The sequence below is a fragment of the Cyclopterus lumpus genome, chromosome 17 (genome assembly GCF_009769545.1).
Source record: "Cyclopterus lumpus isolate fCycLum1 chromosome 17, fCycLum1.pri, whole genome shotgun sequence".
In the NCBI taxonomy this organism is placed as follows: Eukaryota; Metazoa; Chordata; class Actinopteri; order Perciformes; family Cyclopteridae; genus Cyclopterus; species Cyclopterus lumpus.
The window spans coordinates 13417611-13561789 of record NC_046982.1 but is presented as its reverse complement, the minus strand read 5'-3'; the positions used below and the strand labels follow the sequence as shown (position 1 = coordinate 13561789).

Genomic DNA, 144179 nt, shown 5'->3' with positions numbered 1-144179 from the left:
TGTCTGTCAGCCCCTGCACTGACAGGATGAGGCCAAGCTTCCCCGAAACTTGTGTGGGTGTACGTGAGCATATGCAAGATTGAGCTGTGTGAATACAGTACATTCGGCGCATGCTTTTGCATGCAAGAAATGTCACATGAGCAAGGATGAAATCCTGTGTCGTATTTGATTTGAGGTCCGTATTGACTTTAACTGAAGTCATCCCTCTCGGTTGGAGTTCATGATGTTTTTCATTAACTTTACATCAGCTTGACATTGATGGTTTCCATCTTATTCAGTCTTATAAGTCACAAAAAAGATTGGCCGTGGTGGGTTTGTATTTTGAGTGCGTTTCATGGTATAATGAATAGACACAATGGGATGACAGCTATTGTAAAAGAAGCTTCTTAATCCTCAATTAGAGCCATAGACTGTGTAGAAGAAATGAACATGATCACCATGACGTCACCCATTAGTTTGGGGACTGCAGTTTTGAAGTCTCGAGTTCGGCATTTTGGTTCATCTTGTTTTGTTTTTTTTACCAGAAGTGACACAAGAGAGTGGAGCTAAACACAACTAAATGAGGCATTTTAGGTGACACAAATATTACAATTACAAACAGCCCTATCAATCAGAAGGTAGCCACGACATAACTCAGCTTTATTGTCTACTTTCCTCTAAATGGGAACATAATTTACTAAATGATCATCATGCTTTAATGCAGACGACTTGAGACTAGCGATTGAGACCATCAACTCATATTTACATTGTTTACTGAGTAATAAATCAAGTGAGAAGTAGGGTCATTTTCTCATAGACTTCTATTTTATTTATTTGTCTATTTCCATGTATGTATGTTGAGGAAGGAAATCCAGAGTCAAATTCCCTGTATGCGTACGCATACATGGCCAATTAAGCTGATTCAATCAGAAATAGTTTTGCATCCAGAGGAGTCACCCCCTGCTGGCAATAAGAAAGAATACTGGTTTAAAGCACCTCCGCTTCATTAGCTTCACTTTTCAGACCCAGAGGTTGCTGCTTGGTTTGAAACCTATTTGTCATTAACTTGCTTTTATCATAAGTATTTCTGGTTTCCCTCTTTAAGTGTAATGTGTTCCTAATTTAAATCAGTTAGGTAGGATGTACACACATTTGCATTCAGCAGCACTGTATGCGAGTGCCAGCATGGCTGGGTGGTACACAGCAGTTTCCAATCTGAGTGACAAATAGATATATTCACAAACAGCAGTATTCACTCAGCAACGTCTTTCAAATGTAATTGTCAAAGACGGAACTATACAGATGATCAATTAATTCTTTATCAAAGTCAAAGTGGATGAAAGCAGTTGACATTGCTTTCTACTATGGGTGGGTATTTCTAAAAGCAACTGAGATCATTTCTCCTAAAACGGCAATTGCATTAGTATCCTTTCGCTTTGACAATTATACAAGTGCGCAGTGCGATATCATGTAAAAAAAGGACAGAGAGGCTTTACAAATGAGTCACAAGGTGATTGTCTACTACTGTACCGTTGCACCTTCACAACAAAACACTTGAAAAAATTATGCGACAAATTGCCTTTTTGACTTTGCTATTCTCTTCAAGGGCATTACTCCATCTTTACCTCTTCGTCTCTGCAAGCTCGACTAGTGCAATGGAACACAAACGTTGACACCTTGTTTCAACAAATGACAAATGACAAATGCATAAATCATTCAGGCTCTGCCGCATTGAGATTTCAGTTTGACACAGACTCAGAATGTCTGATGCTCCACTGATGAAAACGTCCATGGAAGCCCACGGAAGGCTCGTGCCATCTCTGATGTGCCAAAATGGTCACCCTTGTTAAATCTATATCGTCATAAGACCCATAGCAATGTAAGATGCCAGTGTGACCATTTGTGTTGCTACAGACTTGATCACACCCTGCAATTTTACAAACTTAATCGTTCATGCATCTTACTTAATGATATAATCAGCCTGTTAAATATAATTAAAAGAGAAATACTGTGAATCCTTAGACTAATGCAAGAATAATTCAGTGTATTGTCATTGTGACTTTATTCCACCTATAGTGTGCTTGACCTCAATAGTGAAAGACTCCTTTCTCTGTCGGAGGTTAGTATTCCTTTGTGAACTGAAACAATATGTGAGATTTCCAGGGACAGTCCCTCCTATTGAAGGAAGATATATAATAGTACTGCAGTGTCGGTAACACTCCAACCCAAAGTGGGTCAATATTTGCTCTTTGCAGAGACAACGAAAATACAGAATATTTAACTAATCCTAAAAATACAGTGCTGAATACACCAACAAAAAGTAATTTATACCGGTTTCATTGAGTTGCAAATCAAGCAACATTTCAATTATTCTCATAGTATGAGTATGGAACACAACTACAGTAAATCCAATTGCTTGCATTTCAGTTACTGTATTTCCCAACAAGACCAATATCCCAGAGATGCACTGATCTATCTTCAAGCCCATTCAATTGTCTATTTAGCCAAACGTATAATTACTCGTCTGTAGGCCAAGAGTTTTAATTAGGATTCCTTACACACAATTTAAATTGCCCCATAAACAATTTGTAGGAACCATTAGAGCATCTCATGAAGTGATTCACATAATGAGGGGGCGGGATGGGAATGTTGAGATGATGAGACGGGAGGTTGTAGCGAATAAGCACCACCCAGTGACATTGGGGAAATAGACAATTAGATCTTGGCAAGCTAAGCTGCCATACAAAATCATGATGGCTTGTTTAAAATAAATATAATGAGCTACATGAAGAGTGTTGTAACATTTTTCTTTTTACAGAAACGGATGGAAATAACCACTCCCTTGTGCTATTTATGAATGAGTGCTTGTATTGAAAGCTGAGTTGGATCTTAAAGCAAAACACAGAGCACACTGTATCTCAGTGGTGTTATCAAGTGGGAATCTTCCCATCACTGATGTGTTGAAGTTGGTTTATGATGCCTCCAGAAGGCTAAACAGTATATATGTGAGTGGAATTAATTAATCTGTGTAGCAGCTGTCCCTCATTTATAATGATGTATTCACTCACAAGTCTGCAGTTGTAAATCAGCATCACAGAATACATATTTAGAATAACCCAATCAGTGTACTACGATCCTTTACCTGAGAAAAAAGAACATTAGTATAGCAAAATGTTTTTTAAAAGTAAAGGTACTTGTTTTACTTTGTTGAATTTCATATATTATATGAAATACAAAGTGTAAGAATGTTTAATGCGGTAGCTGATCAGGTTGGTTCTAATACTCTAATGTTCGTATCTATATCTATTAAATATGTAATGCACATTGTGTATAACCCACAAAATCATTTGTATGTAATCCACGTAATCGTGAACCAGGATCTATAAAGAGTGACAAACTCTGCGTCGGCTCGAGGTCGGGTTGGATGGATGGGTTGAAAAACACCAGACGGGAAACCAGAAGTCAATGTTGATTTATTTGTCAGGTAACAACACTTGTGTAGTTATTTTAAACCAAACATGGACATATTTGACAACTCTCTATTTAAGCAGTGTCACTTCTGTAGTTATTATATCCCAAACCAAGATATTTTACAAAACTTAACAAAGTAGTTTTGTTGCCTTTTAATGTAACCAAGTGGTTTCCTGTCGGAGAAGGCATGCAAAATGAGGAATAACTTTACGTAAGAAACCATTTGAACCGTTGTATGAGGATTCATTGAGCTGAACCAGGTGGAGCTGGTTTTCACTACTCAATACACAGCAAGGTCATCTAGTCCAGTGGTTCCCAACCTAGAGTTCGGTCCCCTTTAAAGGGTCACAAAATAAATCTTAAATAATCAAAAGGATAGGAAGGAAGATAAATCTCTCTTTGTGGAACTGTCAACAACTCAAAACTTTCAGAAAGTACATTATTGTTATCATAGTTCTAATACTTAAATTGTATGCCATCATACCATTTCAAGTGAAAGCCAAGTGAACAGTACAGTATGTATTTTGAACTTCCAAACAAACCTTGAAGAAGAAAAATTTGACCACAAGAGGTACTGTCATCATTTATTCACTAGGACGCTAGGACTTGTGTTTTGACACCTCACTTCAAAGTATCTGGATTCTATTTCATGTCGGCATTGGAGCAAAGTCAAAAGGATGCCAAATGCAAAATCCGTCACCGAGGTCAAAGCTGCTTCCCAAGATGACAGAGGGGTCGACGGATTCATTGTCAGTGCAGAGATACAATGCCACCTGTCCTTGAAATCCTGTTCTAAGCATTAGCTTTGTCTTTTCCATCCAGCGTGACCAGCTCTCTTTTCTCTTTAGCTGCTCTTTCATCTGTTATTTAATGGAGGGATTGCCAAGATGAAAGACGTGACCACTTTGCCTTTCATCACAATTACATCATCTATCTGGCTACACCTGAGAATTTGTCTCATTAAAATGGAATGCTCTAAGTTGAGAAGAAATCCTACATATCACTATTATTGTAGAGGAAAGTTTATCCCAAAGCCTTGGTGAAACATAAGGGTTTGGGATGTCATCAGGGGTCCTGAAGATGTCATTTTCTGAATTTGTGTAGACTGTTCTAACTGATGTATTATTTTCTGTCACCCACTTAGTCATTATATCCACATTACTTATCAAGATTATTTATTATTCATCAAGAATTCCATTGTGTAAGTATTTAGTGAAAGCATCAATGGTCAAACCTATAATATTGTTGAAATATCAATCTAAAAAATATTGTGGGATTTGATTTTCTTCATATCGGCGGCCCTAGTCGACGGTGCGCAAGTCTCGTAAGTGTTTTCACTTACGAGACCTGTGGGTTGCCTTCTAGACACAACTCATATTTGCCCATACGCCAAAGAATACAGAGGAGACCGCTCAGGGGCTCGCCAGATTTGTTCATGTCCCAGAGTCAGGCAGGACAACCTGTGCTTGTTAGCCTGTGGATACGTGTCATGGCTGCCTGCAGGCTACAGTTTGGTTAATAGTTAATAGACAACTTTGTGAGCCTTTAGTGTTTTGCTTTCAGATTTTAATCGACTCCAGGTCTACTGTCATGATGCAACATACACAGATGTTGAGATGATTTTTTAGTAAAGTTTCTGTAAAAATGATACACATGTAGCATCAACAAAATGAGTACAATACGCTGAGTGGAAACACTTGATTTCATAAGTTAGCAGTTGTATGTAGCCTGCAGCAGAATTTTTTGGGAGGATAATGACGCATATTTCCTCACTTCCACTCAATGTGCATGTCACGTTACTGTGCCTCGCACTCTAGTGGTATGAAAGATGTGCAACACCCAATTCTCAAAAACCTGAGATACTGAGGCAACATAAAACTAGAAACCCACGGCACTTCAATACAAAGCATTTTCTATACTAGTCAGAATGTTCACTGCATCTTCCTCAGCTTCTCTTCTGTTATCTGCTGTTCTCTCAGTATCACAGTCTCAGAGCAAAGTTCTTTTTTATGAGATCGTTATCCAAACTTTGCAGTACTCTTATCTGGATCCAGATAAGAGCTTTAGGATCTGTCTATTTCTAATGGTCTCTAAGCACTCCGGGAAAAAATACATCTGAGGCATAACAGAACATGTATAGGTAATTTGCATTTAAGTTGGACTATAGGCGTGGTTGAGAAAGAGAGGGAAAGAGAGGACAAAGGTGCTGCTGGGTGAGTCTTCTAAATGCCATTAAGTACAATGCTAGGACATGCAGTAACATCAGTAGTTTCGCTTTAGCCAAGCAGTTATTAAAGATAACCGCGGCAATGATTTTAAAAGAAACTTTCTCTTTTTCATTGAATTAGAATTTTTTCTCTGTACTTGGTTCCCCGGAGACTGTAAAGACATCTTCAAAAGAACACCTGCCCTTATCGGTGTGCTTGACCTATTTCCCCAGCTTCTTTGCTCCAACCCTCCCTCTCCACAGCTTGGGCTACAGAAGACAGGTAATCCCATTGACACCAGCAGAGACTGATGTAGTGCACCTGTGATCTGGTTTTCTTGCCCTATCTCGATCGCAGATACAGCTTGCAACAAACCAGCGAGGTTCTTAGGAGAGTTATAGGGTTGTCACACACCCTTGACTGGTGTTTAGCTGAGTAAGCACTAAACTGGATGTTAGTAGGGATGACATTGCATGGCAGAGGTAAATAATGCCATTGATAATGGCGACAGTCATGGTGTGTGTGCGTGAATGTTACACTGTCTGAGAAGCAACAGGAATTCATAAGTGTTGTTAGCATTCATGGAATCACTTTTTAAGAGATCAGAAGAAAACCGTAAGTCTATATTTCAGCAGCACAGTACAGATCATATTATATAAATAAGAGTTCTGCAAAGAACAACACACGCATCCAACTGGTGAGGGCTGCTGCGTTATGACAACAAAGATATAAAAAAAGGCAAAGTAAAGTAGCCTGAGCATGGCCAATGAAGTGGAACAGCTAAACATAAACAAACTTAAATATTGATGGAGAATGTGAGTCTCCTGGGAGGAAAAGCAAAGGCGTCTTCTGGTGCCTCTGCGTCTGTCGGAGCTGCAGTGAACACGGGGAGCTTCTGCAGCTATAAAAGACGTGAAGTAGTGAATGCAGTCCCTATCATGGCTTAGGCATCTAGGAGCTTAACTCATTTTTTACTCATTTTAAAACATAATGTGCACTTTGTTTTATCACAGCCGTGCAACTCAATCCGCACGAGAGTTGTCCACTCATTCAATTAATTGATTTTGCTGTCATCAGCCACTCTCTCCTGTGTGCTCTCTCTATCCTGTGCAGTCTCTCTTCCTCTCCGACCTCTCTGCGGGCTCTTGATGGCAGGCGCACGGTCACGGCGAGGCCCAGCAGGTATTTAGGCTTTCAACGGCTCAGGATAATGTGCATCTAGTGCATGAAGCTAAAAATGTAGCTACTCAGGCCTCCCTAATTCATTTAGCGAAGGCCAAGGAGGCTGTGCTTGTGATATGCAAAATCCATCAGCTGGCGGAAAGATTTCAGGCGGGAGCACCAACTGCCTCCAAGAAGCTGAGTGTGTGAAAGAGTTTTAATCTACTGTCATAATGGCTGATTCCCATCAGATCAGACCTGATAAGTCATATATGAATGTGCGTAACAAAAAAAGGCAGGGGTGATGATTAGTGTCACTATCAGATCAGATCTATTTTGTGTGGCTTTGGTGGTGAATTTCACTGGTTTTGGGAGCTTTTTCTGATGGTTATTTATTTCTCTGCTACACTCAAGCAGGTTGCATCTCCTGCAAAAGCCTCTGGGGTCGTGCAAGAGATGCTCATCTTTTGTGTGAAGGAAACCAGGGCAACCACCTTCTGACAAGTCCCTCGACTCCCTTGGCTTATGGAGTCAGACAGCGAACACATGCGTACACACAGGCACACGCCAACACATACTGGAGGTGGTGAGAGAGCAGCACACATGCATAAAGATGCTGGCAGACGGAGGATAGGGAGTTAGCGAGACACAAACAAATGTGCCGTAAGTGTAATTCATATCTTGCCGTTTGTTATTACTCACACGATCCTATTACCTTTCCAATAAAAAGCCTCTCTGTCAATGTGACAAATCTCTACCATTTAAAACGATACAAATATTGTCAACGTTCCTCTAAGAGATGTTTTTTTTACCCAACTTGAAGTTGCTCAATTCTTCTAGCACGGTGGGTTTTATTAAAAATTGATTGAGGCGCAGATGTATTTGCTCAGCATTAAAGAATAAAGTCGTCTACAAAGTTTGTTATGTATTCACAATCTTACACCAAATCTTCTCTGGTGGCGACAGAGGGATTGAAGCCTGTCTTTGACTGATGTGCTGTGGCACGAGTTGTCTTCGGCTGAGACGCGGACTGCAGAGGGTTTTGACAGTGTTCCCTTCAAATATCCTGCTCCAAGTAGAGCCGATCAGAATAGACGCCTCTCTCAGCATTGCTAAGCGAGCTCCACATCACAGTCTGTCACCACTGTCAAAACGTGGGGACTGCGGTTGGACGCTCACTTTACGACATGCGATGGCCTGTAACATATTGTTGTACTCTCAAATATGTCAGATTTTCTTTTCATGCTTAAAGTATGTGTACAGACTTGTTGTATACAAAATAAAATATTAAGTGGATGGGAATGGCCAAAAATATCTCAAGAAATACAGAGAATTCTGAATGATTTGATGTCTAAGAAACTTTTATCTTTATTTGAAGTACAGAATATCACACGTATCCTTCGGTGAGAAGCAAAGTGGAACATACCCGTGTGTGTGTGTATGTGTTGCTTTATTATTTACTGGTTCATCCTGCCAAATATTAGTAGTTCTAGTTTTTGTGAAGTGAAAAGTTATGATCACTATGCTTGCAGGTATTAAAGTATAGTTATTAAAACATGAACATATGATAGTGCTCACCTAAAGTTCCTTAACCAAGTGTTTCTTCAATACAAAGTTGTCTGTCTTATGACCTCAATACATAATACATTGGAGTTCATCAGATGATATTTCACATTTGCTTCAGTTCTTTTGAAGTATTGTTAAATCCCTCACAGACATGGAATGTCTTTTTAAATATTATATATAAATATATGTTTTACTCCAAAAATATCCACTGGGAAAAACAGCCGTTCCTCAAATGGCAAATTCAGGCTGGCTCCGAAAGCCGGACAATCGCCAGAGATCCGCATGTTACAGCAGAAATAAACATGTTTACAGCCTCACACAATTATTTTGTGCCTAATATGCCCATTTATGATAACTGTAGGGTATTTAATTTTCATAAAACTCAACCGTTTAAATTATATTAAGGCTCAAAGTTGTGCATATAGGGATTGGCCGCTTTGAGTGCCATACGAATAATTGAGTTAAGGCCAAAAAACATATTTTATGAGGTCGCAGTAACCTTGACCTTTGACCACCAGAATCGAATAACTTCAAGTGGACGCTTGTGCCAAATTTGAAGAAATTCCCTCTCGGTGTTCCTGAGATATCGCGTTCACAAGAATGGACTCGACAGACAACCCGATAACATACTGTCCTCTAACCACAGCTGTCGCTAGCATGGAGGCATACAAACAGTAATTCTCATCATATTTATTTGTGCTTGCAGATTGATTGAGCTACTGCAGAATGGGAAAAATGTGCCAAGATGCAAAATTGCTTATAATGTTGATTCCAAGTAAGAAACTAATAGCTTCCAGTGTGCACGCTCTTTTTAGAACAGACTTTATTGGAATTGTAAACAAGGACAACAGGGGCCTGACAGGGCGATCGGTCTTTGTAAATTGCAGAGTGCATGTATTAAACCATGCTAAGTGAGAATGCTTGTGTGTTCCACAATATTCAACCATAAGATGGATATCTCAACAAATAATCATCATGTTGTAAAACACAGGTACCACCTTTATGGAGAGGTGGACTGCTGCAATGTAGGTGATGTTATCTTTTTGCATGCATCCTTTGCATATTATCTTTGTTGGTCACTAAAATTCACTATGTGTCCTCACAACCTTTTCTGTGGCCATTTAAGTCTCATTTCTCCAAAGACAGCCAGAAGGTAACTCACATGCTGCATTCCTGCTGAGCCCTCTGGTGATAATAGCCTCCCAACTTCCAGGTGATAACAATAGATGGTGTGAATTAGTAAAAGTTAAGGAAGGCCAGAAAGAGTCATTGGGGTAATGGGACCTTGTAATAATCTCATTAAAAAGTGGGAGATGAGCACAGGGACGAGACCGTTATCCCACTCCCTTCTCTACATAACTGATATTTCTCACTTAAGTCGTGCAGTGATTTTCTCATCAGCACCTTGACTGGGACTCAGTGTTTGGCTGCTGGGCCGAATGGCCGGAGAGAGCTCCCATCAACACTCAGGTGAAGTGAAATCTCAGACTGACGGAGCTTTCCTTGGTGACTCGGCGACACAGCTACTGGCCTTGCTTGGGGCATTCCTCGGCATAGCTTGTCCATACAATTCTCTAAAGTTTTGCCACTTGCCAGTTCCCATCTGGAGCCAATTCATGAAATGAGATGGCGTGTACCTTTCCCACGAGGTCACAGCCTGTCTCCACATAACACTTAGCCCCAGCCCTTCCTTCTACATGCCCCTCTGGTCCCCTCTCCTCTCGCTCCACTGAGCTGCTGTTCATTGTGACAGGCCATACAGTGCAGTGCATTACCGTGAGTCAACTTCTCTTTACTGCAAAGGATTTTATTTTTGGAGAGAAAAAAAAAGTGGGTTTAATACGAACGTGAACACGTGAGCAGAGCTTTGAGGAAGTGTTATATTTATTTTATTCCTGCATTTATTATTCACATATATTTTGGTATAGATCAAGTATATGTCATAAGCAAATTGGAATTTGTTTTATTTTATTTATCAAGATCCTTGTCTTTTATCCTACTATAAAACATTAATTATCTGACCTGCCTCTTTCGCTCTACGCAGAGTTTAATCTGATTTTGACACTCGAAGTGGTAAAGCCCTCAAATGTCTATCTACTTTTAATTTTGGATCGTTTTCTCTTTCGAGAAATTTGTATTATTTATACATGGCAGAACAATACAAACAACAAATATAAGGGGTACTGATAGGCTGCATTGGGAGCAAGGACAACGATAGATGTTAATGAGAGCAAAATGTTTAATAAGAAGCTGTACAGCCTCTGTGGACTGTTGATGTTGTTAGCCCGCGAGCCATGCTGGCTTCAACAGTTTACGCTTACAACCCTGCACACGCAACAGTATTTACTGTCCGGCCTACTTGTTGTAAATGGTAGTAATTTGCAGGGTGATAGGAGTGAGAGATGGGATTTTTTAATTATTTGCAAACATTTCTCTGTCCTCCACCCCATGACATCCCCAGTATCTCAACATTACACCCCACTTAGATATTTCACTTGACTTGGAAATGGACGTCACATTACAGAAACTACAGATTTGTCAAATGTAGCTTAATACAAGACTCACTTGTCATATGTGCTGAAAGACTTGTTCCCTGTAATCATTTCCAACCCTGCTGTATTGACTAGTCTAAAATAAGCCTCTTTAAAAAATATATAGAAAATATAGATTTCAAAAAGTATTTGACCATGGTTTATAGTGTACTGTCTGTACAAATCGCTTTCCTGTCAGTTGCCCAAATAACAAAGCAGTCAAGGGGTCTGAGTGGCCTTAATTTAATCAAAGAAAAAGGTTTTGCTCATCTCATTCCATAGTGGTTTAATACAATCCATAACAAAAACCCAAAAAACGTTGTAAGCCGCCACAAGTCAAGTGGTGAACAGCAGGAGGCTGTCAGACAACCCTGGCTGAGGGGGTTATGGTTTCCACTCACCCAGTCAAAGTGCATATTCATTCACGCTGCTCCGCTCTGGTTCAGCGCTGAACTGTTCAACTGTGTCTCGAGGGTGACCATCAGACAGGCATAATTTCAAGGCCATGGACTGTTGCTCTCATTACTATTCTGCGCCATATTTACCTGTTTAGCAGAGGAAAGACAGACTGAAATAACGTTTGATCAATTTAAACAGCGCAGACTTTCTTTTTTTTTTTAGAACCTTGAAATCATAATCTGTAATTTTTGACAGAAGATAAATAATTTATGACTAACATCTTTTTCAAGCCCACTCAATGCTCTTTTTAGAGTCCACAGGCCTAAGAATATGCCGGGATACATCGAGCAGAACATAAGGAGACACACACAAGTTTAAACCCTCTCCACTTGACCGGACATGTGTATCTTTAGAATATGGAGGGGCACAAGTAGCACAGTGAATACACATGCAAACACAAGGAGAACACACAAAAAGATTGAGAAGAAGATCTGAAATCCTGGTTCTTTGAACTCAGGTGTTGCTCTGCCTATTCAACTTTGTGTCTTCTCTACTCAGTTTTCTGAGAATGTGCATGTACCAGTTTAGCCAATGTGAATGAGCACAGCCTCATATGGGAACTGTCTCTTTTTATCTTGAGCTACAGGAATCGTGGAAAAGCTGAGGGCATGTAGCGAGCTCTGACTTGAGAATTCGCTTTCAAGTGCACAATATTCATTCTGACACATGAACTGTAATTGTACCCCATATTGTAATACTGACACAGCTACCACTCTAGAGCACTGGTTTCCAAGCCATTTTGGCTTGTGGGCCGTATAATAAAAGCTGAGCCTACTTCACAGCCCTTGTCAGTATGTTTTCTATTGCTTGTGAGTAATTATTATTTAAATCATTCGTTGATTTTTGGAAAGTTTTCTAAAGAAAAAGTGTTAATATGCGTTCAACATATTCTGGCTTCAAACCCATTTAAAAAACGACACATGGCCGTTTCAATCTTCGACACTCTAGATACCCCTCGAGCATCAGTTCTGGACTCAGAAATGCCATATCAGTTATAGCTATAACCAAGATGCCAAACTCAAGGCATCAATAGGTGACGTTACAGTGGTCTATAATTAATGTTAATATAATAATAAGTTTGTGTCCTGTTTTCTTGTCTCTGTTCCGAAGGGATTCAACAGTATGGGCATAGTGCTTTTTGGGCTGTAGTGGATTACCTAACTCGCTTACAGTAATGCATCAATGCTGTAGACCCAAAGTGCTGCTTGGCAGAGGGCAAAAGGGCAGCAATGTTTTGCTTCAAGCACACAGCTCAATAACTGTCACTTTACAGGAAGTTTACCAGAATATTCATAACATCCCACATTTTCCTACCGCCATGCAGCAAGTGGCGGGCAACCCAGATGACACCTCTGGTGTCAGTGCCCCACATTGTAAAAGACAAAAGCACCCCTCTTTCATACCCACAGGTCTCTCCCCAGAGCAGAGCGTACTGTGCCTGACACCAACCATCGGGGAAATGTGCCACCGCCCACTTAGTTTCGCCTCTCTGCCAAGGTGGTGGAAACATACAGTACATCACACTCTTTTGACTCAGTGTGCAGCATTGTAGGCCCAGGCATCTGCCTCTCACACCCACAGGTCTCTTCTTGGTCCACAGGTTTCTTTCTTGCAAATGCCACCCACGAGTGATCCCAGCTGCCAAGCAGTAGGTGGTAGGAAGCAAAATAGTCCGGTGTACAAAGTACAACAACGTCTCACAGACGCAAAGGTCTCCTCCTGGTGCTAAGCAAGGACACAGGGAGAGGCCTTGAGTGTCATTTGTAAATCATTACTTACAATATGTACATGCACAATTTGTATAATAAAACACGCTTAGTGAACTAATGTGCACACTACAAAGTATTTCCAAACTAATATAAATGACGTTGCAGTTCCCAAAGTAGTGCAAATTACGCGGCGATCTAATAAATAAATACCGTGCCGTAGAGAATATACAGACCTAAACACTGTTTGTTTGTTTCATATTCTAGAAGCCGTATTAAAAAAGTAAAACTGCCTACTGTGTGGAGCTCTTAACACAAATGAGAGCAATGGACCATTAATATCACCCGCAGGCAAATCCTTTGCCAGATCTGTGTCTTCTTCCTTCTGTGGAACAACACCATGTATGATGCAGTATCTAATTATAGAAGACAGAAGCTGTCAAGGTTAATGAGCCCTGGTGAACCCTGACCCCACAGACGATTTGTCTGTGTCTAGGTTCTAATAACCAGAATGCTGCTGCAGATCACCCCTGCGATGACATTCTGCCAATCAATGCATTTTCTCTCACTAAGAAAAAGTTCATTTCCCGCACACTGTCAGCAATGACCTTATCAGAGAAACAATGTTGCGGTCATTTGTCAGGCATCATCTACTTTGTGTAATATTAGAATATTTAGATTATTTACGGGCGCTTATTTTCTTAAAAGTAACTAATTTCTGTCAATGCCTTTATCAACCATGAGGTTAGCGATTCTCATCACCATGTCTCCGTCATCCATTAAGGAAAAGAGAGTAAGTGGTGGGTTGTCAGGGATGCACTGCTGTCACTATCATGCAGCTCATTGAGGGAGAGGCAGCCACAATAACACTGGTGGGTCCTCCATGACGGTGGTGATGTGCTTAGCACCAAGTCAGATCAGGCAGATTGGGGGGGAGTGATGGTTTTGAAAAGAGACATCGTGAAGTTTCGAGATCTTTGTTCGGGAGTAAGTGAAGATATAAAGAGGCAACCCTGTCTTCTTGTACTAAATTATTTTCCTTATAACGTTGTGCTGCTTTCCACAATATTCAGTGCTGCCAGTGTTTAAGTATATAAAAAAGCTTAATAACGCTTGTAAGATCTTGTAAGATCAGAAGGCCTATTTGGGCAGAAAACAAATTAATTATAATTTTTACTGATATAATTAACATTTCCTAATTAATAGAAAACTGAATCTGGTCTGCATTACGTTTCCATTAAAACCTATTTGGTGTTGGAAATCACCTGTATATAAATGTAATTTCTAGCGAGACATGGTTTAGAAAAAGGGGAGTAAAAATAACACGCCCCTTATTCACACAATCATTTTTTCAACCAGCTTCTCACTATAAGCAACGGTGTCCTACATGAACACACAGTGAATTTTTTCTCTATGAATTTCTTTGTTATTATGGAGCTAATCCGCTGTCAATCAAATCAGATCAAACTACAGTGGCTTCTAAATTGTCTGAAAACATTGTCATCTACCACAGTGGTCCTCAGATGCCTAACAAGCCATGCAAACTTACACCCTGGCTTTTCATGTGAAATGAAAAGGGTAATTCAGTCCATCCCTCCGAACCTGGTAGTGCCGCTACTTTCTACCCACCAGGCTCTCTGAGATAGAGGGAATATTACATGACTCTTTTTTATGTTCTCTGTAAATCCTGTGGGGAAATTACCCGAGTCCGGTCACCACCGTTTGTGACAGATGGAAAACCTTTCCAAAGGGATTATAATGCCCTAGACTTGCTCTCGTTTCTCATTTCTTTTAAAGCCCAGGTATCAGTTATCTGTCAGCCGAGCTCTGAATTGCCTTGACAGAGGTGCACATGTCTCTGCTCTCCGCTCACTGGAGAGCAGATGAAATTCTCTGTTATGACCTCTCTGTCTCTGCCATTCACAGCTGTCAGGAAACACAATGACACGACACCGACATTTTAAATGCACCCTAATAGTGCCCCGTTGGGCCTTGTTACCACTATCACCAAGGCTTTATAGCCTTTTACTAGAGTGCCACATTCAACAATTGCCCTTCGAATTGGGCTTAACTTTAAAGTACACATCTAGGAAACAGTGAGAGGGGATATGGATGAACTGAACTATTACATGGGATGTTTCTGACTTTTCTTTTATTGAGGTTTCATGTACTGATGAAAAAGGGTGGTTGTCGCGTCAGTGGGTGTGAATCAAGGCTATTGTTAGCATGTCAGGGAGATTTGTTCAATGTCTTTTATCAAATAAGATTACTATAAAAGCATGCTTAATAACATCTGATTGGGTATTATCTTATCATATAACAAAACTGCACAAATATTCATGATATAAAACTGAATTTGATACCAATTAGACGTCACTTAAATTTCGGACCCACATTGTTTTTACAAATGCAACTTATGACTCACTAAAACAAACACAGCACAATGTTTGAATATTGTATTTGTCCAGATTGATACGGCATGTTAGCCTAACGAACCTGATGGTATCACACAGAACCATCTGAGAAGCCATAATTGGAAACGAAAAAGGGCAGGCACTTTGAGAAAAATGCCTGGCATGTGATTGGATGAAGCATCTGTCAATCAAACTCTTGCCAGTCTAATGACGGGAGAAGAGCGAAAACAAATTTCCCTCCAGTTTGCCAACCTTTTTAGTCGCCATTGTTGTTTAGAAGAAACATTGTCAACACACACACCCAAACCAAGACCACATTAACTGCAAGTAGCTCCTCACAGGACGCTGATTGGACTCAACCACTGTGGTTCAGACACAAACACATCAGTTGAAGCCTGGCAAGATGGAGGTTCGTATAATCTTGTGATCCTGCGCTTCTTATGTGATCTTGTGATATCGAGGAAAACGCCATGTTGACATTGACAGAAAGTAGGAACCAAGTGCCTTGCTCGAAAGCTTTTTAGCAACAGCATTGAGGGACTGGAGAGACTCAAATGACATAAAGTTAACACAACCACTTCTCTACTCCCCACAATGCCCCTGTCTTGTTGTTTTTTTTCCATTTTTAAGTATTTGAACGTATCCATATAATAGTGAAAAATCCATTATTTAACAAAAAGAAATAGAGGATACACTTAACGACATCAACATGTATACTTGACACAGGGGGTTAGGAGACATAATTCACTGCTTGATTGGGAAAAAAATATCTTTCAAGGAAGTTTTCTTTTCTTCTTAGCACTCACTTTTCGTACATGACATTCCCACTGGTTTGCTAAACACTTATTCAAGACTTACCAAGATATTAGAAGAAATAAAGCCTGAAGAAAGCTCATTTCCATATGTTGGCCCTCTCGTCCCAGAACTGGCAAGAGTGTGTACTTTACATTGTCTACAGCTTCGCCAGGGGTATGGATAGAAATCCTTACATCTTTGACATTCATATTAATGACAAGCACTGTTTCAGTTGCATCAAACCTCCCAGGTCAGTTATTTTCTGAGCAGTATCCACGGGGAACTGTTTAAATAACTCATTTGAGAAAAAAGGAAATGACTGAATGCACAAAGGATAATTAGCAAGTCTGCTCTGTTGAACTATATATATGTAATACAGTAAATGCTACTTAAAACAGAAAACAGCAAAATCAAACCACATCCCTTCTCTCTTGAGGAGACACTAAAGCCGCATATTGTTCTGGCTCCAGTCCTCAACACATACGTGAGAGTGGTGTTGATGCTCATGTCTCACCATAAGCAAGAAAGCCAATATGCACATTTAACAAAATTCCTTTGTTTGGGTCACTTTTGTCCACAAGTGTCAAAATAAAACTCAAAATCCAAGAAAAATTCCAATCAGTTTATTAAACAGCTGCAACAGTAAATGAGTTCTCTCTCCAGAGAAAACTAGAATCATAAAAACATACTCCTCCTTTGGACCTCTGGGTGTTAAGGTCTTAAATATTTAAACCGATAACTCTTGCTTTCATTCGAAACAGACATCTTGGGGGCATTTTGTTATATATGTTTAATTAATTTTCATAACCAACATATGTGACCATGTTTCTGAACCAAATGTATTCTTTCATCTGACTGGCATCAGCATGAAGTACATGTTTTTATTTTTTCCTTGATATTTGATTAATAAAACACAATAATTACGTCGGTAACACTTTGTAATAACTGCACGCTATGAAGCATTATAAAATACTTCATTTACAAATGGTGAATCCATCCTTTATAAAGTGTGGAACAATGCTTTATAAATGATGAATTAAGTGTTACATACTTAACTAATGCTTCATAGCGTGCAGTTATTATGTGGTACCCGAAAAGTCTCATTATCTTGTGAGTGCACATAAAGCTCTGATTTTGAATTGACATCTAAAACTAAGACTTTTAACAGACCAAACATCAGATCGAGGAGCAAAAAAATAAAACAGCGGGGATAATAATCTTTGGAGACAGGGTTGTAATTTTGCTAAGTGAGTCATCAAAGATAACCATTTAATTCCAGATCTGTCCCGGGCAGAAAGAGAGAGCTCTTTTGATCATGGAATGAGGCCAACACTGGGACTCCAGAGAAATAGCCAAGTCAATTCTGGGAATGACAAGATCAACCACCTATCTATTTGTACAATATTAAAAGGTGGAGTCAGCAATTCTGGAGAAAGGTTGTTATATTGACTGAATTTGACAAAAAAAGGTGTATTGGTTTTGAATCACTGACTGCATTTTTTAAGCCTGCAGTTATTAAATTAGGTAGAATATACACAAATTAGGCTATTGCTGGGCCGTGGCCATGTCTCTAGGAGGAATTCTTTAGAAATTACCATATTAGCTATCAAAAGATTTAAAAAAAACTAAAACCCTGCTTGCCAGCTCCATGAGAAGCATTCATGATATAAGGAGAACCCAGTAGAGGTGCTATTTAAGTTCATTATTCATCCATCAGAATCAATGTTCTAGTAACTACATTGACACATTGGCTGGTTAGTGCATGTGTTGGTTTTGTTGTAAACATGCATTGTACCATTCTGTTATGCAGCTCTCTACACACACACTCTTACTCTCTAACACTGAAATATCACAGCTTCGACGGCTGGCCTCTATTATTGAATAGAAAGAGAGAAAAACTGCAGGTGGTTGACATTTAATATTTAAGAGCCTTCGCTGGATTCCAGGACCTGCCTCGCATAGTGAAGGAGAAATGAGGATTTCTCTGCACAACCTGGCCCGCGGACCCTGTGGCCTCTACACCGCCCTCCATCTCTCCACCCACCAACACGTCTCCAAAAAGCCTGTTCTACACCCAAACACTTCGTCTTCATGCTTTATGCATGTTCTATAACATAAACATCACCAGTAAATCTGTCTATCAGGCACTCTTCAGATTCTGAGATTAACGTTAATCCCAACCAACAAAGAAGATGCAGTGGTGGATGATAATGAATACGTGCTATTTACATCGTAATATGAAATCATTAGATCTGTCTATGTCCAGGAGACGGCTGTATATTCAAGCGCTGATGTGACGTTTTTGTTTCTGCGAAATACAATGCTTCCTCCAGATGGGGGGTGGAGATGGAGGTGTCCTTGTTCATGGAAATGTTTATCACGATTCCTACGCACTACTTCCCTTTCTGACAAATCAGCTGCAACACTTTTAAACCAATATTTGGGTGATATTTGCTGGCACGCTCCCGTAGGACTCCCAATTCTGAAGCTTCTCGTTTTGTGTCCTCTGCGAGGCACTCGGCATGGGAGGATGCAATGTTTTATGTTTAAAATGAAAGGAGGTGTCATGAGGTGTCACTAAATGCACGGGGACGGTGTTTGATTGCTTCGCTCTGGTGTGAGGGGCTGCTCTCAATGTCTGTTTGGTGCATTTCGCTTGCTGCTGGTTTGCCTCATAATAAATAACGCAGTCTCCACCCTGGCCACCCAACAAACACCCAAATGAAGACAGCCTGCTTTGCAGATTCTCAGAATGAGAAAGGTTACTTCAAGGAGCAAACCGAATGAGAAAATCTACAGGACGACCTCTTTTCAGAGCATGGTTTACAAATATGAGTATTTTTGTTTGACTGATACGCAGATCTGTGTGTGTGTGTGTGTGTGTGTGTGTGTGTGTGTGTGTGTGTGTGTGTGTGTGTGTGTGTGTGTGTGTGTGTGTGTGTGTGTGTGTGTGTGTGTGTGTGTGTGTGTGTGTGTGTGTGTGTGTGTGTGTGTGTGTGTGTGTGTGTGTGTGTGTGTGTGTGTGTGTGTGTGTGTGTGTGTGTGTGTGTGTGGTTGTTGTCAAGGTGCTTGTGTGTACATGCATCTATTTGTGTGGGGGGAATAAATAAGGGTACCATACTCGGGGTAGTATAGAGGGAGAACAGAGAACTCTATGGGTGGCTACGTGAGCCTGTAAAGTACAGTAGCTCTATCTCCAAAAATATCATGTTTTTGGGAGAATAAGATTGGCAGAAAGAATATGTGATGACAGTTATCTTCCGCATGAAAGTCTGCTCAAGCAATGCTCCAGAAAACTTGTGGCTGAGACATTCCAACTATCCGAAAATGTGCTTCCCCTCCACTTTTAATCACCTGAGTTTCTGATGAAATAGCGTAGCTGGAGGCTCGTCGATGCCTGTTAATACCGGGAGAGAAGAAAAAACAACTGTTCTCTGACTGCAGCTTGACAATGAATGGCTGAATGTAATTAAACAGATGCAGTAATAAATGTTGGAAATCCATTCTTAAATAATCATTGGTCACATGTATAAATGAGGAATGCAATGAGTATGGCTATCTAATAAACCATTAATTCAGTAGGTATAATTGTTCAAAGTCATTAATAAAAGCTCATACGCTTATTTATTTCTAATAAGTCATTCGGCAGTCGTCATTTATTAAAAAGTGGTTCTGGATAAAACAGTGGATGTTATTTAAATAGTAATAGATATCCTAAAATAGTACATTGTTCCAAATATGAATTAAAAGACTTTACACTTACTGATAAAATAAGCAGACATTATTTTTCTTATTTTTGACCAATCCAGTGAATTACATACCTGGCAAATCAAAACCAGATATTTCATCATATTGATGTCAAAATCCTATAAAAAACAAATATTGACATTAAGAAGAGGTGCTAATCCGCAATGGCCTCATACAGCTATACCAGATGTATACAGTATAGCAAAATCTATTTTTTGTATCATCTCATTGAATACTCAATATTGTCATATTACCCAAACATGCAACAGGATAAAACTCATATGGTGAACTACTAGTCTATATTTTCCCGACACAGATTAAAGCTTACTTGAAATTATTTTTCAAAAACAGCAGTTTATTTTATCTTCTCTCCTAACTTAGAAACCTCTAGAAATATTTACATGCAAAGTCATTTACATTTATTTTTTTATTATTAGGGAATGCTTTAAGGAAAGGGAGCTTCATACTAAAAAGACTGTACCTTTTGAAAGGAGTATCTTCAACTTGATTTGACTAAACTAAGCTGCTTAAGCTTTGTAAAAACGTTGGCAGAACTTTAGAATACATTTTTCAAAGAAATGAGGGTTGTGGATCTTGTGACCTCTTTTCTTACTTTGTATAGGAATCACTAAACGGCCATTTCAGAGGGCAATTTTAGCATGTGATCAATGTGAACCTATCCTTTAGATGGCGTTTTTACATTGGAAAATACTTGAATGTATTGCTATGGACTAAATATTTATCTCATGTCTAAATAATAGGAATTATGGTGAACTCTGGACCTGGGGGGTGTACGGCAAAGCATGTTCAACAGAGTCAGGCCTTCTTGCTCTTAACTGGCTCGACAAAGCCCAAAACCATGACAGTGGTTATCAACTATTTTTGTTAACCCAGGTTTTCCTCTTCAGGCTTTATGGACTTTCCCATAAAAGGAGGCGTTTGGCTCGTCATCCGACTCTTCCAAGATCGCATTAAGCCTACTTCCTTCTTTAAATCTTTTTTTTTTTTATTTCACCAAAAAGCAACACTGTTGCTGCAAATGGGGCAAGAGTGGGATGCAGAAAATTACTAATCATGTAAATTCATAAAATATTATATTTATTGTATCTCAATGCGCTGTCAATGCCTACCGTTTATTATCACTGCACACTCTAAACATTCTGCTCTTAAACCTTGAACTTGATGCAGTAGATCTATTTATAGTAAATCAAAATGTGGTAATGTTATGGTATGAAGGAAGTATACCACATTTCATATACAAGTAAAGGTCACTCTGATTAATAATATTAAACTTAGTTTATTTAAAATGTGCTTTATATCTTTATTGTTAATTGTATTACTTTGCTTCTTTGTTTTCTTATTATTCTTTTTCTTATAATTTATCAACTACATTTTAATGTATGTTACCTTCCCCTAAACAGAAGAGAATTAAAAAATATATATTTTACACTAATGACATTAATGGTAAAAGTTCCATTGGAGAAAACCAACATGCAAACAATTTAATTGTTCGGCTTCGTTCTGTGGAATAACTATCGGAACATTGCGGCTCAACCAGTTTGCACTTATAACTTATTCCCTGAAAGGCGATTTTGAGCTGATTTGATGATCAGAAACTCAGAAACAACATAAACTGGTCTGGAACAGGTTAAGTCTGCAGTTTAAGTTGTCATGGCGATCTAGCCAGGTTAAAAGAGATCCACCTTTGTGACATTGAAAACTCAACATACCTCGCTAACGCACTAATCTCACCTCGTGGTACACCCCTCTGGTCTCACCTCAAACTCAACTGGATTCGCTCTGAGAATCGACTTGACATCAAAGGTTGTCTCGCCTCTGTCCCCGAGGCTGCAGAATTCATGCTGGGTAATTCTTGACCACTATTTAACGTGCAGTAGGTGATGTTTCTTGGTTCATGTATTTAGAAATATTATCTTGCAATGTTTAGTGGCTAAAAACAAGATGGATAATAATCTCATTTCCTCTACTATTCTAGTTTCAAAAGTGAGGCGAGAGGCTTGTGATTCTTTAAACTGGCTGGAGGTTTTGAAGACGTGATCTCTTTCCTCCTGATACTACAGCAGCTTCAGCAGTTGAGTTCAGTTTATGAGCTGCACAAGTCCCTGTGGTTTTTAACATCCCAGCAGGTTAACCTCAATGAAAAGTGGATTAGACATGGGTGAGTAAATGCTTAGTGAAGCATTTACAAACTCACACACACAAAGCAAGATAGTGGACTTTATTTTACAGTGTATGCGTAATGCGTGTAACGCTCTGAATCAATATTCTCTAAGTGCACCTAAACATTAGCAAGCAGTCTCCCCATCCAAATGTGTTACCCTCAATCAAAAGTAGATTAGGTAGAGGTCAATGACTACCTTGTCGTCTGCCAATGGTCCATGTTGGAAATAATGAACCGCTTAGAACATGACAGACACAAATAGCATGATATATGAGAGTACCACGCTTAGCACAGGCTTAATCACTAGTCAGGTGATTAATAAGGAACAACACAAGAAAACTCCTCTCCATTAATAGTTTCATGTTTGTGAGACAACACCCACACAGCACTGCCTGCAGAATAGAGAGATGGAACAAAGAACAAAGAACACTGAATGGCTGCTGGGAATTTTTTATTAATGACAGTGGCAATGGTTGCCTGTGCTAAACCATGTAAACATGTGCCCAGTATTGGTTGGTTACACTCTGTTGACTGTCTCCTGAGTGCCTCTATTATGGGTATTCAGCGCTATTGCTCTCTGTAATACAATACAATTCATAGATAATTGATTATGGGATGTATTCCATCAAAGTCTGCCTTCTGGGAAGTAGACTATTGGTCGCACAACAACTGAAAAGCTTCAAGACATGAATCTTGAGCCAAGTATTACTGTCTTTGTCCGATTCATTCTAATGATTCATTCTTTTTCATTCCCTCTGACAAAGATATGTGATTTTACAATCAACATTTTACAATCGGCTCCAACAACTGAGTTTCCCAGTAAATAAAGCTTTAAACCACACCAAATGTCATCTTGGTAAAGATCAAGCCACAGAGCAATTAACTAATTATGTTGTGTCCGCTATTACACATCTGAAATGTAAACCCATCGTACTGTAGCCTGCAGAGTGTTTATCAGCATGCCAATCCACCAGAAATATTGCATAGAAGTCTCAGCTCTCCTCTGCACCACATAACAAGTCTAAACTTGTCAAGACAAAGCTAAATAACCTCAGGGAATAATGTGGATTTTTTGGCATGCCGTACCTAATAAATGTCAAGAGGCTCACATGGGTTTGTAGATATGTGAATCAAAACTTTGAGCTGCCGGAACCAACACTTTACTGCAAAAGAAAAAAAAGACATACAACATCTCCTTCAGTCTATTTTCGAATGGGATGTAATTTTTCACCACCAAAACCAGCAATGATTTCTTTCCTTACCTTGAAGATTCTTTTTTTTTTCTTTGATTGTGTCATTATGGATGCAATTTTTATTCAAAATCATCTTGTCTTGAAAATGTGAATAAGACTGTGGCAATTATGAGCCATCTACAGGTGATGCTGTCGCAATTAAACTCAATAGCATCATGTCATTTGTCTATTGAAGTCACAGAACAGGACATGATCTGAATGTGTCAAGTCAATCGCTCAGATAGTTCACATTTATCAACATTTATCAACTCATTAGAGGTAATTTCAGCCTTTATCATAAAAGGACATGTCTCAAATATTAGGGAGGGCTGTTGATGAACTGATTTGTTATTACGGTTAAAAATATCTAGTGCCATCCCTCATGTCATGAAATAAAGCCCAGCTCCAAGAGAGGTTGGCATGTTGCCCGCTTCGCTCAAGGGTTCCAGCTGCTTACATGCCCTGGTTTTGGTGCAGCTGAGGAGCCACCCAGTGCCTCTTTCATACCTGGCAAGGAAGTGTGCCACCCACTCAACAAGCAACACAATTTTTTATTCCAGGAGGGCAAAGAGCGCAGCCTTATCTAGCATTCTTGAATGTCATTGATCGCAGTACTTATTGTCAGGATCTGTAGTGTTGTCGTGTTTTCTGTTTTATTTTGAAGTCCTTGTCTCTCGTGTCCTCTGTTTCTCTTCACTTCCTGTCCCTGTGATTGTCTGCCCTGTTCCTGATTGTTTCCTCCTGTGTCCAATCACCTGCACCAGCCCTCTGTATTTAAGTCCTGTTTGTGTCATTCCCCTTGGTTGGTTCGTCTTGTCTAGATCGTGGAAGATCTTGTGTGTTAGACTGTTTTGTATCCTGGTTTTTGAAGCCTGTTTTTGGAATCCTGTTTTGGAATCCCGTTAAGCAATAAAGTTGCTTTTCCATCGTTGACGGCGTTTGGGTCCAGTGCCCTGTAGCTGCACCCATAACAGAACGAACCGACCAAGAATGGACCCAGCCTACAACCCCTTCGAAGGGACCCGCTTGGCCTATGGGGGCCCTCGTAGCCTCCAGAAGGGGAACTACAACCCCCATAGGGTCTCGGCACCAAACCCCTTCGAAGGGACCCGCTTGGCCTATGGGGGCCCTCGTAGCCTCCAGAAGGGGAACTACAACCCCCATAGGGTCTCGGCACCAGACCCCTTCAACGGGACCCGTTTGGCTTATGGGGGGCCTCGTAGCCCCAGGGGCAGAGGTCACCCAGGCCCAGCCCCGGAGTGGGGGGCGCAAACCTCCGGACCGCGTCGGTGGAGGGTTCCGGCTGCCGACTCTGTGCCGCAGACTACTCCGGTTCCCGCAGTCGCCTCCGTGCTGCAGCCCTCGCCCGTTCCTGTTGCCGCCTCCGTGTTCCGGCCAACCCCAACTTCCTGGGACCTATTGGACTTCCGGCCGGCCCTTGCTTCCTTTGCCTTGTCCCAGGACGCTTTCCAGGACATGATGGAGTCCCTCCAGGCGTTAGACAGGGTCCTGCTTCGGCCGCAGTCCACGCCGGTTCCTGCCGATGCTGTCCCGTCGTCGCCCCGGCCGACTCCAGCTCCCCGTGTCCCGTCGGCGCCTCGGCCGATCCCAGCTCCTCGTGTCCTGTCGGCGCCCCGGCCGACTCCAGCTCCCCGTGTCCTGTCGGCTCCCCGGCTGACCCCCGCTCCTCGTGTCCTGTCGGCGCCCCGGCTGACTCCAGCTCCCCGTGTCCCGTCGGCGCCCCGGCCGACCCCGGCTCCCCGTGTCCCGTCGGCGCCCCGGCTCCCCGTGTCCCGTCGGCGCCCCGGCAGACCCCGGCTCCCCGTGTCCCGTCGGCGCCCCGGCAGACCCCGGCTCCCCGTGTCCCGTCGGCGCCCCGGCAGACCCCGGCTCCCCGTGTCCCGTCGGCGCCCCGGCAGACCCCGGCTCCCCGTGTCCCGTCGCCGCCCCGGCAGACCCCGGCTCCCCGTGTCCCGTCGCCACCCCGGCAGACCCCGGCTCCCCGTGTCCCGTCGCCGCCCTGGCAGACCCCGGTTCCCCGTGTCCCGTCGCCGCCCCGGCAGACCCCGGTTCCCCGTGTCCCGTCGCCGCCCCGGCAGACCCCGGTTCCCCGTGTCCCGTCGCCGCCCCGGCAGACCCCGGCTCCCCGTGTCCCGTCGCCACCCCGGCAGACCCCGGCTCCCCGTGTCCCGTCGCCGCCCCGGCAGACCCCGGCTCCCGTCGCCGCCCCGGCAGACCCCGGTTCCCCGTGTCCCGTCGCCGCCCCGGCAGACCCCGGTTCCCCGTGTCCCGTCGCCGCCCCGGCAGACCCCGGCTCCCCGTGTCCCGTCGCCACCCCGGCAGACCCCGGCTCCCCGTGTCCCGTCGCCGCCCCGGCAGACCCCGGTTCCCCGTGTCCCGTCGCCGCCCCGGCAGACCCCAGTTCCCCGGGTCACGTCGCCGCCCCGGCAGACTCCGGTTCCCCGGGTCACGTCGCCGCCCCGGCCGACTCAGGCTCCCTGTGTTCAGTCGCCACCCTGGCCGCTTCCGGCTTCTGTTCCCGGGGTTCCTTTGACACGACCTACGGCTCCAGAGCCCGGTTCCCCTGAGCCCGGTTTTCCGGAGCCCTTCCGTCCGCCTGGTGGTCGCCCTTCTGCCCGTCCCCCGGAGCAGGTCTATCTGCCTGGTGGCCGTCCTCCTGCCCGTCCTCCGGAGCAGGTCAGTCCTCCTGGTGGTCGTCCTCCGGCCCGTCCCCCGGACTCCTTCTGCCAGGCTTTTGGTCCCGCCTCCGGCTCCCCTCCACCCACCCTGGGGGACTGTGTTGGGTCGTCTGGAATCCGCCCCTTGAGGGGGGGGGTTATGTCAGGATCTGTAGTGTTGTCGTGTTTCCTGTTTTATTTTGAAGTCCTTGTCTCTCGTGTCCTCTGTTTCTCTTCACTTCCTGTCCCTGTGATTGTCTGCCCTGTTCCTGATTGTTTCCTCCTGTGTCCAATCACCTGCACCAGCCCTCTGTATTTAAGTCCTGTTTGTGTCATTCCCCTTGGTCGGTTCGTCTTGTCTAGATCGTGGATGATCTTGTGTGTTAGACTGTTTTGTATCCTGGTTTTTGAAGCCTGTTTTTGGAATCCTGTTTTGGAATCCCGTTAAGCAATAAAGTTGCTTTTCCATCGTTGACGGCGTTTGGGTCCAGTGTCCTGTAGCTGCACCCATAACACTTATGATGTATACCAATAACAAAATGCATCCCTGTGAATCATCTCAAATGTTCCAGTAGTGAATACTCTACTCAATATTCCATTTTACTCTGACTTTGTTTACAAATTGGATTTGCTTCCATTAATGGCGCCTTCCTTTGGAATTCCTTTGTCTTCTTTGTAACAAAGCCCAGCTACGAACACTGCATTGTAATAGGGGGTTGATGTGTATGGACTGGAAATGATGTCAGTGTTCGAACACCGTGTTGTTTGATTTAAGTATAGAATGACCCATGTGTCTCCCCTTCGGCTCAAAGCTACATTAAAAGTACTATTGTGACCCTTTTTTCACTTTGTTTAAAACAGTCTATTCTTTATTCAGTATTCTCTAAACTAAGGGCAATTGTCACAATTGTTTCACAGTACATCACAACTCTATTGCATGTCTGCCAAAGGTGGTAACTCACCTAGAACATTTCGTTCATGCTTCAAAACCTAGTTATTGTGCCAGTTAATTGGTCAATGCCACCAAAATGAAAAGTTGTTTTGTCTTCGTGTGAGCTTGTTAAAATTAGTTTTTTCACCATGGTAGTCGGCAATGAAAATGTTTCTTGTATCCAATATCTGTGTTCTACTTTTTTTGTTGACACTAACTGCTTACTGTACTATACAATAATGTCAGTTTTATTCAACTGAATGCTATTGTGTGTTGCACTGAGGTTTATAGATTCCGATTTTAACACTAGGTGAAAGTTTACAGGGAAATGTCAATACAGTACAATACTGGATTTATAAGGGATTTCGGAAGAGCTATGTGTGCCCCGTTTGGCAGAATTGTGTTATGGTAACACAGTTAGCTCATTGGACTGGTAACCAATAGAGGTGAGGATATGAAGACAGAGGCGTAATTGCAGTATGTTTTATCATTTTACCATAGTAGTAAATAAGGATGTTTACAAACCAACTCAATGAATACATTTTAGGCTTAGGGTCTCAAATCAGCCTTACTTTCCCCTGCACACACACACACACACACAGACACATTGTAGTGCTTGAACTAATTTCAAAGAGTGTTTTTTGGCTCCCACCTCCTTCCTTACCCTGATCGCTTCCTGTTCTAAGCTGGATTGGAATACTCTCCAAAAAAATGTAACATATTCCTTGAACACATAGACTTTTATGTGTGGTAACAACCAACTCAAATTCACAACTATTTCTCACTTGGAGAAAAGATACTGTCATATGCCACCACACGGTTGCTCGACTTGTCACTTTAAAGGTGTAGTTTCATACCAATTATCGGTAGACTTCTGGTGACGCAATCAGCAAAGGTAAACAGTTATAACAGCCTCCTCACCCAATCGCTACAATAGTGATGTTTGTCACCGGTATGTGAATTTTGCTATAATTAAAGCCTGGAGCACTCTAAGATCTTTATGTAAATCACTCATACCTGGAAAAAAATAAAACATTTTGGTTAACTTTCCCTGGGAATTGGGAAGTGATCTAATATTTATACCTCCTCTAATTGCATGCCATAATTGCAACCTTGGCCGTAAGAAAGGCTTTGGAATAAATTTAACTAATTTAGCAGCCATAAGTTGTGCCTGCATGCTGATTCACTCTGCTCCACCTCTGGAGAAAAAATCTGATTGAATACAGTAATAATACATTTAAACCAGATAGAAATGCTTCATGAGAAAAAAAATCAAAATAGTGTTATTTCCAACTCACAACATGCCATTAAAATCTCAACCCACATGATGGCAATAACGGGGTTGAGAAGTGGCCGGACAGACTCGTTCGTTCTCCCTATCTTATGTCTTTAAGTCTCTTCACCCGTTCTCTATAGCCGTCTCTCATTCTACTTTTTCTTTCTTTTGACTACTCATTGACTACTAATTGTGTCAGATTTTTAAATATGTTGTACGGCGACCTTGAGTGCCTTGAAAGGCGCCTTATAAAACAAATGTATTATTATTATTATTATTATTACTCGCACACAAACACATACACGCACAGGGCGGCTGATCCCGTCCCCCTGTGCGGTCTTCCAACACGCAGCTGGGGTCACAGATGATTAAAGCAGTGGCAGGAGGACTCCACTTTGAAACTATCAATAGACCCCCGAGAGCTGAATCAAACAGCAAACCCTCCATCTCTGTCGGCGCGAGCTCTCGGTGGCGTCGAGGGAGACGACATGCTGAGGGTGAGAGGGCAGACTCCACCTCTGGATCCTCATTGTGCACCGTAGCACACTGATGAAAAATACATGGAGCAGCTATAGAGGAACTCCTGACTGTCTGATGTGATTTCAAGCAGGCGTTGTGGATGCATTCAGATGACCCTGCAGCCTCTGACCCGAGGGGGCCTGCGGGGTAGTGAGGAGAGCCGCCTTCCGCAGCATTTTTCTGTGGTCCAATACTTGTTGTTCTGTTTATGGAATGGAAATAGGGAGAGCAAAGACAGAAACCCACAATGCCATTGGGATTGTTTGAATGTTATCATGTGGATGTTTCTTTATACATGTGGGCCATGAACATTTATATTTAGGTAAGCTGGTGGCACGGCTGTAAGGATGGCAATGTCAGTAAGTCAGTTGGTCCGCCACTTTGGTCCAGACTGAAATAACACATCATCTGTTACATTGATTGCCATTACATTTTATCAGGCATTTAAGGGCCCCTGAGGATGATTCCTTCTGACATTGGTGGTCCTCTGAATTTTCTTCTAAGGCCACCATGAGATTTGCGGTATTGAGTGAAATGATCAAAGGCTTTTGGAATGAGATGTGGTATGAATAGTTATAATCACTTTGGTGTTCAGACTGTTCATCTAGTGCCATCATCAGGTCAGAATTTTCATTGGTCTCATACTTTGGTTTATGACAGCAAAACTAATGACACTCTCATCGGCCTCAGATGTAGTGTCTCTTTACCGTCAACATGTTAGCATGTCGACAATGTACACTTTTGGAGAATTTGGCATACACATATCTATCCATCCACCAATCCATCTGTCCACTGCTTATAATCAAAAAGACTGAGCACAGTCCTGTGTGTGACTGTCAGAGCGGCATGGTAGTATTTCCAGGAGGAATGATTTAATGGAAATGTCAAGAGCAGCAGTCCCTCCAAGCAAAGGCTGAACCCTCTGATTCAATGTGAGCCACTTTACCCCACTGAGGTAGCTTGTTGTCATTCAGGTCCGGTCCCGACCAAAATCTGTTTTTATCGGAACAGAAATGGCTTTGTCACTTTTTAATGGGATTACAGCTCTTTCATTGCATATTAATTTGCGAGAAATCAATACGGGCTGTGGTTCTATTTGGGGCATTTTAAACACTTAGCTGCTCAGATACATTCTGCAGATGGCAATCTAAAAAAAAGAGCTTGAAAAATTAGACCTGTATATTGAGATTTCTTAAATGAGATGGAATGAAAGAAACGAAGAACCCTTGAAACGAGATGGTTCATTCCAACAGGGCCACCTTCTTGCATTGTGAAAATAAATGGATGAGTGGATGTAAAGAAAGGAGGAAAAAAAACGGACAACGGAATGAGTAAATTTAAGAAAAAAGGAGGATAGAGGGAAGTGAGGGAGCCATTAGATCCCCAAATTAGTTTGTATTACAATAAACGGTATTCATCACAAACTCCTTTCTTAAACAAATGGTAAAAAGTGCTTTAAAGCATCATTTTAAATTAATAATAAGTTACTATTTTCATAAAAAATCCACTTTAGCATGTGAGGAAGTTGCCTACCGCAAGAGCTGTCCAGGGCACTGAACCTACATGCAAGTATTACTTCAGAGGGAAACAGTAGAATGTAAGAAAACTGAGCTTTCCAGAGGATACCTTTGCATTTCTTTTGTTTTACAAACAACAGAAAAATATGCCACGTCTTTAAAAGGAACACAAACATTATACACAGCTCTGAAAATATGAATGGAGAATATAAGATCTGAAGTACCTACTCAACTTGTGAGCCTTTATTGCACCGCCATGGGATACGATCCACTCAATTACTGTGGTGACCTTCAGATGGGCGCGGTTGTTCTTATCTTATCTCCACCAGTTGGCATTACACCACAATTAAAATGCGTGTTCAGAGCGACCTGTCACCGCGGCTGGTTGCCGTGCAGCTGGCACCCTGTCGTCGAGAGTGTGACATCTAGGACTCCTCGCCAAGGGAGCCGGTAGACGCACCTCACTGTATTCTTGCAGCTCTGCCGAATAATTACAACAACAAGTCCGCCCAGAAGAGGTTTTTTTTTGTTGCACCTTTCCTTTTCTTGTTTTTGCAAACGCAGCTTCAACACTATACATTTTTAGAATGGAAGGTAAGATTACATTTTGAGTCCTGGAGCGCGGTGTCGGGGTGGAAATGATATGACCTCGGGTCGTATATTTAGACAAACAACCAAATCATGTTGCATTTTCATGTAGAGTTGTTTTCATTCATATTTCTTCAAGGATCCGACTCTTGCCATTTAGGCTGAATTCTTATTGTGTTGTACTTTGAATTTCTGCCCTTAGGACTTGCCTCTTAAGTTTCGGTGGGTTTACTCTCCACATGCATTGACCATTATGTTATCGCTCCTAAATTGCGATATAAAAAGTAATTGCTCATAGGTCTGATTTGACCGGTGTGATGATTGTTGTTGTTGTTGTTGTTTTATGTATTACTGTATGCTGTTGTCGACAATGTTTGAAGGCTTGCAGCTGTTGGAGTTGGACAATGCCGCAAAAAGCGATGCAGCCCGTCGCTAAGTAATTATCGGGCAACTTTAAAATATAAGACTGCACTTTCGTGCAACCGCAGAGGTGTCTCTATTTAGATTAGTGTCAGGCTTTTTTTTTTTTTCCTTTTCTTTTTTTTCACGGGAACAGAAGGGAGAAACTCAATTTTCGGGGATTTATAAAAGCATCACATCGAGATACAATTACTTGCTTTGTTCTAGCAACGAGTTGTATAAAGATATAAGATCCGGAGGCTGAATCTCCCGTTAGAATAAATGACTCCAGGGAAGGGTGAACGTTTTTCGCAGTTCCTCAATTTTAACAACTGCGTAAAACATCTATTGAAGTTTGGATTTACAAACCAGTCGGTGTTATCTTTAGGACCCAGCGGAGCGGCCGCATGTAACTGGACAAAGTGGCTCCATTTGAGGAAGATCGCTTATCTCTCCTCCTCTCTCGTCCACAAGTCGGCCGGGCTAGGACATCTATCTAAACAACTCCAAGAGCTGCTCTCCAACGGGATGTTTTAATGCGCGTTGATGGACTTTAGTGAATGTGCGACTGTGAATCACCTGAACGGCTACTTTACGTATTTTTCGTGCGCCATTCCGATGAATGCTGCGCCAAGAGCCGCGCTGCGTAAAGCCAAACAGCTTGTGTGGACACCGGTCGATTCTCGGCGGCGTTTGTAAGCGCGAGAGAAAAAGTCTAAACCTCGGACTTTATTTGGAAGAAAGGGTTGCAGTAGTGGGACGCAAAAGTTGAAATAAAAGTTGAAATAAAGAGAAAACATTGTGCTCTCCGTGTGAATGCGCGCTTTCTGCGCATACAATCGCCTTTAGTGATCCACCTGGTAAAACTAGAGCGAGAAGAATCAGTCAAAGGCGCATCAACATATTTCTGCAACAACCCTGGCTGTAAATAACTTGTTGAATGAGCAGCTCGTCACAGAAGCGCATTTGAATGTGAGTATTGTTGTGTTTTGAGCATTCAGGTTGCAAACCGTTATGTGTATGATGATGACAATCGCAACTAAATGGGCAATTACATGGTAATTACAGTGAGCCGTTTCATGGGCGGAACCTTAACTGTTGTCAGGTTTGAAGGGGAGTACATGAATAAGGAATGAGCGGCTCATGGTATAGAATAAACCCATTCCACAGAGCTTCATCACTTTCCTCTCTAAAAAGTTTGATTGCATCGAGATGGTGTTCTTTGATTTGCAAGATATGGGAGCTTATATATCTGGATTTTCATTGTATACACCTCATCTAAAGCTGCTGTTATTCTAAATGTATCTCAATTATCCTCAGTCGTTTCATAAATGTAATAATGTGTCTTTGACCTGTTGAGCAGCATTCAGTAAAGTCAGATCTAGGTGTGCCTCTGCGCAAAATTTGACCCAGAACATACACACAGCTTCTGTTAAGTGTCTAAGTTGTGACAAATGGTTGCTTCCTTTGCATCTTGATTTAAAATGTGTATATGACCTGACACAATATAAAATTATTGGACTTGTCCCTTGATCCCTGTCCTGTTTATCTGATTGCATGAATGCTACATGTCCTGGATTTTAAGATGTTCGCAACATGCAACTGCATTTTTGCATGTTAGTGGTTCAGGAGAAGAACTTTGAATAATGTATAGCATCAGACTTCATGTGTGGCAGTGGTGCAGGCAGGCTGGCTCTCTGGCTGGGCTCCACACCTCACATTGTCTCCACCATATCAGGGAGAAAGATATTTGCATGAAAACGCAGTCACTCCTAGTTGTAAATAAAAAAGTGAGTCAAATTGCAGAGGCTAAAGGTGCAGCCCTTCTACGTTAATTCCAATGTCTTATGTTTGAACGTGTAGTGCAGAAAATATGCTGTTAGGAGACAAAGAAGTGGAGAGGGTTTGACGAGAGGAAGCAGGACTGAGAGACTGAATGAGAGACCCATAGAGAGAGAACGGAGGAGTGAAATACAATAAGAAGAGAAATACATGCCAGTACAGACATGCTGCTTGCCAGTCGATCCCACTGGGACTCGTATGGAAGGGTTGGTTCTTGGCAAAGAGAGCGTTGGAAGCATTAACCCATTTATTGTTGCGCTCATCAGCCAGCCACAAAGCATCAGTCTGCTCAAACTGGCTGTGGATCAGAAGTTACTGGTTGGAAATCAGCGAAATCAATAACCACAATGAGGCGTTATTGTATCTGTGCACATCCAAAATCCTGACCAGGTGCTGATACAGAAAATAAATAGCAATTGTTGCAGGATAAACCACATAAGGAGCATCTGTTAATGCTGTCAGAGGCTTTTTTTGTTTGTTTTAGTCTGAAATCAATAAAAGTGTCCTCTTGAAATCATAGAGATCAATGTTTAAGGCACTGGTCGTCTAATGTAGAGCATAAGAGTAGTTTTAGTGTCCAATATTTCAGCACCATGGACAGCTCCCCTTCACTTTGCCCTGTATGGGAGCTAAGAGGCGATCAGAAAGCCTCACTCAGACAGAGAACATAGCCACACTTTAGCAGGATTACTATAAAATGAATGGAATACATCCGTCATGGTTTTTAAGAGACTGGCTGGGAGTTTGTAACCAATATAAGCCACGGGGCACGGCTGCCTGCTGACTTTTAAAACACTCTGCCATGCTTGAGCTGCCCAGGGGATGGAATGCAAGCGGACACAAGGGGGTGTTTCAGAGGCTTCGAAAACAAGTGGAGAAAAAGAGGGATGGGGGGGGGGGGGTGGTCACTCTAAGCTCTAGGCTCTCTCTCCCTGCATACGGAGAGCTGTTCAAATATTGATGCCATTTAATATAGAATCTGACCTCGGATTTTTCTCAGTGAAATTATGACATTTCTGTGCCCCTCCTTGCATTGTGAGTGCCACTGGGTATGAGGTACGGATGCAGGGGCAGGGTAATGAAGTGTAGAAGACCGTGGCTGTATATTACATTTAGAGTTTCACTGTGTAATTTTAACTAAATATTTGGTGTTGTTTGTTTGATGTTTTTACCCCTATAGTTTCTGGTGATACATAAGCTTTCTAAATGGTGTCAGAACACTTATTCTATGCAGAAATAATCTATTGTGTGCAATACTGATTTCATATCATACACTATTTTTTCTTTCCTTTCACCTTACTTCTGCTCTGATGTTGAATGGTATCTGCCAACAGAGATTCATTGAGCATCCTGTCACCTTCCTTTTATTTTGAGAGATTTCATTACTCCAAGTGTCTATGGATTTAAATCCAATATTCCCATGGTCAGCTCTATTTGCTGCCGCTTATTAGCTATGAATGTTCCCTATTAAATAAAAATAAGATAAGCGCCCTCTATGACACGGCAGCTGGCAGCTAATTTGACTGTCTTTATAATGAAAGTCAACATCAGTATTAAGAAAGAGGGTACGTCTAGGTGTGTGTGAGTGCATGTGTATGGCCATGGGAGTTGGGAAGGGTCCATCCCGTTACACATCTCTGATCTGTAACTGACATTTAAGTTTCTGAATTTTGCTCCACATGGTGTAATTGGCCTTTTCTTTAGAGTCTTGTTGATTGACGTGAGCACATTTAAAGTGTATGGGTTTTTTCCAACCAGTTTCTTCCTCTCAGTCCCACCAGAGGTCTGTCAAATGAAGCCTGCCATCCATACCTCCTGACATGGCTCACTTTGAAGACTGTGCCGAGCCTGAATGACAGTGCAGATCACTTTTCTGGCTCAGATGAACATCTGTCATTACAGTTGGAGTGTATTCACGCCTGTAGTCATTTTGTAAAATGGGCATTAGGATAGGAGAAAGGAAGCAGTAATTGCCTTAGATGTGGTCAAAATGTTCAAGATGGCCAAATTAAAATAATGAATTATAATGCCGACATACCAGCAGGGAGCACAGAAATCAGCCTGCATGAGTGAGCCGTAGCAACTAATTCGGAGGAATTTATATTTCCCAAATCTGATCTGAATCTTTCTTTCACTCGTTAAACTTGATCTCCTTTTGTCATTTAATCTCATTTGACTAGATAATCTTGTGATAAAAACTCATGTGTCTCATGACAAAAGTAGCGAACCACATATTACCTAAAACTTTTTACTTCAGCAGTGACTGTCGGTCACAGCTTTAGCCGAGAGGGTAGAGAGTAAATCTGTTCACTGGAAAGTTACTGGCTCAACTGCATGTACCAGCTGGTTGTGACAGGCATTTTTTTTTAAATCTGAATCTGCGGTATAAATGTGATGTGACATTGTAAACCTCTAATGGGCATTTAAAGAGGATAACTCTACATGCTCGTTGAAATTGTGCCCTCAGTGGGAAAGTCCATTTTTCACTCATGGCAACATGGACTTCCTTTCACAAAAGGCAAATCTAAAGCCATCTCAGAACATTAACAGTCAACAGTAACTTAACTCCTATTTACATCGTCATTACTCTATTGCATGCAGCTGAATATAGCAGCTACGTTTTATTTCTCCCCGCACATGCGTTATACCTGAGACCGTTTGGGTCTCCACTGACTGCTGCCAGGCTCCATTACCTGATGAGTAAGGCCATCTGACTGATGGCTTGTGATAGCTCAGAGAAACGAACTATCCCTCAAATAGACCATTTCTGTCTTCCAATTTTACTTTAATATTTCCCAAATGCCTCTGGAGGCACTGGTACAAACGCAACTCTACATTCGACTATAAAGGAGCAGGAGAATCGGAAAAAGCAATAACTTAAATGTTGTGACCTGACACATGGAAATAAGTTTTTTTGTATGACAATCAAAGGGAGATTAGGCCCGGCGGAACCAGCTCGATTTGAATAGTATACAGTGATTTTGGCAAGGTTATTATTGAGGGATACGTATAAACAGTGGACTGCTTTGTGTTTGTGTATACACTACGTATGTGTGAGTAGTAGTAGGTAGTGCGACGCACTGCTTATTCACCTCAGTGCCCTTAAATCATGTGGAACGTCTGTTAATATTACAGTAGAGATAAAAGTGTTTCAAATGTTTTTCTGTGATCCGTTTAATTCATCAAACTGTTTTTTTTCTCCTTTCTTTTAGGATGCTGCAAAAACCACAATTGGCATGAGATCACGCTACGACATCTGACGGCCACTGACTTATGAGGAGTGTCACTCCTCTCTGCACATCACATCTGACCATTGGTTGACCCTTTCATCAACGCCCAACACTTGTGAAGAAGCGTCCTTGTTGACACATCTCATCAGCCAGGCAGAAGTGACAGCAATCAAATACAAAACAACTGAATGGTGGCTAATAGTTGCCTAAAGCTGCTCACACAACAGTAGCAACATGCTGCCACAGTTCCCAAATGCGCTGTTGCACCGCTCAAAGCTGCAGTTAAATTAGAAAATTCTCAGAGATATTGTCCTTTTTGTGACGAAGTAGCAGCTATAAAAACAAAAATACGAAGTTCCACAGAAACCACACAGAACGAGATCAGCGATGATTTGGCCTTTATTGTTCACTCTGCAAGCGGTGTGCGCCAGCATGTCACATGCCATGCAACATTACCCGGCGGCCTGGGGACACTATGACGTGTGCAAGTCCCAGATCTATACAGAGGAGGGCCTGGCGTGGGACTACATGGCCTGTCAGCCAGAAGCCACCGACATGACAAAGTACCTGCGAGTGGCCCTCGACCCCCCAAATATCACGTGTGGAGATCCGCCTGAAACGTACTGCGCTTTGGTGAGTCGCAACCTCGCCTGTCCCGTGATGGAGACAAATGAGGCCGTAGGCAGGATCACACAGCATACTGGGTCAGGGATGGAGAGCAGTGCATACAAGGCAACATGCTGCCACTGCAGCAGAGATTCATTTGTACAAGTGCTAACATGCAGCAGCGCAGCCACAAGTCAATATATGCACATATCTTGGAGAAGCAGGTGTAGAGATACATGCACACGCATACATGATGACGTACAGTACAAATACGCAACAGGTCACAGAGAATGAATAACAATAACATCACATTTCTGAGTTCATCTGTCTGGTCTAACTGAGATAAATGGGGAGTCATATTTATGATAGTACTGAGGTTCGTCTGAACATAATGTCACAAATGTCGTGTGATATCTATCTTGTAAATTCAATGGAGCCACCGACAGGACAATTTTAGAGATGGGAGAAAAACTTTCTTTTGCAATCTCTTTGCGCTCCCTTGGAAGATGTTGCACTCTCTGGCAAAACGCAGCATACAATAGCAGAACTTAAGTGTTGTTCTTTTGTCCCGCACCTAAAATATGCAGCAAACTGTAATAACAATATTGTGATATTGTATTTTGCCAACCAGTCCAACATTCATGAGCACACACAGATATGCCACACACACACACACACACACACAACCACGCAGACACTGTAATTGTACTGATACAAGTTATTATGCACTACAGGCTCACTTCAATGTTCAGCGTTGTGGTTGAATTTACCCTTATCAACCATTATCAACAGTTCAATCCCAGGTTGCATTTGTTTAGAATCACATTCAAAGTAACAGCGAGAGCCCATAGGCTTTAAAGTGCTTCATTAAAAGCGGTGTGTGCCCGCAGAGAGCTCCTGGAGTAAATATTTACCAATTAAAATGGGCATCTTTAAAAAGGAGAGTTTTTATCCTCGCAGCTCCAGATGGCATTGGGACATTTAATGCCAGTGTTGGATGAAAAAGGAGCCGGCCGCCAGTCATGTGTGACGTGCTGTGAAGCTTTATATCAAAACGAACACTGAAATCTCTATCAGCCCAGTTGATTATCCCAAATACACAACATTAACATAACACAGAGAATATAAAGAGCAAAATGGAGACATAGGGAGTTAAATTGCATAAACAGTTGGTGGTTAAAGATGCTTTGTCACAACTTTGTCCATGTTTCTTTTTGGAGTTATAATTACATATTCAGTATACTGCATACACAATCCTTTCACTATTTTCATAATTTGTCACTTCATACTGACTTTTTTATTTTTTTTATTTCCTTGTCAGATTATGGTGTATATTTATTGTTCCACAATTTCCATATTGAATGTATACATCTATAGATAAAACTATTACTCGTAAATATATAAACCTGATTACTCACCAGTATTGTAGGTCAGTTATTGAAGGAGACTGGTCACTCACTGGCCACTTTTTATTGAGTAATGCTTGCTTAGCCATTGCTTGTATTACCCTGTGTGGTTAGTGGCTGGTTACATTTGAATAACCAAGTGGTTTAGCTGGACATTTGTTGAATCATTAGATTATGGTAACAAAACATGAACGTTGAGTCTACTTTAATGTTAAGCTACATCTACAGGAGCAGAAGGCTACCAAATCAAGTGTTTTTTCTTCTTGACATTGGTGGATGATGTGGTTATCGTCATTATTCCAGCACTAGAATAATGTCACTCACATGAATAGCTGATGCTACACACCCAGTAAGGTGCTGCGGGACTATTCTGCATCTTTTGTTTCCACCTCAGCAAGGAGAGCACATGTGGATGAGATTAACATTGTGTGTTTATGATGGTGTACATGGTAAACGTGATCTGGTAAATGTTAGCGTTGCAATTGTCTGCATGTTATGATACCGCCATTAACATTTAGCTCACAGAAACACTGTGCCCTTAGCTAAGCCCCGCCCCCTGCTGCTACTCTGTCAAGCTGTCAGAGCAATCATGGATCCAACACTGTCAATAACTTCACTCTCACCATAAACATTATCTATGGACATTTAATTTAACCACATCGCCTGGCAATCACAACAGAAGTCAATGAAGTTGACAACAGTGTTCCTGTAAAGCCGGGTAGGTCTTTATTCACTGTTCAGTCATTAAAAAGCAAAAGCAGCATGTGTATACATTCAGTATACCTTCAGTAGCTACTGTGTCATAGCTATGCTAATGCTACTTAATGATGTGCTAACATACGCTGCTAATGTTGTCCCAAATTTCTTTACATAGAAACGTAACGTTTTAAAAACAGATATATCCTTCCGACCTCTCTGGGTAACGAGTATGTAATGAGCTATGTTAGCATGTTATACACTTAAATAAGATGGTGAACATGATAAACATTCTCTATTAGGTGTCAACATTGCCAATGTTTGCCAATTTATTTCAGACTGTTGGCAAAAACTATCTCACCTCCTGGAACCGCCAAAATGAGATGTTATTAATAATTTAAAAATTAAAAATTAAAAATTAAAATTAAAAATTAAAAAATCTAATTCCAATTGCATTGTTTTAGACAAGGATTATCCGCATGCCATAATTAGAGTGTTCCTGTTCACCTCATGGATAGAATTGAACATTTTACATTCAAAATATTCCAACGTGTACAGTCAAGCTTGGCCTTGCCTTGACTAAAAGGTTTTGGTTATGTGACTGTTCTGACGTCTCTATATCCGACTGTCTGGAAGCCAGGATCACCTCTGACATAAATCGGAGGTCATCATTGTCCAGATGATCAAATACACAGGCTCCTCCAGCACTCGCTTAAACGGCTGTTGTGCGTTTGATCTGTTTACATTCTCGGCTGGCACAAAGGCAGACTGACACTGGTGACCTTATCCAACGGTGCTTCCTGAGAGTCTGCTGGAGATGAGAGCAGCATGCAAATGAGCTCTTTTAGTCAATCACCAAGTTGCCTGCAGTGAGCCTGGTCTAATCACTTTCCCCAGGAGTTGGTTTCCCTCATAGCGGATGGTCAAAGAATCCTGTATGGCTCGCTCCCCGTCCCTTCTCTCTGGCTCGCGCTTATGATTTTATGATTCACGATATTTGTTGCTCAACAAGGTTTTTTTTTTTTTTTTTTCAAAATAAGCTCTGCTGAATATAGTTATGCCACCCACACTATTTTGTTCATCAGAAGTGCATTCATCATTCAAGAGTGGATCATTTATACATTAAGGTTTGAGGTTGTTTATTTATTATTTTTTTGGATTAAATAGTAAAGACACCCTTTTGGTTTTGGTTCCAATACCAGGTCTGTTTTCTCTAGAGACTTTGGGACAAGTGATAAAGCAGTCCAGAATAAACAGTGTCTAGGACAGGTGTTCTGCATCAGGGAGTTAGCCCTGTTTATATTTTTAGCTGCAGGCCTTCAGGGGTTCTTCAAAATGCGTCGGTATTAAGGCTGTTCTCCCGTAGTGCCCTGTGGCATTGTCACTCACTATCACTCAACAACGTTGGCCAGGTCTTTATCAACTATGAGGAAGTGTGCAAGTTAAACATTTTAATACATATGCTGTAATTTAAGAGGAAGGCTGCAATAATTGTCATTACTTTTCCTGATTTCTATAATATTTCTGTCATACATTTTGTTCTTCATATTCAGCATTTTAATGGTAACAAGTGATCACAAATGATCCAATTAGACCCTTCTGAATGGTTGTAGACAAGACAATTAATACACTATCGCACCACATACACCCTGATGAACAATAACTGTTAATGCAAGGATGCTGAACGAAACCTCCCAGAATAATTTCTGATAGGGTTAACATACATGAGAGTGAATTTCATTTCAGCACTTCTCCGCCTCTCAAATCCAAATCAGGTTGGCTTTGGTGGATTTAATGGCAATTCACAAAAGTAGCAGGCCTCGTCTTCTTTGAGAGAGGAGGTTTAATTTGTATGCAATTCAGAGCTAAACCAAATCCTTTGTGATTGCCAAGTAATGGGCACGGGCGTGTTTATCTCACAACATGTAAATAAGCGTTTGGCAGATGGCTGCCGCAGCATCTTAACATTTTCACAATATGAATCTGCTGGGTAAATACATTCTGTTTTGTTAAGCAGGCCACCCTGACAAGCATTTCTAACTGAGACCGCCACGGTGGAGTAGTGTTTGGATTAGTACCCGGCTCATTAGAGAACTTTTCACCCAGTGGTTTGAAACGTGGCAGGGAAAATCCACTTTTGAAAGACACTCTGTTCTCCAACAACATGTACAGTGATCTGGCAGGAGATCTAAATGAATGAGTTGGGAGTCATCGGCCCACACGCTCCACCGTATCTGCAGCCATGCTGATCCTCCGCGTTACGTTGGCAATTGTATAAACATTTGAGAGACCGATTTAGTAATGGTGCTTATTCCAGAAAATCCGAGTCTAACTGGGAAGATTCGTGTAATTCATCTGAACTTTATAGAATGGATGAAAGGAGTTGCGGCTGCCAGTTCACCACACGGCCTCCTCTGAGGCTTAGGAAGGAAGACGAGACGAGAGCTCCCACTAAGCTGCTCGGAGACTGCCACGTTATTGACAGTCAATGCAGCAGCCTTATCTTTGCTGGCAATGCCGGGTCATTGTGAACTTTTAATCTTTGTCTTACATGCCCACAAGAATTCCTGTAATAGACTTAAAATGAATTGATTATAGACAAGAGAAGGAAAGGAACCGTTGTTTCATTCAGTGGGAGGTCATTGCCAGAAATAGTGAGTCTGCTGAATGGCCAGTGCCTCAACTCTATCTCCTACTAAATATGTTTAAATACTACTAACTTGCTCTGCCAGTTACATTTTGGAGGAAATGTAATTGCTGCCTGGATATAGTTCACTGGCAGTTTTCAGGAAGTATAACCGTTTGTATCCCACTTCCCACTAGGTGGTTTGGCAAAGATCCTCTATCACAATATAGGCCTTTCATATCTCGATAAAGACATATATCTCTATAAATAGTTTATATTAAATAACCACATGGGCTTGTACACCCCTGTGTTAAGCAAACACTTGACAAAGAGTATCCTCTCATTTAACGAAGATTTCTGGAGCAAAAAGATGAGATTTCTTTGAGAAATGTGTGTTTATTATCGATTTAGACAACTTAATTGTGTATCACGATATAAATGCTATCCCTCATTTAAGCCAAAAAGACAGGGGTAAGGAATGGGAAAGGTTGGGGTTTAGCTTAAATACTGAAAATGTAAATGTGTTCCATATTGTGCTTCTAGTTATTGTTGACTTTTAACATTAACCAAGAACACAATCTCTCCCTCAACTTAAAGGCTACCCCAATAATTTATTTATATCAACAATGGAAAAATGACCACTGGTAATGTGAAAGTGGTATTATTATGTCTATTAATTTAGTTTAAACCTGGTATTTCCACACAGTTGCAGATAAACATTAGCCTACACTAATATTATTAGTATTATACTATTTGTAGTATTAGATTCCTTAGATAGATATGCTGCCCATTAGTCTTTGTTGTGTTTTGCTTTTCTACTATACTTGGTATACTTGCAGATGTGTTTAATGTATGAATGTCGAGCACCCCGTAGCTCAACGGGTACAGCACACAAACCACATGTCAAAGCTGAGTCCTTACCGTAGCGGTCCAGGCCCTTTGGTGTACGTCATCCCCTCTTTCTCTCCCCTGCCTCCAAGATATCTGTCCAAGAAAGCAGAAATGGCAACAACCTTTAAATGGCTATGTTATTGACATTGAAAATCCCATCAAATATATTTGCTATTGCAAACGGGTCACATGAACCTTTAGGATACAGGTTTGAGTTCCCTTCCTGTACTAAAAGTGAAGTGTAATAACCTTTGAATCCAACTAGCCAACTCATCTGTGTTTGAGCCGATAGATATGCCCAAAAGCAGTCCCCTTTTCACTCATTCACTGACGACTATAACTTAAACAGTATGTAATTTACTCTGTAGTGAGAAGTCCATTAAAATGTCTTATGAATCATCATAATATTGTGTCATGACTGACAGGTGCAGTGTCACCTAACCTACAATTGTTGTGCCAAAATGACGAGCAGAGAGACGTTGAGTAGCAACCCAGCTGGAAGTGTTTTAATGAGCACAAGGCAACATTCAACAAGTCCAATGTTTTAGCATATAGTTATAGTGTAAATTCAGCCCCCCCTCATCAGACTTTCCACCAATCAAATCAGTTGTTGGAATCAGCAACCAGAGCCCCTCCTGCTTCCCAAACATGTTGTGTTCTTTCAGGGTGTCCTTCGGGTCCAAGCTTACCGAAAGGACTTGACACACGATTTACTCCAGTTGGGTCAAGATGCCCTTTCTGCAGAACACATGAGTCATGTATGGGAAGTTTATGACGCAGTCATTCTTCTTTCTATTAATTGCCCAAGTCCCAAACTCTAGGAAACATCTATTATATGTTTCCATCTCTAGTTGTTTAAATGCTGGAGCAGTTCAGAGGTCATACCAGAAACTCATTCTTTGAGCCCTACACCCTTCCTTCTTTTATTTGTTTGGGGACAGGAAACAGTTGGAGCGTTTAGCTTCCTGTCAACTCTCTGCCCTTGACTGTGTTCTGAACTGGCCCAGCCCAGCACATCATCACCGCACCACTGCGTACCAAGACACCAGGATGACATGCAACATGTCCCCTGGCTCCAGAAGGGGAGGGGGGGGGGAGTTATCATTTATTCTTTTACTCGCCTGCCACCTCTTTTGTCTCCTGGCTTTTTAATTTCCCTGTCCCTTGTTTTCTGCCAGCTGATGATGCAGCATATCAATGCCGTGTTTGAACATGTGGGGGTAGGATGCTCCATATGAGGCGAGCACCTGACAGATAGAGAGATGTTGGCATACTTCCCTGGGATCTGTGAGATGTTCATTATTAGATGGTTGTAAATACAAACACAGATGAATTATGCATGAGTATACAAAAGAAACTGATGGGCTTTGTGGTTCGACTAAACCACAAACAGCTTAACGATTGAATGCACGTTTGCCATCTTAAATGGAGCCCCTATATGCATTTATTCTTGAAAAAAAAGTATAAGTACACATAATACTTGAAAAGCCAGTTTGGAATATTTTATGCAGGTATATGTAGGAATATAATTGCATTCTTAGCTCAAATGATAATAACAGCTGGTTTCCTTTTACTAATACAAATTGAGTCTGATATACATATACAGGAGATTATCTTACCTATTCAAATTCTTGAATATCCATAATGATTTGTATAAATAGTTCATGCTGTGAAACAGATTGTACAGTTGTATATTGTATTTGCGAATTTCACTGACTTATGATTATACTGATCTGCGTGGCCGACTGTCAAACCTTTGTAGAATTGGATGTTATGTTTGCTCCCTGTATTTGATATGATGCAGTGAACCTTGTTACATATATTTCTATTTAACACAGCTGGTCGAGGCACATTTAGTTAAAGTGAGGCAAAGATAACTGAACACATTTATTCATTATGGCATGATTTTTTCCTCGCAGTTTCAGAACCGTGGCACCTTACCCTACCATCAGAAGAAAGTATTTGATTTTGTATTATTAGTTTTTTATATTTAAGGAAGATATATAAATATATATATATGTATATATACATATATATATATGTGTATATATATATATATATACATATATATATATGTATATATATATATGTATATATATATATATATATATATATTTAGGGATTATTGATTAAATCGTCTAGAAACAACATTAATAGCAAGATGATGACCCAGATTTATACGTATGTTGTACATTCACTTTGCTTTGTTTATTTTTAGGCAAAACACAGGGCATCTTGTGAATATTGTATATTTAATTGAATATTGTATTATTTTAAAATACAGATTTTCTCTTTTGGTAGCTTCACATGCCATGAGGTACCCTATAGAAAACTAAACATTGTATGCTCATTTTACACGGTCTGTAATTGCTCACTTCAAAGTGAAGTCATATTGTATTATTTGAGAGATTGACCTTCAGAGCACTCTTTAGGTAGGTTAAATAGGTTTACTTCCTGTGGAAGAAAAAAAATAACATAGATCAAATATTGAAATACAGAACATTGGGACACTGTTCGTATGTGATTTTGATAGTTGTATTTTTACAAGTTTGTGAAAATCAGCCAACCAAAAGTGAATTGACTCCCTAGTTGTAATCTCTTAAAATTCTAGATCAACAAACTTTACTCAGGAAAAATAAATCCTTTTTTTCCCCTTTAGGTTTGAATTTTTAAACAGGATGACAAAGTTGAATTTCATTAGCATTTCGTCCTCAGGACCCAAATTGCAGGAGATAAGATGCTATTTGGGAATGATTCAAAGGATATTCTCTTACTTCACGCTATGACTCAGCTTCCTTTCATCCAGTAGTCCCAGCCACATTTAACAATTTTTTTGTAGACTCACATGCCAACGCATTTTTGGCAAAGGCAAGCATAAATGTTTAATTGGTGAATCAGCATGTTTGTCTTGCACCTCAGTACACAAGACACTATTTGTTATTTCAGCTTGTCTCAATACCAGCAAGACAGTAGTATTTTGAGAGCTTTGGATGAAGTTCTTTTCCACTGATTACGTTGATGTGGTGACCCGTGGGCGTCGGCTGGTTTGAGATCGACTCCCCAGCTCAGAGGGATTTCTGTCCATCCAGTTTTGCCATATACATCTAAGCTCTGCTACCTTATCAATAAAGAAATAAGTGGGTAACAAGACTATCTACCCTATGTCTTATAAATAAAAAGGAATTCCTTCACCATTGAATTGAATACTTTGAGCCTTCAATGCTTGTACACCCATTCAGCACCATGTTATGCCCGACAAGCTGAATGGGATTCTTGTAAAAGATACAGTCATTTAATTACTCCAAAGCTATTTGGCAGGCTGGCTCTCTGCTGCTGCCCAAAAAAACTCATCTGTCAAAAGGGTTTTTTTCTTCAAAGTGTATGTGCATGTGAAGGACTTCCTCTTACAGCCTATAATTTTGGCCAGACTGAGATGTGTCAAGCCATCAAGCAGTTCTCTCATGGGACACTTTGAAAGCTTCAACCTCAAAGTCTGTGTTGGTGGCAATTCCAAAACATGAGCTTGAATATGATATTGACGAGGTTACTGTCGGGTAACACAAATCTGTAGTGTCTCTTGCCCTGGCCAAGTGTTACATAGTGAAATTTTAGGCTCTGAAAACAGATAGAAACTCAATTTTCACCGTCTGTTAAGGATGGCATGTGACTGTTTTGCAAAACACATTTCATGACACAGATATCACTATCTTAAACAATGTTTTCCTCTTATATTTACACATGAAGGCAAAGTTCAAAATGTTTCTGATACACTAATTATCTTTCTTTTCAAGGGCTGGAGCCAAGACTTGACAGTGAGTTGACGCAGAGGCAGAGTTTAAACCTTACCTGAACGTAGATGTAGATTGACAACTAGTGATATATATTGGAATAATTGAGTACTTCTCCAGCAGTAGAGCGCCAAAGTGAAAGCAGAAGTTGCTTGTTTCAGAAGTACAAAAATCTCTGTAAAACTGACATTGACATTTGATTGATGCAAAAAACTAGAAAGCCGGTCTTTAAAAAAAAAAATTTTTTAAAAGAATAAAACAAACCAAAGAAATATTGTAATGAATTGTAAATGTGTCTACGTACATATGGAACTGGGCCATCACTAATCAACCCTGAACCACTTATTCATTCCCCCTTCTTTGTAACTTTATTATAATTGTATGATGTTATGATTACGATGATTACTATTATTTGTTGTTGTTATTATTATTTTTAGTTAGTATTTGTATTACTACTATGATTATTATTATTAATTATAATACTTCTACTAATAATGATGATTATAATACGTATTATTAACCACTCCCCCTTATTGCCCCTCTATACTTACATGCACTTACACACAAGAGAATCTTACAATAGACTATATGGCCCTTTCTCTAATAAACTCGCCCGACACAAGGATCAAACCTTTGCTCTCTCTCTTTCACACTGTGCCCAACGCATGTTTTGCCAAGCAGTGTTAATCCTGTCATGTCACCCATGCTCGGTTTGGTCTTGTCTACTTGTCTCACAGAGTCTTGTCTTGTTGTTTCACTTAATATTGATGAAAATCCAGTCCTGGAACATTATTTTACTCAGTAGTCAATTGTGTGGTTAACTTTATGAATCTATGATGGTAGTTCTTTAAATGTGTGATATTTATACCCAGAGCTTCTGTTTTTAGTGGCTGAAGACTATTGAACGAACACAAGGTCAAACGTCACAACTCAACAAATGTGTAGTTGGGCCACAGTTAGTTTAGACATTTATCTATGTATGTTTTAAAAAATCGTATTACTATTTTGAAATCACAAAGCTTTTATTTTCAGATAGGAAGTGCTGCAGTAGTGCTGCAAGATATCCATCCAGTAGAAATGGATGGATATGTTTGGACAGAGCCAAGTTATTTCCTTCCCCCCCGTTTCCAGTCGTTATGCTAAGCTAGGCTAACTCATCCCATCTGCAGTGCTATACTTTACACTCAGCCATGAGATTGATCTCAGAAAGAAAGCAAATAAGCGTATTTCACAAACTGTTGAACTACGCCTTACGGTGTTACTGTAATGTGTGCAGCACATCAACTTTGCACTGTGTTCCCTCTAGACTTCCCGAAAAGTCGGAACACTGGCCGTCTGGCAGATTTTTTATGTTTTGTATACATTTTTTTTGTTGTTGTTTTAAGAAATCATGAGCCTAGTCGAAGGGGCAAGACTTGAAATGGAGAAATAATGGCGAGATAACAGGCAACCGTTGTGACCCACCTCCCCTCAGGAAACCCAGTCATCCTGTTGTCAAGCCGTATCGATCTCTGAGAAAGACTTAAAGAGACTGTGCTGTAGTTCGAGAGAGGAGGGATGGAAGTGCAGATGGGAAGAATGACTGGTGGGATGTCATCATGCTCAGTGAAAAAGGGTGACATTTCAGTAATGCTTTATTCCTCAATTTGGCCTTTCAAATTAATAAAAGCCTCTAATAACTATGCAGATTGAAAAGATGGAGGACGAGTTGACACACTATGAGCTAACACACTGATGAACAATGCCGCAATTTCACTCTCGCTGGCTCTTGTTCTTTCTTTGGCTCATCCCAGTTTTCTATCAATTTCTCTGCGATGACCCCTGAATCTCATTGTAAAAGTGTGTCCTCTGATTTTCTTCTTACTGAGAGAGCACTTAGAATCCCTCAGCGGCAGACTAATGTATTTTAAAGCTGCTTATATGAAACTAGCAAAATTCAAAATCAATAATTAAATGATTTTAGAATGTTCTTTTTTTTTTTGCATTCTGGGGTAACAAATGGATTACACTTTCATTTTGTGTTTGGCCTGATAAGAGTGAAAAAGAAAAATCAAGAAAGTTGGGTTTATGTAATCAAGGCTGTGCTGCATAATACATCGTTACACTTATTGTGATCAATGACAATCAAGATTTAGTACACACAGGAGTCTGCTTGCTAAGCAAAGGTCAGCTTCCTATGCTAAGGACTTGGCCATTTATATCAACAAAAAAATAAGGCTTTAACATTTGATATTGGCCTTGATGGAAATGTATTGTGTATGTAAAATAGTTATGTAAATAGGTAATAAATAGGAGTAAATATAACACATAAGCTTCATATATGAACATACAATGTATTTTTAGGCTAGTATTGTGTCATACAAAGGGTACTAAACTAGCCATAATTATAAGAACATTAATTGTAACACATTTAGTACCTCATATTTGTTGAGCATATGACAAACACATTACATGTTAATATAAATGAGGCAATAAACTAGAGGTGTGAATTTTAACTGGCCTTCCAATTCAAATGCATCTAAGTGTGCTGTGATCTACACAGACAAGGTGTTCACATCGCAGCTCTAAGACTGGCCACTTCCTGAATATCCGTGGCATTTTACACCGTATGAATTTTCCAATATGGCTCGCAGACTTTTCCTTACTCAAAGCTCTTCTACTTTTAATTGGTTTAAGTCACTGCATTTCCCGAAATAAGCAACAAGTGAGCGGACTGCTGGTCATTTGAATGACCTATCTGTCCTCGGCCCTCGGTGAAAGACAAAGATCAGAAGAGAGATGAGAAACTAGTGCGACTGTAAAACACAGTAACAACTCATACCGAGCTGAAATGAAACCAGACAGACGATTATGTTCCGTCACTGCACCGATGCATTTTAGTGTTGAGAAACGTCCACGTCTCTAGAATAAACTGGCTTACAGTGCATGTACACAAGTATAATGCTGTGTTGATGTAACATCATGGGTCGTAATTATACACTAATTAAGGATTTTAGTACTCACTGGAGGTGAGTGGAAAAGAAGATGTTGAATTGAAGAATGACACAAAAGGTGGTGGTTTTATGAACCAAACATCACAAAGAAACAGAGGAGAGGAAGAAAAGTTCCCGGGAAACATTAACAAGGAGCAAATATGCTGAAACAATAACTGAAATGACGCAGACTCAACTCGCGCTGGTCCCAACAACCAATTTCCCCACAGTCAATAGGCTCGCTCGAGATGCGCCTCGCCTGGAAAGTGGACATCAGGAGGCAACAGCAGGGGGTGTTGTCAAAAACACCCCCTGCTGTGCGGTCAACGCAAACAGTTTCCAACAACCTTCAAAGAATATACAGGAAGTCACATACATATTTGCTTCCTTATTGGATGCCTGAAGGATGCAGACCTTGTTGTGATTTGTTTGTAAATATGTGGAAATGTGTGTGTTTCTGGCATTGTATTCTATCCTTTATTTTTACGTCTGCCTTGTAAAGCACTTTGTAAATGTAAGTATATCAATTACTTGTATTATTGATATCAACCACAAAAGATGTGTTTGTTAACAGATAATGAGACTAATGGTCTATAATTTAGCATTAATTATTACAATTACACAGAACATTTTAATTTATTTTTGTTTGTTGTCAAAACTTAGAGCCAATCAGCTCTTTGATTAGGGGGCAGCCAGGCGATTCCCATAATGCCGTGGGTCTTGCAGTCTGTGGAGAACGACTGCAACACCTGACTCTAAAAAACTGTGGCCTTGTTGCTCACGTGTGCATAAAGACAGTCATCAAGTCAGACACATATCTAACTGTCATGCATTATACATCGATCTCCAGTGATGGATTCTGCAACGGCCTGACTCATTTTGAACGAGCCTGTTGCCGAAGTGCATTTATCTGCCCCTCCTGGCTGCAAGCCTAATTGGACTAAACCACTGCACAGGAGTTATTCAAACCAGTGAGGGTAATTCACACTGAAACCTGTTCCTAACAGCAAAATAACAAACATTTGAATGCCAGCAATATTTTAAGGTGAGAAACTCTTCCACATTTTCTAACCCACCTTTACTAAACAACCGTGTTTATACCACATAAAGAGCGACTACCCCTTCAGCCAAGATTGCCAACGACCACAAAGTAAGAAAGAAGTACATTCCCAATAAGCAAACATCACCAAGGTTAATACACACTGCACAGACAAGGACACAAACCTGGTGGAGGGAAATCCATTTCATATCTTATTATCTTCCAAATAAAATAAACTAACCAACAGGTGGCCTGACTCCGCCTGATGACAGTAACTGCTGTAGGAAATGCAGGCATGTGAAAAGGTATGGAGGGAACTTTTTCACGGCCATCATGTTAGACAACATACTAAAAGACTGTGCAGTACGATCCCATCAAAAATATTACCCGTAATATGTCTCACATAGGAATCTTGTCAAATGGGTGAGGCCAACTTTATCACAAGATAAAGCCAATGAGACACACACCTACAACCCTGGCATTGTTAGTGCCATGCTCTATCTCTACAGGATCAAAAGAGATGCTTGTAAATTTCATCTGACGTGTTTATTTTACACACATATCTGCCCGTGTTAAGTATTCTCTCTAAAGTATCTTGACATATCTTGCGATATAATATTTTACCACACAAGCAGGCAGCTTTTTTCATCCACAGGCTGCTTTGGAATACAGAGTGCCGCAAAGAGAGGGAGAGATGAAGCAAAGAGAATTAAACATCCTCTTATTATAGCAATGTTAAAGCGTTTTATTGAATCCTGACATTAGGGGGAATCTAATCCCACACATACCCAAGCTCACACGCACAGAGACGCACAGCCACACACACTAATACAAAGGGAAATATGCAAGTATGCTCACAATCAGATAAAAACAAATACACAGAAACAATAAATACACATAAACATGGCTTTGATTTAGTTCACACACACATGAAAGTCCACCACCCTACCCCATGATAATAAGGCGGTGTTAAATTTACCCCAGTGGGACCGATAATGAGGCCAGGTGTTAATTAATGTGGAGTGTGTTTCCCCTCGTCTACTCGCGTCCTGTGAATCCCAATCAAGGCTGGATCGCGGCACGGCTAATTTGCAAAGCAGCCCACTTCAAAAGCCCAGACTGGCTGTACTGGAGTCCTTAAAGGGACTGCTTTGGCGAGGGCTACATTCCAGCTTTGGATGGGGCATATCAAACCACGAGCATCGGGAGAACTTTTTGTTTTGATCAGACATCGGCGCCGATAGCAGTTACTGCCATCACCTCTGCACCCTCTGATGTGCTGAACCACTAGATGCATATGTGTGTATGTTGTTGGCTGCCTCACACGGGACACTTACATACTGCTGCAGGTTTTACTACACAAACTTAGCGTTATTGATATGATGATATATCGCAACACAGTCAAAGTTTGAAAGCGAAACAATTTTACGGCCATTTATGAGTAGTTTCATAAGTGTTCTTTCCTCCTCTGATTGTTTTAGTTTAGTTTAGTCAGAGGCTTGAAAAGTTTAATGTATCCAAGATCTCATAAGATAAGAAACATATTTCTGTGTTTAATTCTCATATTTCTTTTTCCTGCTTGTCACAATATAAAAATCTACCACGGTGGGCATTCACTGGATTCAACGTACCCTCAAACAAAAAGAAAAGTGTGTTATCTTTTGTGCGCTTTCCTATCAATGTCCAGCAGCACAAGCGATCAGTGTTCCTGTGCATGCCTCTGAAAATGGCGTTACTTAAGTACGGATGTTACGTGAAAAAATAAGTAAACGTTGACTTTTGGTTTTTACAGAGGACACAAACAGAGGCCTCTTGGGTGAAAGTCGATTTTTGTCGATTTTTACAATACTCTTTATGCTAACCTGTCCTGGTTCATGATTATGTGGATACATACAAATTGATTATGTAGGTTATATATGAATTCTAGTGCTTTACTTTTCATCGATTCGATGTAAGGTCCTGGGACAGGGATGTCGTATGTGTACAGATTGTAAAGCCCTCTGAGGCAAATTTGTAATTTGTGATATTGGGCTATACAAAATAAACTGAATTGAATTTAATTTAATTGCTAGTAATAGTGTATGAGAACAGCCAGCTTAATTACTTCACTAATTTATTTTCATACTATACAGATATGAATGCAAGCCAATGGTTGCATAGAATGGTAAAAACGTACACAATAATGCTTTTAGCTTGTACATACTTGATATTGATTTGGCAATATCTGTTGTCAGGTCTCAGACGTTCATAACCCTTGAACCACAGATGTAATATGATGGTGCACTCACAGGTCAGCTGAGCAATCCTCCTGCCCTTCATTCCTCTGAAGGTCAGAAGAATGAGAAGCCTGGCTCTGTTGTGAGCCACTGCTGGCCCTGACTGCAGGTCATTAAAGCTCTATTGAGTTTCTGCCAAAGCTCCAACTCTCCCAATATCTCACCATGGCTCATCTCAGCTGTCTCTTCCGTCAGGGATTATACCAAGCCCTGAAAGGATCAACACCCAGTCCCTGTGTTTGCTGTACACTTGAGCATTCCCTCTTCTAAAAAGCTAAACGAGATCTACCTTGATATCATCTTTTTTGGCCTGGCTTCTGTATCTCACAACAAACGTATCATCCTCAGTTATGTGCAGGGCATAGAGTTTGTTTAAAGGTTGAGATTTTATTGTGGTCTTAAAATGGGTTTGTGGTGCTTCCGCTCAAATAAACTTAATTTGCGTTGTCCCGGATCAACTCCCTGAACACTGAAGCACAGACGAGTGTTATCACCAAGCTGTCATTTGTCAAATTCTCCTCTGGTGCACCCCATGAATGAGGATGGGCATCCGGAGGTGTGATAGAGGGGTTTTGAGCCAGCGACAGGTCTGCAGGTGTCATGCGGCAGGTTAGGAGGTGTAAGGCCCAGCAGGGTGATGGGCTGATTAATCCAGCAACACCTCGGGTCCAGTGGGAATGACTTCTCTCGCAGCCACAGAGGCTCTGCAGCCAGGAACGTACTCAGGACAAAGAAGTAAAAGTACACACAGGTCACCCGTTAATGTTATATTACTGTATGTGTCACAGTAGCTGTATTGTCATTTAGTTGTCAAGTGAATTTTAAGCAAACTTTTGAAATGTCACCAAAAAATAGTAGGTGTATATAGAGAATATAGAGTGACAGAGGATGGATGTACAGTCGGTCATCATTGATACTGTGCATGCATGTCTGCATGCACAGTATCAATAAGTATTAATGCAGAAGTGCAGTTTGTATATGTGCCGATTTTATTTAGGCGAGAAGGTTCGTGGAAACTCTGGCGAATAAAGAACTTATCAAAATGTAATTAGTCATTATCTGATTGACCCATAGTTATGATTTCCGACAAACTGCGCTGTATAATTGTCATCATTATACCTTTCCAGTGTTGTGGCTTCTGACGGAACTGCTTATCAATGTATGTACTGAAGGAACTCTTTATATGCTGCGGGCCTCCTTTTGGTTCCTGCTAGCACAATATAAATGTTTCCTGATAAAGTGAAGTCAAGCTAAATTAGTTTTTTTAAAGCATTTACAGAGCAAAAATGTGAGTCACAGAGAAACAAAGCAATGAGTTTAAACTTGAAAATGTCACAATGGTGAAATAACAAGCTCGCTTTAAAAGAGATGGCTTGAGTGGACAACTGTGTTGAGTTCAATCTGTGAGCTGAGCTTCAAGTCCAGAAATCTGTCAACTAAACTGATTGGTTGGATTGCCTGCACACATCCTTCAACTGGAGCCGTCGTTGGCCAGAGGATTTATCTCCTGAGCCACAACTTGTGTCAAAAGGCACATCAACGATAGGTTGAGCCATGTCAGTCCCACCGGCCTTATGTCACTCTCTCAATTAAACATCTGCTTCACACCACATCCTTGTGTACGTGCGTGTGCAGGTTTATTGTAAATGCACAATTTTTGGAGGTTTTGTGCCGTCAGTGCAGCTCATTTAGGAGAGAAAACAAATTGCTGTACTTTTAGTACATTTTTGTGTCAATATCTCAAAGATTTTATTGATATAATCAGTGTGCAACAGATGTATTTTGGTTGTGTTATTTGTTCTGTCACGGTTCATTAATTACTATAATGTAAACCTTCAAACTATTGAACACAACCGTGAAATTACATTTAAACATCCACTGAGCCTTCGTGACAATCTGACAGCTGGAATGTGCTGCATGCTTTATATTCTGGTGAATGACATTCGGATGCACATTCCCAGCTCAAGTCTCTGTCTCTCTCTCTCTCGTGTTCCTTGTTCCTTGTGTGACACCCTCATATTGGATTGACCTTATGGGCTGCAGAGATCAGGACATCATTCGATGTGACCAGCCACAGACTTGCTGCTCAGGCCTCCTGCACTAAGCCACTGCCCCTGGACAGATAATATAGCAGATAGAAACCAGCTGGGCTCCGTTACACAGTCGCCATGGTGGCGATAGAGATGTCAGCCATACCAAGAAGAGGCAAGCCAGTAGAAGCCCTTGCAGCACTGTGTGTAATGTCAATACGTGTAGACTAAGAAGCCTACCTGACTGATTGGACCTAACGGAGATCCTTTAAGTTTAAACTTATAAACCTAGGGCAGAATTTGAAAAAGTATTATGATGAGTAGAATATGGAGCATGAAAACATCTTGTGCGTTGTTGAAACAAAATATATTGGAGAGGTGACACGTGTAATACAAAAGATAGAAGGATAGATCATACGATCCCAGTTTGTATCATAGACTCTGTTATAAATGTGGAGCTCAGGTTGAGTTAACCCTGTTCACATCAGCATGACATCATCAAGGTTAGTTCTTAGACTGTAGAAAGGCCCCTCTGTCTGGGACTCCTCTTAACAATGCATTGGAGATTAACCCATATATTCCACAACATATTGCATGTGATTCATATAACTAAATAAAGTTGCATGGCATAAGAAATATATGCCATACAGATCGTATCATACAGTTAGATATAGACAGAATATTCTGTGATATGGTACTTTCATCAAAACACAGATTTACAATATTTACAATATTGAATACATATGAAAATAAATAAATGTATCTCTCAATATTCTAATTAAACAATCAACATATTCAATTCAAATAATAATATAACCTTTAAATATAATCCATGCTAAATTATACTTTCATGGTAGCAATTCTTCTGTACGGGCTGGTCAATTGGTAGATATCTCATTTTGGTACAAAACTCGAGTTTCGTTCAAATTCTCTGCAGACTATTTCTCTCTTCCACAGCCATGATCACAGGTAAAGGATCAAGCTGAGAGTGCCTATTGTTTTTCAATAGCTTCCCCGCAGCAGAATACTGAAGCCCTGGGCCTTAAATGACCACAGAAGGTATTGATCGTCATAAGGAACTGTTTTTGTTGTTAAATAAGCACCACAGGAAATCCAATGAAAGGTCTTAACCTTTGCTTCCTCTCCATCATTCCACCTTCACCATTCACCTCTCGTTTGAAAGCATTCCAGTATAGAGGGCTCTTTTGGGAACAAGTAAATACTGTACATGTCACTTAATGTTGAATTGGAAAAGTGTCTTCACATTATTGACCTTTATTAATGATGAAAGAAGCTTTTATGAAAGGTTTGTCCCCTGCCAGCTCCCACATGTGAACAATTTCGAGGCAGGCAATGAGAGAATGATTATGGATTGAATGTATGACTTGTATTTCACTATTCTCTAAACACTTCTTCTGCTGCCATCATGAAGCAAATTTCTCTCTTTTCTCACACTTTAGGCAGGAAATGTTTTTTTCCCATTAGCCTCGGACGCTGCAGTCTGGGTTCTTCGTGGTGTCTGTGATTAAGGCTCCCATTTCGGAAGATGCAAAGCAGCCACCGCGCTGCTGCCTCAAACCTAACTGTCACAAACCAATGAAACAACTATAAGTTCGTTGGAACCCTTATTTCTGAGTGTGATATAATTGATTGTCCCCGTGGTCAAACTCAGGCAGCAAACGTTCTTTCTACAACCCCTTAACTCTCTCTTTCAGATCTCTCTTTATGAGTTTCTGCTTTCAGCTTCATGTTGACTTTGCTCATGTGTGGGTGTGCATGGGCGTGAGAGGAGAATACTTCCTTCAAAGACACACAAACGCAGTACTTGTTTTATATTTTGTCGACATCCCACTCTCTGTTATGCTCTCACTCTGTTTTAGCAGCATAACACTTTATTTCCCTCCTAATTGGATCATGCAACGCTCCTTTAAGTCATCTGAGCAGGTCTAGTGACCCACAATCCCTCAGTCTTGTTTTACTTCAACCCATAGTGATCGCTTCTGCTGTAGCTGAGGCGCTAATAGCATATCACAGTCCCACAGGGAAAAAAAAACGCAGAGAAGATCTGTATCTAAAAACAGGGAAGTCATACAAACATCGAACTGTGAAGAAGATAAAACATCAAAATATAATAACGACAAAGACAAAAAGAGGCCTTTTCCAAATAATAAAATATAATGGCGTCTGCTTATCAGTATTCCTGCCAGTGATCTTCGCCCAACAAAGAGGCAGTCTCCGTTGAATGCACTGCAATGCCAGAGAGATAAGCGAGTAATGTTGCAGATAGCACTCTTCTCACCTTTAGATAATTTTGCGTGTAGAGTGTCGGATGATTGCTGATTATCGAACCGCTTTACAGTTGATCTGAATCTCATCTGCACTTAACCTCATTGTTCCTGGACCAGAGGTGAGAGGAATGTCAATTGCAGTGTGTCTTATGCTCTCTGGCTCCGTTTCAGCTCTCGCTCCCTCTCTCGCTCTCTCTCTCTCTATCTCTCTCTATCTTGCGCTCTCTCTCTCTCTATCTCTCTCTATCTTGCGCTCTCTCTCTCTCTATCTCTCTCTATCTTGCTCTCTCTCTCTCTCTCTCTCTCTCTCTCTCTCTCTCTCTCTCTCTTGCACTCTCTCGCCATTCACTCACTCACACAGCGATATATGCAGCATGTGCACACACAAGCAAACACATTCAGAGCTCTCTAACCCTCTCACAAACAAACACAAACGCATCAAGAGCTCCTCGTTCTCCTCACTAACACTCACTAAAACATCCAGACTCGGTGGATGTCTATAGAGCAGACACAGGCCCATGAAAAATGCATGTCCTTTTGCGTGTTTCATAAGAAACACTCATCGGGATTCCATTCCCATCTCAGCTGAAAGACCACACAGGAATATCAATTACACTGGCAATTTGGGTGGCAGTGCAGGCTGGAATGGCGCTGAACAAGAATTTGGGAACCATGGTGTCATCATAACAAGAGGGTCACAGTCTCCTGCAGCTCTAGAGACAACATTGCTTGCTCAGATTATAAAATACAAGTTAGCCTGAACGTGATTGAAGTATGATGTGGAATCAAGAGGCAAATAACCTGTCAAGGCAACGTACAGCTGACCTGGGAGATGCTTTAATGGTTTGTATTCGTTAGGGTGGGACTATTACAGCAAGCAGCCTGATAACTAACAAGTGTTCTAGGATTCCACTTTTCCTGTGAATACTTAATGCAAACTAAATATTTAACGACCTTTTTTTCGACATTTCAGTTGCTTAAGACTAACTACAGAGTGCAGTTAGTCCCCTTTTTCATTCGTCATTTTTAATGGACAAAACACTTCCTGCACAACGATAAAATGGTTATTTTTTCAGATATTTTCAGCGTGGGCCTTGATTTCTAATCTTGTTCACCACCATTAATGAAAGTTTCATTAGTTAGTTTCCCGTGGAGCGCCCTACTCCTCAGCGAGCAGGGAGAGCTGTACTCTGACATAATCAAAAGGAGCCAACAGGAAAGGCAAGCAGTCTAACACAAAACGCAATGAAGACCTAGCTCTGGTATAATCACTGTAACTTTTTGATTTGTTGTACCTTAACCATCAGTGTGAAATAAAGTTTTACTGACATTACATCAAATATGCGATCAGGACATCAGCAAGATTGTTTTGTATTCGCCAATCTCTGAAAATGTCACATTGTAAACAACCAACCTGTGTTTGAATTGACCTGAGGAGAGATAGTAAAGGCTAATGGACAACGAATGAAGGTTCCTTTCAATTACATTATGATGCCTTCAGGCTCTGCTCGGTGAAAGGCAGAGGTAAATTATAACATCATCATGATATGTTCACATGTATTCTTGTAAAATATAGTGTTGTTTGAAGGACATTTTTTCACAACAACATAAATAGATATTAGAGGGAATTATGACCTGCTTACATTAGCTCTAAGCAGCTCATGAATGATCCAGTATTAGTATCATCAGCAAAAAGTTATATTTGTTCCCTTTTTTCCTTTTGTGCTGATCGGATTTGTGATCCGAACCCTGAGTTTTATGATCCGTTGTTCCACTAATTTATATACACATTATATTTTTACACAAAATAAATTTCATTTGACTTTGGTGAATGATACCGTTTTATATAAGACAAGCAGTACTGAATCATACTACCAGATTTCAACAAATAATGCAAAGTTTTGAAAAATAATTTTTAAAAAGTTTTAAAAAAAGCTTCATTGGGTGCACAACTCTCTTCATACAAGTGTCCCTGAATTCCACCCCAAATTTAAACTAATTACTCTTTAATCTTGGCCATTGCATTTTTTTAAATGTCTGTCTCGTTTTTACAAAATACAGTATTTTCAAAGAATTGCACCATACTACATATTACACAGATATTGTATACCCTGCAATGTGCACTTACATGTGTGCCGTTTTCTTTACAGGAGAATCCTTATATGTGCAACAATGAATGCGACGCCACCACTAAGGAGCTGGCTCATCCTCCAGAGTTGATGTTTGACTTTGAGGGTCGCAACCCCACAACGTTTTGGCAGTCCAGCTCATGGAAGAAATACCCAAAGCCCCTCCAGGTTAACCTCACGCTGTCGTGGAACAAAACCATCGAGCTGACTGATGACATCGTACTGACCTTTGAGTCAGGCCGACCGGAGCAAATGGTCCTGGAAAAGTCCCTTGACTACGGCAGGACCTGGACCCCGTACCAGTTCTATGCCACCGACTGCCTGGACGCATTCACCATGGAACCCAAGACAGCCAATGACCTCACCCAGCGCACCCTGCTGGATATCATCTGCACTGAGGACTACTCCCGAGGCTATGTGTGGAAGAACGACAAGACGGTACGTTTTGAGATCAAGGATCGCTTTGCTCTCTTTGCCGGGCCTCGGCTACACAACATGGCCTCGCTGTATGGCCAGCTGGATACCACCAAGAACCTGAGGGACTTCTTCACCATCACTGATCTGAGGATTAAGCTGCTGAAGCCAGCCACTGGAGCCACCATGGTGGATGAGAATAACCTCTCCAGATACTTCTACGCCATATCTGACATCAAAGTGCAGGGCAGGTAAGACCCACTTATATTTCTTACTAGTTTTCCTTTAAAATGAATTTAACTATCATATTGTTTGGGTGCTTTAGCAGTTTAAGCATTCTTTAAAACGCAGCTTCAGTTTGTAGATTGGTACTTTGTATACACTTGGAACCAATTTAGAAGGAGTTTGATAGAATTTACAGTTTGTAGGTTTTTTTTCCCTACAAAGATACCACACACTGATTAGCACTACTTCAAGTAGAAGGGAAGAGCTCATCAGTGAAGTCCCCTGCTGAGGTGATCAGCTGGGATGAAAGCCGACAGACTGTGGCCTCTCCGTGGTACATGGCACCAGCCCGGGTTTAGACCAGCCTACTTTTTCTGTCTTTTGTGCAACCCTAACCCTCTTGGAGTTAGATGGGCCCATTTCAACAAAGAGTTATTACAATGCTGCTTATGACGCAAAGTTAACTGCCACAGTCAAAATATGAATGGAAGTCAATGGCCGAATCCCAATGTCCCCCCAAAGGCCTTAAGCCCTGAACCCTCAGGAGCTCAACAGATGTTACTTGTGTAAGAGGCTGCAAGGGCTCAAATTGATTTAATAATACCAGTAAGAAAGCACTTTACAACGCCAAAACATGGTCTTTGCAATTGAGGGGTTTTACTTGTAAACTAATTTTTTGTAAGTCTTCCAGGATCTTGCCTTACAAGACAAGAGGTAATTGTAAAATAATCAATTTACTTGTTTTTGTCAAAACAATACACTTCAATAAGCACTACTAAAAGAAGATGGTTGATGAATAAAACATGTGTGTATTATAGTCTATGCTTGCATTCTTCAGATTTCCTGTGTTTTTTGTGTTCCACTTTTCACGTTTTGTGTAATTGTATATGCTGAACATCAATGTGCAGTCCTCTAACATTATTTTATTTATGTTTTAACTTCCGGGTTTCCCCAGGTAAAATTGTGTTTAACAATCACAAATCTATGAATTGTGGGTAATTCCCTCGAGGGAAGTCTTAAGAAATACAGACTTACTGAAAGTGTGCATGAAGGACTCAAAATGTCTGTAACAGTTGATAATGGGACAGCCCTTAAACCCTTATGGACTCTGCAGAAACATACTTCCAAGTCTGAGTCTGTGAATGCATTTTGATAAGCAGGATTTCTAATTAAGTTAAATGAGACATAACTTTACTGATTAAAACTGTGAAATGCAAAGGAAAGAAGCTTCAATGCCTCACTTTCTTTAACCTAAGTCTTGCACAATTTTCACTTTTAGAGACAGAGCGGTCAAAGTGTTTCGTTGGCCCAGACAGAGTAAGTTCCAGCCCAAAATTCTGTTTCTAAAAGAAGTCTGAATTAGGAAAAAAAGGAGCAGCCTGAGCAGATGCTGAACTCTACTCTCCTAAATTACTTATTATAACCCTAACTTGACAAGGACAGAGGGCTGAGATTTCCGAGGTGAAGAGAAGAGTTTTAATGCATGTCTCACTGCATTTTTTATTACAGACACACATTAAGATTCCACAGACATCTCATAACCCTTAACATGATATTACAATTATCGGGTCAGGTAGCACATCAATTCTGGAGAGCTGAACTTACTTTTGTTGCATTTTTTGGTTTTAAAACATTGTCAGTTTAATAACATAATATAATATAATAAGGTGGCACCTTATTTCTACGACTTTTTTGAAATGTTTTCACTTCAGATAGTTAACTGAGTGACACAAGGTTAATCATTGTAATCAATTCCCTTTTCTAAAATGGATTACACCTACAGATATTTCCATACACAATTCAAACACACATTTCCAATTGCCATGTACACCAGCCAGCTGCTACGGTTGTTAACAGTCATGTGAAGAAATGTGCACAGCGTTTTTTGTTTTTGTTCTGTTCTTGCCCAATTTAAACCAGTTTGGTTTATTATTTGTCTTCACACAATACAGGGGACAGAGAGTACAGAGGCCATACGACAGCAGAGAAAAGCCAGTAAGGATACAATACATGGACAACATAGAAATATTTAAAAAAAACAACTACAGTGTGGAGCCCTAAGTGAAGCAGAATTTAACGAGGACATATCATGAAAAACTCACTTTCTCAGTGCTTGTGCACATACAATTGGGTATCTGGAGTGCCTACAACACACAAACTGTGAAATAAGACAATCCAGTCAGTTGTGGTCTCCCAAAATCAGAAAACGTGATTCAACAAGCCTTTCAGAGTTGGCTCCCCTTTCTATGTCACATGGAGGCTCATTAGTATGTACCGCAACCCCATCTGAGTATCTCCATCCACGGCTTGAGAACTTCCTTTGCAAAGGTGCAGCTTATTGTTGGGCTCTATTTTTAAGCACAAAGAAGGTGTTTCAGACTAGACAGTATGAGAACACACGTATGGGTTTGAACATTAAGGAATTTAAATATGTTCTATTAAAAAAAAAAAAGATACAAGTATGAACCCCGAATATGAGCATGTCTGTCTCCTTTATGTCAAAAAGTCTAATATCCAGTATATTCAGGTACTTTACCATTAGCTATAGAAACAGGCAGCTTTACTGGTTTTAAGTGGAAATACTTTCTGGGATTTACTGGAGACAAAGTCAATTTCAAGTTTCATTGATCATTATATGATGATTTAAGGGTTCATTTCTGAGTTCTTCTGGATGAATAATTATAAGGAAACGTGAGCTGTATTTTAGGACACATTTTAACTATAGAGGCCCTTGCTTCACAAAGTTCACCAGATAATCACTAACTCTGTCTGTCTGCCATTTGGTGCCAAGCAGGTAGTGTAGAGTGCGTTTATCAGATCGTATGGCCGGAAACGAGGATGATTATAGAGCTGAGCGGGACCGTTGGGTCGGGTGATTTGTGTGGGTTTGTTACTACAAGCATGCTCGTTAACATCGCACATACTAGTGGGGTCCATTGTGAAAAGACTATTAAAATATGGATTAGTGATGCTTTTAAGAGAGAGTGTTTTCATTTACCTTTATTTTGTTTTTATTTTTCCAATTTTAAAACCTTAATTTTCAGTCAAATTAAACAGACCTCCTCTGCAAAGTATAATATACTCATTAGTGAGGCATCAGAATACCTCTGTGATTTTCACGGAATGGAAACATTGTCGTTTCATGATGCATGAAAATGGCCCACATGAGGGTCGTAAAGACTCTACAGCTGCTCTGCAAATGGGACCTGTGTTGCTTGCTGCAGTTGGTTTATATGAGGATAACTAGGTTGGTAATGACCCATCAGATGGGCCCTTGTGAATTGAAACAGTTAGTCCCTAATTAGAATTCAGTCGACTTCAATGGCAGATTAGAACTATTAGCACGTTGGCTAATTGGTAGGAGACTAATCTTGTAATTAAGAGCATTTGCAGCTGATTAAATGGTAATCATCAGAGACACATCAGTGAAACGTGGAGACATTCAGAATTGCCAGGCTGTGCTTCCAAATTTAGCCATGCCCTGTTTAATAATGAGGAGATTTGTGATTGTATCTATGAGGTTTCCTTTTTGAGCAAGCTACAGTTTATGCATTAAATAACACATATTTTCAGACATCTCGAGTATGTTTGAATGATCTTTGACTGCTGGTTCGAACAAATCCATCACTGAAGATGAGCTGTCATAACGGGCAAAACATCTGAAAACACTTCATGATGTTTGATTTCTTTGATCACATGACACACATTTTTCATTATGATGAAGAGTGATACTCACAATTCAACCCTATTAGGGAGATATACATGTTCTGCAGTCAGACACACTATTCAATATTCAAACTCACACTGTAAACATGAATTGATGAGTTCTGCATCGCAAGGCTTGTTTTCAAGCACAGAATAGCGTCTCCCACAGATATCTTATTTTGCCATTCATTAGAAAGAGTAAAAGGTTGGATGGAAGGAAAATAAGCTATTTTGCCCAATTTTCCATTCTGCCCCCGGGCATCAAATTCAATTTTCCACCAAAAGTTTGCAGTGAAAAAGAAAAGAAAATAAACATACGATTTCTGTCCAGAGGTGGATCCGTAACTCACTTGAAAGAGGGTGATAGAGACGGGTGGAGAGAGACTTATTAGAGTTCCCACCAGACTCAGCAGCCTGCTGGCTAAAACCAAATGTGAAAGCCTTATCACAGAATGGCAATCCTGTCCCAGAATTCCCAGAATACTCCACAAACGCTGATTAACTTACACTCATACGCTGCTGATTGTGTGCAGCTTCAGGTAACCGGTGGATATAGTCGTATGTCACAGCTCTGAATGGGTAGATACCGCCATTCTTTAGAAATGTCAAATTATATGTTCATAATGATCTGTGAATGAGTTTGTCATTTCACACGTATATACGGAAATAAAAAAACAAAGATAATATGAAAATTCGTCATTTAATTTGAGAGATTTTAGAAGAAAAATGACCTACTAGCAAAAACTCTTTGTTTGAGGATCAATTTGTCACTTATTTTTTGTCACCTTTAAATACTTCCACATACAATAGAGTTGCATAGCAGAAAACGTGCAGCAAGTCATAACATTACCAGTAAAATATTGAAAGAGTGAAAGGAATTACATTCATATTAGATGAATCTGCACCGCATGATGTACATCCAATTCAGAAGGCAGTGGTAGACCCGTTATGTCGTCTAATAGAATGTTATGGAATTAAGGTCAGGGGTGTGGTGTTTGTGAACGCCACGCTTTTTTCTTCTCCTTTATAGGAACACACATATAGCAAAAACCTGCCCGCTGACACCCACACTCTCTTTCACAGCGCTTGATGCAACAGAAATATGGTGAATGATCACATATGTCATATCCATCTAGTGCTCCGACAGTGTTATCAGTAAGGAGAACGATACAAACTTCAATTAAACCCTTGAATCAACAATATATCAAGATTCCCCTTAACCTTAATCTCAATCTCAATCTTCCCCTACCTTAAACATAATGTAGATAACACACTCACATACTACTGGAACACATTTTGTATGGCGGTAATGCAATGACTCTACCCAAAACTACAAATGTGTGGAAGTAAATACAATAGCGTACTCATCTTTAATGAATGAGGCTCGTTACCTGTAGGCTCTTGAAAGCCATTGAAAGAAACATAATGAAATACCAAACATAGAACTGAGAAGCTTGAGATGACAACATAAAATAACCAGAGTAGATTTCTCTTTGAATAATCTAAGAATTGTAACAGAAGTTTGTAAAATTGTCTCTACAAGGTTCAATATCACGTCACACCAAAAATTCTGTGACCAATCTTCTTGTACAATGGTCTCGTATGATAGAAATGTTATGGGTAAAAGAAGACATGTCGAAAAGGCGCATGGGGAATTATTTTTTGCCTATGCTGAGTAGAAGGTTGTGCGTGGCGCGGATAGCCACGCTATTGATTTCTAAAGTTATTCCACATCAACGGAAAACAAAAACCTTGAACCGTGCACGCTGTTCCACCTTTCACGTCTCCCTCTCCATCGTTCTTCACTTATTGATCAGATGTCTACTCGTTAATTAAGACATGACCGCTACCGGCTGGCTGCTCGGTCAGAGCTGCACATCTGCAGGGCTGCAGCGGGGCCTGGGAATGAGAGGCAGCTAATCCATAAGTGCTAATGTGCTATTTCTCTTATCCCCCCTTTGTCATTCTCTATTTTACCCAAACCGTTTCTCTCTATTTTCTTTCTTACCTCCCTTTTCCAGAGGGGACCACAAGTCGCACTGTTACTACACTACTATATATATATATATATATAAATTGTGAAATTAAAAAGAGAAATTATGTATTCCATTTGGACCATCGATGCTGACAAATATAAAACAAAATCTAATTTCAAAGACAAAACCGTTTTAGATAAGATATGAAACATTTTACTAATATTGTACGCTCCCCAATGTTCCCCTCAAGCTATAGACAAACCCCGTATCCTCCTCTCCCGGTGGGAATCGTGAACTCATGGAAGAACCGGAAAAAAAGAGCTTAATGTAGCTCCTCCACAGAGCATTCACAAGACGGGCTTCACACTCCACATAAGCCCAAGATCTAAACCCGGAGGATATCTAGAATATGCCTTCCAACAGTTGCATATATGGAAATTCAAAGAAAAGTGTTGTGATATTACACTATATCGGCTACTGTAATGTGCCAGGACATTCCCCTCCTTCATTTGTCTCCTAACCTGAAGAAGTAGCCTTGCTTACTTTAGTTGTGGGTCTCTCTTCCTCTTTCTCTCTATAGCTTGTAAATGTATTCAATTCAATTCAGTTTATTTTATATAGCCCAATATCACAAATGACGAATTTGCCTCAGAGGGCTTTACAATCTGTACACATACGACATCCCTGTCCCAGGACCTCACATCGGATCAGGAAAAACTCCCAAATAATAGAAAAAACCCTTTCACAGGGAAAAGAAATGTTTAAGTTAGGACAGGATGCAGCAGGAGGAAGTAGATCGATACTCCTCTGTGTGTTTGAGCAGGTTGAATTTGTCTTTGTTTTTCGCTCAGTGGGGGTAAACTCTTTATTTTAGACAGCAGAGCACCCGCAGTCGCACAGTGTGCAGCTGGGTTTCTACCCCAGCCCTTGTTTTTATACTTTTTTCTCAACTTCAGTACTTTCACAGTGAAAAGGTGCTTGAACCCAAATCCACCCTCATCTTTGAGCAACCGTTTCTCTGCCTTTTGGAATATTGGCCACCTCAGATGGATGCTTTATCGTTTCAGGTCTCATGAAGACGCTGTTCAAGTCTGCTGTTTATTTGAATCACCCATTGCAAAAGTTGATACACTATTTTCAATTAAATCATGCCCAGACAATTACCACTACATCGTTAAGTATTAGCCACCCGACTCTGCCCTGCCCCCCCAGCATCAGACCTGGGGGGGCAGGGCCTTCTCCATTACTGCCCCCTCCCTCAGGATCTCTCTACCCCATCACCTCAGACACTCTCCGTCACTCGCGACTTTCAAAACAGCACTTAAAACCCATTTATTTAAATCTGCATTTAGCCTATGATACTAGTTGTTACACACACAAACACAAACATACAAACACACGCACACACAAACACACACACACAAACACACACACACACACACAGTGAACCATGACAGCTGTTGCCAGCTAGATTGACAGAGTTTGAGAGTCAGGTTCAAGTGCAGGGTCACACGACCCCCAGTGTTACTCCACTTCCACCGTAAGGCTCTGCCCGGCTCTGCCAATGCCTGCTATCTTATCTTCCACCAGATGTCTGTCACATGCTGCAGTGTTTTCTGCCAGTCATCTCCCCGTCTCCAGCGTTTAATTAGTGCTCATTAAGGCCCAGGCTTTCTTTGTAAATAATATATGGAGAGAAAGTAGATCAACATAAGCTGTCTCTGGTGGGCCAGAAGCCATGAATAGTAAAATCATCAACACGTCCTTTTGCTATACTTCTTTTAGGATCAAGCTTGACTAGTAGTGGCACAGACAAGGTTGTTGTGGCTTCATGAGTTCAAATTGTGTACGTTTACGTTTATATGTGTGTGTGTCTACATTTGAGTGTTTTTCTTTCATTACATTCTAGTATTAAAACTACTTTTCTGAAAGCACCTTCACACTATAGTAGGTGAATGCATGCAGTGTGCACCCCTTGCATGCTTCTATACACACAAAACACATACACACACACACACAGCCTCCGATTTACATATTAATGTCTTCCCATTGCTGATTTCTTCATGGCTTCCTCCTTGTCTCAGTGGCTTACATCACATGAATGAGACGGCCCTCCTAGGGCTGAGGTGGGTAGACATTACCATACTGTATGTCTACATCAATGCACAACCTCAATAATAGGCCCTGTCATTGAAACAAATCACAGGCTTTCAGTGGCACTAGCCCAAGCCACGTAAATTCGAATTTCATTTTGCCTCGGCAGAAAATTGAAGCAGGGGGAATTAACTTGTGATCCATTCCTAATAATTCTCCAACAATTTGGAGAGCCCTGGCGTAGCTACTTTATATTTCGACGGGGGACGCAAACAATTTGCTTGAGATGTATTACATTACACCCCGAAGAATGACAAAATTGGCCACAGCACACAGCGATGAAAACAAGCCTAATCGGACTCTTCAATTTCACGGTGACACAGTCTGGTGTAATGAGGTGACTCTGTGACTCCAATCGTCTCCTTGTGGAAGAGTTCAATGCCATCCGGAATGTAAAAGGAGTCAATGTAAAGTAACAATGTCAAACTCTTTATGTTAGCTGGATATGCCTTGATCTTGCGCAAATTATTGTTTTCCTATTGTTTTCCCTGTCCCTGTTGTCTGAAGACAGTCTGGATGTAAACACTTTAGCTTCGGCCTTGTGCTGGTTAATTAAAACGGGATAAGATTGCATATAATTTCCCATAATGAACCTAAACAACTTAATCAAGTTCCCTTTGTTCACCTTTAGGGCATTTTTGAAACATTTAACTGTGTTGCCTCCATATTTATTTTAGATCAGCTGAAGCTGAATTATTCATTTAAATACACATTCATTAATTTATTTTTATAAAAGAGTAAACACAACTACACAAACAAGATAACATTCAACATGTGTTCCTACTTGAAAGTATCCAGTATATTTGTATACCTTTGCACCTTTCAACGACAAGATTTTAGAAGTACTGAGGTCATTACATTACATTACATGTCATTTAGCTGACGCTTTTATCCAAAGCGACTTACAATAAGTGCATTAAACCGTGAGTCCAAACTCAGAACAACAAGAATCAAGCAAGTACAATTTCTTCAATAAAGTTAAACTACAAAGTACTATCCGTAAGTGCCATTTAAGTGCTACTGAAGTGCTATCGGTAAGGGACATTTAAGTGCTACTACGGCATTTAAGTGCTACCTATTCAAGGTACAGTCGAAAGAGATGTGTTTTTAGTTTGTGCCGGAAGATGTAGAGACTTTCTGCTGTCCTGATGTCAATGGGGAGCTCGTTCCACCAATGAGGAGCCAGCACAGCAAACAGTCGTGATTTAGCTCGAAGTGAAGGAGCTACAAGCAGATTGGCAGAAGCCGAGCGAAGTGAACGAGCTGGGGTGTACGGTTTGACCATGTCCTGGATGTAGACCGGACCCGATCTGTTCGCAGCACGGTACGCAAGTACCAATGTTTTGAAGCGGATGCGGGCGGCCACCGGTAACCAGTGAAGGTCGCGGAGGAGCGGAGTAGTGTGGGTAAATTTCGGTCGGTTGAAGACCAGTCGAGCAGCTGCATTCTGGATGAGCTGTAGAGGTCGAATGGCATTAGCAGGTAGACCTGCCAAGAGGGAGTTGCAATAGTCCAGCCGTGAGATGACCAGAGCCTGGACCAGAACCTGTGCCGCCTTCTGAGTGAGAAGGGGTCGGATTCTCCTGATGTTGTACAGCATGTACCTACAGGAGCGTGTTATTGCGGCAATGTTGGCAGTCAGGGATAGTTGACTGTCAAGCGTCACTCCGAGGTTCCTGGCAGTCGGAGTCGGAACCAGCACTGAGTTGTTGAAGTTAATAGTTAGGTCGTGGGTGGGAGAGCCTTTTCCTGGAAGGAGGAGAAGTTCAGTCTTGTCCGGGTTAATTTTCAGGTGGTGTGCGGACATCCACTGAGAGATGTCGGTCAGACAGGCAGAGATTCGTGCTGCTACCCGTGCTTCAGATTGGGGAAACGAGAGGATCAGTTGGGTGTCGTCAGCATAGCTGTGGTAGGTGAAGCCATGCGAGCGAATGACAGAGCCAAGAGAGTTGGTGTACAGAGAGAAGAGAAGAGGACCAAGGACTGAACCCTGAGGGACCCCGGTAGTCAGAGGACAAGGCTCAGACACAGATCCTCTCCAGGTTACCCGGTAAGAGCGGTCGGTGAGATAGGATGAGAAGAGTGAGAGCGCGGTGCCTGAGATACCCAGGTCCTGGAGGGAGGACAAGAGGATCTGGTGGTTCACTGTGTCAAAGGCAGCGGAAAGGTCTAGAAGGATGAGGACAGAGGAGAGAGAGGCTGCTCTAGCAGTGTGAAGCTGCTCAGAGACAGCAAGGAGGGCAGTCTCTGTTGAGTGGCCTGTCTTGAATCCAGACTGGTGGGGGTCTAGAAGGTTGTTACAGTGAAGAAAGGAGGAGACTTGGTTAAAGATAGCTCGCTCTAGAGTTTTGGAGAGGAAGGGAAGGAGAGAGACAGGTCTGTAGTTGTTGACTTCAGATGGGTCGAGAGTGGGTTTCTTCAGGAGAGGGTTGACTCTTGCCTCCTTCAGAGAGTTGGGGAAACAGCCGGTTGAGAGGGAGGTGTTAATGAGATGGGTGAGAAAGGGAAGAAGGTCCGGAGCAATGGACTGGAGAAGGTGAGAAGGGATGGGGTCAAGGGGGCAGGTGGTTGGGCGGGCAGAGGTTACCAAGGTAAGAACTTGATTGGGAGACAGGGGGATAAAAGAGGAAAACAAGGGGGAAGAAGGTGAAGTTACTGGAGGTGTAGTTGAGGAAGATGGATTAGTAAATGAAGAGCGTATGTCGTCTATCTTTTTTGTAAAGTAGTCAACAAAGTGGCTTGGTAGAAGGGTGGAGGGAGGGGGGGGAACAGGGGGGTCAAGGAGGTTGGAAAAAATTGAGAAGAGCTTTTTAGGGTTAGATAAAGAGGATTCGATTCTGGATTGATAGAACAAACTTTTGGCTGCAGAGATGGACGCAGAGAAGGAGGAGAGAAGAGATTGATAGGCAAGCAGGTCGTCGGCGTGTTTGGATTTTCGCCATTTCCTTTCCGCTGCTCGCATTGTGGCTCTCTTGGCGCGCACCGGTTCGGACAGCCACGGAGCCGGAGAGGACTTGCGGACCTTTCGAGTCGTAAGAGGACAGAGAGAATCAAGAGAGTTTGAGCTTTAACCACACAATACAACATTTTTGTGAAAATACTGAATATTAAATTTGTTTGCCAATGTAGTCAATTTGAAATATATTGAGACAAATAAAAAATAAAAAGCTTTTAAATTAACAAAATGGGTAATTTGTAAGCAATTCAAAGGGCTTCACATGATATAATGCAAGTAAGTAATGCATTAAGATGGGATTTAAAAAGAACAAAATCAAATAACGGACAAATAAGCAATAATTGAATAAACATACTAAAAAGAAGGATAACAATTACAGTGCAGAGCAAGATTCAGTATGAGTGAATAACCCCAAATGTATCTCAATAACAGGCAGTAGCAAACAGAAAGGATGTAAGCCTCTGTTCCCAGATCGTCTGAGAGGCAAGACAGTAAGCGACTGGATTACATGTCGTAACAGGAACAACTTACAGATTTTCAAATGAGATTCTCCCATTTTTGGTCCCTGTGTAGCTGGCATGTTTCACAGCATTCCTTCCGCTTGTGTAAAATAAATCAAAAAGCCTCTCTTTCCCTGGAATGTGCTGGCAGGTTATTCTGGTTTGTCCAGGTAACACATTGACATTCATCTAAAACTTTCAGCAAGGCCAAAGTTTCCCCTCAACAGCCTCTATCTCTCCATATCTGTCAGAGCTATCACGAGGCAGGATGTGAGGCTTTTCAAAGTGTCTTGTCGAGGAAAGTTTTAGCAAAACTCAGTATGTATTTATACAGCATGGAGGCGCATTACAATCTCTGACCATGGGCAACTTGTGTGGGGGAACAGGTGAGGTAGAGAGCTGAGGGAGACTGGTTTGCTCCGTCAGTCATCAGAGTGGCGGTCATGGGTTAAATCTCTAAAGTCTGAAAATACTGTAGAAGCTACATTTATTAAATTATCAATGAGTAATGTCTGTATTTGGAAAAGTTATTTTTGCAGGAGCTGCAAATTTTAAAAGGTATATATGCGATTGTTAATGCCGTTAAACATCTACATACTGCCTGCAAATATTTTTGCATCTAAACTATTCATATTTGCAACGGTTGCAACACTATTTTCAAATGAAATCTTTGAATAGATTTGCGCAGCCGGAGAACTGTTACAGGATCCTATTTTTGTGCTTTTAATTGATAGTGATAGGTAAATAAATCTCTACCTTTGTATATTGTGCACTTTGTTTCTTTTTTGGCAAATAAATTACACTCAAAATACAAGTGTATAGAGGTGGATATAGTATCTGGAACCATAACTGTACAAAAGCGTGATTTTGATGTTTGTGCATTATTAACATATCATCATTATTTTAAATATCCAAGTTATCGTCAATTTCAGTCTATCGCAACACCCCTGCAGAGAATTATGAAAGGTCACCAACCTCAATCCATCAAGAGGCCTTTTTGTACAGCAGTCTTGACATAATGAAAATGCACAGGTGTTACTCATAACATTAAGGATGGCTCCGTTCCATCGACGTGTCCCATGACACAACGAAGCCATCATTAACTTCTAATTAACACCCAAGCGTTTCCTACTGTGACGTGTCAAAATGTTTTCTGTGAAAAAGGCATTTGCAAATATCGAGTAGAGAGACGTCAATCAAGCACAGTCTGTACACGCCCACGCAGACTTGAGGTCTAATTAGGCAAATAAGATGGACTTGTAGGGTATGAAATAATATCTGTAGGAACGGTATCTGCTCAAATCAATTCACCTTGTTAAAGGTTTTAAAGCCAAATTAATCCCTATATTTTTCCTGCAGATTTGCAAACAATGATGTCACTGGTTAACAGGACATCACTTACCGGTATTTCTTTTTATTCTGCTACATTCTTTATCAGCTCTTTGAAACAGCGACTCATTATGGCTTTTAGAAGCAGAATTTCTCCCTATTCAAACATTTCTATTGCTTGACACCAGGTTTACTGTAAAGTATCTGCTGTGTCTTTGTGCCTTTGTCTGAGAAATGGAAGTTATACCATGCCCTTCACGTTCTCAACATATACGTCAGGGCTGTATGCTATACAGTGACAAAGATTGGCACTCTTTGGTAAAAATGCAGTTCAATGGTTTGATTACTGTAAATGCGGCCAAGAGCATAAACCTACATTTACAGGAATAACCGAAAAGTACACTTGAAATCAGTGGCTTTAATCTAATTTTTCTTGGTGAAAAAGAATCAACTTGAAAATGTGTGAGGCAATGAAAGTTTCCATAACCTGTCGGTTCAGCTCTTCTACTTTGAGGTTCTCATTTAACAAGTTCTGTGCTCCTCTTTTGTCTCGAATCAGAGATGCTCCAGTAGAAGCTGTCACAAGGAAGAAAAGCGGTGTTAGACATACTGAGCCTGTCAACACAGTGCTGAGCAGCCGGGAGAAGCCAAGGTTAGGCAGCAGACACGGAGCTGCTGTCTGCTTCAGAATATCAACGTATACGAGCGGCTCGCCTTTACTTAACAGTCGAGATTTGCTCTTTGTTACATTAAGCATGCCCATCCACAGGCTACAATTTTAGTCCTGAGTCTGTATCACATTATTCACCAGGGGCAGCATGTTTTTTTCAATGTGAGGAAATTAGAAGGTCATGACAACAGTCCCAAGTCTACCCTGATTAATGTAAAAGCGTTGGTCCATTCAAACTCCAAAAAAAAGATGCATGTATTTTCCTCCTCTCCCAGAATATAATTTAACCCTGCAGATAGAACCGAAACTATCTGCCCACAAAGACGCTTGATGATCTCCAGTGTCTCCAAAGGGGGGATTACTTGACTTGATAATGGATAATACTGATCGTTATTGTGCTGTGCAATAAATAATAATAAATAAATGGTCATTAAAACGTTATGAAAGGTGTCTTCCAAAAGATCCCTGTGCTGTGGATATAGGGGGTGTCTCTTGTGGCCCAAACTGGTGACTCTGATTTCAATATGACAATGCCAGCGGCAAAAGCATCACATCCCAGAGCTCCCCTGAGTGAACTACGTGCACCGCCACCGGTTGGGCTCGATGATCCAGATTTTGCTGGTTTTTAATTAAGTGGAAGGTCAAATCTCATCGCTCTTGACTTGAGGGAGCAGCCGCTGTCTGCATGGCAGAAGTGCTACACCCATTTATTAATTTTATGGAGCAGGGACTTTAATTGATTAAAAAGTGAAGGGCTATAGGGAACGGGGGGTTAGAGGCAGTAGCATTGAGTTGCCGTGAATGTTACCTGGTATTCAGTCGCATCCATTATGGCTGCTAATGCTGTGAGACAGCACTTAACCTGAGGAAAGATGAGGATTTTACCTTACAGATAGACTTAAGTTGTTTTGAACTTTAATGCGGTTCTAACTGTGTTACTGCAAATGACCAGGCTGGTCTCTTCCAGCATTCTCAGCTATACCTTCAAAAAATAATGCGCCATCATTTGTAGATACCCCAGGAGTCTTTTGTTATATGTTATCCACGTAATCATGAATGAGGTGTAAGGACCGCAAAAGCCCACTCAGGGCAGGTGGAAGGGGAGGTGGATTGGTCCAACAAACACAGATTTTTCAGCCAAGAGATGGCTGTTGGTTTCCCATGTGAAGTCAATGTGGATTTATTTTTCTAATAACTTGCAAAACAGCACATCCATAGGTATTTTAACCCAAACTGCGTTCTTTTCCTGTACTTTTGCTGCCTAAACTGAATTGCTTTGTGTGAAGATGGAAATTTACTTTGGAAATACAGTATGCATGTACCAAGCGGAAATGTAGACATGTTGCTGGCTTTCATAGGAAATTGCACATAAAATGAGGAGTAACTTTTCATTAGATACCATACGAACCGTTGTATGAGGATACGTTGAATTACTTTTTTCTGGTTTAAACTGAAAGGTTTAATGTAAATGTAAATTCCTGCATGATCAATTAGAATTGTTGTGAATGTTGAGTACTTTGAGAGATTGCAAACATTCAAAATAATTTTGTAAAATATCTAAAATTGCAATGAGGTTTTTATCCATTGATAAATAGTTAATGAATAATAGTAGTTTTAAATACTGTATCTTTACAGTTTTATATGAACGTTTTAAAAACACAGTAAAAGTGTTTTACATTGATACAGTATGAATATATTGTTGCAAAACACTGTTTGTGCATGCATTCATTATACAGTAAGCTGTTAAAAAAAGGATATCTTCCATTCAAATAAATTTTAATATTCATATGTGTGACCAATTCAAACCCTAATCAAGCACCTTTCAATAAGTAATTTTAGACATGTTAACAACCCAATACTGTATTACAATGTTATACATATTTAGTATGTGTGCACAATATTAATAAATGCTAAATAGACAAGTTCAAATAAAGTGTTACCAATTAGTGGATGTTACCAGACATCCGTGTATAGACCTTATTTACCGACCTTTTACTGCTGCTGATCAGCTATACAGAACAGGCTACAGTTTCCCTCGTTTCCTGCACAGTTATCTATCATTAATGTGAGATGTCAAAGTAAGGCCAGGAAGTCAATTAGAATGGATGTTTTTCTGACTGCTGCCCTCATTTCTCTGTCTCATGTTCACCGGCGAATGAAGGCAACAACCAGATACCCGGCTCCTCAGTCTCGAATGGGAGAATCATCGACATGATGTGAAACCATGAGCCGCACAAACCCCTGGAGACGGGTAGTGTGTCAGATCCCCCTCCCTCCAACTGATTCTGTATTCACCCCCAAATCTCCCAAGAACCTGGGGGTCCCTAGTTGTAACCGTTTACCCTCTTAGGAGTAAAATAAAATACGGAGAATTATAGTTTATTTATATAAGCGTGGGATATGAAACTGTAATATCTCATGTGACAACAAACACGGCCTGTTTTTGCCTCTGACAGAGATGGGAGTAAACACAACTCTCACTACAATAAAAAAAAGGGTAATGTACCCCCTGCTCTGCTCCCTGGTTGGTATAAACACATCAGTGAGACTGAAACAGACTTTGTTTGTTTTTTTTTCCTTTTGTTTTTTTACATGCCATGAAATACGAGCGAGCTTGTTCCATGCGGTCAGAAGAGGGGGTGGATTCGGTTGAGTGTTGCAAGCCGTCTCCAGTCAGCAGGGTCTGTCAGCTCTGACACAGTTCTGTCTAATAAACCAGCTCTGTCGACCGGTAGGGTTTCCTGCCTGAAGGCTCCCTTGCCGAATAACAGAGTGACTTTGAAGAAAAAGAAGAAAAAGAGAATTCTCAGGCTCCACGGCTTCTCTTTGTGCTATCATCTCTCCATCAGATATCGGTTTTGTGCTCAATTAGCAAATCCTACAGAGTGCCTTTTATTTAGCTCTCAGGAGAGGCAAACGTGACTTATTTGCATTGCTGCTCTCTCCACAGAGGCAACGACAAATGAGGACTTGTTTTTCTTTTTTTTTTTAAAAGGAGAAAATAATTAAGCTTAGTGGAGACAAGAGACAAGAGACAAGATCCAAGTCGGATAACCCACCAGGATTTCAATTCAAATTTGAAAGGCACAGATATACACCGCAGCAAGGGCAGACTTTATGTATTCTGTCCAGAGGGTATTGATTCAATGGCAGCAGAATAATGCCTATTCACGTTGTCTGTCCTTTGTTGTTATCTTTCTGTCTCAGGTGCAAGTGTAACCTGCATGCAAACAGCTGTGTGTTTGACAAGGGGAAGCTGGGCTGTGAGTGTGAGCACAACACCACAGGGCCAGACTGCAGTCGCTGTAAGAGGCACTACCACGGAAGAGCCTGGAGTGTGGGCTCCTACCTCCCTATACCCAAGGGAACAGCAAATATATGTAAGTATATCAGTATTTCTTATGTTTGGACGATAACGAGTGGCCATGCAGACCGTTGGTGCTTGTACTAACGTACCATTTCCAGTCTGGCTACAGCAGACACTGGCATCTGATGCAACAATAAAACATTGTTCCTTTTATGTTGTACTCTTTTCGCTATTGAGAGATTGATGCACCTCTTTATCATACTACCTCTTTGCTTCTGGGCTGCACCTCTCTGAGTGTTTTTTTCTTTTCTTTTTCTGATCAGATACTCCCAAATATGTTGTATTTTTTGGTGGTGGACTTAGCAATCTTCCTCCAGTACAAAAGGAAGGATTTGTATTTTAAAATATATAACTTGAATAACTGATCAGTTCATACGGTTTGTGTCAAATTTGAAGAAATCACTGAAGGGATTCCTGAGATTTTGCACTCACAAAAATGGAATGGACGTGAGGTCACAGTGACCTTGACCTTTAACCCCAACATTCTAATCAGTTCATTCTTGAGTCCAAGTGGATGTTTTTGTCCCATTCTCGCGGAGAGGCATGAAAACAACTTTGGCCACTTGACGTCAAACTCCCTCTTTTCTTCTCGTTTCTTATATATGTCTTTCGTCTCTTGTAACTCAGAAGCAAAGATGAAACTAATGGGACATCATTCTACTCTTAAAATCTCTTTAAGTTTAATATTTGCCTTGCATCATTTGCATGGATTTGACCAATGGACCATTTGCGTATGTGCCCAAAAACAGCCAATTTACAAACTGTACAGACCTAGCTGTAAGCTAGATAGCACCAAACGCACAGCTTGTGACTGTTGAAGTGCGTCTGTGTTCAGCTCAGCCGTCTGGCCATCCACTGACTCCTCGTTGATCATTTTTGACCCCTTTCATCTCCTCGCATCCAAAGCCCAAGCCCATCCTTGAGCAGGCACAGGGTTTTCAGTAAGACGGTAAGATACAGTTGAAAGCTCCAAAAAGGCTTGAAAGCAAACCTCCAACTAACATTATTTTGTCAAACAGGTTGTTTTAGTTGTCTTAATGTAACCTATACTTGAACCATATACTGTAGGTGGCAGATCAGAAATCCCAGATGAGTCATTTTCAGAAGGTAGTAATGACAAATGAATGATTCTGTTATTTAGATATGGGCACTTGTTGAGTATGTTAGTTTGGTTTTGTATTAATCATTGATAAGTCATAGTGTGTTTTATTTATTCAGTAAGTGAACATAATACATTAGCATTGAATTTACTTTAAGTGACCTAATGTTTGATATTTGTCTGCCTGTTCACATGGTAGTTCTGGGGCAGAAGGTGCTCCTTTGCATTATCTCCATTATAATATTGGACGGGAGTTGAGTCACATTTATCAAATCCCGTGCCTGAGGCAGGGGGCTCATTGCCTCAATCAATCTAATACAGCCACTCAGGGATGTGGTGGTGGATGGCCCGGCGAGGCCAGATGGCGGAAGATCTAGCCCTCTGTTGCTCCGTTCACACTGATTTAGCATTCAGTCGGAAGCTCTGATGGTATGCTGGGATTGACAGCATTTAGTTTGTTTTATTGCTCAGTTTGATTGTCCGACTTGAATTCTCAGACATGCCACTCCGATGAGATTTGTACAGAGATCTGATATTGATCCACTTATTTGATGTACATTTGTACAGTCAGTAACTAAGTTCTATGGACTATTTGTTGATGATGAATTAGAGTGTGTATGAGTCTTATGTATGTTATAAGTCTGTGTTTGTGTATGCATGTATGTGCACAAAACTGTGTGTAAAACACATTTGATTGTGAATGGAAGTTTGTTTTTGGGAATGTCTGTGAACTCTCAGGAGATATTGCTGGATTTACCCCTGCACCTCTTCTGTTATGAGTCTCCCTGCAATGTGGTGCTCACTGTGAGATTGACAGGCCGTTATTAAAATATCCAACACTTGGCCGCATCTGCGCTGAACTGATGAAACCAAGGTCTAGCCATATCAAAAGCAATATTAGCACTTGTTTGGCAGAGGCATAAAATGCAATAATGTCGCACATGGAAGTGACGTAACAATATCGGTCCCCCAGGTGTTGAATAAACACACTTTGGTCTTATTATTCTTATTTCTCACAAATAAAGCCCAGGCCTCGTAACATGCCTTTATCCATTATGTGAAGCTCATATTTCCTATGAGGATATTGAACATATAGGCCTTGTATCAAGACAAATATGTTGAATGTGCAAAATGTAATTATAATCTAATAGCTTTCATCTGTCATCAAGTCTTCCTCTTTAATAGTGGACGTAATTTATCTCACAGGTAGGAACATGGCAAGGTCTATTACATATTCATATCCCTGCACGTGCAGATATATGGACATACATGACCCTTCATCTGATAAATTAGAGCCCAAAATGGAGCCGTGCGTTGTTATGGGCCATACCTGTCAGCAGCAGAGTGACAGAGTGATTCAAATTCAAATCTCTAAGTAGCCTGGAGAACAGAAGAAGAATCACTTGAAGAATTATGTTGACAGTCTACTTTGCAGAAAACATCAACTCATCTTGTGTTCAAAAGCAGGTTTGCAGGTTAAGAGGGGTGGGGCTGAGAGTTTCAATGTGCTTTGGCTTCAAAGGGCAATATTGCTCGCCCTCCATTTCTCACACAGAACTACTATTGGTTAGGAATTGCCATTTGCTTGCTTTCTTGCAAAAAGCAGCATAAGATCTGTGCTTTTCCTGCTGCCTGACAGCCCAAGCTGGCAATGTAGCTATGATTAGGGTACACAAAATATGAAACCCTACTGAAACATAATCACAGAAGGACAAAGTGATAAAGCATGAGAAAATTATCAGAAGTTGTCCCTGGTAGAATTTCCCTGCCGATTACATTAACGCAACACAAAGATGGTGAATCCACAGCCAGATACTGATAGCACAAAGGCTTTGTCTTCAATTTACAGTCAATCACAGGCAGATGTTTCAAAGCATTTTTGCTAATCTTCCATTTCTTTGATTGGCTTTATCACCATTTTCCATAAACTGCTAATAACACTAACCTGACAATCGTAGCAGATAACAGACTTTATTAATTATTTGCAGATGCTGTATAACTCGTTTGATTCAAAGATTTGTTGATTCAAAGATGATACAGAACATTACATTTGTTAAAAGCTAATAGCAGATAAGGAAAGCAAACTGTTGAATACAAGTTTATTTGAAACAATGCTGATGAAAAGACTTGTTATGCATATATTTTTGTCATTGGCATTTTGTCATTGGCAGACCTGTTATTATCATCAGAAGTAGGCGGGTGTTGGATCATGCAGTTGTTCTCTGCAGAGCCGTGGCCGCTGTTAATCTGTGGACACAGAGGAGATCAATTTGCTACGTGTTGGTGGGCTTTGAATTATTCAAGAAAAACTATTACGTTTTCTCTTGCAGTAAAGTTTAAAGAGTTGCATTACATGAGTTCATGCTTTCATAAAACACTGTTTCTTTGCTCTTTACGCAGGTATCCCCAGTAATCATGGACCAGTGCGTAAGTTGATCAAGCTTTTAAATTGGCATGCTGACTAATTTCTTTCTCCCTCAGTGATGACTAACTCTTTGTTCTGTACATTATACCATTATCATTCATCAATATGTTTTTCAAGGCGTTGATGTAGAATTACATCTTAATAACCTACGTTTATGAATGGAAGTAAACTTTTGCATGGTTCAAAACATACCTTCTCCAATGCAGTTGTAATAGTGAAAATTATCCCTGGAAGACTTTAAATATAACAGAAACTAGTCAAATGTTCCATTTGTCTTAAGAAAGAAAAACACTTAACAAATCATATATACTTATACTCATACATACATTCCTGCTAACCATGCGATACCATTTGATATTTTGGAAATGTTTACCTGCCTTTCTGGGAAATGAATGGCTGATTTTTTCATATATTTCCATGTAGCAATAAAACTGAATGACCATGGAGCTTTGTAAACATTGTGTTCGTTTTTATATTGTACAGAAATGAATGGAAATTAACCAATGTAAAACACAATTCCTGAGATGTTTTCCACTTTCCAGGTATCTGTTGTTTTAAGGGAGGAAATACCATAAAACTCTGCAGCATGCTTTGCAAAATGGTCAGCAGTAATATAACGGGAACAATAAGTAGTTAATAAGCAACAACTTAAAACAATGGTATGATTTAAGATTGAATGACTCACTTGACTCACTGCATGTTTGGGCCAGTGAATCACCAGGCACTATAAATAATTATTCTCTCCCTTCCACACAATAATATTTGCTCCAAGTTGGCTTTAACAGAAAGAAATTTGCCCAAACCCAGAGAAAAGAAAAACATTTTCATGAAGACATGGCTCCCACCATGCATCCCTAAGCATGTTGATGCCTGAAGGTGACCACTCATACTGGATAACAAAAGCAGCTACCATATGTACATGTCTGCCTTTGTCTTGTGGAAGATTCACTCATTTAAGCTGCATGCACACAATTTGACATGAGTCCATGTACTACTCCAAAACACGTGACAGAAACTCTCCAATAATTCTGAGGCAAACCAGCCCAGCTATATCACAGATTACTGTAAAAAAATTTATATATATATCTATGCATGCTGTCCCTGTGCTTTAACTACATAACAGCATGAACAATATGACAACTCGGTGTAATAAAAACCTTTCCCATCTTTACACAGATCGAGCAAATGCTTCATCTCTTGGTGTTGCAAATCGTAACCAAGGTAGGCTTATAGGCTTTGTAACTTCAGCATGACACTAACAATACATAGAAAGTACTGACTGCTTATTGATTGGCAATTAATTAAGTGTAATGTAGAATTAGCAAATAAGTTGTTTCCCCAAAGCCGAGATGTTTTCATCCTGCATGCACACAAACACACGCTGGTCCTTACAAGGCAGACTTTCGGTTGTGAGAATACTATAGGGAATGGACCACATGCCTCATGATCACCAAGTCCACAGCCTCCTAACCCCTTTGATCATGCCCTCTTTTTAATTACTAAGAATGCTCTCTGGGGGTGCACCCTCTATGTCATGTTCACAAGGAAAAGAAAGGATAGAGGAGGAGGAGAGGGAAGGAGAGAAGAGGCTTCAGGGGGGGTTTATGTAGATTGATCTTGAGCTATCTCCGGCTAATCCTCAAACCCAGATATCCTGTGTAGTGAGAGTTAAGTGGCATCTGCACCACTGCTCTCACAGCCAGGAGAGAAAAAAAATTAAAGAGGACTTTCAGGATTTCCACGATCGAGACACAGTGTTTTCTTCTCCTCTCTGGACTCATAAAGCTGGGAACGATGTGCACCTATGAAAATAATCTTAGTCTTAGCTGCAGTCAGAGGTGAAAGGAAACAGGTTACTGCACTGGAGTGAATTACTGGAGTGATGCAAACAATTCTGCTTTTCCGTGTAATCTGCATAATTTCCATATAAGTGTCACAACAACGACTTATAACAATTTAAATGAAAAGCTTTTGCATGTACCCAATTTTTTTCTCCATTCTGCACTTCTGATTGATTCTCAATGACCCACGACAGCAAAGAGAGGTGATATGTTATACTACAACAGCTGTGTCTCTGAAATAAACTTGAAATAATCAGTTAGTTAGTTATTTAGCATGTAACTTCAAATTCACTTTGAATTTCCCACAGTCAATGGTGGTGTCTTTTTTGGTTTGACCAACAGTCTACAATGATATAAAAACCAGGAAAAGAGATACATGCTCATATTTGTGGAGCTGGAGGCAAATAATGATTAGACTTTTGCTTGATTGATTTGATGTAAAAATAAAGATACAAAAGTAATCATTACATTAGTGAACCAGTGAGGACATAAATAATGGATATTCTGTATTTTTAAATGATCTTAAAAAGTAGCAATATTTAAAGAAAGTCCGATATTTTGGGAAATATGCTTACCTTAGCATAAAGACTGGACACAGTAGAAAAAAGCTAATTTTTTATATGCCAAATAGCAACTCTAAACATAACTAAGAAATGTGTTCTTGACAAAAAAAACAGCCATGAAGAACCAGCGCAGACTCCAGAAACTCACTGCATCTGGTGTTGTTTTCCAATAAATAGTAATAACATAACTCACAATTCAACATGTAAATTCGTGAGCTGTATTTGTGCTGGTATTTGTCAAACTAGCCTGCTTCCACTCTGTGCTAAGCTAAGCTAACAGACAGCTGGTGGTGGCTTAACATTGTTTCATGAGTTTGGTACCAATCTTCTCCAATTCTCTTCAAGAAAGAGAATTTACCAACACAGGACTTGAGTGAAAGGAAAATCAGGCACTTTCTATCTTCAGATGCAGCGTTGTTTCACTGCCACTGTCAAGTGCTGCTGTGCGGCTGCCAACTTGTATTGAACTTCAGAGCCTTATGATTTGACTAATGATAAAGCCTTCATGTTAATATGATAACGGGAAGGCATGGCTGAATGTGGGTTTCAGCTTACTCTGACACCATGGAAAAAATACATTGATCCAATGTAATAGAAGCAATACAATTATGTCTCAAAGCATATAATTAGCAGATCCTGTGTCTGAAAACTGTCTCCAGTTATAGTTAATTGCCCTGGTGAATCTATAGTTATATAGTATTTTTCTAAATAGTAAATGAAATACTATGAACAAACATAGTATAAATAACTACCATATTTTTCCCTGTATGTAATTAAATGGAGATGCTTTTCTTGAAAATAGAATTAAAGTCGTATGCCTCCACCAACTACTCAAGTTGCAATTAACATCCATGTCTGTCCTAAATGTCATCACTTCATCATTTTATCCTATTAGACATTTGTGTGGAATTACACACAAAAGACTGGCTATTCAGAACTTATTGCTGGAACATCCAAAAGAGATCTTCCACAAAACGCTGTTATCTCATAAATTTCAATCGTAGAGTACTGAGGACATCAAGAGTTCATGGAAAAAAGAGGATTAGAGAACTGCCGATGTATGATTATGACAATGATACTCAATTTACGGCTGTATGCCAAATCGGTAGCTGGGTGGCCCGCTGACCATTTTCTAGTTCACAATGATAATAAATTGAATCCCAATATGATTTTTTTTCTAATTTCTTTTGGGCCTTTTTTTTTGCCATAGTGCAAAAAAACCACATCAAAGTAGACTAGTAGAGCTTTTTTATGAATAAAAAGTTGAAGGGAGGTCCCCCAGACTTCCCAAAAGAGGTATGGTCTTATCCCTCAATGTCTGTACGGTTTATTAACTGGCCTCCTGTCATTTAACAAAAGTGTTCGCTGGAAAAAAGCAAGTTGAGTATTCCTGGTTTTCGACAAAACCAGACTGCTCAAAAAAGCCATTATGTCCAATATCTCAGTATCATAGTAGATTAAATGTGCTCTAATTCCAAGTCTGTAGTGTGAAACAGAATGTGGCGCAGCACAACAAGACAAAATCACATGAGCAAAAAACTGACCTTTCAATGTCATTTTGTTTCTAGTCACACAAGCAGAAATATGAAATATATGTTGGCTCTTGGTCCATCCCGTATATCAGTATTGTGTTGTTGCTGTGGTGAATTTTCTCCATGTTGCTTCGTGCAACACCGAGCCCCAAGGATAGATCTGTCATAACAGTTATACTGCTAAAATGTCACACATCTGACGGAGGTGCGAGGTGCCCGTATGTCCCAGAGAGAGTCTGCCTGGACTCAAATGGCTGCTTTCTCACTTGCACAGACTGTCAAACAAGGCAAGTTTGTCGACACCCCTATATAAAGATAGTTATATGAAGAAAGAAAAAAAATTCAAATAGCATGATATTGTATTTTCTGAATGGATTATTAAAAAGGAGCACTCTAATTCTGATGATTTTTTAAATATCTCGCTTTCCTAATGTGCGATAAAGTGCAACACTAAATCGACTAAATGCCCTTTAAACATTCTTTCCGTTTCCCTCTACACATTTGGGTTTTTCATTCAATAGTTTTCACATTTTAGATTTAATTTCCGAATTTAAATTTAATTGTGTGAATTAGTTTTATTGAGTTTTTACTCTGCACATGTGAATGCATATTATTGTCCACTAAATAGCCCAAAAACGCTAAAAGGTTTCACAGAGATTTTCAGCTTGTCTAACATAAATGGTAACTTAAGATACCAACTTAAAAACCTTATTAATTCACATATACACCGTCACTATCAAAGTTTCTTTCTAAGCGACATAGAATAATTGACTTGTTTGTCATGACAGCAGGGCCCTGAGGCTCCACAAAGACACTGCAGGCTTAAGCCCCGGACTCTGCAAACTAATTGGGCTGCAGATGCTTTTAGAAGGACAACGGTCCTGAGGGTCTGCTGGAGGACACAGAGATTATCCTTTGGCCACAGGAAACAAAGTTAATGTGTGGACTAGACAATAGAGACTCAGCTGATCCCATGGTACTTTTGACCAAAACACAGAGAGCAGGTGTTTTCACTTCGCTGTAAAAAACAACAAAAAAAACACAGCTTTGAAACGACTGATTGGGGTGTAGCCAGAAGGCCATTAAATGCACTGAGGTTAGGAGAGTAGCTTTCTGGTATTCAGGGGTCCATTTTTATGCATGCAAAGTTCAAGTAAAGACAATTTTGCACTCGTAAACTGCTCATTCGTTGGGCATGATTGGACTGACTAGAAGTCGTAATCCAGTCAAACTTGGACCAAGACTGTGGGGGCCTGAGACATCACCCACAAAATGACCATTTGTATATCAATTACTCGCACTGGAATACTTTGAATTCTTGAATTGTTTTTCTCAAATGCCTCCACACTGAACAAAGAATCAAAATCGGTCTAATGTATCCAGTTTCATGCTAACTAATTCCCAAACACATGGTTTTTTTGGTAAAACCTTAATATTTAAAACACTTCTAAATAAACAGGCCCACGCTTGCACAGGTGTTCTACTAAAAGTGTAAAGTGTTAAATAGTAAATGCATGCGTTTAGGAAGTAGTGAGCATACAACGGGTTAAATGAGACTTGGATTATTGGCTACTGTCCGAGATGTGAGAATTTGTAAACTGATGTTTTTTACATAGTTTGGCAGTTGTTTAGTCACGGCACCCGTTTACTTCAATCCATCAAGACTTTTCTTCTTTATTTTGATTCTTCATTTGTTGTGGAGGTATGTGGAAAAAAAAGTTTCTTCAAGAATTCAAGATGGGCGAGTAACTGATATTCAAATGGGAATGTTGTAGTATTACTTTAAGCTTATATTGCATGTAGTGTTTTGGGACAGGTTTGGGTCAGACTTGATTAAAATCATTACAATTAAAGTATTATCAAACCAGCAATAACTGCCTTTTGGCCATTTGGGATCAGTGGAAACATATGGACGCAATGCTGATATATCTTCACATTTTAAATTGATAATGCAAACAGTTGTATATTTACACATCCCACAGACATATCAATATTTTAACATTTATTTGATTAGAGCGGAAAGACTTAAATCTCTGTAGAGCTGAGGTTAATACAGGGTTCATTGTACGTATTGTAATTTAACCTATTGCTATTCAAAAATATATCAATTACAGCAACTTTGATTATTAAATCCTGCCTTGCATCACTAGGTAATTGCAAAATATGTACTCAAAATATTGTGCTTTGTGCTAAATCTACAGTGGTAATGACGGAGAGCCATGGCATGCCAACCACAAATACATCCAATAATATCAGAATTATAATATAACCTTATAATCTTTCACTGCACTAATGCCTCTCATTATGAAAATGAGCATTTCAAATTTCATGACCTTGCATGTAAAGAAACATCTTATTCATGAGATTATCTGCAGATCAGCGTCTGTTGTGTTCTTTTGTGTTTCATCTAAATATAAATATTCTGATGTCATATGTCCAGCATTGATTGGAGTTTTGTGGACAAAAACTTGTAATCTATCTAAAACATCAATTGTAAATGTCAGGTTTTCTTGTCTCTGAATCAAAGAGCTGTGGCTTCTTGCCACTCATTACTTTTGAGAGAAATATATCATGCAACGCATCCCCAAAACCTGCCGCATTTTGAGTAAGGAGTTTGATTGACTGTTAGAGCTGCTTTTTATGCTCTTATAATGCTATGATTATCAAGCTGTCTAAAAAAAAAACACACAAACAGTTTAACACAAACACGGCAGTCATACCAAATCTCTCGGGGTTTCTGAAAGTAGAGGCAGACGAGGCAAGGAAAGTGTGTTTACTAAAAGAGTAATTTACAGCACTTCAGAGAATTATTGAAAATCCCATGTTGATGATAAAAACCCTCTTTCCACAGGTGGACTTTCCATTTAAAGCACATAACAGCAGTAGTGTCTGTGTGAGGGGGATCTTATTAAGTTAAATGCAATACCAATTCCTTTTTAATCAGTTTTGGCAGGAGCAATGATGAGGCTATTTGTTGCGTTTATGCTGATGCATGAGCCACATTACAGAAAACCCAAAATGTGATTAGTATTTATCCAAGTATAGATATCCAATTAGACTGAAATCTCTTGGCAAATATTACCTCTTCCAGGATTTCACCTCTGCCATCCAGAGGCTTCCCGGAAAAATTGAGTCGTGAGTTTTTGTCTGTAAATGTGAATATTGGCTTATGTAATCCTAAGCAATCAAGAATGAAAATAAAGAAATGTTTGGTGGCCACGAGAACAATGCAGTCCTGGATTGTACATACTTTTCCTCTAACATGAATTGTATTGCTTGTTAACCACAGAGAATAATACTGCAACAATTGGTGAATTACTAAAAAAGTGTATTTGCATATCAAAGGCAGTGGTGGTGCCAGGTATCAATCCCATGTCTTCTCCTCTGTCTGTTCTTTGAGTGTCATTGTGCCAGAGGGAACACACATTATATTCCCTTGTCCTGCACAAGGGGTCTGTTTCACCATACTCCAGCTTCCTTTGATTCACTAATCATTATTTTCACCTCCTCACTGTCATGGTTTGTTTGCTCTTTTGTTTTGCCTGGATTATTTGAGCAGAAGTCCCCTTGGTGCTCCTAAAATAAACCACAAATCCATAAAACGTCTGTCTGTGTTCTTTTGTAATAAACAATCATCCATGGAAAGGGTCGTCACAGGCTGTGGGCTGCATTCTAGTATTCATACAGTAAATGTGCCCTGGTTCTCTGTCTCCTCGTCCTCTGCCCACTCCTCCACTAAAGTCCTTGGCTTCAACCTCCCTAATGTGTCAGCTGTGCTCTAAGGACACAGAGCGATGCAGACAGGACAAGAAGAGGCAGATTGTGCCCTGTGAACTTGCCTGTTTATGTTCTCTGCTGCCCTATCACTGAGTGATCTATTAATCACCCCTTCCTGTCTCCCCTGCCCTTTTTGCTTTGTCTCCGCAGCTCGGGTGTGTGACAACGCGATGCTGCGCTGTCAGAACGGCGGCTCTTGCCACCACCATCAGCGTTGCCATTGTTCCCCCGGCTTCACGGGCGTCCTGTGCGAGAGAGCTCGCTGCCAGGGCCCCGGGGAGTGCGATGACCAATTGTCAGGACGGGCCTCCTTCCATCATCCCCCTATCAGCCGCCAGCTCGCTCTTACCCTTGTAGTGCTCCCGCTATTGATTGTTTCCTTTGCTGAGAGACCTGAACGGCCTCTCATCCTCAACCAAAACCCTAAGACCACGATGTTGAGGACTGAACTCTCAACCTTAAGGACGTAAAGGACAATGGATGTGTGGACAATGTGCTCAGCATATAATATAAGTAACTCTTTTGTATATCAAAGGCCACAGTGGTGGAAGACAGATTGTGAGCTGTTCGGCTGTTCTGAATGCTAGATGGATTTCTGGTGAAGTCACTGCTGTCTTATAATATCAGAGGAAGCGGTTGGAGCCCTCGCTTTGTGATTATGTCATCGGCTGATACTTTATTAACAGCAGACTGGAGACTCAGACAGAGCTAGCAACACTGTACAAAACTAGACACATGATTTCTAAGTATCATATGAACTTATTAAAAAATAATAATGTGGACGGGGGACATCTTAAAACATCTTGCCTCACTGCCTCCTTCCTTACTTGCCTCCTTCTCTCTTTTCCTCACTCTTTCCTTCAGCTTCTCCTCCCTGTGCTTTGGTGACTTTTGGTGATTTTACTTTGCTGAAAGGGTGTCTGTTGTTTTGCCAAATGCTGCACATGTATTATTATCAAGCCCCTTGACAAGAACCAATCGAATACCTTTTCTTTTTCGGAGGCTTTGTAATCACGCTTGAGCTCACAAGTTGTAACATACTGTAACTGTATTTAATTTTTGTATAAAACAGATATTTTCATGACAAAGCAGAACAAAAAGATGTATTACTTGTTTTCTATTGCTGCTGACCTGTCCTTGATGTGTACTATGAGTGCACAAAGAGTGTGGTTGTATCATTTTTTGCTTGTGTGGCACATAGTTCTCTTCATTTGAGAGCTGCTGTCAAAACTATGTTTACAGTACACACTTACACAATACACTTCCACCAAAGGGGAAAAGAAAAAACATGTCTTTGTCTTGTTGTTGAACAGTAGTCATTTTATTAAGTAGTAACATTTGAGACCAGATGTGTGGAGTGAAACAGTGTATTGTTTGTAGATACGTACAAGCCGATGACAATAGCTGAATGTCATTTTAAAGGGTTTTTGAAAGTTATAAATACCAATCGTTGACCTATTCACTGACGCAACAGTTGCTGATAGCAATATATCAGTCGACAAATGAATTCCTAGTTGTACAACTACAGTTGTTGTTTTTTTCCTAACGTGTTGTAACTATCCGTGTTGTGCTCATGAAACATGGGAGAATCAGAAGAATCTCAAGCCGAAATCCCATCTGCTTTATGTAAATTAACAAGAAGACTTGGAAAAAAAGGAGATTGCACGGCTGTCGCAAAGGTTGTCCAGCTCAAAGCTGTAATCAAATCTAATCCTTGAATCAAATGGAAAGAGGGGAAGGTTTTCTGAGCTGGTACGGTTGAAAGCCTGCATCCTGCTGTGGAAGCCTCCGAGAAGCGACACGTTCAGGAAATGAGCTTTAATTCATGAAGGGTCAATGAATCGAAATGAAGTCGCTTCCCACCGGGTGACATTCTGATCACAGAGACCAATTTCATTTGAGAGATTCATTTTCTTACCAAGGTTGTCATCAAACACCTAATTGTGTTAGAGTCTACTGTAAGTGCCTCTCATTAAATGACACTGTCTATGAAAAGAGTGGCAAATGCCTTTTTTGACAGAGACACTTGCCTTGGAAAGCAACTTTTGGAACTTAAGATGAGCGAGTTGAAATGAGTTAATACAGTGTGTGAAATTACAAGAGAGCAATGGATGTATTTAGCAGAGCAGACCTCTATATCCCTATTGCAACAGCATTGTAGGGATGGCAATTCATGCCTTTACAAAATATTAACACAATGAGATTTTTGAGAAATAATTATCATTAATGTGGATATAATGACTAAGTGGGTAAATAATAGAACAGCTAGACCAGTTCTTTAAGTTCAGAAAAGTACATCACTTTACTGTTAAGCAGCCTTTAAAACCAGCGTAAATCTGCTGTGAAAAGACAAAAAGCAACTGTGATAATTTCCCCACATGTTGAAGTGGTGAGCATTGGGCTGTATTGAGAGTGCCTGTGTATGATTGTAATAGCCTTTGTAAACAATAGAAACAAGAGAAAAAGTCTAAGGAGTGAATTTCACACTTCGTTAACTACTCTAAAGTAAGCAGCCAACATTAGCTGTCTGGCCAGCTGACTAACCTAGCATTGCTCTAAGGCCAAAAAGGCTTTCATACTTAAACATTATTTAATTTCCACATATATACAGGCACATAAATGTGACTTCTGCATGTAACCCACCCAAAGCATTTAGGAGCCTTGGCAGCTGTGAATTCCTTGTGGAGCAACTTGGGGTTCAGTGTCTCGCTTAAGGACACCTTGGCATGCGGAGAGGAGGAGCCGGCGATCAAATTGTTCCACTTTGTGGGGATAGCGGTTGAACCAAAAAAAGAGTGTGTTTAAGATAGCCCATTCACTATGTGGAAGCCAGCCCAAAATGTTATTATATCTGCATGCGTGAAGGCAAGGTTCACTTAAGTGCTCATCACACTTGGCCAGGCCTACTAACTAGCTCTACACTAGAGAATACAAGAACAATGCTGTTATTTTCATGTCCTTTGCGTCGATCATGAACTAAGATGCAGACTTTTTTCGCACAATGCCATGTATGTAGCCATCAATTATATATAAGAGCCTTTGATACTGTAAGTGATGCCTGCTTATCACCACCAGTCTGAAATCAAGGAGCTCTTGTTTTCCTTATCACTGTAAACAGCATACGTGTCACAACAAAGCGTAAAACATGAGTCATACAGACACTAACTAAGGGCGACGGGTTTAGCGAAAGGTCAATTGCTCTTTCAACCAAATAGCTACGCTCTGGCCCAAAATACAGTAACAATTATATCGCCTTCTGTGATTTAATAGTTTTCTTCAAGGTTCCTGTCTCTGAATTGGCTCTGCTGAATGTGAAGTAGCACTCTTGAGACGGTTTGTGGTGACAGTTGGAGGAAACAAAGCTTTAGAGCAGTGCTTAAGGGCCAGAGTGTGTGTAGGAAAGAAAATTACCTTTATGACGTGTTCGTGCAGTAAAATGTGTGTTTTATGACACTTACTCCTGGCTTTGGAGCTGCATTTAGCTATAAGCACAAACAAGTTTGATGGTTAAATCCTAGTCTCCTCCACTTAAATTAAGATTTTGGCACAAAAGGTTGACAATCAACTGAACTTACATTGCATGCGTCTAGACCAACACATTGCCATCACTGATATTCATAGCCAGGAGATAATTCCTCTACGTGGCCTGCTTATTAGTATGGGCATGGAAATATGCAAAGGAACCTTTGCTTCTTCCACATCCAAATTTAGTGATAGCAAAAGTTGTGGCAACTCCAACTTGTTATTGAACATATGCATGCATAGAATTTTGGAGTGCAGCATGAACATGTGTTTCAGGGCTTGGAATTCCGTGCAGAAAGAAAAGACCTGAGGATTTTGTTCGCTGGTTATGTTCCCCACTATTTTGTGTCACAGCAACGCCTTGTCCTTCCTCCTTTCACTTCTAAGACTCAGGAGAGGGTTGGGAGGACATTTTTAGACACGAGCAGAGCAGTCCTTGTGTTCTGCCACTGTCAGCACTGGTGGCACCAACAGAAAGTTACATTACATAAGACAAGAGGTATTCAGTATCTAGGAAAGAGAGGCTCAGCAACACGACTGGAGCACTCAGCTATTAGTAATCCAATATCCATATTTAGCTCATCAATGACACTTTCAAATGCCCAGCAGTAGACCTCAAACACAATTTAGTGATGCTCAGGGACAGGAAGCTACATTTTCAGCCAGTCAACAGTATAAATAATTGCATGAATTCTCCCAAACCATTTTAATATTATTGATGCTTATGCTAAAAATGGGAACGCAAATCCTGATTCCTATTGTTCCTGTGGTTGTTTTCAAATAAAAGTTGATAAAAAGCTAGAGCTCCTGTTTAAATCATGTTCAGAAGATATACAGTGATGTACAGCTCAGGAATCCAGGTCCTTCTCACAAATATAGTATTGAGTTTCTAACAATAAGTCGTCCTTGACCCGTCACTGAGCAAGCTTCAGCTGCTAGCCTAACTGCCAACAAAATCTAATTAACTACAAGTTTGGTCCATATGGAAAGTTACAGTTTACAGTCAGGCCATCACATGTTTGTCTCTCCAAGCTTCATTACATTTTTTCCACACTGGTTGGTGAAGTACCTGCTAGCATTTTGTTCTCATAATTATACCATATTTAATTAAATTAAGAGTAATTGAAGAGGGGGAAAGCTCTCCACACTAGCAAGATGCTACCGTTACCTGTAAATTAGCAAGCTCACCGAAAAATAAATTCAGTTAAAAATATGTATTTATACCATGGACTACCGTCTGCAAAGCAATCCTTTACTGGAGCACTTTGTTCTCCGACAGGGGAAGAATACATCAAATTTAATGGATCAACAACACACCACATAAGCCACGGTAGCTCCTTCACCACTTCACTGTTCGTTCAAAACGGCAGCATTGTCAAATCTGATTACGATTGATCAATGGCACATATTTGACGCAGAAAAAGTGTGCAGATGTGTACATTGTCCCCACGTGCGACTCGATTGTGTAATTGATTGAGTAGTCAATTTCAGATGTCTTCCCGTGAGATACAGAAAGCTTTTATTAAAAAGGAGGTGCGGAAGTGCAAAGATGCTCGACATGGCTAAATCATTGATACAGGGTCGAATTTCCATTACTGTTACAATGTATCCACCTTTATCATATCATCACATCTATCACCTTCTATGAACACTGTCTAACAGTTTACATTAGTTTTTATAGTTGTAATAGAAATATACAAGGACATACAGTAACTAGAAATAATGGTAACGGAAATATGGATTTAATTTATATTGTATTAAATAAAAAGAGGTTACATGTGAGACCACCTGATACACTAACATAATGCAACAGTGCACCTCATTGGCTTGTATTTGTACAATATAGGCTCACCAACATCTCTCCATCTTAATCAATTTGTCAGCCCCAGCGATAGAAATTGTATCGACTACATTTATGTGGCAACACATCAGTAATGGCAGTTATGGAAGCTGGGAGCAGCATGCCATCTGTGGCTTTATCAAACTCCTATTCACATCCCTAACATCGCAAGGACAGCTTGTGGGTGGTTGGCCGGCTTGGCACACAGAGCCAGAGTACACTAGAATCAATAGACTGAACAAAGAGGAAGTTAAGCTGCCTCCGCTGGAACATAAGGGGAATACCTTTCTTTCTCCCTACTGCTCTTTCAGAGTTCTTGGAAATGACTAAGCAGGAAGCAATGCTTTCACGCCACCAACCATTAGCTCAAGAAAGATGTAGGGCTGTCCTGATTTTTAAGGTTAAGTGAAGAATATTGGACCGTATTTGAAGCTTCAACCAGGCAGAGGGCAATATATAGATTACAGAAATTGCGTCACCAAAAAAGCTACAGGCCGGCTCACTGTAGGCCAACTGCATCAATCTCTCTTGCACATAATGCACGCTTACACACATACGCAGAGAGGAAAAGAGAGAGAGAGATCTCAGTCAGATACATACAGTATATAGTCGTTGTGGCATCGGGCTTGAGACCCGGTAAACCCGTGCATTTCAACGGCAGTGGAGGGGGGTGAAGACAATGACACAAGCTGTCAAACTTTCCTCAAACTTGCAGTCATTATATTGTACTTTACTTTTGTATTAGTGTCCAATGAGAAATGTGCAAATCTGACTCTTTCCTTCTTTTTTTTTACAGAAACGAAAAAAGTTCAATAATCACAAATGAATTACAACAATAGGTCGTACAAATAAATGTGCTCACATGTAGGTCTATACATACATTTATAAATAAATAGACTGAAGCCTACGTTGACATATAATAAAAGACCTTTGTTCCAACTGCCTATGAATCTCCTCTGCTGTGTTCCAGGACAGCGCCAAAATGACACAAACACCCTTCACAAAAGCACAATGCACCTGAGAATAACAAAAAAAATAGGATGATTTATTATGATTAATGTGATTTTACTATTTCTTACTTCATGTGCTATTTATTTTTTTTTTTCAAGAAATATATATATATAAAAAAATGTGTTTTAAGTAAATCAATAAAACATTGCATACTGATTCAGAAATCCATTACCATGGCAACGGTTAAAGCATCAAAACATTCGTATCAGCCTTGCTTTTTTTCCATAAGGGTCATAAAGGTCATCTATGACATTTGAAACTTTCCTTTTATCGCTGAGGAATTCTACCATAAACATTTTGTAGGATGGGATGAACTCATTTACAATTATTGCAAAAAAATCTTTGAAATTATTTATCTGTAATGCATAGGCCTCTTTAAGCAGAAATGTTTAAAGGCACTAAGCGAAAGCTATAAAAAAAATCTGCTTTCTTGTCACGACCATAAACCAATCTGATGTCCCCTCATTTCAATACAATCTAGGGCAGCAATCGGCTCTTCGGATGCAGATGGTAATCCTATTCAGTGTCACACACGATCACAGCTCTTGTCTATTTTTTCTCAATGCCAAATCCAGCACTTCTGGCCTTCAATGCCACACCTAAATTGCAAATCAGCCACGGCTGGGATTGGCAATGCAAGGCGTCGACACCCTGTTGAAGAAATTATTTATGTATCGCGCCGGTAACGGCCATAAATAAAAGATACCATTCACAGTCTGTTCCAGAGTTCCCGGAGCTTGGATGAAAACTGTGTTTTTTTCACATGCTGAGAGGGATGTGGGGTTTGTGTTGGTCCCTGTTTTGCATCGTAGACAAAAATGGCATACCTGTAGAATGTATAAATAAAAATTGCACACAGAGACTGATATCAATTTCTCGTGAGGTAGAGTCTTAAAAATCGGCAAACTTTTACATTTTGTTAGTTGTTCTTCATAGGACCACACCCTGAGTACTAGAAGTATTTGAGTTTAGACTTGTGTAAGTTGTACTAGCTTGTGTAAATTGTGTTAGTTGTTTCTAAGTGTAGCATTATTTTGTTCAGGGCAGCAAACAGACGCACATCAAAATACCTGCACCCATGGTTATCTCTGTATGTCAGTGACTGCAGGATGACACGAGTCAAATGATGTAGCACACACAAAAGGCAGCAGAGGAAGTTGTCAAAGTGCAGCAGACCGAATGCTTACATTCACAGGGTATGTCTGCAGGTATTTTGATGTGCTGCCCTTTACAATGCCCTCTTCACGAAAAGCAAGTGGATGCAAAGTCCAGTTCATAATTCACAGGCCTCCGTTTTCATAGGGACCATTTCCTGTGAGTCACCCATGTTAAATAAGGGCGGAAGCAGAAATAAAATAAAAAATGTAGACAATTACCATTATTGCAAAATCTGCAACATTCTGACATTATTTTACAAGTATAGTACTTTTACAAAGAGCATTTGTTCCACATTTGTAGCATACCAGTGTTGGCTATGGTAGGCCTATTGGTTAATCTAAGGACTGTTGTCTCGTGTATTAGAAGAAGAAAGAGAGGCGCAGGTGGTAGTGGTTGCAGAAAATCCCCAAACAAAGAGCTGGTACAAAGAGGCAGTTAGAGAAGAAACAGAGACAGAAAGATAGTCAGAAATACAGACTGACACAAGGAGTGGTAGTTTAGAGGCAGAGAACGGGCACACAAAAACAAAGGGATTCAAGTTACAGTGGCGAAATATAAAAGGAGAGGGGAGACAGAAGCCTACATCCCAGAAGTCCACCATGAAACAATGGTTCCCTGATGGAAAGAGGCAGCAGTAAACGCTCCTGTTTGGCAGACCTGGAGGAAGGGAATAGAGAAACAGAGGGAGAGCGAGGGGGAGAGAAACGCACTAGGAGGGGTGAGAGACCAACAGGCCCTGCCAAAGTGGCCCCCATGACGAGCAGCGCCACCTCGTTAAACCTGTCCACAGGAGTCACAGGCAGATGCTCTGCTTTTTCTATGATAATGGCCGAGCTGCTAAGCAGCTAGCGGCGTCACGCTCCTTTGAGCAACTATTGACCTTAAAGCTGTCACTCGGTTTGACGCCAGCGCTGGTTCCAACTCGCCACACACACAAGGGGCTTGTTGCACCGAGCTTTCATGCTGGACGTATGAGTAATGCTCGACATCAAATGGTGTGCAAAAGATTCCTTTCTGGCGATTTGGTATTCATAAGTTTGTGTTAGGCTTCGGTACTCCGCCGCGCTGCATGTGGGCATCAGATAGAGGAGCTAAAGATTCATGATCACCAATTATGTCTTAAGATCTTTAAAAACATGCTCCCCAGACTGTGCAAATTGGCAAAAAGGATATGAAAGCGTTACCCATTAATGCACATTTATTCACCATTTTACATTTAGCAGACCCACTGGTGTCGAGCATCAAAGCGCAGTCAGCCCATGGAGCCACGAGTCTTAAGGAAGTAACCAGGGTAAGGGAGAGATAGACGGAGGAGAAGAGAGCAGCTGTTCTCTGAGGATTAGCTCATTTAGACTGCTTTGATCTGTGAGATCTTAATTGCTGGGTAGCACTGATTGAGCCCTCACAGCGACTTAGCAACACTATCCAGGCGAGGAGGGAGGTCTTGTCCTTACCTTCTCATCCTCATTTCTTTTCTTTTCTTTCTCGAGATAAACTCATTTCAATTCCTTGACATTATTATTTAATTGTATTTCTATTAATGAGAAAGCGTCGACAACCACAGCGATGCTTTCAATGAAGCGCTAAAAGCAGCATGCTAGAATGCAGATATCTAGCAAGTGATGTTGACCATCTTAGTTTATTGTTTTAGCTTGATAATATTTACTAAACACAAAGTGCAGGCTGGAGGGGCAACCCTTAGCTTTGCAGTTATTTATACTAAGAACGTGACATTTTCACCTGGTTATGATGGTGGCTAAGGGAAGGTTTCTCAGGTTTTTCATATTCCAAATTGTGTGCCAAGGCATCGAGCAGATGCCGATATGTTTCACTGTATAATTGATACATTTGACCTGCTGGTTGCACTAGATGAAAGCCCTCATTCCAGATAAAACCCAGCTGGTTCCAGAATGACTCATAAGACTTTTCCAAAAATGATCTGATCTTCCACCCATATTGCTGATATACAGTTGAGATGCGTCAGCTAATGATACTTTGGAGTTCAGTGAGAAAGATCTTTTCTCTAATTAAATTTCTGCTTTTTCAGCCACATCCAACCTTATGTTCCAGCTTTACAGAGATCCTCTCATTCAAACATTCTTACATTATTGAATCTGGCAAATCATCATTCTTCCCAAATTCCATGAGCCAATCCATCAGTGGATGCTGCGCTGGTGATCCTCTGCACACACCGCACACACACCCAACCACCACAGCCCTGAGGGAATCTTTATCAGTTTGAATTGTATGAAGGCGCTTCACGGTGATGGAGTCTAAATACGTTGCCATCTAAAGTAATACTGTGTACATTTCTAAATTATCTCTCCTCTTTGAACAAAAGCTTGACTAGGATTGGGTTAACACTGGTTATTTTTAAACAAAAGGTCGTCTTCATGGTTAAAATAAATTCACTTGGACCGATGACGGGAGCAGGAAATGCGAGATGAGATTAATCAGAAAGGTTCTGCAGATTTTAATTTGGTTAAGTCTCCCATCATCAAGTCAAATTATAATTCTATCGCATTATATGGCCATTAAATAGTAAATGTCAGCTACAACAGCTTCTATGGGATAGCTTTACTCTTCTCTGCGGTTGTAGTTTTATGATTTTGTAAGAGTTGATGGTCACAAGTCAGCAGTTGAATATAAATCCTACAGATAAAGTCTTTTGGAGAGTCAAGCCCTTTTCAGAGGAACTGAGAGCTCACCGTATTTGAGGGGAGCTTCAGCTTCTGCTAAATCCCTGTTTAAACCCCATATAGAGATCCAGAGGGGCTGACTGGCAAAGACTCAGGGTTAAGGAGATCATTCAGACAGATGAAGATGATGCATGGCTTCCTCCCCTCTCTCTGTCTGCCTTTTGTGTCTCTCTCACATCCACACACATACCCCTACACACCATCCTCTTCCTCCCTGCACTTTATACTCCATGCAACCTTGTACAGCCATTTCTCTCTCTCTGGCTGCTGTCCAACTTCTCTGTCGTTGTCTTTCATCTCTTTGGCTAAGACAGGAACAGACAGATTAAAGAGAGGAAGAGTATTAAGGGAGCCATTCTTTCTGCTTCTTTGTGACGAGAGGTTTACTGTTAGCGCAGCAGAGCCCTCCTTCTGCTGAGTTTGGTCATTAGAGAGGCTACAGAGCAGTGGGGGGAAAGTAAGCCTGAGGGAGTGTTTACACTACCACAATACCGAGATGGGGAGAACCTGGTTATATAAACACATTCTCATATTTGACAGTCAATTTCTGTTTAATCCTATATTTTAAAATCCATATTAAAAAAAAAAAGGTAATACAATTAAATTAAATGAATAAGTGTATTAAAACAGTAGACAGAGCAACTGATAAACACATGTCAAGCAGCACTGATGAACGAAACAGGTCCAGAGCATCAGAACACTGTAGGAACAAAGACATAAATTGACAATAACTGTAAACTAAGAATATCAATGGCTCAAAGGATCCTTAGCTGTAATCCATCACACTTTCTATAAATTGGAAAATAGTATGACAACAACAAAAATACTTGCTGATGTTGTAGGTGTAGTTGGATATAATGATCTGTGGCAGTCTGAAGAAATTAAAAAACAACTTCTAATCAAACGATGCTGTCACAAATTACGTGTTAGTTCCAATCTAATCAAACCAGATTTTTTGACAAAGCTCCATTACTGTAGTGAGTTTATTTAATCTTCAACAGGTGTGAAGATTTCCTCCAAACAGATCAGGACAAATCACGATTGTAGAAGTTCAAATCTCACCTCACACCATTAATGGAAATGCAAAAATACAGAAACAGGCCTACAGAAAAGTATTCACACTTGGCATTGTTGTCTCTAAAACACAGGGGAGCCAGTCAGAGACCGTGGCATTATTTTTATTATTGATCCTAATTTTGGAATTCACATCACCAATATCACCAGAAGAACTCATTGTTAAAACTTAGAGCATTCGTATTTCAAACTGACTCATCAAAAACTGATCATGTATCTCTATCAAGCAGGTTAAACTACTTTAACACTCTATTTGCAAGATTATTATTACTATTATTGCTATTCTCCAAGGCTTATGGTTAATTGCGGTTTGTGTGTTTATGTGTAATGAAACGTGCTGTATAAAAACATCATCATTGCCACACCTCTAACTAACATTCTGTATTGCAGCATGTGATAAGAGAGTGACCAATGCATGAAACAAATGCATCAAAAACTCGTACCTCTTTCAAAAAGAAAATTACTTCTGGCTTGAGGTGATATTTGAACTTCTACCCAATTTTAGATGAGCTGTTCTCAAGCAACAGAAGAGGATCAGCAAGAAAAGCCTCAAGATTTGATTCACAAAAGCAGACATTCTTACACGCAGACTGAAAACTGTGTTTTCACGTCGCCCGACAAATGAGAGATGAATATGAGAGCTCCACCTGCATGGCCCTTTGTCTAAACTAAGGCACATTAATGCTCACTCACAGACCAATGGCACTGCCTCCGGTAGTAATTTGATCGGTATCTTGCACAAGGACACTTCAACATGAGGACTCGAGGAGCCAGGAATCAAACCGTCGATAATCCGATGACATGATGACCCACTCTTAATCTAAGACACACACTATTGGATGTGTATGCATTGGTCACAGGTGTGGTGTGGCGTTTGTTTTCATTAGTGAAATGTGTTAGAGTTACCCAGAAATATAAAAAATGTGGTGAAGGGGGTGACAGTTTCCCATTTTAACAATTCAAATTTTAAAAAGTCAAAAAAGCCCTTCAAAGAGTTTACATGTTCCTGTACCACAACTGCTTTCTGGTGCTTATCCTTTCTGTTCTGATTGTTTCGTCATTATTTGAGCGCTGCCAGCTCTCCACTGCACCTCAACAACTCTGACGGACACAACTATGATTTGAGATGCAAGCACAAAGGCTTTGCTCCTGCAATGTAACATGTGTCTGAGGGAAAATATCCAATCAAATTTAAAAAATAAATATATTATATTATATATATATTCAAAGAGTATGCTTTTATTAAATATTGATGTCACACACATGGATAGCAGGATGTTAACATTTGAAGGAAAATAGCTCCACTAAACGTCCTTGTGCTACCTTGCTCTACAGTGAACAGCTGTTGCATCACCCTTGAATCATTCATTCTGAAAGCCCCCCCCCAAAAAAAGAGTTGAGGTGAAGGCAAAATCTGTGGAATGTAAAATGGCTCTCTGGTTACTACAGTGAATGATCAAAAGATGATGCAGCACGCAGTAAACCTACACTTCCAATTACACAATCTACCCCCCACACACACACCCTTTACATAAGTATGTGGCTTCGTTATTGCCTTTTTGCATATGTTTACTTTCTGGTGATTTCACATGTGTGAAGCCAAACATTAGAACTGACTGTACATGTGAAATAGCATAAAAGTGTGTGTTCCTTCTTCCTTTTGATAGTTGATTCTATTCACCAACAGTATCATGGGGCCACCTGTAATTGAAGTGCCGTCTTGGCAGAGTTCGATAAGATACCAGTGTGTCTGTCCATTAAATATGAAGCTACAGTTAGTTTTGTTCAGAGATGAAAAGTATTAGAATATTTTACTCACTTTTACTAGATATTTTACTAAAGTACAAAATAGGCTAACTAAAAAAAAGTAGGTTAACTTAATGTACTGAGTATACTGCGTTACATTTCCAAAAAGCGTAAGGGGTGGAAGGTCAGTAATGACGGAAATGTAGGCTATATTTGTATCAAATACCCACTCAATTATAACATTAAACAAAATACAGTGCATGAGCATGACATGTACTCATCACACCACAGAGCCCTTATGACCATACCAACCTCGGTTACTATAGACGGCTCTTTGCAGCCTGTGCATACAGCGATTAGGCATTCAATACAACCACCTATTTCCATGCATAGCCTCCCTGGACTTAACCAGAAGAAAAAATGTCCGACAAAGAATGAAAAGAGGAAATGACAACAGGGACTTACACAAACAGTAGAAACTCCACAGTAAAAAAAAGGAGCTGCACTTTTTTTTTGCACAACCATTATTGCGCACACTCAATGCTATAGTGAGCAATAGTGATGTATTACTCACCTGACGTCCTCCACAATGTGCTACAGGTTCAACTCTGTTGTTGATACTCCACGCATAACAAAACGTCCACTCAGCCTCTCTATCCCAGGCGCTCCTCAAAGTTCTCAGACATTTCGTGTGGAATGAGGCTCTTCAATTACAACTCTTTTCACAAGAACACCTCTCTGAAGATTAGCATTTCGCATGTTAGCAGATCCAGAACCTCGCAACAACTTTGGTGTGTTGGGTTTTGGTCACTTAGCGTGCAGACCTGGTGGGGACTCGAACCAGTGATTAGTTTAGGAAGAAGTAACTTTTTTTTCCAATAATTTTCATCACCTATGCAGAGGTACAATCATGCTAAACCTTAATGAATTCAATCTTGATCATTCTGCACCTTTCTCAAACTGCTCAGCCGGCCAAGGGGCTTAATGCTCATTTCTTTAGTTGGATTCATTGGTTTTCACTCTGTAAGGGATGTTACTTGAAATGTAGTAAAGTAAAATACTTACAAAAATAAAACTAATTTAGAATTATTATATCAATATAGGCCTATATATGTATATTTATATATATATATATATATATATATATATATATATATATGTATAAAATTATATATACTATTTTTTTAAACAGTGCACAATAAACCCAACTTGTTTTACAGTAACAAGAGAAAATGTAATTAATAACTTACATCCCTGGTTTAGTTTAGCATCCAGACCTACCATCACCTCTAATCACTCATTCCTTGAGTCTTGGAATTTGCTGTGAGGAGGTCACTGAAATAGTCCCAAACACAATCCCAAATAAAACCAACACTTTTATTTTTGAATGGATTGAACTAACATTGTAATGTGTTACCTTCATACAGATCCAGGCTAGTAGTCCCCCCCTGTTTCAAGTCTTTATAAGCTAATCAGCTGCTGGCTGTCGCTTCATATTGAAAAGACAGTGGTATCAAACTTTTTCCAAGAGAGCAAATACTGTATGTGAATTGCAAAGTGTCGAACTATTGCTTTACATTTGAGTTGGAGGGAACAATGGAAGAATGAAGAGGGTTCATTCGTTTTTTTTACATTTTAACACCAATCCAGCATCTCATGTAGAAGCTTCTTAAAGTTGAACTAGTGAAGAAATAATAACAGAATAGGAATCAAAGCTTGGAGACACAACTTTATCATCGATGGATTCAAACACGTTCCACAACATTATTCCACAACTACTTTGTCTGAAGATGTCTTGTTCTGTAATGATATGACCAAATCACTTCTGGCTCCACAAGACTAATAGTCATTAAGTTGCAAACACACTGCATGACAGATCCATCCTTCACGCTGTGGAACTGAAATCCTTTTTTCAAACAACGTTGAATCGTTTCAGCGATTGCATTTAAATATCACGTAGTTTAAATCCGTCCAGTGATTTAAACTGTTAAAAATAAAAGTCTTAGACAGAAAGTTGAGTACAAAAACCTGAACAGCCGAGGGGGCCATGTTCCAACCACAGTCAAAGCTCCTCAGCTCCTGCATTTCAATTTGGAGTGGTACCTGGTTGGTGCACTGTCAGCAGGATCTGTGTTCCAGTTGGGTGACTGAGCCTTCCTGGTATTGAAACACGATGACAGTGAAGGCAAGTCTCACACCAGCCGATGGAGTCATCAATAATGAGACAAGGTGAGCAGAAAGGGTGGGTGTAGGGTTATCTGGGTACAGCACACGCACTTCCCATGGTGCCGTGGGAGCAGACACATAGAGGCGAGATATGGCTTGACGCTCCTGGAATCTGTGATTTGACATCTGCTCTGTGTGAGAGTCTGTCAGAGGGCAGGAGAAGGTGTTTGAGGGTATCGCCGCTTTCTCTTTAGTCTTAAGTCTTTGGGTTTTATCAAAGAGATCAGACTTGCAGGGCACAGAGTGGCCGAGCAACATGGAAGTCGCCGGAGGTGGTCGGCTTCGAATGGACGCTGAATAGTCATTCATCCCACAAAGTCAGTCCTCCTCTTCCACGTAGGTTGAAGGGAACCAGCCCATCTTAGAGGCAACAAAACAGGATACAATTCAGGCAGCATCACATATATTTGGCAGGACATACTGTATATGTGTCATGTCAGGTTAGTATTCTTGAGAAAACAGCAAGAGTACAGTAAAACAAATAAACCAAGCCCAGTGTTAACTCTTTTCCAATAGAAGTAGCCAGCAGCACTAGCCCCACCAAATCCAATCCCGCAAAATTCTCACAATCAATGTAAACAAAGAATATTTGAAATATTGATTGCCGTCTGGATGTAATGAGAATTTCAGCAAAAACCCTTGCTTTTTAGTAATAGGGTAGAAATTAATCACTTTTATTCAAATGAACTGACAGCTGAACATTATGACATCACACCGTGATTACATGAAATACATGTGCAAAGAAATTCTACAATAGCTACCACTGTATTTGGTAAGAGCTTATATGCCACAAAACACCAGATCAAATAAATAAAACCCAACAGCAGACCTACCCTGCCGTCGATCTCGCCCTTCCACCACCCATTGGACATTTTGGTGTAGATCTTGATCACGTCTCCTTGCAGCAGGGAGAGCTCCCGTGTGTCTCTGGAGCAGAAGTCATAACGTGCCACTGCAACACCCATCACCCTGGGAGAAAACACTGAGACAGAGACATCTTGTCTCATTTTTGAGAAAAATCTTCACGAAATTTCACAACGATTTTGAGAATATCTCAGAGATGCAAAATTAGTTGTTTAAGTTTTAAGAATGGACAAAAACTATTTTGTCTCTGGCGCTGTGATTATACAGCTCTCTCCTCTCATTGGTCCACCAATAACCAATAACTAGGACATTCACAAAATCAAAGAGTTGAGCTCAATTCAACAGTTTAATCTGAATCCAATCTAAAAGTACAGTTTATAGATACTCTTTGGTTCGTCACCTTAGGGGCACTTGGAAGGGCAAGGCTGCTTGCTGACTAACTGGAAACCTTTACCTCGAACTGAGCTTATTTTAAAATTTGAATACAACTTTGATAAGAAAAATGTTAAGTCAAGGTCTATACCAAACTACCAACAAAATACGAACAAGCTTTTTGGGATTCCAAGGAATATTCCGGGGCAAACTCAGCTCAACAAAACTCTGTTTCTTTACCTTTATTATACAGTAGTATATTACTATTATATTGCGTTGCATGTTTGCAGTTTTTCCAAGGTTAACGTTACAATGACATAAAGCACATTTCTCGTACAGTAAAATGACTATGGCTATCTCTGGAGGATGATAAGGAAGCAAAGAATTGTGACTGGAGGGCCGGATTAATACCGAGTGTGAAAGCAACACCAGTCATTGATGAGGGAGAAATATAGAGAGCTGCCCAGCTTGGCAGTGACACATGCACAGTAGATTAGATGGGTCATGGGTTATCATAGTCATGTACTGATCCCATTAAAGTTCATGTTGAACGCAGCACTTATCAGGTTATACAAGGTTATTTTTACACATGCAGGTCGGGGCTCATATCACTCGGGAACACAGGTGTGCCTCGGTCTGTTTACCTTATCTGTGAAAACTACAGGTGACACAGCTGTGAAGATATGCTGGATGAAAGGAATACACCTACTGCCTCAAGTACACACAGGCACATTATGCCAACACAGAAGCTCAAGCCCACACATACATGCATGTATGCATATGCTTATGCACACAGAAGCAGACACGGACAAAGATATCCTAATAGACTGTTGTGTTGTGCTGAATATACTGTACGCCGTAAAATGAAAATGAGACTGTCCACTAGTCCAATGTTGGAGCATTTACTGACATTGTTAGCTTTATAGTTGCTCCTATTTCAAAATGTACAGTTTAAATTTGCTATTGTTAAAAAAAAGTGAACTAAAGTATATGACGACTTTTAATTTGCTAAAGTGAAAATGATAATTTAAGTCAAATGTAAACTAGGAAAGGTGGCTTTGCAGTGCATGGCCACTGGTTTGCTGACAATCCTGCAGTTATTTTCATAGTGGGAGACATCAGAGCTGTCAGATATTCACAATATTTCCTATTTGGATTTACAAGAGGCTGACGTGAATGTCTTCTTCCGCACATGACAACTCGTACGGTCCGTGCAATATTACGAAAAGCAGAATCATTAGACTACATTATTTAACAGAGACAAGAAAAACAAGACAGTTTGAAACCTGAAAATGTGGGCATACAGAAAGGGAGAGACAAAGAGAGAAAAGATGTACCTGTACCTGACCAGAAAGGCGAGGAGGAGGGAGGAACAAAGCTGCAGCCGCCAAGAGGAACTACAGAGAAACCAAGCAAGTGATGGGTGGATTGGGGGCACGTAGTGGGAGAAGAGAGAACATAAGCAAAGTAAATATAAGTTTGACAGAAAGAGAGTATGAGAAAGGGTAAAAGAGAAAGAGAGAGAGAGGAAAAGTTGGCAAAGTCAAAGAACAAGGGAAGTAAGGGTAGGAGAGAAGAGTGAGAGAGGAGGAAGAAAACAGTCGAAGCATGAGACAATGTTCAATACTGACCAATAGAAGGTTGGTATTGAGTAGTAAACATACAAACTTAACTTACTTTTATATGTCCAGAAGTATGCTGATATTCACATAATTTGGTCTGAGGTTGTTTTTCATTATTTGGGCTTCGCCGTTAAGGTTCAATTAAAGTCTTAATGCTACAACATGACATGATAATTTCAGACAATATAACACATTCGAAAGTGCAAGGGAACGTCAACAAAGTGGGAAACTCAGCCCGAAATTTTCCGTCATAAACACACCTAAAGTTACAGCAACATGATGGCGCGCACACAGTGAATTATCTTCTCATATTTTTGAACTGTATGTGTTTTATGTAGTGTTTGTGTTGTGAAACATACTTTAACAACTTTGTTGCTGTCAATTCCATTTCTATTATGTTGATTAATGCTTCATTACGAGCATGTGATGTTATTCCATTCTCCTTCTCTTAACAGGGTTATAGCAGATCCTTGAAATGTCTTGAATTATATTTTCTGAAATATTTCCCAATAGGATTCTCTAGTTATTAATTTAAATATTTACTTCATACACCGTTTCTCGTTTCTCGTGATAATAAATGTATGTCCTCTGTAGATGCTTGTGAAGCTCAGAGAGTTGCGACACAAATATCAGTTCGCTGTTTTATGTTTTACAGAGTAGACGCACCGGGACGCATTTAGAGCCAACATGCAATGGATTGCAGCAATAATGAGCTTCCAACTTTTTGGAAACAGTTCGGAGAGAGGGCCCTTTCCTTTCTCAACATGACAATGAAGCCCAACAACATCCCAAACGCAGCAAAACCAGAAGAAGGTCTAGCAGAGCCTTTGTAGATACTCTGATTCACACTTCTAGTGGGGCATTGGTGGTGATTTAGAGGAATTACTCTTGTGACTGTCCATACATTGGTTATTTAGGAAAATACTGCCTAAAATACCTTTAAGTTAAGACGTGTCTGTTTTCAGTCTGATTGTCCACTCATTGCCCAGCAGCAGTAGCCGACTTCACTGGTGCTCTTGTGGCTGAATGGGAGCAAAACCCTGCAGCCAGGTTTCTAAATCTTGTGGAGAGCCTCCCCAGAAGAGTTGGGACTGTTAGCATTATGTAGCAGCATGTTGATGCCTATGTTTTTGGATATCAGGCGTTCAACTGTCTACATACCTTTGGTTAAGTCGTGTAGCCTCTATAATCTTTCCCCCGATCATACTGCACAACACAGCAATAATAACCTTTTGAGCGAGCAAAAGCAGCCGTATGGGGGTAAGTATACGTTTGTGCACAGCACGGCGCCCTGACAAGGCAATCCACGCCGCAGAGCCAACGACTTCTGCTTCCATATGAAATCCCATTGAGCCAGCAGACCCTCACACTCAGAAAACCACCTGCTGTCATCACAACAATATGGCTCCATGACTTCTTTCTGTCTGAATTTTCTTTTCTTTCTTTTTTTTGGCAGATTTAGCATCATATTCACTTATATTTATTCATTTAAGACAACATCATTTTATATCCTGATAACACTGATGCTTGACTACAAAATGGTTTTAGATTTTTTTTTGTTCCCAATCCCTAACATTCACACACGTACACAGACGGCAAGCAATCAGCCAGACTAAATTAAAGATGCTGGCTTTGGTTCCTCCAAAGTTTTGAGGGGTTTTCAATAGTTCTGCATCTTATGATCGTTTGCTCAGCCTTGCATTCTGTTTTCTTTGCTATGAGGTGTCTGTTTTGGGATTCAAACCATTTTGTGTGTGTGTGTGTGTGTATTTTTATTTTTTTTGGCATGACATCTGTCTTTCCACCGAAGCTGTTTACCAGACAGAGAACGTGGTGCCCACACTAAGTCTGTCTATGGGGGTGGACGACTTAAGGCAATAATAATCTATCCCAGAATGCATTGAGGATCTGTCAAGGCTTTCTCACAGAAGGAAGCACGGTGAAAGGCAGCGATGCACAAACACACCTCTTGCAGAGCTGCTTTGAAGCCTGATGCGCTGAGAGACCGACGCTGCCGAGGGAGGCAGAGGGACAAGGATGCAGCAGAATTTCACATCCGAACAGACACAAAAGGCTAACTTTGACTTTGTTCCGGCATTCGTCGGCTTGCCTCTGCTGCGCCGGCTGTGGTTGTTTACACGTACGCCTCTCTTTAAGTTAAGACAGTTTACCTCCAGCTGCGTTCTGCTCTTTTACATCAGATCATATTTGCAAACTTTTCACAGTTTTGTGGAAACAGGCGCAGTCCCTCAGTTGGACCAGGGGTATCCCCCAGGTGTGTGTCAGCGGAGGGCGGCTGTCACACCGTTTTCGCCGCTGCCAGCCCAAGTGAAATGTCATGTCCTGTCAGGAAGATTGTGAAGCCATCTCGTAGCTGAGTGGAGCGGAGTGTGACGTTTGGAGTAGCAGGCTCCAGGTGCTTGCCCGGGGCATTGGGCCCTCACAGGGACCTCTCAGCAGAGCCTGGTGAACTCCAGAGGCTCCTTTCTGTTTCTTTCACACACTTGCTCGCTCACTCCCTCCTTTGCCTTTTGCTCACCTTCTGTTTCTCTCACCCTTACCCTTTGTAGCCCTCTGTTTCTCTTTTACCACCATTCACACTTGCTATTATAATGCCATCTGTATTTGGATATCTCATCTGGTTTAGGAAAAACAATTTCATTCAATTCAATTTAAAGAGGACTGGACCAGCTAGATCTCATCTACAGGTGGTCCGGCTTGTATTGGATCTCTCATAATGTTATCCGACAGTTTGGCCACATTTTTAAAGAAATGGTTCAACATTTTTGGAAATACACTTCTTTGCTTTCTTACCAGGACTGATTGATACGACTCTTGTGTTTGTACCTTATGATACTAGAGGCAGGAGGTGATTCCTTAGTTTAGTATAAAAACGTTGGTCTCTACGGACATAGCCAAAAAATACTTGTCATCCCATCCCATAAATTGTCGTTTTTAAACTTTGGTTTAAATAATTGAGATAAAGTATTAATTTGTGAGCTTTAGAGGTAAATAACTGGGCTAACTATTTCCTCCTGTTTCCAGTCTTTACACTGAGCTAAAATAGCACAGGTTGCTCTGTATTTACTGAACAGATAAGAGAGTACTATTAATCTTCTCACAGATGAGCCTTTCCTAAATGGGACTATTTTCTTTTCCCTTGTAACCTCCATCTACCTCTTTCCTTTTCTTTACTCTCTCCCTACCTCCCATTTATCTCACTGTTTCCCTTTCTTACATCCTTGTCTTTCTCACTTTCTACACCCTTTTTGTCATTTCCACCTCTGTTCTCTGTCTCTCTCTCAGACTCTCAATTCCTCTGTTCCTCTGCTTCTTCAACAAGACCTTTCTCCTTCACATGCCTCCTCAGAGTGAATGAGCATCTGCTTCTGTCTCAGAGGACCAGTAATAACGCTGGAACTTGTTGAACCTAAGCATACGTGTGCATTTATTCATGCCTGTTAATGCCGGCAGGCTGAGATCAAAGATGGTGCTTTTCCTTATAGCCAATAATTACCTCTTAAACACGGTGACATTACTTTAGCAGTACATTGCTGGGTGCATCTTTAATTTTGACCCTTGTCAGAGCTTCACATATTTGTGTCAGACAGTGTTTCCATATAACAGCTAATGTTAGTTTGACCCAGATGCAGGGGATCTGCCACATAATATGCATATAGCTTCGATCAGATAACCTAAAATAATTAGGGATCAGTACTGGTTAAATAACTTGTTTCTTTTACTTTTTAATACAAATGAATGTCTTTCCTGTACAATTATTTTATCTTGTTTAATTCAAGTTCAGATTTAGCAAAAGTCCACCTCCACTGAAATTACATAATTCCTTTTTGTGTCTTTTTATTGTATTATATTTAATCATTATTGTATTATATTTTGTCATCTAAAAATAGGAAATTAGAACATCTACACTTTCATACAACACTGTTCCTCTGGGAGTCCTGTTAGCTCATTATACAGTGCTAAGTATTTCTATCAGGTTTCGAATGCCAAAGATAGGACTGCCTCAAGCATTAAAATGCAGTTATAACTTAATAACGGAAAAGCTCTGCCATCACGATTTTGTGATGTAAGGTGGGACATTTTTCGACAGTTCTGAGAAGTCAGTATAGTACATCAGCTGGTCTATAGTAACAAAATATAGCAGGCTCTTTCTTTAGTTTGTTCTTTTGTTTCTATTTGATGAGCTGGAGAATATCCATCCAGTCATATAGAAGATTTACAAGCAACAGTACTTCCCAAGGAAAAAACACTTACTTTGCTTTATCTGAACTAGACAGTTGTAGCAAAACTGTATCCCAAATAGGTCACAACAAAAGCTTAGAATTACTTTCCACTGTAACCGGCTCAAGACCAGGTAGCATTTTCCTTTGTCATACACAGTGGAAATGTGGATGTTTGTGAAGCAGACTCACCAGTGCCAGACCTGGTAATGGCCTTGGGTATGCTTCCATTGGACAGTTCTCTATAGGGAACCTGCAGAGTGGTGTCAAGACTGCTGAAACCCTCCTTCAAAGAATGCTGCTTGTAGTATTCCACCAAATCCTGTGTAAAATAAGCACAATAAAACAAAACATACCCTTAACAATGATAATCCAGTGTGAATCTAGATGGCTTTGTGTACAAATGGACAGAAATTAAACCAAAAACGTGTGGGCAGGTTGGCTGAGGAAGAACTGCTTGTCTCATCTTGATAATACATCAGCTGCCATTACTGAGGAAGTGTTTCTGAGAAGGGAAACTAACTGCAGTTTATCTTTATATCTGCCCATTTCAAGTTCAATACTGGAAACCAGCTAATATCAGCGACTGAGGTACAGGCAGTTGCTTAAAACATCTGCTCGTAGCTTTGTGAGTCTGTACACAAATGTAGAAATAAACTACAAGTCGACATATCTAACCATCATACAATATAAATGCATGCGTTATCTCCAGACTGCTGCAAAAGTGATGTAATGTCAAAAGGATTATTATCAATAATGCTACAGTAGTTTATGTCCATATAAAGTTAAAACCTTTACCAGCACAGTCTTGAACAGCCGACTCTCAGCGATGTAAAAGCAGCCATCCTTGGTCAGAATCTTAATGTGCTTGACTTTATCGTTGAACCTGTGGAGGATGAATAAGACATGGGCTGCTAATCAACTATACATGCTTTCACATCAATCCAGTCTCTATGGCGAACCGTCACGAAGGTCTGTCCCAGCTGACTGCCGGTTACCACGCTGAGCCGAGCAACTTTGTTTGACAAGAGCACCTCAGGTTTTCCCTGCAGTGGAAATCAGATCCAATACACTCAAATCATATAATAATAGAAGCATCAAAGGATTACTGAGTCTTACCCTGGGTGATGAATTAATACTGTATACCAGTGTCTGATTGTGACCTTTCATCACAGGTAAAGCAGGTATAACAGAGGATTTTCTTCTTTGTTTAATTTGAAATGTTTTAAGAGGCATTAGAGGCTAAATGTATCAAGTAATTAACAAGAAAAGCAAAAAATGTAAGTATTGATGCAAAACATATTGTTTCGTATGGTCGCCCACTCAGCTCTTAAATAATGGAGTTTAAAGCAAAACTAATAAAGTTTTATTGTTTTAAAAGCCCTACAAAAGAAAAGCAACTTTGTAAAATAATGTAATTCATGATTTCAAGCCAATTATGGCTTATTTGCCAAACATTTGAGTAATGTGGACAAACTGTTCCATCTACTAGTGATTGGCTGATCAGCATCAGGCGTGGATTACTTACTGGTGTGTTGCATTTGAACTGGGAAGTAAAAGGAATGTATATGTATTAAATCTGTCATATGTACTATCTGCCAATCTACTGAAGAATTACCATGGTGTACGGACAGGAAAAGATACAAATGATGCTCCAAAAGACCACAAAAAAGACAAATGTTTTCATTTAATTAACGTCATTGATATCAGGTCTTTTTCAGAACAAACATTTTGACAAATAGTCGGAAAAGCAGAAGAACATTTCACATAATTAACGATAGCTTAGTTCCATTTAGGTGTATTACTAAGCCCCATTGGTGAGCCAGGATACACAGTGGCAGGGCTTTGAAAGCAATCAATATAAATGGAATGCAGCCCTTATTAATTCAACCTGTGGTTATTCTGTAACCTGTGGTTAGTCTCAAAATGTCTCCTTTGTCTTCTTATTTTCTCTAATTTCTTTCTGTGTTAATTTTCTCATGTCCAATTTTTTACCAAGCACACCTTACCTAAAAGACACCTTTAGTGTGCTCAATTAATCTAACACAGAAAGATGAATCACAAATAACTGTAAAACATATTGTAGAGTATGTGAGATTGTATGCTATAGGCTTAATACAAATTATTAAATTATCAATTAATCATGTCATGTGAGAATAGTATCTCAGGAAAGCTACTTTGTTGAATAATATTGCAGACCAACCTTGAAAATACACACACTGTTCAGGACATATATACTGCAGGCTTCAATGGGCGTGTGCAGTCAAGCCAATAGAAAGCACAGTGCTGTAAATTGCATGTCTCCCATGTGGTGATGTGCAAGTTACACTGAAAATAGAACCGCATTGTAAATCTTCCAACGCAGTCTATAACGCATGAGAAGCAAATGTTGCAAATTCCCAGCTACATATAATAAATAAATGAATGTATGTATAAATATGGCAAGTAATACATTATTGATGTGTGTTGAGTTGTGTTAGTGCATAACACATGGAGACAGATGAGCCCTTTTTGGTGAGTATGTTCTTCCTCCTATAGGCTCCCAAGGCTGCACACTCAAACACACACACGCACACACACACACACAAACACACGCACGCACACACTCACACACACACGCACACACTGTAGTGTCTAGTAACACCAGACAGTTCCAGTTGATTAGTAGCAGCTCTCATATAAAGCTCCATTATCTCAAACGGCCATTCTGATAATGATCTTAAGCAGTGAGACAGACAATTAGGATTGGTGTGTTCAGAAACCAGCCCTGTACATCAAGGTTTTGAATGAGGGATGGTATGAGTCCACCAAACCAAATGGGCTGGAATGGTGTGTCACTGGCTAAATAGTTTTAACATTCAAACACTATTTCAGAGTGCACCCTTAATCGTTATAATCTCTTGGAGCTGTCATGTCAGATCGGGGGACTAGATAGTCCTTTTTTCTAAGACTGAACAAGCTTTGATGGAGCCTAAAAGATATTCGCTGGTTAAATGGCCAGTGTTGTATTTGAAAAGGCACTCAACTTGCAGATAAAGCAGCCATTTATTGAGGCCTAAAGGGATGGATGTTTTATCTTAAATTCAAATGCATTACTTGCCATCTTTTGAAATACATTTCTAAGACTGATAGCCAAAGAGCAGCAAATAGTATGATGCAAAGCTATCAGGCTCTCCTTGAACAAATATCTGGGCAGAAGAGACGGACAAAAGATAGATGGAGAAATAGTTCATCCAATTCCACCTCTTCCCCATGCTGCATTCAGCTGAGATGCATAGACTGAGCCGACCATCAGGGTAAACTAAAATGAACCTCAACAATGTTTAGGTATGATATAGATTCAAACAAACCGTGTGCCAATGACACAGATAGGGTAAATACTCAAATTAGAAAAACATATACTAAATTGTCTAGCCATGGAGAAAGTTTTGATTTTCTTTGCCCAGGTTAAGGAATATATATCTACCTGAAGCTAAAGCAGAATTTCAGGTTTGATGCTCAGAGCCTTAAAAAAAGTATTTCTTGAAATAGACCTCGCTGTTAACAGTGAGGCATGGGAATTATCCAGGACAAATAGTAACTGGAGATATAAACATGAACAACAACTGCATTTCTATCTTGTAAATCAGTGAATAAATGCAGATGGTTTTCACCTTTGACCACCAAAATAATACAAATACACACATGAGATGCTTAAACCCTTCCCTTTCCAGGTGTTTACAATATGGAAACTCAGCTAAACTTAAGCAACAGCTGGAGTATAATGTTGGTGCACAATCCCCATAATAGTGAACTGCTAAGGTACTGAACAAGAAAAAATAAAAACAAAAATGTTATAAGCAGCTGCTCATATGCCCATCTCTTAAGTTCAGGTTTATCCCCAATTTAAAAAATGATGCGCTAATGTAATGGCAAAAACAACATCCTACTGAGGGCTTAATATAACCATGAGATGTTGGTGACAAAGACATTGAATGTCGAATGCACTTAACTGATTCTATTTTAGGTCACATGTGAGCTACATGAGTACTTTCTGACTCATTGCACCTTTCTTTAAAAGTTCCAAATGCCATATCTCAATCTATAGCTAACTTTCAGAATGATGAATGTCATAACATGGTTACTGCAAAGCATTACAATTCAGGGGCCACTAGTCCAACGAACAACAGTATATGTTTTAAGAGGCCGAAAGCTTTAAGACAGAGATCTCAAACTTGGCCTAAACTTTTTGCTTGATAAGACTATATAGTGAGTGAGAATATGTGTTTTTTTACAATTTGGATGAAACAACCCTTTAAACCTAATTTACTCCCCCACCATCTACATTCATTTTATCAGCAACTGTGATCCATCAGACCAGACAAACTTTCATCCATACTTCATAATAATAAAGTCACCATAACTTCTTGTTTTTCATTGGCATGAGAGGAACACAGCATGACCTCCTTCTGCTGCTGCCCATCCACTTTTAACATTTGATGAGCTGCTTGTTTTCATCCACCACACCACTGCTGTGCTGAACTATTGTTTGTATGTGGGCATTTTGTTTGCTTGAATGATTCTCACCACTCGCTTCTCGCCTCTCAGAATAAGGTGTTTTGAGCCCACAAGACTGCTGCTGACTATGTGTGTTTTGTTTATTCCACCATTATTGTTAAACTGCAGGGAGTGAAATTGTATATTTTGATTGGAAATAAATAGAAACAAGCCATCATGTCACTTACTTTATACTAATGGCGTATTCGGTGCACTCTTTACTCCTGTGACGAACCAGATAGGTTCCGTTTTCTCGGTCCAGAAGCTCCACCTCAGCCTGGTATCTCTCCATGGGACCTGCAAACCTGAACCACCCGTAAACAACTACTGCCCTTACACTGCAATCAATCATTCTGAACATGAGGATGAGAACAGTCAATACAATCAATAAAGAGTGAAAAGGACTTGTGGTTATAGTTAGCAATCTACGGCCATTTGTTTTCAGCGCTTACCAGAGATGGGCAGAGTAATCGACAGGTTTTGGAACCTGGCATGGAAAAGAATTGTGGTTATTTTGTGTTTTTATGGACTCAATGCACAAGGGGTGGAGGTCATTTGTGGTAATGTGATATTCAAGCCACATCTAATGGCTAAAATCACTCTTCTACAGCGATAAAGTGCAATTGAAAAGCACTAAATTTCTTTGCCAAGATATCAATAAAAGCCATTATCCACCAAATGCATTGTCATCACACTAAATGTGTCTTATTGATTACAAAAAATAAGCACACTTACACATGGGCAGGGCCTCACAGCATCACTTGGAAAGAAGCCAATCTTGCTTGTCGCCAGAATTCTTCCCTGCAACAGCAACTGGCTGTTAATCGCATTAAATTTGTCTGGGAGCAAATACACCTCTTTCTCTCTCTTTCTCTTTCTCTCCTCTCCCCCCTCCCATACTCACTTCAATAAATCCTCAGCAATTAGTACACAACAAGCAGTACATCTAATTTGCAGCCCAAGTTAATTATGGTTCAAACTCTGCCGGCAGTTAGATTTGTACTGCATCAAAACAAGAGCCTTGTTTAACACTAAATAATGGATCTTATTCTGGTCTTTGAATATCCAAACAGCGTGAGCTCTGTGGCTTGCACTAAAGACTAACAATTGCATTTTAGCTAACTTTCCTCAAGCACAACACAAGCTTTATATGAAGTTCATTAATTCCTTCAACAAATATAGCGTAGTTTACAAAACACAAATTACGTGATTTTCATACAAACTTACAAACTTGCCCCGACATAGATTAATAAATCTTCAGTTTATTTGATAACCCTCTTTCACATACATCTTGGAGACATATATATATATATATATATATATTATAACAATATTGATATATATATATATATATTTATCAATATTGAGCTCAAGATCATTTGAGTTACCAGTTACGAGTTTGAGGTCAATTTGAAGTCCATTGAGTCAATCTGAGAAGACAGTAAGTGTTGAGGGCATGTGGAGCTCCTCATTCAGCGTCCTGCCCTGTTTATGCTCTCCTCCTCACTCCTCTTTATTATGTTTATGAAATGCTTTTTGGGACCGTGCAAGCCCCGGCAGTAACTAGATTGGAAAGCGAATCTTTACCCATCTCTATGATTCATTCTGTGTAATAACATTTCATCAAAGGTTTTTTGAGGGCCCCTCTCTATTTGTTATGCCTTTGATAAGCGTATGATAAAGATTAAACTTATTACTCTGTTGGCATAAATAGGCAGCAGCCAAAGGATCAAATGAAATTACAGTGATTGATTGTATTTTTCTGCCAGTGGGATGGGGGATAATTGCCTTCTGGGTAACAGGGGATATGAATTCTCAATGTACTGTAATTCCATCCTCTGGCGCCACAGGGGATGCTGAAGATTAAAGGGACCCTGTGGAGGTTTCATTATAAACAACCAGGGTTTTCTTTAGATTCAGTTTTTCCCACCAAAATGCATTGTGTGTGACCGTAAGACCGAACAAACTAGTTGAGATGACTTGCATTGCTTCTTTTTTTTTTGCACGAGTTGAAACTTTTATTGTTTCTGAGATTGTAGACTTCTTAATCGTCTTATGTCACTGCACCCTCCATTTTTCCACTCATTACTGCCACCAGCTGTCACTGCTGATTTTTTTGCGGAAATGTGAATGTGAAGAACACAGACTCTAAAACATAAATATATTTAACAGGCAACATTTTATCATGATCGATACAGTGTCATTTGTGGTTTGGAGAACACTTTCACTTTGCCTTGCACCCGTGTTATTGATATCATTGCAATCCCTACCCTGCAAAGCGTAACAAAAGGAGTTTGAAAAAAGAGAGAGTTGTTTTGGTGGATAGTCTTGTTGCAGTATAATTATGCACAGGACAGTTATTGACACAAATGTGTATTATCATTTAATTCCTGTAATTATCTCCTCCCAGTCTAGTTACCATGGTCACAAACAAAGCAGTGCCATCAGGTCTGCAGCATCCCATTCGGCTAGCCATTCAATCGGCTTACAAGAAGTCTCCTCGCATTCATGTCCTCACTCTCCACCTTGTGCTCTGTCACAACAGAGAGAAACATGGAGCATAGGAAATCAGGCAAACCGCCAACTCCTAGCCGTGCCGTTGGCAAAGACTGCAGTTTGATTGGAGCAGCACCAACTGGAGGATGAGGCTTTATTGCCACCGTAAAACCGAGTGAGAAACAGCTAGGGAGGCTGCCGCAAGACCCCAGATAAATCGACCATCCTTTCAAAAGTAGATAAGGTCAAACGCTGTCAACCTTTGGCTGACCTCATGAGATGGTTGTTAAATGTGCTTGAACATGAGGCTGTGCACCAACCATTAAAACATCCTCCAGAGGCTCCACTGTCTGCTGTTTTATTGTCTCAGTGTGGCACTCAATTAATCAACTAAAGCCACTAATTGGTTAGATCATCTGTTGTAGGCTATGATTCAATCTGAGGAGTGAAAGAACAGACATATACCCTATTATTAATGCAACTGTGGTTCTGAAGAGTTCATAGAGATCTTCGACTGATCTTTCTAATTAACCCTGACCTCATAATAATATAAAATGAATGGCTGACAGGACACATCATGTGATATAACAACATAATTTGTAATTTATTACCAATAATGGCCAAAGGGAGATAAATTGTTGATGTCACCCCATTAATATATTTTTAAAGCTTTTGCAGATAGTGGGACATCCATAAGTAAGAGAGCAGAGGTGACACGCAACGTGGCTTCAAACCCACGAGACTGCAGAGTCCGTGCGTGCACCAAGCCAACCCGATGAGCCATACGTAACATGTTATTTTTTCATGAAGTCACAGATGTCGAGATAAAACCAAGATGAGCCGAGTGACACGCACCTGCCACCAGGAGCTGTGCAGGTCGGCAAACATCAGTTCAATGACATCTCCCGCATGAATGCTGAGCGGGGGCCCACACTGGGGACAGGGGACGCCACTGTAGTCTCTGATCACAACCATCCTGGGTAAACCTAAAGAGACAGGAAATGCAAACACATTTAAACTCACACTTTTAAACATTTATCAGAGTCTTTTAAAGAGGAACATATAGCAGGAGCAAGAGTAGCCAGATTCATTACTTTTAGGCAATGCATCCTAAAAACTCCAACCATGTATGACATAAGGACGAGGGCACCACTGATGAGATCTAGGAATAAGTAATAGGCATTTGAATCACAGAGCGCTATGTTGCTCAGACTATGACTAAAATGGAAAGCTCGGATATTCAAAGTATTCCGTATACATGGGTTAAACTTGATGTTAATAACTGAAATTATAATGCTTTCAAGTTTACAGGGACCTCTTACTCTCAATAGAGCCGAGTGTAAACAAGATGTTTGGCTGCTGTTAAGTTGCTCTTTAAAATATATTTGTTAAATGTTCTGAGAGCGACAAACACAATTCTCCATCACAACAACATTGTATTAGATTGACAGCAGTGCTATGTCAAAACGTGGGCAAACAAACCAACAACTATCTGCTTGCCTCAATATCAGCAGAGGTGAGTGAGACAATTGTGTCTGTTTATTTATTCTTTTTTTATTTTCTGCACCAATCATGCAGTGAACAGAGCGAATGTCCTTACTGTCATTGTCCTAAATGTTTCAGCGCAATTGATCTACAACAGGTCCACATGTCTAAACCACGAGAATGGCACCATCCTAAAAAAGCAGTGATTTACTATTGCAGGAAATGAATCTCTTTGATTCGTGTACGTTGCAGCTCCAATCTTTCTTTGGCATAGCAGACAAACACAGCCACGAGCACCCGGCTGAGGCTAAGACTAAACAGCCCTGCCAACATAAAAGACACAGCCACTTACTCTCCACAGACTCACATATCTAGCCCCCTCAGGCACATCTCCTTGCAAGCTATGGCTCCCCTGCAAACCAGCCCGAGGAAACTACTGTCTGAGGGTGATCTCGGATGAATTGAATATCTAACATTCCTGTTTTTAATAAGAACAATAAGCACGGCTGTGGCTGTCTTTCTCATAAAGCCCCTTATGGAAATTGATTTAACACAAAGGCACGGCTCAGCGGTTGAGGCCAAGGCGTGCAGACTGCCGGAAATGCTTTTCTTCCAGCATCTCTCCTGCTGTAGTCCTCATAATGATTCCACCCACTCCAATTCATTTCAATGCCATTTTGGGTTTCGGCATCACGGCATGCGGTGAGAAAAGGGATAAGGATACCTTCTGAATCCTATTATTCATTTGTTATTCTTACTCAAATATATTTGTCAAAAGGAAACTGTTGTTGCTCATTTCCTCCTTGGAACCCTGTGTGTGAGCAGGAGGGATTCATGTCACATGTCACTGCTTTTCTTTTTTTGGGGGTTGAGTAATATTTGATCACAAATGTGAGGGGGGGTATGATAACATCTGAGGGTTAGCTCCACCATCTATCTCCTCAAGGTCTCACTCTGTACTCCTTTTCATCCTGTCTGTGTTTCTGATTTGATTTGGGCCAAGATGAAAGCAGCTTAAGAGGTACCACGTAAAGCCCTTAGCAGGTCCACAAAAGTGAAAAGTGGTGAAGTGGTCAAGTCATACTGACCTGGGTCTGGTGGTGTTGTATTTTCCTGTGGATGGAGAGCAAATGTCAGCAAGATGAAGAAAAAAAGAAAACGAGGAAGGCAGAAAGAGTTATGGAGAGAGAAAGAGGATATAGAGAGGCCATTCTTACTCCTTGTGCAGGTTCAGTCCGACCTGAAGAACGTTATACAGTCATCTGTGAGTGTTATACCCTTTAGAAGTGTGGTCTAATCATATTGAAAGTAAAAGACATCCCAGAGTAAATCTTAGGAGTTCTGTTTCTTAGCATTTTGTCTTTTAGGGGGAATTGTAATTATTTTTCTCGAAATTCTTAGCATCATTTTGTAACGAAGAAAAGTGTGAGGGCTCATTTTGTTTTAAACGTGAAAAAGCCCTAATCATTTTTCTGACAGGTGACATCTGTGGAGCTTGTGCCAAAGGAATACGAATATACAATATAGACTTTAAGTGTTTACTTAAAGTTTGTAGTTTTATTAGGAATGATGTGTCATTCGGTGCCATAGCCAGCTATGAGGTCACCAAGGTTTATCTTTGTGTGTTAGCATGCTAACATTTTCTAATATTATGACTTTATTTCCCATGATAAAAATGTAAGTTCAGGCAAATTTAAAGACTTTACTTCCCCAAACAAAAGACACAAGAGAGGACGGAACAGTGAATCATGCCAACATGCGTGTTTTTACAGAAGAATAAATATATGTAAGCAATACAGAATGCTTAAGAGCCTTTCCACTATATTAACTAATTTTGAACTGTCACCCGACGTTTTCCTTTTCATGAATGTAGACATTTACATCATAATTTGGTGCAGAAATATTCACAAGAATGCAGAAAGCAGTTTGACGTTCAAACTTTCCATATAATGATTCCTCACACACCGAGTTTCTACAATCTGGCTTCAATTCACCACCTCAACAATAGTGAAGTGGGGTAATTTGTCCAGAGATTCAAAAAATAAAAAATTCTGGACCACATTCATTTCAAAACGCTCGCTCTGGCCACAGTTTCATTATTGATTACATTGAAAGACAAGGCAGGAGATCTCATTGTCTGACTGTTATGTATTGACAGGATTCTGGCCAATCAGAACTCCTCATGTGTGTCATTACCTTATCTGCTATGTTATGCTTCACTTACTATGTTTGTGTCTCAGTCAAAGAGGAGAAGCAGTCCAGGACTTACCTTGGGTTTGGGCTTGGCAGAATCTGCAGTCAGGTGAGAGACAGACACAGTGAGAAGAATACAATATGAGAGTGTGGTGGCTTCCTGACTTACAACCTCAACTGTCAACCTCTGCTGGCCCTCATCACGCCTCAGAATGCATAAAGACCACCGTGCTTCTGCTGAGAAGGCTTGTCAAAGGCCTGAGCTGCGTGCAGCTGTCTGTGTATTCAGGACGAATGGCCCACACTTGTAATAAAGACCTAAAGCTTGACACGTGAGTATAATGCAACAACTGATAAATATATTTATGGCATACTTCAGCTTTAACTGCTAAACATCATCTGTTATTTGCAGTTGTTCTAATAAAATAATGTTATTTTTCTTTGAGAGGGAAATAAAGGAGGACATTTGAGCCTGTGGTGACAAAGTAAAGAAGGTCAAGGGATATATCTTCCAGAGAGATATGTTTTTTTTAAACAAATTCACTAGTACTCCAGCTGTTACATAGCTTGTGTACAAGGTTGGCAATCTGGCATATGTGTGGTGCTCGAGGAAAACTCATGGAGTGCACAAAATGTAAAGAGGTCCTCCTTTAGGGAGCATAAATGTGCTCAGTAAATTTCATGGCAATCTGCCTTTTAGATTTTGATATTTTGGCGTACAAGTTGAAGTTAAGGCCTGATGGTAGAGCTATAGGAAAGGTCACCAAAAAGTTAGAATATGTTGTCTGAGGGATATAAATACACACAGTAAATATCATGGAAATGATGCAATACGGTTACACACAATCGGTTTTGAAGGTTTCCATCTCACCTGTTTTCCCACAGATTTCCAGTCGACCCAGACACTCCTTATGAGCCCCCAGCCCACATTTCAGACAGAGGTAACCCTGGTTAAAGATGCCCCTTGACACAATAAAAAACAGGATATATTTCATGTATAACACCGTCCTTACGGGAAATACCTTGACATTTTGAGTCAGTCAAGATAAGAAAACAAATGGCACAGGAAATGTCCTTCAGTTTTCCAAAACCATGAATCTGATACAGCTAACAGTGTTTAGTACCTGTTTCAGTTAAATCACAGTGCTAATAAGCTATTTTCAGTTGGTGAGTGGTTGCACAAAAGTGCAATAACATGGTGATTTGCCATCCATGAACAATGTGTTTAGTTACAGTTGATGTTCAACCCGTTTCAGGTTGACAGGTACTTTATCAGCTCTACATAATTATCCAAAAGAGTCTGATCATTACGTATAAATATTACCTGAGCAACAGGTGACAGAAACTACAGGAAGTGATCCTTTCAAAGGTGTGCATCATGAACTGGTGGGTGTTGTGGTTGGCTTTCTCTGGACGAATATTTGATCTAAAGAAAAAATTTAAAAAAATGGTTAAATGAACATTAAATGAAAACAAGAGTCTAAAGCAGCCAGCAGCTCTGTGACGCTGCACCTCGGCACAACTGTGATTTGAGCTAAATTATAACTTCAGCACCTTAAAATGCTCACAATGACAATGCTAACATGCTGATGATACGCAGGTATGATGTTTACCATTTAGACAATCTTAGTTTTGTGTGTTAGCAGGCTAACATGTTCTAATTATCACTAAACACAATGTACAGCTGAGGCTAAAGGGGATGTAATTAGTTCAAGTATTGGACAAATGAAAATTCAGGGGATCAAACCCACAAATGTCAACCTCACAGTGGAGCTAGAGGAACAGTCGGGGGGTCACCAACATTATTAAGATTCATCCTCTGGAGACCATGAGTGTCTGTACAAGATTGTATGGCAACCCATCCAAATTTGTTGAGATATTTCAGTCAAGACCAAAGTAGTATAATGTCAGTGTGTCTCAGTGGTGGGAAACGTTTTCTGTCTGCAAAGAATTCTCAATCATTTCTTTGTTAGATGAATACAACTTCTTTGTTGTGTGAAAAACAAGCTTATTTATGTCTTCACTCCTGGCCATTCCTTCCTACTTCTGGCTAAAATGAAATCAATTTTACCTCCAGTCCACGTGTACTTGTAAATGAAGAGGGCTTGAATCAGTTGCATGTGTTCAAATGTGAGAGGGGCAATATGCGTAGCAGAAATAAGCAGCCTTTCTGGAACATGGACAAACGTTGAATACACCATTCTAAGCCATAAGTGCTGCCATGAGTGCTCCCATAAGTGGGTCCTTCATTGGAAGCCCACATCCTGTTCACAGGTACAATAAAGGGCGTAGGTTTGCATATTCTGAGTTTGGACTCATGGTTTAATGCACTTATTGTAAGTCGCTTTGGATAAAAGCGTCAGCTAAATGACATGTAATGTAATGTAATGTAATATGGTCCATAGGGACTAGTCACAACCAAAGTTTTGGTAAAGACACAATTGTCCCCACCAATATTTTGTTAATTTAAATTGCCTGTTTTAAATTATTGTGCACAATATAGTTGCAAACTCATTCGTATTATTATCTATACTATGTTCGTCGTCCAGAAGAGTGAAAAATACATTTCCACGTTTTCAAATGCGCCCTCGAGCCTGCGAGAAAAGATGCTGTCATTTAATTGGCTGAAGTGGCAGAGTCAGAAACACTCCGTGAATCGTGACTTACAGAAAGAGAGCTGGCAGTAGTCTGACACGGTAAGCTACTAAATACACCAGGAAATAATAAAGCCTCATATTAGTACTTCGTTTGGTCTCAGCATTGATATTGTTGACCCCTTTGTGCTTTGTAGTTAGGAAAATGCCACCAAAAAAGAAGAGATATCCAACGTTTTTCCCACACAGTGCAAACCTGCATTATTTTGAAATGCATTTAGGAAACTCAGAAATTCAGTGAAGATGTAGTGCAGGTTGAGGAAGCAGCAGCTGGATTTCAGGTGAGGTCTAACTCATGGCATTTTGTTAAGAATTACCATGCATTAGCAATGAAATTGAAGGACGAATGGGGGATCTGACTTTATGTCAGCACTTTTGGATTGTGAATTATGTGATGTTGAATAAAAAAAACAAGGCTGTTCGATAAAACCTGAACCTATTACCTAAATATACTAAATTGCTTTTGAAATAAATACATATACTATTCATATAAGGTCTACATTTATTTATTAAGGCATCATTTTGAAATGCATTCAGGAAACTCAGAAATTCAGTGAAGATGTAGTTCAGGTTGAGGAAGCAGCAGCTGGATCATCAGGACTTCAGGTGAGGTCTTACATTAATTCTGTGTTGAGGTGTATTATCATGGCTGACAGTGTAAATATTGTCTACCTGTTTTAAGTGAATTATTATTATGTCAAAACATGCATGTGCAGACTAGACTAAGTTCTCTTTGCTTTTTAGGGAACAGTCAGTTTGAGTGACAGTGACATTCATGAAGTGAGTGTAGCAGTGTCCTGGACATGAGGACTGAACCATACCATCCTGACCTTAAATCCATCAGAGTACAGCAACTTCAGCACAAGAAGTTACGGTTTCAGGCAAAGTGGTATACTCAGTATCCGTGGCTGCATTATAGCCCTATTTTGAAAAGGTACTTTGTTTTGAGTGTATCAAAGCATACACCATCAAAAAGACCACTCTGGAAAAAAGAATGTCCCAGCCTTCTGCTTAAATGGTTTTAGTAATTGGAAAAATGCCATTGAAAGCTTTAATCGCCATCAAGCGAGTACAGCACAGCATCATGCTGTAACAACACATGCATTGGAGAAAACGCCAGTTCACACCCAACTAGTGCAACGGCTAAAACACAGCAGGAGGCAAGGCACTGTCTAATTAAAATGATGGGATGCATGAGGTATCTTGCTAGACAGGTTCTTGCCTTTAGAGGACATGAGGTACAGAAGACCCTCTTCTGACCTATTGGTTTTATTACTGTTATTATGTTTAAATCAGATAAATCAGATTAACAAATGTTAATATAGTTTAATAAAGTTATCCTGTTCAACATAATATCAACAAAGTTTTTTTATATGGCGGGGGAATGGGTAGGGGGGGCTGGCAGTGTCCCTACCAATGCTGAGACCAAACCTACGACCTTGGGTACACTTTTGGTCTCATTACCCAAGGCACAACTAGCTGTTTTCAGACAAAACCCCTGTATCTGTGCAAAAATAAATGTTTCAAGAAGAAAGGGTTGGAAAATGGATATTTTTTCTTTTAGTTTTGGAAATTACACATGACGTTTTGAGCAAATGTCAAGGGCCTAGTGGGCACGTGGGTTTATGAGTTCATGTGTGACTACTTTCAGTTCAACAAGAGACGGAGAAGCACTTAAAATGCACATTGATGTACAGCCCGACACACTGTAGTGTTTCGCTACAGTGCATATATCGAGTATAATCCAGAGCACTCTGAGAAGTGAAAATGTTTTTGGGAAAGCCATATCCAATAGTCAGTATGCAAATCAGGAATATTGTTTTCATACACATCCACCCCAAACACAACACATTTTTTCAGTCAATCCACATGTATTGTCAAAACAACATTGTATACTACTGAATAAACATAACAAAGGATGCAGAAAGGATATCTGCCTGAGAAAAACCTCTCACTGTTACAAAATAATAAAAAAGATATACCTCCATAAAGCACTGATTTGAAGAACCATCGAGGCAGTGACTTCTTTGTAGTTCTGCAGCTCTTTGGAACAGTCTATGTGTATGTGTGTGTTTGTGTGTGTGTGTGTGTGCGTGTGTGACTGTGTGTGTGTGTGTGTGTGTGTGTGTGTTTGATTCCAGCTAAGACCTGATCAAACAGTGCACATGAAAGAGTCAATACCTCTCCTGGCCTTGATATAACATGCATGCAAACAAAGACAAATAGACAACATACTCCCACGTGCGCATACAAGTGCACAGTTATTTATTCCTGTTATACACACACTGGTCTTCTGCGCAGCCTACAAACTATCCTGACTGTGGTGTCCATGTGTTTGCATACTTACATGGCCATTTCAAACTGATCCAGCCACTTCTTCTTCAGTTCTCTGGTCTTAAAAAAGAACTCAAAGCCTGCGTGCCCCTGCTGGTGAGTCACGTAGAACGCGTAGCACCACTGTGGAGGCAGGAATTAAACTGAGTGAATTTCTCATGAATGCTTATGCACATTTGTGCATAAACGGTAGACTTCCCCGGCAACATGAACACAATTGTCTCACAATGTACACTTAAAAATGGTGGGTGGCACGATCGCTCAGTGGTTACACTATTACAGCAACAAACTGGACTGTCTCTCGTTTTAGTTTGCTTTTGTTTTCATTTATATCATAAATCACAGATACCCATGGTAGGATGTTAGGATTTATTTGTAACAGCAGGCTCACAGACTAACTAAGAATGAGTTTGGCAGCTGTTTTTTTTTTTTTTTTAGAGCAGCAGCAATAGACGTTTAATATAAATTACACTTTAATTTGACAGCAGTATTGGGCTTATTACTAAATTACAGTAATTTGGACATCAACTGTGAAGTCATAGTTAAATATAGTAATTCTACAGGAGCACACTGCTAAATCACAGTACAATACTGTCATAACTACTGTGTGTCATTTTACATTAATGTACTGTTAATATGATCCAGTAACTGGAAAGTGAGACTAATGTAACCATTAGCCGCTGGTAAGTGAATGTAAATGTACAGTCACACATTTGCAGTGCAGAGTTCTGCCCAAAGAGGATTTCAACTGTGATGACAGAGGAACCAAAGACTCCGTTGGATTTACTTTTCCAAATATATCCTAAATGTAGAAACACAATCCAAAAAGTAGTTTCAAAAGTACTTCACCTATTGTGTTTTATAAATCTTACAAAATCCTGAGTGTAGAAAATAACTATCGCCGACTTTCATAGCCCGGCAGGTTCTTCAACCGCTGGCCACCAAATATTTATTACCACTGCAGCACTTAACACGTTAAATGCCTTACCCATGGGCATATTTGGGAACGATTTTCAATCAATTCCCAAACCTTTCAGTTTTCGCCACCCTAATCTGTTCCAGCTTGTTGTGTCATAATAATAATGACAATAACAGGAAAAGTGGTAGGGTTTACCTGGCAGTGATTGGCCAGCCTTGCGAGGTCCTGCGTGTTTTAGAGCTCTGCAGAGTGTTAAATCATTGATGACTGTGTGGGTGCTCAGTGGCACCCCATTCACACTCTGAAGTTTCATTTAGCAGAAAATGATATATAGCTATGAGCAGCCTTGGAGGACTGCACACATTCATCACCTGATATTAGCATCTTTGTCCTGCGGTGTGTGTCTGTGTGTGTGTGTGTGTGTGTTGAGGTGAATGTAGCTTATATTGCTTAAATGTAGTTACACAGTATCTCTATGTTTGTGGAGATGTGTCTTGTTCTGTGTTTCTGTGGCACATGTCTGTGTACTGTTGTGCAGCAAAATATTGGAAGGTGGATGGGACAAAAATAATGACATATCCAGGCAAAATTACACTGTTTGTGTCATTACATGTGTACAAGATAACTGAGAATGATAATGGGGTCCCTTTGATAAAAAAACCACAGAACCATCCCATTCTGGCAAACTGTCAGATTCACATTAGCAATCAGCACCGGAGTGAGAAGACACCATCTGTGGGCATACATCAACAAGACATCAACGAGTCCCCTCCACTACGATACGGCCAACACACGGCGAACTGTGTGGGGTGAATGACCCTCCACCAGAAAGGGAGAGAACATCTTTCTAGATTACTCCCATGAAGCGTCCGACATTTATTTAAGCAATGAAATCTGCAGCCAAACGGATTTGGAATACGTTTCCGTACATTAGCTGTGCAGTTTACTGGTATGAGCCATAAAACTAATACAAATGGGAGGTAGATAGAGAGTCTATATTCAATGCAAAGTGCACAAATATGAATATACAAGGGCGGCATCCGTGTAATTATGTGTATTGAAGTATATTGTGTTTTGCAGCCAACTGACCTTTTTACCCTCTCTGTCGGTGGTAGGGTTGTTTGTGATCTTGAAGTTGTTGAGGTCAAGTATGTCCTTCATCTCATAGTTGTCTCCTCTTCTCTTGCAAACAATGACAGCCACATCAAAAAGAAATATGTGTCTGTAAAATAAGGAGACACAATCAAAACCATCATTTTACACTTTATTTGGCACATATACTGTATATATGTGCTCTTGCACACTGATGACAAATATGGTAAATGTATTCAACAGCTGCGTTTCATTAAAGTGACCTTCATCAGACATTTAGTGTGTGTTTTTCCTGTCTGATATCCTAATTCCTTTTAAAAGGACACTGAAGTTGAAGTGGAACAACCTGTCCTGTTTCCTCCTGTCAACACTGGAGACCATGCGCACCTCTCCGTCACCTTTTGGTCGACCATAGCTGAATAGAGGCTGATTCTAAAAGCAAAATAAGAGAGGGTTAACATGAATATGTTAAAATAAAAATGAATTATGTATATAATAAATGCATTTGAATTAAATGCATTGATAGGTTCAGTGCATATAGTAAAATAGTTCAAATGTGTTGAGGTGTCACGAGGGACACATCTCCAGCCTTGATGTGTTCTGCACTGAAACCCACATTTTTAGAGAGTCTCTTACAGAAAAATGAAATCTCGTTAACTAAATATTTTTAATCACAGTAAAAATGTGTTATTAAGATGATGCTGCCACTATTAGTTTTCATTAATAATGAATTTGAAGATTATTTTCTAAATTAATTGTTTTCCATAAAAAATGCCCATTAAAATTTCGCAGAGCTTAATGTCGATGTGTCCTTGAGCATGACACTTAACCCTGAATTGTTCCCTGTAGCTGTTCTACAGTGTATGAATGTAACATGATTGTAAGTCGCTTTGGATAAAAGCGTCAGCTAAATGACATGTAATGTAATGTAATGTAATGTGACGTATTGAAATGCTTGTTTTCGTTAGGCCAGCAGTCTAAAACCTAAAGATAGTTATCATGATAAATTATGAGAAAAGTAACAAATCACAATCGAGACGCTTTAACCAGGAAATGTTGAAGCAATAGGATAATTTGCACCCGTATAAAAGTGTACACAAACAGCTGCTGATAGAAAAATATTTTCATTTACCAGGTTTTCAATAGACCTCTGGTACTGGTCGATCTCCCTCAGTGTCTCATTATCTCTCTTCACCTCGTTGACAAACTGAGCCAGGTCCTAGGCAACACAGACACACACATGTAACACACCATATTCTGTTCTGTACATTGAAAGGAATAGTTTGCTCAGTAGTTTGGGAAAGACACTTATCCAAAGTACACTTATTTGCTTTCTTGCTGAGAGTTAGATGTGAGGATCAATAGCACTCTCATATTTGACTGGTCGTGGTGAAGCTGGAGCCAGAACAACGCTTGCTCAAACCAAAGTGTTAAAACCAGTTACGGGGAATAGTCGACCAAATAAAACCATAATTTTACACTTTATTTGGTACAGATAAAAACAGATATAACGTGTTTATTACTAAGTTTTAGGGGTGCTGGTAGGCAACCTACTGATGCCGTTTCTCCGTTTCCAATATTAATGCTAAGCTAACCTCGCTGCTGGCTGATGGTTTAACATACAGATATATGTTAATGTCAATTAAAGTATGTTTATGTTGTAGGCAGGGTGTTTTTGTCCTTCTGTGAGCTGAGCATGCGCGCCATATTAGTACATATTCTAAGTGTAAATCAAGCATTCAAGGTGTCTAAAATGATGCATTTGCTGCTTGTTTTGTGTCCTCAAATCAATTGCCTATTAAGCTCTGGTTACCTACTGGACTGGAAAAGGGAAGTGTTCCCTAGTGTGATGTTAAAAAAAAGTGGAATCAATTCACACCCACTTTGAGCAAAGAACCATGAGTGATTTATGACTTCTTCTTTTGTCATATAATAAAAGTTGATAGTTGAATGGCAGACAGCCTGTTTCCACTAAATCCTCTAGCTATTGGTAACAATCTGAAATCCCAATGATTACAGACCATTTACCATAAGCACTGCACTTACTTTCATGGCATCAAGAGCAATCTTCAAGTTATTCTTGTCAGCAGCATCGTGAGTGTGTTTGACTAGTTCCTGTTAGAGGAGGAGAGAAAGGAAAGGATAGACCGCGTTCACACACAAAACTCACACTCGAGCAAACATATTTAGCACGAGTAGTTGGATTATTGATTTCATTTAATTTAGATTACTTTTCAATGCTACCGTGTCGTTTTCACACAAAAACAAGCCTTTTCAAGCTCTAATAATTATCTTAAATTAATCTTATTTGAGGGCATAAGGAGTATTTTTTGGTGAATATTGACAAATATGCTTCATTTAACACCATAAAAGATGAAGACAGAGACAAATCATTCAAAAAGCTGTATGTCAGAGGAAAGGTGCTGGAATGAAACAAAGTGTATTTACTCAAGTATAGTACTTATACTAAGTAAGTACAAATATAATGTACTTACTTTACCTGAGTATTTAAATTGTATGATACTACTCCACTACATCTCAGAGGGAAACAGTGTTCCTTTGCCTCACAACATTATTTGACAGCTACAACTTTGAAAGTAAAGATTTAAGTTGCATACATAAGATCAGTACGTAAAACTGGCTCCACCTCAACCAGCTACAACATGAAAATGCTGCTTGCACATTCGTGGATTAGTAATAATAATCCAATCATTTGAATATAGATAATATAGAAAATGCATATGTTTTTCACAGTTTGGTTTTGCTACTTTTAAATTTAAATAAATGATCTAAATTCTTCTTCACACATCTGTCACATCTGTTTTATTAATCAACACATGGCGATTATTGCCGGGAGTGTAACTTGCACAGAGGCACAGTATAGAAGAAGACATGAGATAAAATAACGTATACTAGTCTAGAGTGAGACATATTCGCAGCAAACATAACTACATATCATAACACATTTCTGTGGCAGTTTATTTTTTCTATGATATATAATATTAAAGTTGGGGACAATCCTTTTAGGCATGTTTCAGTACCTCTCTTATTACGTTACAGAATGGAGAGATGAATTATTCCTCGACAGTGCTACAGTGCAACTTACGTGCTTTGCAGTATCCACTCTCACTTAATTTGACCCTTTCCTCTTCCCTTTCTATCTTTGTACCCACTTGCCAAAGTCCTCCTTAGGGGGCGGCTGAGAACACCAGGATCACCACCATTTACCACAGAGGCCTTTACCCTCCACAACAGTTTGAAACAGCTCTCTAGCCGTTGTCCTCGTCTGCCCTGTCAGCTGTGGTCTGACCTCCGATTCAGACTAACCAGGGGAGACGGGTCACACAGTTATCAGTAGGTAGTACAATTGATGGATATAATTGTGTAGAGTCAATAAGTCATGCAATGATAATTTCACGTGCAAATGTATTTTAGAATCAGATGACAGACATTACAGCTTCCCTTTTAAAAGGCACTTGTTTGTCAGCTCAATTTTCCCTTTATTCACTGTACTTTCTTTGAGCGATTTGACATAAGAAGAGTAAATGCAACGCCTAAATGACTAATCTTTTTTTTGCATCAATAATCGCCTGAGAAGCTGTAAAGATTGGCAAAGTGGTGGAGAATGTCGCCCTCAAGTGGCCACTTCTCTACTGAAAGAAGGATTTTGAATCAACTGAGATAACATTAATAAAAGGTAAGTAAAACTTGATGTCTTTTATAGAAAAAAAGATTAAATTGGCATGTATGCGATATCTTTAGAGAAGGCTGCAAGTTTGATTAGTTTTGATTAACACACCTTTTTCTAGTCAGGGAGGACTGATCTCTGAAATAAACAGATTTACTTTAAACCTTAAGTGGACTCTTAGACTCTCTTACTTTAAATGAGTGGAGTGGGACCTCCCTACCTGAAGAAGTAGGTGGTACTTGAGGACTCTCTGCATCGGGACAACCAGCAGGTCCCTCAGCGTAAACTTGCCATTGTTGGCTCTCTTCGAGCATTCCTGCAACAAACACAAGACACATGTTTATAACAGCATAAGTGACAAGCTCCACTATACAGATGATATTGTTGTTTCCTATTCTGTGTTATAGAGCACATACACTCATAGTTCATAAAGACATGAGATAACACACATTTTAAACCAACATGTTGTATCTTACAGTTACTTTCATTTAATATGACATACAATTAGCTATTTTAATTAATTTATAGTAGCAATGTTTTTCAAGTTTCTTAAAGCTGGAAAGAACAAGATACATAATGCAATAAAACATGTAATGTAATATATGTGTAGGGCACTAGGGGCCGCTGGAAAACATGAAGTCAGTACAATGGCGTGTATACATGTGCATTATTCAGGTCTCACCTCAAGCTTTAGACGGACATCCTCTTTCTCTTTGCAAATGAGGTCTAACACAGCAATAGCGATCTCCACCTGACTGCAGTATATCCCATAAATAAGCAGCCTGCAGAGGAGAGACACGGAAGCCTTTGATGAGTGGTTATTTGGAAAAGTACAGCCAGTGTGGGATATTGTGCTCACTCAAAATTAGAAAGTGTAACTTGTAATATGTTGCAATTAATTTGCTTGTGATAAAGATGATATTGAGTGATTCTCTCAAAAGAATCTGTTGCTAGACAGTCATCTACATTACATCACGATATGACTGAGAAAAGAATCCTCCTTGCTCTCTTGTGTATCATTTGCTGTACTTTCAGTGTAACCCTGGAATTTATAGAGAACTAAAAAAGACAAGTGGCTGGTGTGCAGCAGAATGGATACACAACTGAAAATGTCTCATGTAAATGAAGTTATGTTTGTCGTAGTGTTGCAAGACGCTGCATTCCAATGTATTGGCAGAAGATTGTAAGAGGAAAGTACAGTGATATAGTGAAGCTGCACACGTAACGCTGATTACTGCAACTCACATACTGTACTTTCCTTGCAACCTAACCATATATGTAGATGGATGTTTTCATTATTACCTCTCTTTGTAGCTGATGAAAATCTGGTAGAGATTTAAGGCATTTTTGTTTAAGATGGAGTCCTGCACGTCGACCATCAGGCTCTTGTGAACTTTAACCAGTTCCTGCATTAGAGAAAAAAGACATCGGTATCTGGATATGAACATTTTATTTCCATGTCATGTGACAAGAAGGGAACCTTGTAGGACTTACTGGAATGTTGACAAAAACTTTGTCGATTTCAGCCACAGAGAAAAACTTCCTGAGAGGGTTCAGGAAATACTGGAGAGAGAAACAATTGAACACCTGAATGAAGCATCACAGCGCCTCTTCTCAGATTCTTTCACTTCTTTCAGATTCTTTCACCAATGAGCCATACGAAATTGTAAAAAAAAAAAAAAAAGATAACTGTGACTTTTCCTGAAATGTCTCATTTAAATGACATTTAAAAATGAATTGTCTAATTTGCAGATTTATTTGTTTTAATGAATTTAAAACCATGTATTTTTAATGTCATAACATAATCTCAGTGCTCGATAGAACAATAGGATGTTTATGAACCTTCTCGATGGACTCCAGGGTCTCTGTGTATTTCTCCTCCGTCTGTTTGATCTCTGTGAGGCAGCAGCTCCGGACATCCACCTCTGCCTGCTTCGAGAAAGATGCACACAAAAGTTTGATACACCGATACGTTTTTTAAAAATTATTTCTAAACAACACTATTTTTAAAACAGCACATGCACACTTCCTCCTGTGTGCATCAAACAGCAATATGACTTTGCTTAACAGGGAAATTACTCTGACAAATGATTATTAAAAATATACATGCAGCATTTTCCTAAAAAAGAAAGTAATCGCTTTCAATCATCAGAAGAGAATTTCATTCACACATTTGTACCAGGTGAGAAGTTTATGTTATATATTGTGGGTTTATAGGCCGCCAATGTGTACCCCCCCGAAACATGTGTGTGTGTGTGTGTGTGTGTGTGTGTGTGTGTGTGTGTGTGTGTGTGTGTGTGTGTGTGTGTGTGTGTGTGTGTGTGTGTGCGTGTGTGTGTCCTTGCGGTACCGAAGGGGGATGCTGCTCATTCCTCATGAGGTCTTCATAGATCTCTCCACCTGCGTAGTCTTCTTCCAGCCCGTAGACCGCTGCATACAAGTCGTCCTCATCCTCGGGGGCATTCTCACTATCACACATGCACGCACACACAGTTCTGTTGTGTATATGTGATTACAAATTGTTTTGGGTTGTTCTTTTCCTCATATTCATTAACTCATCATAATCACTGCATGTATTAGATAATGAGCATTCAAGGAAAACGTTCTCTGAATATAACTAAAATGTGACATGAAAATAATACAAATATTGGACTTGTTTTACTCATATTTGTTTGCCCTTATTGGTCTCTGTCAATCAAATGTGATTGATGTGGGTAGTAAGCAAGAAGTCATCAAAAGCATGCAGCATTACTCATTTGATCCCTCTGACATTAACAGAGAACCGGAGCCAAGTCTTACAACAAAATACGTGGGTGTCCAGACCCCTGGAGAGCATGGATAATAATTCTGCTACAGAGCTAAATAATCACGTTCTATCAACACCAGTAATGGCCCTGCAGAGAGGAGCCTCATACATACTCAATCAAGTCTCCCAGATTATTGTAAATGTCCTCGTCTTTGAGGCTTTCCTCTGTGGGAAATGGCCTGGAAATGACAGCAAAGCAGTGTGAGGCTCAGTGTTTAACAGAAAAATCACAATGAAGAAAATACTATCAAAGAGTTACTTTTGCAGGAAACTAACTGTCGATCTATTCAAATGTTTTTAAGCATCCAGAACAGACTAATATGCTTTTGTACAGCAGAACGGGACACACATTGGTAACAACTAGTTCACAAGTCCACATAATTAAATCTGCAAATCTGAAAAAATATATTAATATAATAATAAAAGAAATACATAGAACATTAAAATGCTAAATAGAAGTCACAGGCTGATAAACAACATCCTTATTTATTTATTTTCTGTCTCTCAGGGCATACTCATTTCTTTTAAAGAAAGATTGCTAAAAAAAAAAAAAGGATAAAAATGTGTTTGCTAGTTTTTTTTATATTGGGTAACTTACTTGATTACTCCTTGCTGTGCAATTGCTGTGTAGGAGAGCTTGGATAGTGTGTCCATAACCTGGTAAAAAATAAAGTGGGTTAATTAATACAGGCACAAAGAGAGAGCGGGAAAGGGGGAGATGGAGAAAGCTATGCTAGTATCATGTCATCAGGAATTATTGTAATAAATACATCTCAAATTAATCTCTTCATACATCAATGCAATAAGCACTCCAGCAGCAACACACCAGCAGCGACTTAGCGACCAACTGGCTACAGCATAGAAAACATGTGTAACACCATAAAACTATTTAGAATCCATCTGCTGAAACAGCAACAACCAATATCTCAACAGGGAGCAACACATCGGTTACGACTATGAAAAAGTCCCCTGAACTGGGGACCTTGCTGTATCTCATTTCATCTCTCTACCAGCACTATCAAATCATCTCTCATCTAATACTATCTGATAAGGGCATAAAAGAAATCACAAAAAATATTTTGTATAAATGCAGTAATGGTAGTGTTGGTGGTAGCTATTGTGTGTGCAACAACATGTCTATCGTTGCACAACAAGCCACTCATGAGCCAAAAAACTTTACCAAAATAAGACTTGAGTAGCAGGAATTCATTTTCTGAATTTTATAGTTCCATATTTGTCGTGGTAGCGGCAAAATATGTGAGAGAAAATTCTAGTAAAAACCAGTAGAACACGAGACTTAACTGCGCTCCTTCAAAATCTGACTCCATTGTTATGTAACAACGTTTGTAGTGCGTGTACGTAATAGAATACAATATGGACGTAATTTCCACAACGTCACCCACAGGTTTCTGAAGAGCCGTTGTGAAGCTCAAAGTGGGTGGCTGCCCTCCGCCCGTCGCCATCTTGGCAATAACGAGTAAAAGAAATTGCAAAAATGTGCATCATCGATGGTGCTGAGGTGGGCCCAGATGACGTAGCAGAACGAGCAGCTAGAGAGCTGATACAGCTCCCACCTGTCACTCAAAGTGGCCGTGACCTCAATTATGATAAACTTTAATTTTGTTCTATTATTATTAGTTATATTATTAGTATTATTTACATTATTATCATTTTTATTATAATTAGATTATTTTTATGCAAATATAATACAATTGGAATGAGACAGACAGCAGACAGAGAGGCGGAGAAAGATACACATGGTCTGCAGGAAATGGTCAGGCCTCCTCCTTTGCCTCTTAACATTGTATGTGTGTGTGTGGTTGTGTGTGTGGCTGTGTGTGTGTGTGGTGGGGGTGTTTGTGTATGAGATAGAAGTGAAAAGTCTGATCAACAGATATGTACCGGAACTCGGCTACAACTCAACTACACCACCAATAAACCAATATGCTGAAACCTATCCATGCTGCTTCCATCGCCAATATAAAATATTATCAAAATTACAACATTTTAAGTAAATAAACACATTACAATTTGCATGAGAAAAAGTACAGCTTTAAAAACCAACAGTCAGTGTATGTACATTAGTTGTATGTACATTAGTTGTACATATGTGTGCCTAAAGTCGGCAAACACAAATTAAACTGGGGAACAGAACTGATTTGAATCTGTGCTATAATAATAATTATTATTATTATTGTGTTTGTAGGAGCCATTAGTTATGTCTGTGTTTTATATGTTTGAATGTGGAGCCTACCTCAGGTTGACCACGGGTGGCGGTGTGTATTAGTGTGGTAGGTAGTTTATATATGGGGCACAGGTGCAACTGACAGATGTAATGTTGCATGGGTGACGGGGAGATCGCACGTTTTGTACCGCAAACAAGACAGACCAGAGGGAGACCAGGGAACTAATAGATAAGTCGTACTGTCAGTTGTGAACTGTAATTAAACGGGAACCTCACCCAAAGATACAAACGGCCTGGAATCTCTTTGTAAAAGCGAGTAAGGAACAAGATCTTTTCCTACGCACCCAGCCGAGTGGCTAGTCACGGAAACCAGTCACTATAGTGTTCCTTTAACAGAGTCGTTGCACACTGAACATAAATGTGTCCACTCAGATAAAGAGATCCTTACTGATCAAACAAACCACAGTATGATGGGGCATACAGTATTGACAGTGTTTAATGTGTATGTTTTGTTACACAAATTTAATAATTTCATAGCTCTATCTCCAAATTATGCCCAGATAAACCTAATAATTTATCATCAATCAATCATCACTTGAGTTGGCAGGAAGACGTTTCCAGTAAGAATGCTGCAAATGACTCTCTTCTCGTGAAAGGGGTTAGCTCTCACAGCCTGTCTGTCTGCACTTCATCTTTCTTCCTGTGTGAGTGAGTGCTGTGGCTTTGGCTACACCCAGGTGTGCTTGTGACTTGAAAGATTCATACTGGAGTGTGAGAGACCAGCTTTAGACTGCAAAACAAGGCTCTGCATCTACACTAGTTATTCACAATAGATGAAACATTGTCTTTGCTGCAAAATTATACAAGTAGAAATACTGACACACATTAACAATAAACGATATGTAAAGCTCATAGGGTTTAAATTAATTAATTGAATTAAATTTAACTAAAAAGTGTCCTGTTTTGATTATTCCGTTAAAAAAAACTGAGCAATATTTAGTGAGCTTCAGAGGATATTTGGGTTGTGTTACTTTCAGACAGCCAGGCTCGCTGTTTCCAGTCTTCAATCTAAACTAAGATAATCACCCCTCTGCTTGTAGCTTCATATTTAAGAGAAACATCTATATCTTACATTAAAGAGTAAATAAGCGTAATTAACCAAAACATGCCATCGCTTTTTTAAAAAGAAAACCAAAACGTACAATTTCATTTTCTCTATTTACTTGAATTTAGGAAGCAAACATTTGGCTTTCACAGTCAAGATTGACATCTTGTTATGTTGAGGAAAGGAATAAACACATGTCCGGCTTCCAGGCTGCTTACTGCAGTCAGCGTGGCTGTTCGGGGGGAAGCTGGTAGTAGCTCAGCAGAGGAATGTAGGTTAGAGAGCTCTCATTAGATATGCAGTGGACTAATGCTCAGTCTACGGGCAGAGTTGGCACACCTCAACCCGGGTGGATTAGACTGGCTGAGATTTGAGATGTTCTCTTTTGGATGTTTTCTGGAAAATAGGGAAGAGATTGAGGATTTCTTGTTCGGCTGTACAACCCTTCCTGGAGTCAATCCAACCCAATCGGAAAACCTGCAGACACCCGTATTTTTAAACTAAAAACAAGTTATGATGCGACACAGTCTTCCCTCTCCGGAATCTTGTTTGTTTGATGGACAACTCTTGAACATGACTGAGATTATGCAGCCCAGCTTGTATGTGCTGTACGTATTTGCAGGCAGCACCTCCCATGCGGGATTATCAGCAGCCAGATTAACTGGAAGCTTCTGTAGAACACAACAAACTGAACTGAAAGAAAAGAGAGTCTGTGTGGGGAACTGCACGCAAAGCTAAATATGCAATCCCTCAAATTTACGGAGAGAATCAATGATCAATGAATAATTACAGTTATTAGAAGAAAATATTGTACAAGGGGTTGTAGTTTACCCATATTAAGCTTTTTGTGATGATAATAAGAATTTTACAGACTTATTATTCTCTATTTTAATAACAGCATTAATGCATAGATCTCTTTTATCAGATGTACTGAATGAATGCAAAGATTAATACATTCATACTATATTTACACATAGATAACCCAGAGATGCTCAGGCAACTCATACTGCTCCGAGGCAAAGTTATGCACCGAATGCACTGAACCAGGGAAATGAGGGAATGAGGCTGGTTCAGCGTGAGTGTGCTTTCTCCACTTAAATCAGGCTCCTTTGCTGCGAGAGTCTAGTGAGGAGCGCACTACAAACCCACTGACCTGGTAACACTGTTTACACTCACTGAAACCAGCTCCCACAATAACAATTCAAATGATGACAAGTAAATTAGTTGTAATAAAGATTTCATAAAAGGAAAATACAGTTGTTTTTTTGTATCACTATTGAGTAACTGCAGCTGCAGAACAATAATGTGATGTACTATGATGAAAAACATTTCAATGTCTACTTTTTTCATACAGCATTTTCTTTACAGCCACCATCACGTGATGCGTTTTGAGAATACAATATGAATTAGCTGTATTGCAAACGATAACACACTTTTAACACAATGTGTTCTATTGTTTCTAACTAAAACATCTGAAAAACAGAGAAAGACTGTAAAATGTACTATTGAATTGACAGACTCAATCAACTCAAACTCATTTCACCGCTAGTAAAAGTCAAGTGTTATAGCCGGAAAATCTTGAATATTTTTATAAATTGTTTCATCTTGAGAAGAAATTAGCCAAAAGAGGGGAGGAGAAGAAAAAAGAACAGAAGTAATATGTGCATTGTAGAAGAATATCATCATACGTAAAAACATGGATGAGGGTATTACCTTTCCAAAGTCTCGAACATCAAAGAGGTCGAAGGATTCAAATAAGTCCTTTTTCTTCATCCCAAACACGTCACAGCAACAAGTCAGAAATGTACGAATGTTCTTCAAGCACAGGAACTGCAAAGGGCAAAAAATGACACAGTATTTAGTATATCTTGTCTCTGTATATCACTTACATAAATAAGTGCATTTTTCTATTTGCTAGAATCATCTGAGGGACAAAATGTTCATTGGATTTTTTATAACTCTAGAAATAACTTCTATGGTCAGTCCCTCCAAACATAAAAAAAAAAAAGAAAATATATTTTAGTCGTACCTATAGCCATGCAGATCGTTTACACTACAATTGTTTCTCTTTGCTGTTAATGAGAATGAAAGGCATTTTTATACATTATTCACCTGAAACAGGTGCAAAATGAAAAGGCCAACCAAAACCATGATTTCTCAATGCAATAATACTTTGCGTGATTTACATTTCTTCACAGAAACAGTGTCCCAGATCAGTTTTCATTGAGAGTATTTTGTTGACAGCATGGCTAGTGGATTAACCAGAGTAACAGCGCCATTGTTTCTGGAAAGAGATACTGATACTGAGATACTCTTCAATTTTTAAAATATGTTTAATGTCTTTATCGTCTCAAATGAGCAAAAGAAATACGTGCCTTAATTGCAGCATCTTGAGAGAGATAGCTCCATCTGATTACTAAGAAAGTGTTTGTTTTTTTATTGTCATTTGAAAGAACCAACCATTTAAGTGTGTTTAACCTTAATAAACTGACATTAACACTATAATGCGAGCACAAAGAACTTGAAGCTGCCTTAATAAAGGTGAGGGTGAACAACACACAGCAAACTGAAAGTGAAAATATAAAGTTTCACAGTGCAAAAAAGAAACCACGAAACATGTGCTCTTTGGTGTCACTTCCTATGAGGATATGTGTCTCCGGGGGAGGAGTAGAGTAGAAGAACAATCGTAAAGACGATGTGCGTATGGCTACGGGTTCAAGCGTGGGCCACTGAAAATCTATCGACGCAAATGGTGCTGTAAAAAAACCACCCAGTAAAAGTAAACATAATATTCCCTTTTGCACATTATTAAGCAATGACTAAACTAGAGCCTGAGTTGATCCTTGAGACTAGATAGGCTCATTTTTATCACAGCAGCTCATCAAGGAGACGCCTGTAATCACTCCACCGCCCCAGGGGGCCTGTTTGTCTGCACAGGAAGTGCATGAACATGATGGCGTCGCACCACTCCTGATTACAGTCGCAGCCCTGGAGCATAAAATACAATTGCAGGTATTCCTTGGTATGCTTATATAGATTGAACTGAGGTTAATGGGTTGATTGATGCTGTGTTTAGTCGGGATCTTGATCCTGTTTACTTTTGATATTGCCCTATCAAGCTTTTATTTTGTAACTTATGACATTATTCATTATCTTGCGCTCATATTGATGTTTGGCAGCACTGAGTTATCTGATGAGAAAGTCTCTCTTGAAAGATTGTCTTTGAATATTCCTTTTATTCCACTTTCTCTATGCAAGAATGCATAACAAACGCAGAGATGACATTGAGAGACAAATTATTTATAATTTATACGTAATCATTTTACTGTCACACTCCAAGTTTTGCATTTGCACCCAGGCTAAACATACAATATGGTATAAATAGCACTTTCACTACAGTAAGTACACTGCACTCTCTTCTGTAGCCCATTACCTTCATGGCCTTGTTTCTATTTCCAAGATCGTAGGCCAACAGGGCACAATATAAGGGCCATTTAGAATCTGGAGCCCACTGACACACATGCCTTTCTCAAACATATTCAGACGGCCTACAGCTGCAGGCTTTGGCTATTCATTGTTCCTCACATTTTCCCCTGGTTTTGAGTGGATGTGCACAGACAGAGCGCAGACACAACAATGCAGTTTATAAGCAGGATCAAATCTGCTGCTCGAGAACTGGCTTTTATTCATTACAGAAGCAACGATTTTCAAAGAAATATTGTTCAGTTTGACTAGATGTGTCCATTTATTTATGGCAGTTTGTGGATGGTAAAATCCAATATAGTTTCTTTGCTTAAATGATGTTCAAGAAACCTGTTCAGATGCAGCATTGCAATCATATATTCATGACAACTAAAACTATTTTAAAATCTAACGTCTGAAAAACTAACCTTGTGAAGTCCACTAAAATGTTTGGTGTGTGTGCTTCACATTATGTTTTTTTTTTAATAATGACCTTATTAAGAAGCCAATATGTTGGAGAGTGGAGAGATGATACAGTTGTCATAGTTATCATCCTCCTAATGACCTGCAATGTTGCCTAAATGTAATTTGAGTCTTTGCACAGGAAGTCTTGTTCTTATACTGACATATTACAGGAAGATTATCAGTGAGTTTAAGTTTAGTTTAACAAGATATATTCAACAAACTACTGTCTCAATTATATCAAGTAAAATGTGATTTGTGCCACATTGAGATTCCATTAGTTTTTTTGTTTTATTAAACCTGTATTCAATCACTAACGTAGAGATAGACATCCTTTTGAGCTTTAGTTCATAAGTGTAAGAAATCACAAAGTCTCCTAATAGCTAACTGCACATGGCTACTAGCTGCTGCACACATAGTAAAAGTTCCCTAACAAATGGGTGGATCAAAGCTAGGATTTTATCAGGCCTCTCCAGTGACAGAAGGAATAATTAACGAGAGGTCAAGCCTTGGATCGTCCCCTTAGGGTTTCACAGACTTTTTTGATTTACTGAGGTAAATCAAAAAAGATGAAATAGCTTTAAGAATTTTTTTTATAAGGACATACAAAAGGATCCACATTGAGTCACTAATTGAGGACTAATTGTCACCTTTGTATAAAGCAGACTGATATATAGACATGTCCAAATGTCAGTTTGACACAGACACAAATGGATGGCTCTATGTTCCCAAATTCATGACTTGAACATAATGTGTGACGGATTGGAAATGATCAAAAGCTTTCCTTTGATCTGAAAAATCACTATTTTTAATAGAGTAACCTTAAGGGAAAAGTCACCTCACATACCACGTCAAACTTTTAAGACCCCTTAAATAAGGCTTCTTTATGGAAATATGTTGAATTTGACAGCAGTTTAGCGGTTCCTCTGCACACCTTACGACCAAAAGTTGTGTGTGAGAGCTGCGCCGAAATGATTAGTCTACCTGTGACATCTGTGGCCTGAGATTGATCTCCTTCAGGTTGATAGTGTGAGGTCTCAAGTTGTTCAGCAGTTGGCAAAGCAGCACCCCGTCCCGCAGGGTTTGCGCCAGGTCGAACACCTGCGCCGTGTCCGCAGTCACCCGGTGGTTGGCGGGCAGCACGTTGCAGCTGATCAGCCACATCGCGCATTGCCTCCAGTCCTCCATGTTGTCGGAGAGCGGTGAAAACAGCAAGTTAATGCCAAATGAAAAAAAAACCTTGCCCTTACTATTTTAAGCCTGCGCTTACGGCATGATAGCTGCCTCTGCGCCGCCCGCTCGTCTCGCCAAACTCCAGCATCGCCTCTGGAGGACGTGGAGAGCTGCTGCGGTTTAAGAGCGCGGCATGGCGCAGGCTGCGCGGAGCCCTGTCCGCATGTCTGAACTTCCCCCTTCCTTCTTCTGTGAGATTTCCATTTCCACAGAGGTGGTTGTAAACAAAACATTGTATTTCACCTTCTTCTGGAATGAATCGTCCATGAAACAAGCCCTGTAAAACACGGTCTGTGTGGAACTTCTAATGTGTTTAGCCGTGACAGTCGGTGTTTTATCAACGCTGATTATTTCCACGTTTGATATGTGTACAAATGTCAACTTGATTTCAAGGTCAACATGTGCAAGGCTTGATAACGTTATTTTAAACTTTGCACGAAGCTCCTCCGGCTGTTGGCTGCTATTGAAACATTTCACATTGACGTTTCTTTCATTTTACCTATGGAGCTCAAACTAATGGTTATTTCATTGTCAGTAAATCTGTATTATTATTTCAATTATTTCTGAATGATTGTTCAATATATTCAAAATATGGCCATCAGATGTTCCAAAAAATACCGAAATAGCAAATATATTGTAAGATAAAAAAGATTAAATCATCAGTTGACGATTTGCCTAATTAACATATTATTAAAATTGTTGGCAGTGAGTGTTTTGTTGGTCGACTGAAAGACTAAAGATTCCTGCACTTATTTTATTACTCATAGACACAGTGTATCTCTTTTTATTCTATGAAAAAATATGTGGTACAAAGTAATCCTGGCTGCAGTGCACTCTCAGTTGACATTCCATGTGGATTATAAACAGCTTCAACAGGTGACTATGAGTTCTTTGTGGTGTGTATAGTTTGTGTTTCTATAAGTTAGATAGTAAAGAATCAAGGTATATAACAGAAAAAGGGAGAAGGACATCCTCTTTGTAAACACAGGAAGGAAGGGGGATCCCATCTTGTTTTACACTGTGAGGGAGCCAGATGTTTCCTCAGACAATGAGCCGGCTCATAAACTTCTACTTGTATACTTACTTAGAGTAAGCTAAGTAGGAAAACTAGCTATCTTTATTACTTAAAAATCACTAAAATACAATTGAAATACCCACCCAATGGACTGTCTACACAGTATCAGATGTTATCCCTGAAAATAAATTGAGGACAACAACCCATTTTCACATTTGGTCAGTCTCGGCCATAGCAGCAGCACTCTCTTAGAGGGATAAAACATGTGGGTAAAACACATAAGACTACTCCTGACACAAACACCATTCAAAAGCCAACATCTAATTTATTGTCAGATTTACAAAACCAGTTGTTCTGAAGCTTAGATTAGATAAGAACTGGTTAATTGGACATTAGTAATAAAAGGTTAAAAAAATGTAGCACTAAATG

At 40.1% G+C, this 144179-nt stretch overlaps 2 protein-coding genes across 4 annotated transcripts; one reads left to right on the top strand and one right to left on the bottom strand.

Annotated features, from left to right (window-relative positions):
- The first annotated feature begins 31806 nt into the window (after positions 1 to 31806).
- Positions 31807 to 89700, top strand: LOC117746777 (netrin-G1-like). The gene is made up of 7 exons (XM_034556082.1): positions 31807 to 32330; positions 36413 to 37063; positions 59199 to 59842; positions 76314 to 76486; positions 79973 to 79999; positions 81174 to 81218; positions 87861 to 89700. Exons 2-7 carry the CDS (start codon positions 36818 to 36820, stop codon positions 88178 to 88180), a joined length of 1455 nt encoding a protein of 484 aa, XP_034411973.1. The 5' UTR covers positions 31807 to 32330; positions 36413 to 36817; the 3' UTR covers positions 88181 to 89700.
- A 12771-nt stretch (positions 89701 to 102471) lies between these two features.
- Positions 102472 to 143249, bottom strand: LOC117746926 (guanine nucleotide exchange factor VAV3-like). 3 transcript variants are annotated; one of them, XM_034556266.1, is made up of 27 exons: positions 142487 to 143249; positions 139292 to 139408; positions 134887 to 134945; positions 134402 to 134467; positions 133833 to 133950; positions 133325 to 133411; positions 132977 to 133045; positions 132785 to 132888; positions 132165 to 132264; positions 131703 to 131798; positions 129841 to 129909; positions 128927 to 129013; positions 128141 to 128226; positions 127792 to 127924; positions 125797 to 125906; positions 122120 to 122221; positions 121667 to 121758; positions 120872 to 120894; positions 119691 to 119715; positions 117973 to 118103; positions 115357 to 115422; positions 115074 to 115108; positions 114810 to 114926; positions 110884 to 110971; positions 110278 to 110407; positions 103820 to 103968; positions 102472 to 103346 (listed from the first exon to the last, which is right to left on the bottom strand). In XM_034556266.1, the coding sequence occupies exons 1-27, from the start codon at positions 142688 to 142690 to the stop codon at positions 103305 to 103307; spliced, it is 2505 nt and encodes an 834-aa protein (XP_034412157.1). In that variant the 5' UTR covers positions 142691 to 143249; the 3' UTR covers positions 102472 to 103304. The 3 variants fall into 3 exon arrangements, with proteins under 3 accessions (XP_034412157.1, XP_034412156.1, XP_034412158.1); XM_034556265.1 differs by having other exon boundaries at positions 133325 to 133414; positions 142487 to 143245; XM_034556267.1 differs by lacking the exon at positions 134402 to 134467 and having other exon boundaries at positions 133325 to 133414; positions 142487 to 143246.
- Between the last annotated feature and the right edge of the window lie 930 nt (positions 143250 to 144179).

What these genes read in the sequence shown, in the direction of transcription:
- LOC117746926 (XM_034556265.1), bottom strand. Translation starts at nt 142,690, where the DNA reads ATGGAGGACTGGAGGCAATGCGCGATGTGGCTGATCAGCTGCAACGTG. An exon ending in ATGTCCGTCTAAAGCTTGAG is followed by an intron (nt 131,799 to 132,164) that starts GTGAGACCTGAA and finishes TGTTTGTTGCAG; the next exon opens with GAATGCTCGAAGAGAGCCAA. An exon ending in CTGCCAAGCCCAAACCCAAG is followed by an intron (nt 119,716 to 120,871) that starts GTAAGTCCTGGA and finishes CTCCATCCACAG; the next exon opens with GAAAATACAACACCACCAGA.
- LOC117746777 (XM_034556082.1), top strand. Translation starts at nt 36,818, where the DNA reads ATGATTTGGCCTTTATTGTTCACTCTGCAAGCGGTGTGCGCCAGCATG. An exon ending in GACATCAAAGTGCAGGGCAG is followed by an intron (nt 59,843 to 76,313) that starts GTAAGACCCACT and finishes TTTCTGTCTCAG; the next exon opens with GTGCAAGTGTAACCTGCATG. An exon ending in TGTTGCAAATCGTAACCAAG is followed by an intron (nt 81,219 to 87,860) that starts GTAGGCTTATAG and finishes TTGTCTCCGCAG; the next exon opens with CTCGGGTGTGTGACAACGCG.